Source organism: Nomascus leucogenys, chromosome 12 (assembly GCF_006542625.1).
Source record: "Nomascus leucogenys isolate Asia chromosome 12, Asia_NLE_v1, whole genome shotgun sequence".
NCBI lineage: Eukaryota > Metazoa > Chordata > Mammalia > Primates > Hylobatidae > Nomascus > Nomascus leucogenys.
The window spans coordinates 31,880,660-32,024,838 of NC_044392.1; the positions used below are offsets into that span (position 1 = coordinate 31,880,660).

Consider the following 144,179-nt stretch of genomic DNA (forward strand, 5'->3'; position numbering starts at 1 on the left):
ATTGTTTATTTCTGGAGTTTTCCATTTAACATTTCTGAACCAAGGTTTGACCACAGGTAAGTGACACTGCAGAAAGCATGGAGGGGGGCAAAACTACTGCATTAATATTAAAATTTTCAAATATTACTTTTTGCTAAATGAAATGTGATTCAGGACCTTCCCTCTCAAAGATTAGGCGAGATAACCACGACCTGCGCCAGCAGCGGCTCTGCACGACTCCGCCCTCGCAGCCCAGCCAATCAAAGCTTCAGGTTCAGTGACGTCAGTCTCCTGAAAGTCCTCGCTAATTCCCGTACTCCTTTTCTCCGCCCTGCACCTCTACTATTTGTTACAAGTGACCAGCAGCCATTTTGGATTTGGGCGGAAATGAAATTAAAACTGTGCTGTTAAAAGCCTAAAAATTCAAGTCAAGACAAACTTGAGCATTCGACCCAAACGTCTAGAAAGGGGGCATCTTCGTGGACTAACTAGACCACTGGGGCAGTAAGTGAAACGGTGTCGTCGCGGCGCCCACACTTAAGATGGCACCGGCCTGAGACTCACCTGTGCGGCCGCTCTACCTCGGTTCCTGGTTAGTTGGCCTCATTGGTGGCGTCGGAGGGAGGAAGGTGGGCCTTCTGTCCCGTTTCCGGACCCGTCTCTATGGTGTGGGAGAAACCCGGCCCCCAGGAGATTGTGGGTGTAGTGGCCACAGCCTTACAGGCAGGCAGGGGTGGTTGGTGTCAACAGGGGGGCCAACAGGGTACCAGAGCCAAGACCCTCGGCCTCCTCCCCCGCCGCCCTCCTGCAGGTAACAGGGAGCCCTGCGCTGCGCCCCCAGTCCTTGCAGGACTGCGCCGTGGGGGAAGGGGCCGGGCGGGGAGGAGGTGGTGGGCGCGCGCCCCGCTCGCGGGTTTGCGCTCTGGGGCCCGCGCGGGAGCGAGCCCGGCGCGGCGCCGGCGGCCTGTTGAGCTGTGCTCTCAGCTTCGGAGCAGCCTCCCCTTGCTGATTGTGGGGCGCCCTGTAATCTGCGCTTCGCGGGCGACCCCCGACGGGTGAGGCGCCCGCGGCCAGAGCTCTCCAAGGCAGCCGCGGAGTCGGTCCTCGCAGGGAGGTGTGGAAGGTGAGGGGCCAGCGAAGCGAGAGCGGCGCCCTGGCCCTTCAGTGACCCCGCGGGGTCGCGGCAAGCAGGGTGAGGGTGCTCGGCTGGGCGGGTCACTGTCCCGGGGCGGCAGTGCCCGAGCCCGGGGGGATCCTGGGGGCGCGCCTGCCCTCGGGAAGGCGGCCTCATTCTTGATCCAAGACCAGTGCCCGGTCCCCCAAGGCCCAGCTGGCTCCTGTCTTGGCATAGTGCTTTCTGTTTAGAATAAAGATGAAACATTTCTCGGAAGGGCATATTCAGGAATCCATGTGAAATTCTCGGAGTCAGGTCTCGAATTTTGGGAGTCACTGTTACTGCTGTTTTTAAGGACCCATGTCCTTATAAAATGTAGTATCTTGAGCTGAAATCATAATTATTTTGGTCCATAAAGACTTAATTGTGTATTGCTTGTCAGCTAGCAATGCTGGACTGAGTTCCACAGAGGGAATATATACCTGAAACAGACGAAAGCGAAGGGCCGGAGTAATGTTACCGCTGGATACCAGAATATCGGCCAGTACAGTGCATCCTTAATACTCACAGTGCAAGCCATTATCTTTGGAACTTTCAAGCTAAGGGAGCTAGGACCAAGGTAGTTTCGATTAATTGCTGGGAAAAGAAAATATTTGGTAGAAACATTTCCCTAGAGCACACGGGTTTCTTAGTTGAGTGTATGAGTCGCCCTTTGACCTGGACAAGGGTTTTCTTAATCTACAAGCGGTCCCGAAATTTCATGTGCTGCCCAAGTAGGCGAAAGAGTGGAGGGACATTATTAAAGGGAAGACTCTGATGCATATTCAAGTCAGAGACTGTCAACTCAGCATTTTATTATAGAGTGGAGATGCTAAGTGCTACAAAATACCTGTTATGTGATACTAGGATATCCTTTTCTACCTTCTTGTGACTTTAATTTCAAAGCTAATGAGCAAGATTTTGTGTTTTCCCCCTCCTCAAAACAACAGGAAAGCATTTTGGAAGGCCAAGTGTTTTTCTTACATTTCAATAAATCAATTTTAGCTGAATTATTTTTAAAGCACTGGCAGGCATGGTGGCACATGTCTGTAATCTCAGCAACTAGGGAGGCTGGGGAGGGCGAGTAGCTTGAGCCCAGGAATTCCAGGTTACAGTGAGGTAGGATAGCGCCAATGCACTCCAGGCCAGCAACAACAGAAAAAGACCATATCTCTATTTAAAACAAAAAACAAACAAACAAAAAAACTTCTTCATATAACAGTATTTGTGCTTCTTTAGATACATTAGTGTGAAGAATTACTGCTTCCAAACATTCTCAAATTGCAATAATCAGCACACCTTTTTAATTTTCCCCCAATAAAGTTTGCACTGGGAACATACAATATAATCCTACCACTCTCAGTATTACACTGATGGTATCAGTGGACTTCTGTCAAAGTTAACATGCTTTCAAAACAAGAAAATGGCATCCTTTCTAGTTCTCTCAAGAAATTGAGTCATCCCTTTTTAATTTTTGTGATTTTTTTTTAAGTCTTAGACCTAAAATACAGTAAGAAAAATGAATTTTAACTACTTCCTAATGCTTTTATAACTTTGTTAATTACTTTATAATGGAATTCATATAAAATCTAAGGTTAATAGCTATTGCAAGGCCAATATTCTCACAAGGAAGTATTTTGCTATTTAGAAATAGCTAAGTAAATTAAATGTTCCTTTCTCCCGCCTCTGGTGACTGCCATTCATCTAGCCAGAGCACTGATCCTGAATCCTGGTGGCAGTCTTATCTCCCGTGAGGATTAATATTAACACTAAATAAACAGCATGATTTCCTGCCAAGAAGATATTCATTTACATACAGTCCCTTATTCTCTGCTTTTCTCTTATTGTGTGTTGATTTTGGAAAACTATGTTTTGTGGGTAAGAGAGAGAAGGTCAGACTAGCTTCAGATACTTTCAAAGTAACACTTCCATAACTCACTCTTCCAGTCTGACTGGCTTTTCAGGCAGGAGTTGGAGACCAAGTAGAGCTTTCTGCCTATGAAATGGCAATTAGTTTCAAAGAGCATAGACCCATTCAGGTCACCTGAGGAAAAGGGGGCTGGTTGTAAGGGTGTCAATGGGATGTTAGGGTATCTGGGTGGAATTGGATTTGAGGCTGGGTTTCTGGTAGTCTTGAGATGGATAGTAGTAATGTGCCCCCTAAGTATGACTAAGCTACGGTCCCAGTGTTTGCTTTCTTAAATTTTACTACCAACTGACTTCCTCTGTTTGGAAAGTTTCTGACTTCATGTGGCTTTGGTTTGCCATAGCTCCAACTCCACCTCATAGCATCCTTCTACCTTCGGCTATGCTTCTAATAGGCAAAAATTGTTCTTAGTTCAAATTCCTGGGGGAGACAATGATCTGGCCAGTTTATCTCTTCACTCAGGCCGTGAAATTGATGGCTAATTTGTGAATTGACCGCCCTTTGGCCCAGGATAGGTACCTGACAACATTAACTGTGCCCAAGAAGAGGTGGCAAGATCAAGTGCTAAGCATGATCCTCCCTACTCAGCAGGAGGTTGTGACAATCTGGCCAGCACTCCATCTCCAGAATAGAGGGATTAGCATTGTTGCTTTTACCCATGGTCCCACATAAACTTTTTATTTGTAGTCCCAGTAGAAAGGTGAATGTTACCATAGTTGCTATACTTGGCATTTCTTTTAGTATTGTTTTTTGCTTCTCTGTCATTTTTAAGAAAGATACATTGCCAGGTAGGTAGGAATTCAGTGAATTTGTTACAAAGCAGATTTAGTTCTTATTCTCAGCAACATTTTTAGATTTTGAAAAGCTTCAATTTTAGATAGCTTTAGGCTTTATACACATGTTTCTTATATAACGATGGTTGTGGATCGGTAGCCATTTTAAATTTTGTTCTAGGCATGTGTTTTGAGCAGCATTACATACCCAGTGTAGAAGGTATTGTATGGAATTTCACCGAAGTGGGGAAAAATTCCAAGTAGGGGGTCAATGTGTAATGATTATTGAGTTTATATTTGTCCAAAGAATACAGATTTTAAACAAATTTTTAAAGGCCTACATAGAATTATTGGCCGTATTTGTAGCAGTTTGCTTTCTACATTGCCAGAGTTAGTAAGAACTCTATTTTCTAATTTTTATATTATGGTAAAGCCACCACTGAAAACTGACTGCCACAGACATACGTTTCAGACATACGTTGTTTGGCCTATATAGGTTTAGAAAACATTTGATTCAACATTGAAAAATGTGGAGATTTCCACAAAACTAGTCAGGCTCTTGGTTCCTCACAATAAGTGGCATGATCTGACAGTTCTGAAACTGCAGTCCTGGTTGGAACTCTGTGATAGCCACTGTCTTCAGAATGCAAGCCTCTCACAGTAGGTCCCATGCACTCACAGTAGGTCCCTCTGCCAAGCTGCCAGTACTGCTGGGGCACTGCACATCACCTGTTGTCACCCTGTGAGTTTGTATCCCTGTTGTCAAGAAAGCTGTTCATATTGTAGAAGATTTGGAAGGTGCAGGCAAGTGTGTGTATAAAATTACCTATAATCTGACCTTCCACTGGAAACCTCTGTTAATACTTCAGCACATATTTTTCAAGTCTGTGTGTATGTATACATATATTTCTTTTCAAAACAACTTTGAGGTGTAATTGATACAGAATGAATGAAAAAAGTGTACAGTTTTATGTTTTGACATTTATAATCACCCATTATCATCATCATAATCAAGATAATGAATATATCCATCCTCCCAAAAGTTCCTCATACATCATGATAATCCTTTCCTCTCCCTTGGTCCCTCTAACTGTGCGCCTTCGCTAGGCAAGCAGTGAAGTATTTTGTTGTAGTTGCATTTGAATTCTGTGTATGTGTGGGCTTTTTTTAGCATTTGAGATTATTTGAGATTCAGTTTTGCGGTTTCTCCTTTTTACTTGGGATAGCTTTGAAGGGTAGTGCGATCGTACTTTTTCTTATGTTTATTGTCATTTGTGTTTCTTCAATGAGTTGTCTGTTTTCTTTCCCATTATTGTACTGGTGTTTTAGTGTTTTACTTGGTTTATATGAGCTCTTCATTTGTTAATATGTTTTTCATCATATTAACAATGTTTTTCAACATATTAACATTAAAACAATGATTTTCCTCATTATTATAAGTATTCTCCAATTTGTATTGTTTTCCTTTATAATTTTAAGTTATTTTCTACGTACAGAAGTTTTATTGTTTTTGAATAATAAAGTTTTACAACATTTTCCTTTGTGAGTGAGCATATACAGGTGAGTTAGGAAGTATGAATTACCTTATTCTATTTTTGATTGCCTTTCCACTCTGAAAGTTTGTATGTGGTGGAGTTTGGGGAGGGACAGTAACTACATGTGACTAGTAATGTGCATTTTCTCTAGAGTTGTTAGTTGTTAATTAACAACCATTGCTGGTAACTTGCACAGCATTTACCATTTTTACTGTCAAATGTCCTAGTTATGAGGATCGAAGAAACTAGTAGTTTGGGGTGGCTATGTCTGGATATCTCTTGTTGATGTTGCAGATAGGGATTTAATGTTTGAAATTGTTTTCTATTTTCTTTTAGATCTGCTTGGCTTTGAGGAAGAGTGGCAGTACTGCCTCACTGCATAAGGGATGGGATCAGAGAACAGTGCTTTAAAGAGCTATACACTGAAAGAACCACCATTTACCTTACCCTCTGGACTTGCTGTTTATCCTGCTGTACTGCAAGATGGCAAATTTGCTTCAGTTTTTGTGTATAAGAGAGAAAATGAAGACAAGGTTAATAAAGCTGCCAAGGTACCATAATAGGTGACGACTTAATAGTTAGTACTTTTTACTATCTTGTTTTCTTTAAAAAAAAAAAAATATGAAATTAGTAAAGTTCAAAGGAGGTAAGATCATAAGGACCAGTATTTTATTTATGTCCTTTCAAAACATTGCTCTTACTTCATGGGCCTGTCTTCCATTTGCATGACATGGTCAGGTACCATACCTGTAGCCAAAAAACATCATAAAACTCAGTACAATGGCTTTTATCATCATATTTTATTTTTCTGGTGAGAAAGTTAGGGAGACATTTTTATATAGCTAATATAAGATATAAGGAGCGATATAAGGAGTTAATCTCGTCTAGCAAAATGCAGTTAACTATTGACAACATTCTGGAGGCTTCAGCTTCCTCCTTAGGGAAAAGATCCTTATAGTTCATGCCTTATAATTGTTGCTCCAGGCAGAGGGTGCATTAGCATGCTGTCTGACACACTCAGGAGACCCTGGCCTCTTATCAGAAAAAATGATTTTACTGTGGAATATAAGTCAATAAAATAACCCCAAGTGTCTTTTTGAATTAGGGAAAATGAGGGCATTAGTTGATGCTTCTTTGGATAGCTAGCACTTTGGAAATTTAGCCATTCAGCTATCTTCTAAAAAGGGAAATGTAGTTGTATTAGTAAATTAATTCTCCAGTGTTTATTCTGGTAGGCATGCTATTTTCAGGTTGAACTTGATATCTTGATTTTGTTAGAATTATAATCTCTATTACCTTGAGTCTCTTAGTAATATCAACAGGTATGGAACATTGATATCTATTTCATAGGACTCTAAATTGTTTTTACTTTTTAAAATGATTATAAAGGATTATATTAGTAATGGAATTTTGGTCTTCACAACAGTTATTTATTTGATGTTGTATTTTTGATCAAGCATGAAATTGTTATAAGATGGTTCCTAAAGAAAAAGATGTGTAACAGTTCTCTCGAGATGCATTTCCTAGTAATGTGTTGTGGTAAAAAGTATAGCTGGCTGTTTTCTTGCTAGGTAATTTTGCTTTTTGGTAGAACCACATTTTTGACTCTTTTTTTACATCATCTAGGTATTGTTAAGAATTTTTTATTGTGATTTTACAAAAGACAAAATGCCTTACTTCACTTTCTTGTTCTTACAGTTAACGTTATTTCCATCTAATATATATTTCATCTCCTGTTATTTTCATCTAATAAGTGTGCATTTTTTTTTAATAAACTATTATTAGCAAGGTACTAGAGACTTATCTTTCTTAGTATTTTTTTCTTTATAAGATTTTTTAAAAACCGTGTTACCCTTTGTGGTACACATACCAAGAAAACTGAATAACCTAGATCGAGTTTTTAAAGGAAGAAAACACCAAGACCACTCTCCATTTTTGAGGACTTCTGTGCTGGAGGAATTGCGAAGCTTGAGAGGGAAGACTTATTCCCCCTTAATATTCATAGATATCCTTTTAAGCCATGTTTGAGTCTTTGCACATAGTTCATCTTTGTCTCTTATTAAGCCATTCTGTGGCTTTGAAAACCTCATATATGAATTTGGGAAATTTGAAATTGCAACAAAGTGATAACTTTAGATTCTCAGAATGTTTCTCATAATCTTAAAAAACTAGGTCATAGTACTTGAGAAATGTATGGCATTCGATGTGCTAGATTTTAGGAATTTGATGTCCTAGGTATCTGAAATACTAAAACAGTATATTTAGCTCGCCTCACTTTCTCTAGAGTTTGGGTTGTTGGTCACACCTTTGGTAGTTTTAACAATTATTTCAAGCAGATATATAGTGTTTTCTGCGGCAGATGTTATTGGATAACAATATACACTTTCTTCACTGTTACAAGTAAAAAACAACAATCATAGTACACCAAGATGAAATGCAGGTATAAGCTCTGGCTACAAAATAATATGAGAAATACTTAGTTCTATCTGACCATCTCATTTTATATTGAATTCATCAGCTACAATTAACAGTATAATTTGCTAACTGATGATGATGACTCATATATGTAAGCCTATAAACAATGATAAATTCTAAGCCCGAATTTGGTTGCTATAGTTTGCTGTAATCTAACTGTTTAGTTAGGGCTTTGTGGTAAGCTTATAAAAGCTTATAAAAATGATTCTTGAGTGTCTTTATGCCAGGAATCACACTGGACTCTAAGAGTGGTATATAGATGCTATATAAGTGCTCTATTTAGTATTGTTGGAGTCATTATGCTCTTCTCCATAATGAATTTGGGCTGTTGTGGAAGGGTTAGTCAGCATATTTAAGAATGCACATTGTGTGGGCATAACAAGAAATGGAAGAGATGATGGCTATGCCCAAAAGAGCTTGCATTCTAGTTGGAGAAAGCTGTTCTCCTCTCTCATACCGACTTTTTTTTTTTTTTGAGATGGAGTCTCGCTCTGTTTCCCAGGCTAGAGTGCAGTGGTTCGATCTTGGCTCACTGCAACCTCTGCCTCCCGGGTTCAAGTGATTCTCCTGCCTCAGCATCCCAGGTAGCTGGGATTACAGGCACACACCGACACACCCAGCAAATTTTTGTATTTTTAGTAGAGGTGGGGTTTCACCATGTTGGCCAGGATAATCTTGATCTCTCAACCTCGTGATCCACCTTCCTCAGCCTCTCAAAGTGCTGGGATTACAGGCGTGAACCACCGCACCTGGCCCATGGTTGACTTTTTAAGAAATTATTTTTTGCCCTTCATAATCAGAATCCAGTGCTCTTACATGGCTCCTGGGCACTATCCACTCAGAAGAACTTCGGAAGTATCCCCCATGCCTCAGGTATGATGGACCCACCAGATGGATGGCCAGCTACTTGCTCCCCACCACACCTTTCAGACTTCACGCTCTCCTTTTTCCTTGAATGTTAATAACCATGCAACCTGCCATTCTAAACTAATTATCTGCCGAAATCTCTAGTCTGAGCTCCAGGTCTATATTTTCACTTACCTGTTGAACATTTCCACCTAAAAGTTTTATCAGTACCTCAAATGCAAGCTCTACAGAATGGAATTTTTATTCCTTTCTCTTTCTGCATTTTATTGTTAGTTTATGATCTAACCTTCAGATAGTGGACATTTACAAAAAAAAAAAGTGTCTGCATTTTGTCTTAGATTTACATCTTCAGAGAAAAAGGAATAATATTTATCCCTGAAGATCTTTGTTCTGTACGCATCTTGGTTATTTTGTTTACTTAACATATTTAACAGCATGAAACTATGGCTTTGTCCCATCTAAAAGCCTGCAGGTGGATTTGGGCTGTAATGCTGAGTCAGTTAACTTTGCATAGTTCTCAAAGTGAAACAGCGAATCAGAGGCAGAACAGCAATAAAAAGTTAAGCCTCTGAGGCTTGAATGAATTCTCTGGATAGCTGAATCATAACTGATTCCTGATAAATGGGAATCATTTATATTTAGGGATAGAATCTCATACTTAAGATCCCTGATTGGGTGTAGAAAAATATCATCATTGATAAATTATATAATACTATTCATATTTAACAATAAAGGTCCTTACCCAGAACCCTCTTTCAGAGACCATCACCTAGGACAGTAAATGGAATGTAATAGGTATTCAATAACTTTGGGGAAAGTGCTTTCAAGACACTCTCATTCAAAAATAGTCATCTTTCTCTACTAGGGCAAGGGCCATTTATTTGCTCAACTGATGTTCATTGAAAAATATCCTAGTTACCGTTAGCAAGTATGTCTTGTTGCTGTTCTTTAGAGGAGCAGAGGCTTGAATAAAAAAATGTCCTATTTGATTCTGAACTGCTAGCCTTTCCTGTGAGTCTATATGCATAATTTATGCTTAATATTGAATGTACCAAAGGAGAGTGACAAATAAGGTTCTTGCTAAGTTAAGTGCCTTGTTCAGAAACATGCAATGAGTCATTTCTTCCTCTCCTTCTTTATTAAACAAACAAGTACTCACTTTGGATCAAGAAAATTTCTAGGCATTGTAGAGTAAAACAATAAGCAGAAGAGAACATGAAAGATTTGGTTTGAAAATTATTTGAAATTTATTTGAAAATTACTTGAAATGATTCTTAAATGAAAATATGAGGGAGGCTACATAATTTTATGCAGAAACCGTAGCTCTAAACACACTTGTAGGCCAGGCATGATGGCTCATGCCTGTAAGCCAAGCACTTTAGGAGGCTGAGGTAGGTGGATCACCTGAGGTCAGGAGTTTGAGACCAGCCTGGCCAACATGGTGAAACCCCATCTCTACTAAAAACACAAAAATTAGCCAGGCATGGTGGTGGGCGCCTGTAATCCCAGCTATTCGAGAGGCTGAGGCAGATGAATCATTTGAACCCGAGAGGCGAAGGTTGCAGTGAGCTGAGAACACACCATTGCACTCCAGCCTGGGTAACAAGAGCGAAACTCCATCTCAAAAACAAAACAAAACGAAACAAAAAAAAACTTGTAAAAAATTATTCCCAGTTAACTGCACTCATTTAACCAACCTGCTAACACAATTTTTGGTTTATCTGAATCTGCTGCATTTATTAGTTTGTAATTGCTAGTTAAAGACATTTTTTCTTCAATATTTTCTTAATTATTTTTTATTAAATTAACTTGAGGGTAACAACTTTCTTCCTAAGAATAAATAAATAAACCTTATTGGAGCTATTCCCAGAGTTGGCAAAATTTGAGATTATTATAAGAAAATAAAAGAAATTAGAGGCTGGGCGCGGTGGCTCACACCTGTAATCCCAGCACTTTGGGAAGCCGAGGTGGGTGGATCACAAGGTCAGGAGTTTAAGACCAGCCTGGCCAACATAGTGAAACCCCATCTCTACTAAAAATACAAGAACAATTAGCTGGATGTGGTAGCGGGTGCCTATAGTCTCAGCTACTTGGGAGGCTGAGGCAGGAGAATCAGTTGAACCTGGGAGGCGGAGGTTGCAGTGAGCCAAGATTGTGCCACTGCAATGCAGTCTGGGTGACATAGCGAGACTCTCTCAAAAAAAGAAAAAAAAAAATGTAATTGGAGAAACCAACCCACTGAGAAGATTTTCCTATGACCCTGCCTGGAAGTAGTTTAACAGAGAAGTTTGAGGCATCTGATACAAAAATTGTACCAATGCAGGGTATGGATTCTTATGCTAGCCCATAGTCTTCCAAGAAGGTGTTTGGAACGTTCAGTACTCATTGCTTATTTATGAAAATGGCACCTGATAATATATTGAGGGTTATCTTCCAAATGAAATATTTCATCACTCTCCTCCCAATCTGATTGCTTTACAGGGCTTCCTCAGTGATTGTATAGGGTAGACCCTAGAGCTTTAATATCATGAAATTTCTTTCAGAAATTCATGGTTTGTAAGGAAAACCACCATTCCAGCAGTTTCTTTTTGCTGTAAATAAATGATAAAATTATTCAGTGTTGGGGGAATTTTGGACTGTGGATCTCCTGTTACTCATGTTAAAACTTTCAAAATACGCTGCATGGGTGGGGATTGGAAAGTCAGGATCTGATAGAGCTGTTACAGGACTATCTAGAGAAGATACTCCGCAGATTTAACCTCCCTTGTTCAGACACAAAATTGTTTTATACTTGTCATTTCATCTGTGTCTACTGTCTGCTTAGAAAGTAGGACAAAAAAACAGGTCAGGAAGCGGGAATATTCCATTGTAGGGGTTTCTAAAAGTTGGGGTATCCATACCCAGTGAGTTGTGTTAAAAGTTTAAAAGATATTTAAATGTTTTATTTATTTAGACAGGGTCTTGCTCTGTTACCAAGGCTGGAGTGCCGTGACGTGATCATGGCTCATTATAGCCTCAACCTCCCCAGCTCAAGCGATCGTCCGACCTCAGTCTCCTGAGTAGCTGGGACCACAGGTGGGTGCCACTGTGCCCAGCTAATTTTTGTAGTTTTTTGTAGAGATGGGGTTTCGCCATGTTGCCCAAGCCGGTCTTGAACCCCTGGGCCCAAGTGATCCACCCATCTCAGCCTCCCAAAGTGCTAGGATTACAGGGGAAAGCCACGGCACCCAGCATAAACATTTTCAAGGGGAGTAAATAATAAATAAAAAGGTAAAATGTAAGAAAACAGAATAAACAAAATTAAAATATTTTGTAAATGTGTTTTACATTCATTGATGATCTGTGGCAGAGGTGAGCAAACTTACACCCAGATTAGCTAAAAATGGTTTTTACAGGTTTTTTTTTTTTTTTTTTGAGATGGAATCTTGCTCTCTTGCCCAGGCTGGAGTGCAGTGGTGCGATCTCGCTCACTGCAAGCTCCGCCTCCCGGGTTGACGCCATTCCCCTGCTTCAGCCTCCAAGTAGCTGGGACCACAGGCACCCGCCACCACGCCTGGCTAATTTTTTTTGTGTTTTTAATAGAGACGGGGTTTCACCGTGTTAGCCAGGCTGGTCTCGATCCTCTGACCTTGTGATCCGCCCGCCTCAGCCTCCCAAAGTGCTGGGATTACAGGCATGAGCCACTGCGCCTGGCCGGTTTTTACATTTTTAAAGTGCTGTTTAAAAAAAAAAAAGAGAAGAGGCCACAGATACCCTACGACCTTTAAAGCCAAGATATTTATTATCTGGCCCTTACAGAAACTGTTTGCCAACCTCTGGTCTATGATGTGCCTGCATCAGGGTAAGCGTAAGGTACTAATCCATTCAAAATTGTTTGATGGCCCAGCATGTAGTCTTATTTTTGTGATTATTTCATGTTCACTTGAAAAGAATATGTGTTCTGCAGTTCAGTGTAGTGTTAATGTTATTAGATCAACATAGTTGACATTATTCATGTTTTCTTTGTTATTCTTGTTATTATTTTGTGGGGAGAGGCTAGTTTTATTGCGAGAAGGGCGCTTAAGTCTCCAGCTGTGATTGTAGAATTGTCCATTTTTCGCTTTAATTTTGCCAATTTTTGCTCTATGTGTATTTTCAGACTCTATTATACAAATACACATACATAATTATGTCTTTTTAATAAATTATTTTTCTTTAAGAAATACCCATTTTTATCTCTGGCTGTACCCTTTGTCTTGAAGTGTATTTTGTCTGATAGGAATATAGCCACTCCTGCTTTCTTAATGCTTACTATTTTTGTAGTGTATCCTTCTTTATCCATTTACTTTCAATCCATCTGTGTCCTTATTTTTAAAGTCTCTTTAATAGGCAACATATAGATGGGTATTGCTAATTTAATCTACTCTTATTTCCAGTGTTTAGATCATTAACATTTAATGTAATTATTAATGTAGTTGGATTTTATTGTTTGCTTTCTATTTGTCCCCTTACGCTCTTTTTTCTTCTGTTCCCCCTTCTTTTGGATTAATTGAATATTTTTTAGTGTTCCATTTTAATATATCTTGATTTTTTTGGCTATATTTCTTTATATATTTTTTAATGGCTGCATTAGGGATTTTAGTATATGTTAACTAGTCTTTAATAGTCTACTTGTTTTGCAAACTATCCACCTGACAAGGGATTAATAACCATAATATAAAAGGAGCTCAAACAACTCAATAACAAAAAACACAAAATAATCCAGTTTTAAAAGGGGCAAAAGATCTGAATAGACATTTCTCAAAAGGCACACAAATGGACAACAGGTATATAAAATAGTAGCAGTAATCATTAGAGAACTGCACAACAAAACCACGATAAGATACCCTCTTGGCCAGGTGTGGTGGCTCACGCCTGTAATCCCAGCACTTTGGAAGGCTGAGGACGGCGGATCACATGGTCAGGAGTTTGAGACCAGCCTGGCCAACATGGTGAGACCCCATCTCTACTAAAAAAATACAAAAATTAGCCTGGCATGGTGGTGTGCACCTGTAATCCCAGCTACTCGGGAGGCTGAGGCAGGAGAATTGCTTGAACCCGGAAGATGGAGGTTGCAGTGAGTGGAGATCATGCCACTGCACTCCAGCCTGGGTGACAGAGCAAGACTGTCAAAAAAAAAAAAAAAAAAAAAAAAAAAAGATATCCTCTCATCCCAGTTGAAATGGTTTTTATCAAAAAGATAGGCAGTAATGGATGCTGGTGATGAAGTGGAGAAAGGGGAACCCTCATATACTGTTGATGAGAATGTAAATTAGTATAGCCACTACAGAAAACTGTCTGGAGGTTCCTCAAAAAACTAAAAGCAGAACCACGCAGTGATTCAGCAATTCTACTGGGTGTGTATCCAAAATAAAGGGAATCAATATAAAAAAGAGATATTTGCACTCTTATATTTATTGCAGTATTATTCACAGTAGCCAAAATGTGAAATCAACCTAAGTGTCCATCAGTGGATGAATGGATAAGGAAAATGTGGTGTATATATACGATGGAATGATATTTAGCCATAAAAAGAATGAAATCCCATCATTTGCAATAACATGTTAGGACCTAGAGGACATTATGTTAAGTCAGGTGTCCCCAACCCCTAGGCTGCAGACTGGTACTGGTTCGTGGCCTCTAGGAACAGGATTGCACAGCAGGAGGCTGTGGGCAGTGGACACGCGAGCATTACCATCTGAGTTCTGTCTCCTGTCAGATCAGCAGCAGTATTAGATTCTCATAGGAGCAGGAACCCTATTGTGAACTGTGTATGCAAGGGATCTAGGTTGTGCACTTCTTATAACAATCTAACTGATGCCTGATGATTTGAGGTAGAACAGTCTCATCCCGAAATAATCCCCCCACCCCTGGTCCATGAAAAAAATTGCGTTCATGAAACTGGTCCCTGGTGTCAAAAAGGTTGGGGACCGCTGTGTTAAGTGATGTAAATGAGGCACAGAAAGACACACACTGCAAGATCTCACTCATGTGGAATGTAAAAAAGTTGATCTCATACTAGTTGAGAGTAGACTGGTGGTTACCAGAGGCCAGGAAGGGTAGGGGATTGTAGGGGATGAAGAGAGGTTGATTAATGGGTACAAATACACAGTTAGAAGATACAAGATAGAAGATCTAGTGTTTGATAGGTCAGTAGGATGACTAGTTTACAGTAATCGATTGTATATTTTTACATAACTAGAAGAGAATAATTCTAATGTTTCTAGCATAAAGAAAAGACAAATGTTTAAGGTAATGGATATCCCAATTACATTGATTTGATCTTTACAAATTTTATGAAAGTATTAAAATCACAGGTACTCCCCCAAAATATGCAGATTATCAATTTTTTTAATTTAAGAAAATTAAAAATAAATAGGGCAAAAAATAGTCTACTGTGGTTAATATTGTATCATGTCACATAAAACACAGAAGCCTTGTAATATAGGTATCTTCAGCCTCCCATCCCTACCATTCTTTGTTACACACATATTAATTGTACATTCATTCACACACATTGAAAACCTCACCAGGAAGTATTACAATATCTGCTCTAAATAGTGATTAAATAACTGAAGAGGTAAAAACATGGCCTTCACCTGGGCACGGTGGCTCACGCCTGTAATCCCGACACTTTGGGAGGCTGAGGCAGGCAGATTGCCCGAGGTCAGGAATTCGAGACCAGCCTGGCCAAGATGGTGAAACCCTGTCTCTACTAAAAATACAAAAATTACCTGGGCATGGTGGTGCAAGCCTGTAGTCCCAGCTACTCGGGAGGCTGAGGCAGGAGAATTGCTAGAACCCAGGAGGCGGAGGTTGCAGTCAGCTGAGATTGCGCCACCGCACTCCAATCTAGGCGATAGAGTGAGACCCCGTCTCAAAAAAAAAAAAAAAAAAGTGGCCTTCATATTTATTGTAATATTTACCGTTTCTGATGCTGTTCCTTCATTCCTGAAGATCTAAGTTTCCCTTTGGTATCATTTTTTCTTCCATTTGAAGAACTTCCATGAGCATTTTTTATATAGCAGGTCTTCTGGCAAGAAATACTTGTTTTTTTTTGGTTTTTTTTTTTTTTTTTTTTGTCACCAAAAGTGCTTTTATTTTGCCTTTTTCTCTGAAGGTTACTTTTGCTTAGATACAGTATTCCAAGCTGATAGTTTTTTCTTTCAGCATTTTAAACATGTTTCATTGTTTCTTGCCCTCCACCTTTCCTGATGAGAAATCTGCAGTTGTTTAAATCATCATTCTCCTCCATGTAATGTGTTTCCTTTAGCTGCTTCTAAGATTTTTTTATCTTTGATATTTAGCAGTTTGATGGTATTATGTTTAAGTGTGCTTTTTAAAAAATTTATCTTGTTTTATATTCACTGAAATTCTTAAGTCTGTAAACTTAAGTATTTAGCCAAATTTGAATTTTCATCCATTGTATTTTTTATGCCCCAATTTTTTTCTTTTCTCTTTTTGGGACTTAAGCTATATTTATTTGACCTTTTGTTATTGTCACAGGTGTCTGAGGCTCTGGTCTCTTTTTTTTCTTTCTTAATTTTTCTTTTTGAGACGGGGGTTTCACTGTGTTGCCCAGCTGGTCTTGAACTCCTGGGCTGAAGTGATCCTCCTGCATTGGCCTCCCAAAGTGCTTGGATTACAGGTGTGAGCCACCAAACCTGGCCCCTCTGATCATTTTTTAAAAATACTTTTTATTCTTCAGATTGGTTAATATTTTCAAGTTTACTGACTCTTTATTCTGTCATGTTCATTCTGTTAATGAGTCTATACATTAATTTTTGATTTTCAATCTTTTATTTTTCTTTTGGAAATTTATATTTTTCTATTTATTTTGTAACTTTTCCTTTATCTCTAGGAGGATGATTATAATAGCTGTTTTAAATTCTTTCTGGTAATTCTAATATCTGAGGCCCCTTGGAGTGGTGTTTGTTGGTTGTCTTTTCCATTGAGAATGTGTTACATTTTTGTGGTTCTTTGTATGTTGAGTAGTTTGGGGTTGCATCCTGGACATTTTGAATGCGATGTCACATAACTGCTCTGTTATAATCTTTTGGAAAATGCTGATGTTTTTTATTTAGCAGGCAGCTAATTTAGGTTCAGGCCTCATGTTTTTGAACTACTTCCTCTTACTTCCTATGAATAGTATTTGCAATCTGTCTGTTTCTCAAAACTTTGTTCTGTTGGTTTGGGTCTATCCTGTGGATGCTTGCTTCTGAGAATTTGTGGGTATATGAAAAATCAGGGCATCTCTCCAGCTCTCTCCTCTCTGGGATACCCTCCTCATACTCACCTTCCTTGGTTCTTTTCTATCATTCTTTCAGCCAGAAAGATGGTAAAGTTTTTACTGGACTTTTAGCACCTTTGTTACACTGCTTGGCAACTGGGGCCTGCCTTCATGCATATCTGTGAGAAGGGGAAAATTTCCCCAAACCAAGAAACTTACCCCCATGGGTGTCGCTTCTTCAGGTTTGACTCCCCTCCATAATCTGTTTGCATTTGATTACTTGTCAGGATTTCAGTTGTTTCTGGCACTTCGTTCGGTTTATACAGTAATCGTTGAGAGATCTGGGCTCTTATGAGGCTTACACTACCATAATGGAACTGGAAATTTCTGTAGAGTCATTTAAATGTTAGTAAATTGAATGATGTCAGAACAAGTCATAGATCTTTGCCTTATGTGAAATTTAGTGGGTAGGGAGGAAGGTAGGGAGCTCAAAAGAGCCTTAACTGCAAGTGTACATTTTCTGATTTCCCACATAATGTATATGAAACTATAATCTGGTTTGGAGTCATTAACTTCAACTCTTTGGTTTGTATTTTTAAAGCATTTGAAGACACTTCGTCACCCTTGTTTGCTAAGATTTTTATCTTGTACTGTGGAAGCGGATGGCATTCATCTTGTCACTGAGCGAGTACAGCCCCTGGAAGTGGCTTTGGAAACATTGTCTTCTGCAGAGGTCTGTGCTGGGATCTATGACATATTGCTGGCTCTTATCTTCCTTCATGACAGAGTAAGTAACCTGTATAGTCTGCATCACAGACTTTGATGTAGATGGGGGTGGGGGGGTGATGTGTGTGGTAATACTTACAAATTATGGTGTGTATAGAAATTGTAAGTTAAGTGTTATTATTAGAAAACTTCCTGAGGAAAAATAGCATGTTGGAAGGCACAAGAGGTGCTATAGATAGAGGTTTTATAGAATGGACAACTAGTTCTGTGTCCCTGGACAGTTACTTACAGAATTTTATTTTAGTTCACTGTAGTCTGTCTCTAGTTTTGGATAATTCTTTGCCTAAAAATAGCTACAGCTGGCATGAGTTACTAAAACAAAGAAAAGGTGTAATGTCAGTGCCGCCATAGACTAAAGTTCCTATTTGTTTTCAGGAGTTGTGTCCCATTTTAGATTTTGAAGAAAGAAATGACCATTTCTTAGGAAGAGGCAGAATATATACATATCCTTTCCTTTCCCATTTGAGTAGTTGGGGCCAATTGAGAGACAGCCTCTTAACATTCTGTGGTGTAACCAGTGTGCTTGGCTCTCTGATGATATTTGCTATTACTAGAAGATGGTTCCTAGGTTTACTTCTGGTCTGTTTCTTGACAGTATTACTGTTTTCTTAATGGTATTTGCATTCTGAAGCATTAAGGTCTTTGGCAGTCCACCAAGATTAAAAAATACTAGTCACGGGTTAGAAACACTTGGACTTGACTCATCTTTATGTTTTTAAATTTTTTCGATTAATTGGAGACAGATTCTCCAAATAGCATGTTGGATTTATAGTCTCTTAAAAGTGTATTTATAAGGTCACATGAGAACTAGAATTATTAGTGGTTCAGTGGGGAGAAATATCTTCTTTGTTGACAAAAGTGCATACACATGGTTAAAAAGTTTGTACAGTATGTGGGTGAGGTGTCCCTCTCCCATCCTTGAATCCAGTGCCCTAATTCCTCCTTCAGAGGCAATGATGGTAACTCGTGTATTATTCCAGAGATGTTCTTTGTGCATATAAAACAAATATCTAGTGTGTATACTTCTTCTCTTTCATTTTTTTCTCAAATGGAGATATACTATACACACTATTCTAAACCTTCCTTTAAAAAATATTTATCTTTTGGAGTATTCTCTATAGAAATATTTACATATTTGATGTATTGGGTAGAATATTTAAAGTGCTCTTTTGGCCAGGCGCAGTGGCTTACACCTGTAACCCCAGCACTTTGGGAGGCCGAGGCAAGAGGATCGCTTGAGCCCAGGAGTTTGAGACCAGCCTGGGCAACATGGCAAGACCCTATCTCTACAAAAACATTTTAAAAAATGAGCCAGGCATGGTGGCACATGCCTGTAGTCCCCCTACTCAGGAGACTGAGGTGGGAGGATTGCTTGAGCCCAGGAGGTCAAGGCTGCAGTGAGCTGTGATCACACCACTGTACTCCAGCTTGGGCAACAGAGACCCTGTAATAAATACATACATTACATACATACATAATAACTTTAAACATACTTTTTTGTCTACTGAAATGATTTTTGGTTTGGGGAAAAAAACTTAAATACCTGAATCCTGTTCTTATTTTCTCCCTTTCTTTTACTTATTTGACTGTACTATTTTTACAGTTTTTAAAATGGGCTCTTTTGTTGTCTGTGGGATATTTCTTTTTTTTTTTTTTTTTTTTTTTTTTTTGAGACGAGGTCTCTCTCTGTCGCCCAGGCTGGAGTGCAGTGGTGCAATCTCAGCTCACTGCAAGCTCCACCTCCCAGGTTCACGCCATTGTCCTGTCTCAGCCTCCCAAGTAGCTGGGACTACAGGCGCCCGCCACCATGCCTGGCTAATATTTTGTATTTTTCATAGAGACGGGGTTTCACCGTGTTAGCCAGGATGGTCTCAATCTCTTGACCTCATGATCCGCCCACCTCAAACTCCCAAAGTGCTGGGATTACAGGCGTGAGCCACCGCGCCCGGCTGGTCTGTGGGATATTTCTGGTGGTCCTTATCATTCCATTTTCCTCTTCTTCAGGCAGAATTTTTTTAATGCCTACTAACAAGATTTCAGGTGAAGTGGATCTGGGTTCGTGATAGAATGTAGGTGAGAAAGAATCTAGAGAAGAAAATTAATAAAATAACCTATGTGAGCAAAGATATATTTTATCTTTAAAAAGGCATTGGAAGCAAATAATATAGGCTATACAGACTTGTAAATATATGTTTAAGAACATGTATATCCCCTAACTCCCATAGAAATGGGGAGATGACTGTGTGCACTGGCTTTAATGTGTTTATTAACCTGCCACATGAGGCAGGGGGAGATAACAGAAGCGCTTCCATTCCATTTTTCTTTTTATTTAACTTCATTCAGTTTGTTGTTTCTTAAAGTCATAGTTCCATTTATTATGCCACAAGTGGGAAGGCTTGTCATAATTTTTTTGGTGATTAGTATTTAGTTTTTTAAAATAAAGATTGTGAGAGATGGAGAAAAACATTTTTTGAAATAAATTTCTATTTCACATCCTGGAGTGGCACTCTTCCTTCTGTTCTTTTTTTTTTCCAGGGACACCTAACACACAATAATGTCTGTTTATCATCTGTGTTTGTGAGTGAAGATGGGCACTGGAAGCTAGGAGGAATGGAAACTGTTTGTAAAGTTTCTCAGGCCACACCAGAGGTAAGCCAGGGGACAGCCCCCCTTCCTTACTTGGTTTTTAATAGTGTCTTGGTATGTGGTTCTTGCCTAGGCACTTTCCTTCAGTGTTAGCTTGGTCTTAGATTTGTAGACTTGAATTTTTTATCAGTGCCCTCATTTATAGAATTATAGCATTTTGTTCCTCAGAGGCAGTGGGGGTCATGTATCCTTTCTCCTTATTTTATAAATGGGGAAACCCGAGACTGAGAGAGGTAAAATGTTTCATTCAGATATTTGAGTTAAATGTCCCTCTTCTTTGCCCCATAGTACCTTGTACTTACTTGGATCATACCACTTGATAGTGAAATTACCTTTATGTATCTGTCTTGTATTCCAGTGGTTGGGCTCTTAAAGGTGTGAGTCTCTTATCTTTACACCTCTACCTAGAATAGTGCCTGGCACATACTAGGTATTCAGAAAATGTTCTTTGAACAATTGTCCGAGTTGCCCAGTTTCATACATGGTATCGTAGTAGTTGGATTTAGGACCTGTGCACCTTAACTCCTAGTGGGCTGTGTTGTTGCTGATGTAGTATTCCTTATACTTTTGTCTGTGAGTTCTGCATGTTTCCCTCCTAGGTTGATGAACCTTTCTGTTTTGTTTTGTGTGTTCTTTTCACATTTTGCATGTTGCCGCTGCATTCACTCTTTCTTAAAGAAAAAATAAAAACCATTTCCACCTTAATATCCCTACGGAAATGGTGGCTCACTATTGACTTACTGTTTCAGCCTAATTTCCCCTATTCTTTTTTTTTTTTTTTTTTTTTGAGACGGAGTCTCGCTCTGTCGCCCAGGCTGGAGTGGAGTGGAGTGCAGTGGCGCAATCTCGGCTCACTGCAAGCTCCGCCTCCCGGGTTCACGCCATTCTTCTGCCTCAGCCTCTCCGAGTAGCTGGGACTACAGGCGCCCGCCACCACGCCTGGCTAATTTTTTGTATTTTTTTAGTAGAGACGGGGTTTCACCGTGGTCTTGATCTGACTTCGTGATCCGCCCGCCTCGGCCTCCCAAAGTGCTGGGATTACAAGCATGAGCCACCTCGTCCGGCCTCCCCTATTCTTTTTTGTGCTGCTTCCACACTTAACTTGGGCCACGTCTAACGTGCACCTTCGTGGGTTCTTGCTCAGTTCAAATGTTCTACCACAAAGACATCTCTCTGGTTATTCTGCCCATATTGATCTCTTTCTTTCCTGAATTTACCTTGTGTATACTTTGTATATAGCATGTAATCCTTTCTGTGCTATTTATTCCCAATTCTTTGCCATGGGATATAAGGCCCTTCACAGTCTTTCTGCAGCCTACCTTCAGCCTCATTTACCATTTAGGTTTTTTTTGGGGAGTGCTGGGAAACGGAATTTCCCTCTGTCACCCAGGCTGGAGTGCAGTGGTGCGATCTCGGCTTACTGCAACCTCTGCCTCCCTGGCTCAAGTGATCTTCCCACCTCAGCCTCCTGAGTAGCTGGGACCACAGGTGCACACCACCACGCCTGGTTAATTTTTTATATTTTTGGTAGAGATGGGGTTTTGCTATGTTGCCAAGGCTGGTCTCAAATTCCTGACCTCAGGTTATCTGCCCACCTTAGCCTCCCAAAGTGCTGGGATTACAGATATGAGCCACCGAGCCTGGCCTCACTCAAGAGTTCTTGAGCTATAGTCTGGTTACATCTTGTTCCATGCAGTTCAGCTGTGTTCCCACATATGCCTTCTTCCTTCACATTCTTCTTCTTTGTAGGCCATTCTGTTGCTGGAATGCATTTCTTCCCCTTGGCTTCTGGAAAATGTAAACTCATCTGAGAGATGGCTTTAGTTTCCTTTCTGTGACTCCTTCCCCTAGGCATTCCCCTGCCCAACAAAATTAGTCACCCCAGTGCTTCCAGGGCACTTAGCACGTTTATGGAGATTCTTAGTTTACATTCTAGGTTATGAGCACCTGGTTGGGGGCAGAAACTTTATTGCATTCATCTTGTATTCCTAGTGCCCTAAACGATGTTCGGGACATATAGGCTCTTCAAAAATAGTCTTCGAAACTAGCAAATTAACATGCTTATTCTGTGGATGTTGGTTTTGTCTCCATAACTAAGGTTCTCAACTTTCTAATCTCGTGTGGTAGCAAGACTTAAGATTCATTTGATTTAGTGAGATTAATGAGATTTGTTCTGTGCTAGAAAAGCCTTCTTATTGTTAATATCTAAGCAGGAAGAGAAAGAAGTGTTCTAATTTCCATATAAGGAAATCAGATGCACAGATGCCTCTGAACAGCAGAGTGTGTCTGTTAAACCAGATGAAGGGGAGAGGAAAAGGAACTACCATTTATTACTATGCCTTGTGCTGTGCCAGGTAATTTATTTGCATTTTTAAAATTAGAAGCATTTTAAATTCGTGCATCTAATGTGCGGCATTGATTTGAAGGTTTAACTGCTGCTGTTTGAATTGCTCATTGCGTATGTAACTTGATGTAAGAGATTAGTTCACCAAACATATCTGAATCATTTTCTTTATTTCTCTGTCTAGTTTCTGAGGAGTATTCAGTCAATAAGAGACCCAGCATCTATCCCTCCTGAAGAGATGGTAAGATGATATACTTCACATATAATGAAGGTGCCTTTGTGTAACTATGAAATTTTAAAAAACTTTCCTCTGCTTATTCCTTTCTTTACTGAGTTATAGATGCCTCATAATTCCTCTGGCCTTAAAGCTTTCTAAGATTAATCTTAACACCACAGCCAGGGAGCCAACTTAAATTTTTTTGTCATATAAACACCTATGATATTGTTTAGAGGTAGAGATACCTCAGTGTGAACAGACAATTATACCCATTTCATGATAAGTAGTTGTATTAGTCTGTTTTCATGCCGCTGATAAAGACATATCTGAGACTGGGCAATTTACAAAAGAAAGAGGTTTTTTGGACTAACAGTTCCATGTGGCTGGGGAGGCCTCACAATCACAGCGGAAGGTGAAAGGCACTTCTCACATGGCAGCAGACAAGAGAAGAGAGCTTGTGCAGGGAAATTCCCTTTTATAAAACCATCAGTTCTTGTGAGACTTACTATTACCAGAACAGTGCAGGAGAGATCTACCTCCATAATTCAGTCACCTCCCACCGAATTCCCATGACACATGGGAATTGTGGGAGTTATAATCCAGGATGAGAGTCACAACCAAACCACATCATTCCTCCCCTGGCCTCTCCCCAGTCTCATGTCCTCACATTTCAAAACCAATAATGTCTTCTCAACAGTCCCCCAAAGTCTTCACTCATTTCAGCATTAACTCAAAAGTCCATAGTCCAATGTCTCATCTGAGACAAGGCAAGTCCCTTCCACCTATGAGCCTGTAAAATCATAAGCAAGTTAGTTACTTCCTAGATAGAATGGGGGTACAGGCATTGGGTAAATACAGCCATTCCAAATGGGAGAAATTAGCTAAACAAAGGGGCTACAGGCAAGTCTGAAATCCAGTGAGGCAGTCAAATTTTAAAGCTCCAAAATGATCTCCTTTGACTCCATGTCTTGCATCCGGGTCATGCTGATGCAAGAGGTGGGTTCCCATGGTCTTGGGCAGCTTCTACCCCTGTGGCTCTGCAGGGTACAGATTCCCTCCTGGCTGCTTTCACAGGCTGGTCTTGAATGTCTGCAGCTTTTCCAGGCACACGCTGCAAGCTGTCAGTGGATCTACCATTCTGGGGTCTGGAGGATGCTGGCCCCCTTCTCACAGCTCCATTAGGCAGTGCCCCAGTAGGAACTCTGTGTGGGGGCACCGACCTCACATTTCCTTTTCACACTGCCCTAGTAGAGGTTCTTCATAAGGGCCCTGCCCCTGCAGCAAATTCTGCCTGGGCATCCAGGCATTTCCATACATCTTCTGAAATCTAGGTGGAGGTTCCCAAACCCCAGTTCTTGACTTCTGTGCACTTGCAGGCTCAACACCATGTGGAAGCTGCCAAGGCTTGGGGCTTGCACCCTCTGAAGCCACATGCCAAGTTCTGCATTGGCCCGTTTCTGCCACGGCTAGAGCGGCTGAGATGCAGGGCACCAAGTCCCTAGGCTTCACACAGCATGGGGACCCTGGGCCTGGCCCATGAAACCACTTTTTCCTCCTAGGCCTGCAGGCCTGTGATGGGAGGGGCTGCCGTGAAGATCTCTGACATGCCCTGGAGACATTTTCCCCACTGTCTTCGGGATTAACATTTGGCCCCTCATTACTTATGCAAACTTCTGCAGCTGGCTTGAATTTCACCGGAGATTTTCTTTTCTATTGCATTGTCAGGCTGCAAACTTCCCAAGCTTTTATGCTGTGTTTTCCTTTTAAAACTGAATGCCTTTAACAGCACCCAAGTCACCTCTTGAATGCTCTGCTGCTTAGAAATTTCTTCCACCAGATACCCTAAATCATCTCTTAAATTCAAAGTTCCACAGTTCTTTAGGGCAGGGGCAAAGTGCCACCAGTCTCTGCTAAAACATACCAAGAGTCACCTTTGCCCCAGTTCCCAACAAGTTCCTCATCTCCATCTGAGACCACCTCAGCCTGGACCTTATTGTTCATATCACTAGCAGCATTTTTGTCAAAGCCATTCAACAAGTCTCTAGGAAATTCCAAACTTTCCCACATTTTCCTGTTGTCTTCTGAACCCTCCAAACTGTTCCAGCCTTTGCCAGTTACCCAGTTCCAAAGTCTCTTCCACATTTTTGGGTATCTTTTCAGCAATGCCCCACTCTACTGGTACCAATTTACTGTATTAGTCTGTTTTCACACTGCTGATGAAGACATACCCAAGACTGGGCAATTTACAAAAGAAAGAGGTTTATTGGACTTACATTTCCACGTGGCTGGGGAGGCCTTAAAATCATGGCAGAATGTGAAAGGCATGTCTCACCTGGTGGCAGACAAGAGAAGAGAGCTTATGCAGGGAAACTCCCCTTTTTAAAGCCATCAGATCTTGTGAGGCCCATTCACTCTCATGAGAACAGGGCAGGAAAGACCTGCCCCATAATTCAATTACCTCCCACTGGTTCTTCCCAGGACACGTGGGAATTATGGGAGTTATAATTCAAGATGAGATTTGGGTGGGAAAACAGTGAAACCATTATCAGTAGTTGCACTTTGCTGGAATCCATAATAATTGTGGAAGCAAGAACCCTAGTCCTTTCTTGTATGTCACCCAAACCATTCATCTATCTATAGCTGCCCATTACTTAGGATTTCAAGATGCACCGAAGAATGATTATTAGGAGTGCTGGTAAAGAAAGATTCTATTTACCAATAAATTCAAAAGCAGATGCTCCTTCTATAAATTTGTTCTTATAGTGACTATAAACAATCCCCAAAGATATATTTAGTGTGCTTTGCAGGAAATATGAACTCAACTATAAACTTAAGTATAGACCTAAGACTTGAAATAAATCAGATTTATCCAAATCAGTATTATGTGTATATACTAGTGTTTTTAAAATTGGTGATTTGTGGGTTTTAAGTCAATTTAGGGGGTCCTGACTAGCATTTTACAAAAAAAAAAGAATAAAAGAACATGTCTTTGGGCATCTTAGATAGTAAGGCTAAGCATTGTTTTATGAAACTTTTGTTTCCATTATGTGTGTATTTATGTACGTGTATGTATAGTAGATCATGATATAAGATACATTCTTTACCATAGGTTGCTGTGAAAATATTTGTAAAAGCCACCGACGTGTGCCGTACTCTGACCTTTTTAAAAATTTTTGCTCATTTTAATGTATTAAAATCTTCAACAAATTCTGTTCACTAGTAGTGTTAAGAACTTATACATTCATGTGTGGTGGTCTGAAGATAGATTTGAGTATAATAAATACAAACATGGGAGAAGGTGCTTCAGAGAAAATTAGAAATGGCTTATACGGCAGATCCTCTAGTTAATTGTCTTTACTGCTTTTAGTCTCCAGAATTCACAACTCTCCCAGAGTGTCATGGACATGCCCGGGATGCCTTTTCATTTGGAACATTGGTGGAAAGTTTGCTCACAATCTTAAATGAACAGGGTGAGTTGGAGTTATACTACTGCATCTATAGAATAAGTAGGAAAATCAACCATGGCCTGTTCTGTGTGGAATTCAAAGGAATACAGTCTTTGAGCATAGTAAGGAATCTTTTGCTTACCAGGTAACTTTTTTAGGGCAGATATTAAGAACAGTAAGGAAAGAAGCTTTGAGTTTCATTAGTTTGCATGGTGAAAAGAATTTTAAGTAGGAAGCACTTTGAACTATGGCTGTCAGTATCATGTGTGATTATCTTATTAATTGGTAATAGTACTTAAGCAGTCTAAATGTAGACTCTATTCCTTATTGAACCAGCCAATAAGTACATAACTATCATTAATGATTTATATGTAATAATCTGAATAATAGGGTAAAATTCATAATTTTTTGTTAAATTGGGCTTAACATTTCTTTATTCTTTCAAAGCTCATTTGATTTATTTTCCTATTACTTTAATTTACTCTTCACTTTTTTCTTTCATTGCCTCTTAAAGCTCAGGCTACTAAAGACATTGTTTTCTCCTCTCTTCTGTGTTCTGTAACTGCATGCTTGGCAGCCTGCTTCACTCTCCTGTGCCCACTTTAGGACTTTAATTTTCCACTCATTGAGTTTACTGGGGCATGTGTCACAGTATAGGCCCCTTATTGGCCTACATCTCACATGGCTCGAGCTTTGTGCCAGTTCTAATGCAGTTTGTTCTGCCAGGCTTTTGCAGTGTTCTGATTCAGCTGTCAGCTCTAAATTGTCACATCCTAAATACTTGAGAATTAAACCCTAAGGCCCAAAGGCATCCATTGTGTATAATGAACTATGTATTTAGAATGGTAGCAATTATTTACTATCCTTGGAAGAATTGTAAATATAATCATTCATATAACTGTTCTGTGGATGAGGAACCCCTGTTGAGAAAGACCCTCAAACCTATCACTGTTAGTCCTTCTTCTTTGGGCCTGAGCTGGGTTAAATGGATAATCAGGAAATGAGAGGGTATAGAAGGGAATGGCACCTGGGGTGGGGTTTGATGGTTGTGGCAGGACAACTTTCTACACCTGCCAATGAGTTTTGCCTAAGGCAAGCAGGAAGCTGTTTAGCAACAGCCAGGGCTTTGTTTGTTTGGGCTTTTACAGGTTGGTTTTTGCTCTCGGCAGTCTCCAGCTATAGAGGTCCTGAAAAGAGGGAGAAGGCATTGGAAACTAACTGTAGCTCTGGATTTCAGTTTCAGCGGATGTTCTCTCCAGCTTTCAACAGACCTTGCACTCAGCTTTGCTGAATCCAATTCCAAAATGTCGGCCAGCGCTCTGCACCTTACTATCTCATGACTTCTTCAGGTGAGGGCATCTGGTGTGGTGACGCCAGCTGCTTCCGGAACACTGCTGCCTGCTCTCATGCCTTGGATAAGTGGCAGTGGGGGGATTTTGGAGGACCAAATGATGCAGTTTCTGTTGTTAATTATTAGGAGAGATTGAATCATGTCCACAGGAGAAAATAGAGGAAGAAATTGGGTTGTCTGTCAGTTTCCTATTATAGATAGGGAGTTTTAGAAATCCTTGATTGTCTTGAAGGCTTGGATTTAGAAATTGTAGCCAGATTTATTAGGGCTTCTAATACTGAAGAAGCTAGGTGTGTCCACTGGTTTACAGTTGTAAGTTAATTGAAAAAGTTACTAAACCTAGCCTTTCTTTTCTGCTGCCATTATATTATGAGTTTATTATTATTCAGTTTTTCTCATGGGGATAGGGAATGAGTTGATATTCTTTGTCTAGTAATATGTGATGGAAGAGCAAATAAGTTGGTTTAGAGGGAAGGGCACAATATAATTTAATACCTTATTAGATTCACAGATATTTTTGAACCCTTCTTCAAAATTAGTTTTAATTATGTGTCCTTCATTTTTTTATTTCCATGACTGCAGAACTTCTGCACAGGTTAGTTCCAAATTCATGACTTTTATTAGCAAAGCCAACCTTATGTTAGTTTTAAAACTAAAAACCCTATGTGTTTGCATTTAGAGTTTGGGAAAAACCAGAGCAAAGGGAAGGCTAGTATTATTCCCAAGTGGGGAAAATTACCTCTAGGATAGAACTAGGGGCAGGTGGGGCAGGGTAATCTTATTAAATAAGTAGCATTTATGGTTACTGGGCTTATATTGTCATATTTCAAAGAAATTATTCAAAACTTTCCCATTATGATCGTCTTTTTTGAGCATGTTTTTAAAAATTTGTATTTTTAATTGACAGATTTTATATTTATCATTATGAGAGTCTTTCCAAAGTATTTCTATGCCCTTCTGGATGATTCTTAGAAATATTTTATTTCCCTTGATAGAAAGTCTCTACAAAGAACAATCCCTTATGGTAAATAGATTCTCTCATCACTATGTGTAAAATGAGTTATTTATTAAGAGTTGTATTGTAAATTGAGAGGGGAGAAGAAAACTGAAAACATACAAACTGCACCTGCCAAAATCCCACTGTTAATATGGGGAGAAACCCCAGTCAAGAGACAACAGTAGGAGCCAGGGTCAGCATCCCTTACAGAGGCAGCTGAACCAATTTGATTAGATTTAAGTTTAGACATCTTTGCTGCTGAACCAGGGGGAAGCCTAAGGTAGGTATAAACATAAGATGTGAAGACCCAAGTGGTATCTTTGCTTACTGGGCCTCCGAATAGGCTGTCTAGCTTGCATGCCGGAGCATCTGGAGTCAACAGTCTCATATACAGTAGGGTGTGAGCTGAGCAGTTCACAGCCTTTGGAATTCTCTAGCAGCCCTGTAGGAAACCGACCGCTCCTCTCACACTAATCCCTGCCTGGCTGAAAGAATGACCAAGTAACTTACAGCAGGAGAAATGAGAAGATTGCTGTATGGAAATTCCACTTTCCACAATCTCTTTAATAGTTTTTATTTCATCAAAGGAGACTTGAGAGTCAGCAATATTTTGTAATGGTAATGTCATTTCTCCCAGGATATTTCATTTCACATCCTATTACAACCAACAATTTGGAGGATTTTTCTGACTAAACCATAAAGCATGTTAGCATATGTGTGTTTAAACTTGTATCCTCTTCATAGATCTCTTTGATATTAAAATATTAGATTTCATAGAGGCTTGTTCCATAGTATTTGTCTCATAAGCTACTTAGTTGTAATAGAATCTTTAAATGGCAAAGGAGAATGTTTCTTGGTTGAAAATTATATTGATGTAGTCTGTGATTATGGCCTCAATATTTAACATTCTCTAATCTGTTCTGCTGAATTCCTTCTCTTTTTGGCATTTAGAAATGATTTTCTGGAAGTTGTGAATTTCTTGAAAAGTTTAACATTGAAGAGTGAAGAGGAAAAAACGGAATTCTTTAAGTAAGTTCAGAAAATTAAGAATTTAAATTGAATAACTTGGATTAAGTCCATATAATCACTTTAGGTATTCTAGAGAAGATGAGTCAGATATTTGGTTTATTTCACATTTATTGAACATTTCCTATGTGTCAGGCTTTCTGCTAGGCCCTGGGGTAGATATTTCTGGTGGAAGAAATAGATACCCAGACTGATAATCCTTAAACAGAGAGGTGGGTACAGTAGAGCTTTTGGAAGGAGTTCTGAGAACACACAGGGCAGGAGGAGGTCGTTAGAGAAAAGGTATTCTAGGCAGAGGGGCAACATGAACAAATGCACAAAGACAAGACCTAGTGTGACTTGTGCAGGAACCGCAAACAGTTGAGTCCTGCTGGGGGACAAATTCCAAGACAAGGACAGGTAGGAGGTATACCTCGCATGTGGCAGTGAGGAGTACTGACATTATTTGTAAATAGGGTACTTCAGGCATTGAAGCCATCAAAGAGATGGAAGCAGGTTGTGAAACAGGTTAATGTCCCTTTAGGTGGATCACTTTGTTCTCTATTGAGTGGGAAGGCTTAACTCATTTAAGATTTGGATTGGTTAGTGACTATGGTAGTCCAGGCAGTAAATATGAAGCCACACATAAGGGCATTAATGTCTCCAGTGAAGAAGACACTAAGATAAACATTTAAAAAGATAAAGCTGAGAAGCCTTAGTGATTATCACCAAATGAAATAGAGAATATTGGAGGAGAGGACCTAATATGCAGGGAAAATTATGACTTCAGTGTTGGATATGTTGGTTTGAAGTATCTATTGGACTTTAGATAGAGATGTACATGAACAGTTGACCAGACAGGTCTGAAGCTTGAGAGAAGTCTTAAGCTGATGAGCTAGAGGGAAATATTAGGGTGTTATCAGCCTGTAGTTGGTGATATTTTCACAGAGAAAGTGGGTAGCATGAAAAGGACAGTGAGCCCAAATTGTAATCCTGGGGCACCCAACCGTATAAGGGGGCTGGTGGGAAGGAGTGTCTGATGAATGAGAAGCAGGGGTTAGAGAAGACTCAGAGAGCTAGGAAGGCTATGATATTCCCAAAGGGGTAGGGAATTTCACGAAGGTAGGAGGAACGAACAGGTACCTGTTCATTTAGCAGTTAGGAAGACATTGGTAACTTTATCTTAGCAAGAGCTGTTCCAGCAGTGAGAATGCATTGGGCTGAGAAGTGAACAGAAGGTGAGAAAGACACTGGAGAAAAACTTGGGGAGAAAATATTATTACTGAAGAAGCAAATGGAGTCAAGGAAGGATTTTGTAAGGGTGGAAGAGACCTGAGCTTATTAATAGACGAGGGAAAAGAGCTGGCAGGAGAATGGAGGGAGCAGTTGAAGCTGCAATCAAGTTGGGGAGACGGTTGGTGCATTGTCCTGGAAGAGAGGGGAATGCTGGGGCAGTGGCTGGATGGGGGTGGCCTTAAGTAAGAGGAGGCCCTCGGATCCTTGATAACTAGAAGGGAGGTGGGAATGAGTATCAATGTAAACCTGTTTGCTGACAGCGGTGTAGGGGTTTGAAGGTGATAATTCATGTGACCTGTTTCCTAATAAAGTAGGAGGCAAGGATATCTGCTAAGGGTGATTGTATAATGGAGTCATATTACCATTAATACCTAATATCTGTATTTCTTAACAAAGTGCCTTTATATATGTTGTTTTAATTTATGGGGATAGTGACAAAGGCCTATATTTTGTTAGTTATGGAAACTTTCTACATTGTTTAAATTTGAGAAAGTGTCTTTTATTATCTACAGACCCTGTCTTATTAGGGTAAAAAGGAGGGCACTTTGGCTATTAGTAAGGGGATAATTTGGTGGAAACATTTCCTGGTGTGAATTGGAGGTGTGCTGACTAGCTGGCTTTGCCTCACACTTTCTGTATTTTTTTTTTTTTGAGACAGAATCTCACTCTGTCACCCAGGCTGGAGTGCAGTGGCATGATCTCAGCTCACTGCAACCTCTGCCTCCCAGCTTCAAGCGATTGAACCTCAGCCTCCCATGCCTCAGCCCCGAGTAGCTGGGATTACAGGCGTCTGCCACCACGCCCGGCTAATTTTTGTACTTTTAGTAGAGATGGGGTTTCACCATGTTGGCCAAGCTGGTCTCAAACTTCTGACCTCAAGTGATCTGCCCGTCCCGGCCACCCAAAGTGCTGGGATTACAGGTGTGAGCCACTGCACCCAGCCACACATTTTTCTTAAGTACTTGCGGACCAATCTGTTCACCTTCTCTATCTCCATTTCAAGTGCATCACTTTGATAGAGGTGAGAGAGAGGATGTGTGTAGGCTAAACCATACAAGTAAGCTGATACAGTGTCATGACCAGTTTCCTGGGCTTTCCCTTTTTGTCCTCAGATTTCTGCTGGACAGAGTCAGCTGCTTGTCAGAGGAATTGATAGCTTCAAGGTTGGTGCCTCTTCTGCTTAATCAGTTGGTGTTTGCAGAGCCAGTGGCTGTTAAGAGTTTTCTTCCTCATCTGCTTGGCCCCAAAAAAGGTGAATGCTTTTTCAAAGTCTTATTGCTAGTTAAGGAGTTTGGTGATTATTAGTCCATATTTGAGCAGGATGAGATTACTGTGTGGTGTAGTTAATGTTTGGTTCTAAAAACGGAGAACAATTGTTGGCCCCTGATGTGATAACTTTAATTCAAACCTGGGTACCAGAGTTCACAGGATAAATGAAGCATCTTCCCAGAGAGTCCAATTTACTATAGTAAGTGTTACATCTGACTAGAATCTGAAATATACATTTGAAGTTCTAAGGTAAGGCATGCATCTTCAAAGAACTTTTACATTTATCATAAATCATTTAGGCCTGTGCCTCCTACCTTACCAAGAGTAACCCATTTATTTTCTATTTTCAGTGAAAAGCACTGAGATCATTTTACTTCTTGGGGCTTCAGGTTTTTTTTCCGAATGTGAAATGAGGTTATTGCTTTGGAATTTTACAATTTTATAGCACTATAGATGGTAACACAACAGATTAGAGAATATAGTATTAATATGACACTAAAATTTTAAGTTAAGTAGAATCCTGCTTTCAGAATTTATTTTCGTAAAGGGATCTCAGTCCAACAAAGCATTGTTACAGTTTAGAATTTCCTTATATCTCTACGTTGAGATCATTCTCTTTAGCCATGAATTTTTCTTTATAGCTCTTACATCCTGTTCCTCAGTAGGTCTTACATAGGGGTGTGCCTCTGAATCACCTATGTTGCTTTTTAAAAATTTGTCTCTTTGCTTGATCCACTGGTTCTAGAACAGAGAGCCAGGACATAGGTATACATATTTTTTAAAAGTTCCCAAATAATTCTCAATACATACCTGCCTGATAACCACTACCATAAATACTGGAAAAAGAGGACTATCCTGCATCAAAGTCCCACTGTAGCATTTAACACCTGGTTTTGCAAATAAAACTACAACAATATCAGTATGTCACAAATCTAGTGTATGAAATTCCTCACTGATTAAACATAAATTTATAAAAAGTTACTCAGAATTCTATTAAAATACAAGCTTTGTTGTACACTAAGTATGATCTCTAGTATTTCAAAAACTCTACAAGATAAGTGTACTTAACATAATTAAGCGTTAAGTAATTTTCGGTCAAGAAAAGAACTTTCCTTTGGTTTGGAGCATTAGAATTTAGAAGAGTACTGGCCGGGCATGGTGGCTCACGCCTGTAATCCCAGCACTTTGGGACGCCGAGGCAGGCGGATCACTAGGTCAGGAGTTTGAGACCAGCTTGGCCAACATGGTGAAACGCCATCTCTACTAAAAATACAAAAATTAGCCGGGCATGGTGGCGGGTGCCTGTAATCCCAGCTATTCGGGAGGCTGAGGCAGGAGAATTGCTTGAACCTGGGAGGAGGAGGTTGCAGTGATCCGAGATCGTGCCACTGCACTCCAGCCTGGGTGACAGAGTGAGACTCCATCTCAAAAAAAAAAAATTTAGAAGAGTACTTAGAGTATGTGTAGTTTTGGGCTCAATGTATGAATTATGCTTAATACTCTTCACTGAAATGAAAATTTGTTTTTTCATCTGTAACCTTTGATTTTTCGGGTAGATCACGCACAGGGAGAAACTCCTTGCTTGCTCTCACCAGCCCTGTTCCAGTCACGGGTGATCCCCGTGCTTCTCCAGTTGTTTGAAGTTCATGAAGAGCATGTGCGGATGGTGCTGCTGTCTCACATTGAGGCCTACGTGGAGCACTTCACTCAGGAGCAGCTGAAGAAAGTCATCTTGCCACAGGTCAGAGGCCAAGTTTGCAGTGGGGTAGTCACAGAACCTGAGGGAAGAGTGCTGAAAGAAAGAAGGAGTTTTGAAGGTATTCAGATAATAGCTTAGAAAGCCTTGGGGCAGCAGTCTGTGGAATACAAAGTGCTGAAATTAAAATTGCATTTCCATTCCATTCACACAGGCAAATTGATTAAACTGACATATTTGGTCTTAACCTGGGAGAATCTATAGTTGTTTGCTAATTTTGGGAGGGTAAATGAATAACAATAATGTAAGGAGCACTTTGTGAACATAAAATATAATTATCCATAATTATTATAAAGTAATTAAATTAGAACACAGAGGAACATGAGATGATTCGTATCAGTGGCTTTCAGCCTGTTGTCATCAGCCACTAGCCTTATTATGATTTGCCCACCAAAGGGTTTCGTTAGTGAAACTAATGAAAGGTTTATATTAGTTGCTTAGCCTGCCATAACAAATTATCACAAATTATAATGGCTTAAAGCAATACAAATTTATTCTTAGTTCTGGAGGCCAGAAGTCTAAAACCAGGGAGTCACCAGGACCCTGCTTCCTCTGAAGGCTGTAGGATGTGAAAGGGACTCCTCTTTACAAGCTTCTCGTAGTTCCCAGCAATCCTTGGTATTTCTTGGCTTGTGGCTATATCATTCCAGTCTCTGCTTCTGTTGTCATGTGGCCTTCTTACCTCCTTGTCTGTCTTTACATGGCTTCTTAGAAAGACACCAGTCATTGAATTTATGGCCTACCCTAACCCAGTATGACCTCATCTAAAGGTCACATTCTGCATGGACATGAATTTTGGAGGGACACTATTCAACCTAGTATGAGGTTTTAAAAAAATTGTTTTAAAAGACTACAATCACATGGTGTCTTTCAAGTAATTTTCCTATGAGATAGATTAACATTCTCTCTGCTTTCAAGGAGCTCATAAGTGGGACATGTTTCAGTCATCTGTTGCCATGTAACTACCCCAAAACTTAGTGCCTTAAAACAATAATCATTTTATTAATTCTCATGATTCTTTGGATTGACTGGACTCAGCTGAAAGTTCTGTTTCACATACCAGCTGAGTCTTCAGTCATCTGGGGCCCGACAAGGGTTGACACATCCAAAATGGCTCCTTGGTATCTTGGAAGGGGTGGCTGAGAGGCTGGGCCTTTCTCTCTATGAATTTTCAGGAAGCTTGGGGGGCTTGTATCCCCCCATGTGACATTTCCACATGATTTCTCTAGCAAAGTAGGTGGACTTCTTAAATGGCTGGCCAGGGCTAAAGAAAATAAAAGGGCAAAAGAAGCCTTTAAAGCGTAGGTTGTGAACTGACAGTCATTTTTGCCTCATTCTCTCGGTTAGAGTTGGAAAAGCCAGCCCAGGCTCATTGTGGGATGGGTTTACTCAAGGGCATGGATACTGGAGGTGTGATTCACTGGGGGCTGACTTTAAAGTCTCTATGTTGTAGTAACTACAACATAGCACTTTGTATTTACATCTGCAGCAGTAATTGTTACCCTGTATGTAATTGTGTCTGGAAATTTAGAAGAGGAATGAAGCACTTTAACTCTGAAATGGAGGTGTCATCATAGGTCTCAGAATTGGATTGAGGTCAAAGAGTAAATGTTGAGCATGTGGAAGACAATGAAAGCTCTTACTACTTAGGAAACTGCTTCCCCTAAAGAAGAGTGGGCCAATTTGTGTGCGCTAGAAAGTTAACTTTGGTAGCAGCGTGGAAGAGAGACCACAGAAAAGGAGATAAGCGAGGAAGCTGTTAGGAATAGTTTAGCTAAGAGATGACAAAGGCTGGGGAAAGTGTGACAGTGGATATAGGACAGGGACACAGAAGGGGTAGTACTCAGTTTCTCATTAGATGGAAGAGGTGTTGAGGATGACCGATTTTTGGCTTGTGGATTGCTGTTTTATTATTATCATATTCAGTGAGTAGAACTCTAATCGTATGTAAAAGAAACATGTTTTAGTTTACATGTACAGAAAGTACCTGATCTGTTAGCATTGGTCCTAATAATTATCTTTTGAGTCCTGTTTGAAACCTTTAATCTTACTATATAAATGAGGAAACTAGGCCAGAAAAATAAAAAGACCACTTGGTCAAGTCACATTGAGAATTATTAGCAGAGCTAAGACCAAAACCAAAGATTCCTTCCTGATACCTATCATGCCCTGCTGCTTCCAGTAGGCAGGCTAGTTACCCTGGCCTTGTGTCTGGCTGGTGCAGATGCTTTGAAGGTCATTTCCTTCCTTATATGCACAGCAGTACTTGCCTGATATCTGCATGTGACTGTCTTCTAAGGTGTTTTTGGTTGCAAGTAACTGAAACTCATTTTAAACCAGCCAAAGCAAAAAAAATTTAATGAAAGAATGTTAAGACTACCTTAGATGGAAATCAAGTGCATCTGGGGCTTACAGCCATGTTTTTCATTCCTTTCTTCTCTCTGCATTTGTTTGACTTTTGACTCTGTGAAGACCAGCTTTCCTTGTTTTGGTGTGCACATGGCCAAAATGGTTGTCCCATAACTAACAAGTTTTCTGTCCTCATAAAAAAAAATTATGTAGAGATGGGGTCTCACTGTGTTGCCCAAGCTAGAGTGCAGTGGCTCTTCACAGGCATGAACCCACTACCGATCAGCCCAGGAACTTTGACCTGCTCCATTTCCAACCTGGGCTGGTTCACCCCTCTTTAGGCAACCTGCTGGTCCCCAGCTCCTGGGAGGTTACTATATTGATGCTGAATTTAGTGCAGACACCGAATCAGCATAGCACACTACAGCCCAGAACTCCTGGGCTCAAGTGACCCACCTGCCTCAGCCTTCTGAGTAGCTCGGGCTACAGGCACGTGTCACTGCCTGGCATACTGTCCTCATTTTGAGTAAACCTATATAAACTGAAAATATAAATTCTTGTTTATATTACTGGACAAAAGATCATGATGGGCTTAGTTTGGGACAGGTGGTCCTACCCTTGAAAAGAGGAGCATGGGCAGGAATGTAACTGTTCAAGTGCCCTAGATGAGTTCTGAGTGCGCTCTGCAAAACACTGCCAGTACGTGAACTTTTTATTACAGTTCTGTGATGTGAGTACAGATATGAAGACTTAACATTTAAAACCTTTTGTAGCAATTTGACAGAGTAATTTTATATTCCCAACATATGTCTTTTTAATTTTGTTTTGATTGTATTTTTTAAAAATGGTAAGTCTGTGATGGATTGGCAGGGGAAGATACTGGTCTTTTACCACAGGTAGTTTGAGAGCCACTGACCTGGAACACATATCTAAGATAATGTAGTTTAAGCACAGTCTGTTTGCAGCCCAATTGCTCATTTACAGGGGAAGAAAGAGATAGGTATTGTGGTTGTCAACCCTTATTACCTCATTTGCTCCTAGGTTTTGCTGGGCCTGCGTGATACTAGCGATTCCATTGTGGCAATTACTCTGCATAGTCTAGCAGTGCTGGTCTCTCTACTTGGACCAGAGGTGGTTGTGGGAGGAGAACGAACCAAGATCTTCAAACGCACTGCCCCAAGTTTTACTAAAAATATTGACCTTTCTCTAGAAGGTAAGAATTATTAAAAGGTCTAGCTTTTTGTGTGTGTTATTTTTTTAGATTTTTACTATTATGTAAGTAATGTAGGAGGGTCATATTCAGTCAAATGATATAAAGAAGTATAAATAAAAAGTTAATTTCCCTTTCTGAATTTCTGGGGGGGATTTTCAGTGGGAATCCTTTCATACTTTTTTTTAAGCTTGCAAAAAGACACACAGATGTATGTTTACACATGCATAGAGAGTCATGTACCACATAAGGACGTTTTGGTCAACGAAGGACCTCCTAAATGACTGTCTATACCATGATGGTCTCATGACATTATAATGGAGCTGAAAAATTGCTATTGGCAGTTGATGTTGTAGCTGTAATGGAATGCACTACTCATGTGTTTGTGGTGATGCTGGTGTAAACAAACCTAGTGTGCTGCCAGTCATATAAAAGTATAGTGCATACAATTATGGGCAGTACATAATACTTGGTAATGATAACAAATGACTATCTAACTGGTTTATATATTTACTATACTTTTAATCATTAGTGTATTCCTTCTGCTTATTAAAAAAAAAACAAAAAAAAACTTTAACTGTGAAACAGCCTCCAGGGGTCCTTCAGGAAGTATTCCAGAAGAAGGCATTGTTATCAGAGGACATGACAGCTCCCTGCAGACCTTCCAGCGGAATAAGCTGTGGAGGTCAAAGACAGTGAAATTGATGATCTTGACCCTGTGTAGGCAAGGCCTAGGCTAATGTGTGTGATTGTGTCTTAGATTTTAACAAAAAAGTTTCAAAGTAAAAATAAGTAAATAATTTTAAAAACAAAAAGCTTACAGAATAAGGATATAAAGAAAATGTTTTGGTACAGTTGTACAATATGTTTTAAGCAGTGTTATTACAAAAAAGTCAAACAGTTAAAAACATTAAGTTTATAAAGTTATAGTAAACATTATTGAGGAAAATTTTTTAATAAATTTAGCGTAGCCTAAGTGTAGTGTTTATAAAGTGTATGGTAGTGTACAGTAATATCCTAGGCCTTCATATTCATTCATTGGTAACTCAGAGCAACTTCTAGTCCTACAAATGCCATTCACAGTAAATACCCTATACAGGTATACCATGTATCATTATATTTTTACTGTACCTTTTCTATGTTTGGACACTCAAATAATTACCACTGTTATAATTATCTACAGTATTCAGTACAGTAACATGCTGTATCAGTTTATAGCCTAGGTGTTGGTAGGCTATACCATCTATGATGTTTATACAAGGACAAAATCGTCTAAGATGCATTTCTCAGAACACATCCCCATTGTTAAGTGACACAAGACTGTGTAGGATTTTTGTTTAAATGGTAAGAAAGTGCCATGCACAAATCTATAATTTGTTTTCAAGTAACAACATTATCAGGGACCTGTCTCCCAATACATAGAAATCTAACTTACTCTTTGAAAGCTACCTAATATTTCATTGAATATAATTCATTCAGTGATTTCTTTATTCATGGATACTGCATCCATTTCTGGATTTTTAATCACTACAAACAGTTCTGCAATGAATATCTTTATACGTGTTATCTTTCCAGTTGGTCCCCCATATTTGCAGGTTTGCATCTGCAGATTTAACCAACTGTGGATCAAAAATACTCAGAAAAGAAACCAAAAAATAAAGGTATTATAAGTAACCAAGAAATGATTTAAAGTATTATGGGATGATATGCGTAGATTATATTTGAATACTACATCATTTTCTTTAAGAGACTTGAGCGTCTGCAGACACTGAATGTCAGAAGTAAACTTGCTGGGCCAAAGGATATATTTTAAATTTAGTAGATACTGTCAGCTTACAAAAAGGTTACATCAATTCTTATTAACACTAGATGTTTAAGTTTCTTGTGACTTTCGTTGGCCTATGGGGTAAAAAGCTGTTGACTTTTAGATACTGCAGGAAGTCCTTATTTCTGGTATGTTCCCAGTGGATGTTACCTGGGAGGTAGCAGTAATTTCTGGTCTTACAAGAATTTTTTATCAACAGTGTCACTGCTCCTTTGTATAGCCTTCAAGAAGACAATGACCTTGTTATGTAATTCTGGATCTCTAACCTAGTTCTCATTGATAGTTGGTAACACGGAGACACTTAGTAGAAAAGAGTTATCAGATAGGCTTTTCTCTAATTTTGATGCTACAAGAATTTTTAAAGCAACATTGGCTCCCTGAAGTTTTGAAGAGCGTTCACCTCTTCCTTGGTGCTAATGAAACCAGTGTCATGGCTGCAAAGAGCTTGAAAAGGGTGATGTAGAGGCTGTGGTCTCATTTTCAGCTATGAAAGGGAAATAGGAAATTAAGTCTGCCTGAAAGAGGTGGAGAACATGGTTCAGAAAAGACATCGGATAAGGCATTAGATAGGACTTCAAGGAGGATAGTGGCACAAGTAAGAGTGGAGGGCTTGTAGAGGCCTGGCCTTAGAGTGCTGGGGTGAGGAGAGGGGAGATGTGTTGCTGAAGAGAGCTGGGGACCTAATCGTTAAGAGTTTACCCCAGGCCATTCCCCACATCCTCACTTTTTGGCCAAAAATTTATTGAATCATTTTGACTAATGCCCATTTTTTTAAGTGTAAACTTTCTGGTAAACTGTTAAGGACATTTCTTGAAACTAATTTTTTCCCCAGTTGGGGGTTAAATGTCCACAGCTTAAATTTATTATTTTAACTACTTTTAAGTGTATAGTTTTGTGGTATTCACTACATTCCTATTCTTGTGCTTATACTCTTCAACTGTTATTCTTAAAAGGAAAGTAAGTAGAATCAGTTGGTTTTAAATCTCCACCAACATGTTTTGAAGGGCTGTAACTTTTTAACTAGGTGTCCCAAATGTAATGCTTGGATCCTTTCTATTCATCACCACCACATGGAGTGGACATAGCCTGTTCTTAAACACCTCTAGGGACAGGCAGTCCATTCCATAATGGGTGTATGTCTTCAAATGTTTGAAGATGTTCTCTCCTCCATTTTATCCTTTATCTGTGTAAAAATATACCCATTTCACTTAACTATGCCCACCAACCATGTGATAGATAAGAAGCAATTTACTGTCCCTTTCATGTTTTGGAGTTTTTATTTACCTTCAGATTCTCCTATGCGTGTCGTCTGCAGCCATCACAGTCAGATCTTGCCAATCTTGGAGAACCCCTTCTCTAGCATATTCCCTAAATGTTTCTTTTCTGGCAGCATGCCCATCAACAGCAAGAAGCACATACAGCAAGATTACTACAATACTCTTTTACAGACAGGTAGAAATACTAAATTTATATAGCTTTTCCATTGCTTGGATGAATGTTCTCCTGAGACTAATAAGCTTATGGGTGTTTTGGGAGTTTTGAGACTGATTTATTTGTAATTATGTAGTCAGCTTTGGTCTCATCTTGTTTCTCCAGACTACTGGATATATACTTACCTCTTCTTTATAATTGAGAAGAGCAGGTTGACATTACTTGAATTCTTTTTTGCACTGATACTTTACTTTGAGACTTTTGATGCCTTAGTGCAGCATCTTCCAAATTGTACCAAGAATGATAGTTTTGAAAGATGTTAATGGGCGTGTTGTGAAAAAGAGTTCTGTGGTTAAATAAGTTTGGGGAAATGAGAGCAAAGTCATTAACACATTGCACAGGATCTCTCAGTGCCTTAACTACTACACTTAGGGAAATCTGCTTAAAGTGAGGTTAATAAGTTGGGTTAGGCAAACTTATTTGAGCCTGCAAGACTTTTTCAGGCATATGTAATTAACATCCCAAGGATAACACTGCCTGGCTTAGAGCATTTCTATATTTATGTCAATATACTGTATGTTTGGATATTTAATAAGGATTGAATGCGCTAGTTATTACTTACATGCTTCCACTGAATTAATAATATAAGTATTATGTAATTATTTGGATAACATGTGACATCGTTGATCTTGAATAATGTTCTGCTAGGATCTCTGTTGTTTAGTATGCATGGATATTTCCAAGTAATTATTTCCAATATTTCCAATATTTTCCAATATTTCCAAGTAATTAGATCTGTACTACTACACTCCCCTAAATGTAGTTCTTACCTTTAACCAGTATTTTATGAGAATAATTCTTTTCCCTACAGGTGATCCATTTTCTCAGCCTATTAAATTTCCCATAAATGGACTCTCAGATGTAAAAAATACTTTGGAGGACAGTGAAAACTTCCCATCAAGTTCTAAAAAGTCTGAGGAGTGGCCTGACTGGAGTGAACCTGAGGAGCCTGAAAATCAAACTGTCAACATACAGATTTGGCCTAGAGAACCTTGTGATGCTGTCAAGTCCCAGTGCAATACCTTGGATGTGGAGGAGTCATCTTGGGATGACTGCGAGCCCAGCAGCTTAGATACTAAAGTAAACCCAGGAGGTGGAATCACTGCTACAAAACCTGTTACCTCAGGGGAGCAGAAGCCTATTCCTGCTTTGCTTCCACTCACTGAAGAGTCTATGCCTTGGAAATCAAGCCTACCCCAAAAGACTAGTTTTGTACAACGGGGGAATGACGCAGACCAAATCAAGCCACCAAAAGTGTCATCACAAGAAAGGCCCCTTAAGGTTCCATCAGAACTTGGTTTAGGAGAGGAATTCACCATTCAAGTGAAAAAGAAGCCAGTAAAAGATCCTGAGATGGACTGGTTTGCTGATATGATCCCAGAAATTAAGCCTTCTGCTGCTTTTCTTATATTACCTGAACTGAGGACAGAAATGGTCCCTAAAAAGGATGATGTCTCCCCAGTGATGCAGTTTTCCTCAAAATTTGCTGCAGCAGAAATTACTGAGGTGAGTACATTTTATGGAGTAAACTGTGCTACTAGCTTTAGGATTTCCCTCATAGGTCCTAGTTGCAGTATCCCATTTATAACAAGCAACATGCTATTTCCCCATCAAGTCAAGCACAAAATTAACAAAATCAGTTTCTGTCATTGGTATCTTTCGTTCCCCCAGAAAAATGTAGCAATGCTTAGTTTGTTTAATGAGCTATTGTACCCTTTTTATTTGAAAAAAAAAAAAGGGGGGCATTAAAATAAGGATATAGTGTCATCACACTGATTTTTACTGGATTTTATGGTTTTATTTTCCAGTGCTATGGTTTTGTAATCCTACTTTTCAACTTTCTGTTAGAGCTCTTAAGTTATTTTACTTAGTACAAGGTAGTGTTTCTGGCATCAAAAGATAAATTTTAAATTCCTGCTTTTTCAAATTTGCATGATTTTTGCATATGATTTGTTTCAGTGGATTTTTGGTGTGCTTTATTTTGTTGCAGGGAGAGGCTGAAGGCTGGGAAGAAGAAGGGGAGCTGAACTGGGAAGATAATAACTGGTGACAATAGATGTGAGTTAAACTTTAGGAAAAAGGATTCCCTTTTTTTAAAAAAAATCAATACCTCAAAAGCAGGCTTTGGGACAAGAAAACCCCAAAGTGGCCTGCTTTTCCCATCCCAGGAGCTCATTATCCGGTCTGTGCCAACTGAAATATGAGACTGACTGCGAGTGCTGGCTAAAAGCCCTGGGTGGTGAGGCTCATAGTACTGGTTTCCAGGAGGAAGAAGAGCCTTTGTGCATTTGACTGAGGCCAGTTTCTATGAAGAGCAAGTAGCTGAGGACAGGTCGAACTTACTGCTTTTTCCAGGACAATTCTGGAAGTAAAATGTAAGAATTCAAGCTGGTTAGCTTAATTTTGTGCCATTCTTTAACATAAGAGTAAGCTCTATTATGAAATACAACTTAAAAAAATTCTAGCTATAAATTATATAAATGATTTTAAATTGCTGAGGTTTCCTTAGGCAGCTTATTTATTTGTTTACAGTTATACTGTCTGAGTAAATGGTTCTTTGTGGACCTGGGCAGTTCCTGACTGTTCCACATGTAGTACATTGTACCAAAGTTCTTAATAAGAATATTCCCCACAATCCTGTTCTCTAAATGTCAAATAAAGATTATTTTCACTAGATTCAGCTTTACAAAATTTGTTTTATATCATCTGTTAGAAAATGTACAGACATAAGTAAGTATTTTCAGTTGACAAAGCATCAAACCCAGTTCTGCCTAGGGATAAGTTTCACCCTAGAGTATGTATATAACGTTTTAGCTTATCCATCCTTTCTTGGAGCGCCTCCATTTCCATTAAAAGCCAGGCTGGAGCAGGACCCTTTTGGAGTAGTGACTCAGTTGCTTCCAAGGCCCCTACTATTGTATGCAGCGCTGAACTGTACTCTTCTTCCCAAGGGAACTCTTGACGAGCTCTTTTTGCATAAGGCTGGAATAAAAACGTAAGTAATATCATAATATCCATTCTAAATATAAAGAACCTTCCTTTTGGACTGGAGTAAAGCTTACATGCAAATTTTATTCTAGTAATTGGATCACAAGGGTAGGAGGATGCACCCCAAAACCCCTACACAGTCATCTAGAAAAAGATGTAAAGGCACTTTGGTTTATCATAGCAATTCAGAGTGCTACTACCAGTGTCTTAGTTTGTATGTGGTATACAATAAGTATCCTGTCCCAAAGGGCTCCCAATGAGAAGTGCTGCATAGTCCAAGCTTACATGTCTTATAAATAAGTTCGTAAATGTATTTTCTTTTTATGAGAGTTTGACTAAAACTTCTTATCAGAATGTTGTTCTTCATAAATTACTACTATACTATACTAATTACTATACTAATAGTGCTCAAAACAATATTTTGAATATCCTTACTGATGTCAAATTCTGCCTTTTAATGGGTAGATGTGATCTTTAGATACTGCCTAGAATTATTAGGAGACTCATTTGATTAATAAGGCAAGGAATCAAACTAAACATATAGGAGTAAGTTTCTTTCATTTTCTTCTGTGGTTCAGTAAAAACTGCATTTATAGCATCACTGGTACAATATGTAACTTACTTCCCTTAAAGGTTACTACCAATAATTCAAACATACTGAAAATATATTTGATATGGTGTAGTCCCACTTCTGAATTTTAAAAGCAACTACCATAAAACAGAATTTTACATGTCTAGATCTTATTTGATTTGAAATTCAACATGAGGCTGGAAACCACACTGGTTTGTTTCATCGGTAAGTAAAAAGGGCAATTTGCCTTGTTAAAATTTGGCCCCTATTTGAAATCAGCCCATACCTGTAAAGATGACCTCTTTGCTTCTTCTACAGTCACATTAGCAAAGGGTTCCCAGAAAATACCTTTTTCCTGTTTCACACGTTCCACTTTGGCAGCTTCAGTTTCATCTACAAACTCAGTCTGCCAGGGACCATGAAAAACCAAGCAAACAGCAACATGTTAGCACTCTACTAGATATGAAATGGCCACGTAATTTGTGTAAGTGCTGAGTGTTCAACCATACTAGGCAAATTCTGGAAGTCACATGGACTGATCTATAAATACTCAGTATAATCTGGATTAAATCACTCTACTGTGTTCTTCCTTACAAAAAAGTTATAGAGTCGTCTTTGCAGGAAAAAAATGATAGTCTGCTAACCTTTACTGTATAAGCTAAGAAACTGGCAACAGCAGTGTATACACATGTACTTAAAATCCAGCTTAGATGTAATATAAGTAGGCCAAGTGTGGTGGCTCATGCTTGTAATCCCAGGACTTTGGTGGGGGGAATGCTTGAGCCCAGGAGTTTAAGGTTACAGCGAGCTATGATCACACCACCACACTCCAATCTGGGGGACACAGCGAGACTCTGTCTAAAAAATAAAGTTCAGTGAGTCAAGTGGGCCCATTCCACCTAAAAAAAATATATATGTAATATATGTAAAATATATAACATGTGCATCATTACATGTAATATATAAAATAATTCAGTTTCTCCTGGTAGTTTAAATTTGTAGTTTAACAGTTCCACTAGTATTTCAATTAACTATTATTTCCTCACGCTAAGTTCCAAAGTATGCATAGACATAGGAACACTGTGATTCAAAATTTTGGTTTTAATTGTAAAAACAGGTCTTGGCTACAAAGAGAATAAAAAAGCCATCCCAAAAGAAAAAAAAAAAAAAAGGACCCTGAGCTTACCCTGGCTTGGGAGGCTGCCAAAAAAAAAAAAAAAAAGCCATGCCTAAGTTATACCCAAAATATGGTAGTAAACATCCTCTCAGGCCTACCTAATTATGTGATCAAGTGTATTTAATTATGATTATTAATAGCTTAGGGATCCTCATTAGTCATCTCACTGCCTGGATAATCAGTGCTATTACACCCCAAACAACAGGCAGAGGAACTACAAGTATTCTTTTTTGAGACAGTCTCGCTCTGTCACTCAGGCTGGAGTGCTGCAGTGGCACGATCTTGGCTTACTGCAATCTCTGCCTCCCCAGTTCAAGCAATTCTCCTGCCTCAGCCTTCCGAGTAGCTGGGACTGCAGGCACGTACCACCATGCCCGGCTAATTTTTGTATTTTTAGTAGAGACAGGGTTTCACCATGTTGGCTAGGCTGGTCTTGAACTCCTGACCTCGTGATCCACCCGCCTTGGCCTCCCAAAGTGCTGGGATTAAAGGCATGAGCCACTGCGCCTGGCCCCAAGTGTTTTACTTCTGTGGCCTCAATTGCTTAGTAAAAGTCTGTCAGCACTGTGCTGAGCACTGTGAAAAGTTAAAGCTAAGACAATACTCAGGTTGGTTACAGTTACATAATTTCGGAAAAAAAAAAAATAGGGCAAAGAATAAAACATGAGCCACATAAAGAAAGTACCTTCTCCAGAAAGGATACAACTTTGTTCCTAGTTTCTTCAGAACTGAGACACTGTGGAACTATCTCTTCATGATTTGTTCCCTATTAAAAAATTAATGAACAAGACCAATTTTAACATATTTCAACAACTTTCAAAGACAAATAGATGAGTTTTATGAGCTACCTTAACCAAAAATTCATTTTAAATAAGAGTCCCAGAGGATCCTCAGAGGTGTAAACTCATGATTCCTTCAGGGTCCCTAAGGATAATACAAAATTAACTTCTGTACAAGTGTTGTAAGCTTTAATTACTTCTGCTGGGTCATACTAATGCTTCTGGACTCCCTTATGATCATAGGCATGACTATACAGCAAATGCAGTAAGAGTAAAGGAGCAACCCATCTTACAGGTTTAGGTTCATCAGCCTAACCCTTATGACTGGTAGCACAAAATGAAATGTATTGTCATTTGAGCCAAAAATACTATCTGCTGGAAGACTGTGTCTGTGTCTGTGTCAGTAGGCCTGCTGTGTATGCCTGTTCTGGTCCTTGTTTATTCAGAGGACCTTAGGAAATTCACTTCATTTATCTTAAGCCTCATTTTGATAAGCTGTAAAAGAGATAACGAGTAATGTACCCTTCAGACAATTTTCCGATTGCAATACAGAAGCAGTTCAATAAATGTTTTGGGATTGTTCTGGAACATTTGAAATATTAAAATGGTTTGAAAGTCATTGCGATAAATCAGTTTTATAATTACCTCAGCAAACTGAGTAAATGCCTCCAAGGTATGTTGTTCTAGCAGCCAACTCCTGTCAGCTAGCAGTAAGGCAAAAATACAGGACAGGTTGGGCAGAATTCTGTCCTAAAAGAACCAAGCCTTATTATAATAGAGAAAAGAAACCATAATAGATAATCATAAAATAGCCATACATTCAGTAAGCCCAGTGTTGTCAAGTTTCCATAATCCTGTCCCAGGGGGCACACACTAAAACATATTAGGTAATGTCACTCTTTTACTCAGATCCTTCCAGTAGCTCCCTGTTTCCCTCGTAGTGAAAGCCAAAGTCCTCAAATGGCCTGCAAAGTCCTGCTACCTCTGTGTTAGCTATACTTGCTTACCTGAATATGAGGCATGCTCCCTTCTCCAATGCTTTGCATTTCAGGTTTTTACTTGCATGTCACCTTGGTGAGGACTTCACTGACTATATATCCCATTTCAAACTGGACCCCCACATTCATATTCCCTATCCTCCTTCCCTGCTTTATTTTTCTCCATAGCACTCACCACCATTTAATATACTGCACATATCACCATATTGTTATTGTTTATTGCCTCTAAACAGGCTAACAGTGGGGATTTATTAGTTTGGTTCATTACTGCATTGCCAATGATTAAAACAGCACTGGATACGGCAAAAACTTATAATCTTTCCCAAATGGATAAATCAGTCAATCTCATTTCATAGCTTTAAATGCCTCCTGTGTTCTGATGAATATCAAAAATTTCTTCAGGTCTTGACCTCACTCCTGGGAATATAGAAGGCACTGCGATTTCTGCTTATAAAACATTTGTTTCATAATTTCTCGGCCTGTGCATAGTCCATAGTGGTTCACAAATGAAGCAGCATTTTGGAATAGATTTATTTCATGGTAAAAAGACAGCTCAGATGCCAAGTGTCTTTGGATATTTTTGTCAAGAGAGTTGAAAAGAAGCTGTCAACATTCTATGCTTATCTCATGAAATATAACCTTAACATGATGGAGACAGATGGGATACTGTTAACTTATGAACAAAAAGAGCCCCTTAGAAATTAAATTTTTGGTTTCAAAGAGTTTAATCCACATGTTATGAGATACTGTCTATCATGTGTTTGCTTTAATTACGTAAGAAAGTTCTCATTAGTGAACTCTTTATAGTCGCTCCCTTGGAGATTGAAGTGTCAATTACTAGAATTACTGAATTTTGGCTATAGTAATAAGGAAGGTGTAACTCTCAATTTATGAAGATCTCTTTGCTGTAAGTTCTTTAAATTGTGTACTGGCCTGGTAATATACATTTACTGAGGTTTTAAAATTCAGTAGATGTGTATTGCCAGGCTAGTGCAGTATAATTTTATAAATAATCCATTTGTCAGCTATACATACTTTGCAACATTTTCAAAAATACTGTCTTTAAAAACAGGTTCTCTTTCATGGATAAAAAACGAAGAGAATAATTTTAATAAATTACCAAATTTCCTAATTACGTGCTGTTCCCTATAAGACAAATACACAGGAACTGTGTATTAGAACCCAACTGGAATAAGAATCTAATATGGTAGACTACAGCCAACTAATAAATTATTTGTGTATCAACATATATTTTTCTAAAAGAAAAGAACTTAAAATGAGTTGCATTGTAAGTTATAAATAGATTTTATAATCTGTCTGGAACATAGTTTTTTTTTCCAACTTTGTCAGTAATTGCAAAATTTCAGAAAAAGCCTAAAAATCCCTTAATCACTAACTCTTATAGAGATTTTGTTTTAATAATACAAGAACAGAGTTAAGCAATATTACCTGGATAGCTTCAGGTATAAAAAGTTTTCCTAGAGAAGATACAAAATCCAACATTGCCAAACGAACATAGTCAGGAGGCTCTAATTTAAGCAGTGAGGTCTGCAAAGTTACTACCTACAGAGGTGAAGACCAAAGAACAGTTATAAATAATATCAGTATTTTGTACAGACACAATAACTGCCTAAGATCTGGATGGAAATGTGGGGAGGGGAAACAAAACCAAACCCAGAAAAAAACAAACACACCACAGCCCCTGAACTTCACTGGTAGAATTTAAATAAGACAATCCTATGAACAAGTTAACTGTTACAGCATTATTCTTACCACACCCTCCTGCCTCCAACCACGTAAAAAATAAAAGTATACATGTTCCTGAAAAACTTTATATACCAAACCTTTAAAAAATATTGTGTACAAACACTATTTTATCGTGCTTTGATTTATTGCACTTTGAAGATACTGCATTTTTTTTTTTTTTACAATGTAAGGTGTGTGGCAACTCTGTACTGAACAAGTCTACCTGTACCATTTCTGCAACAGCATGTGCTCACTTCATGGCTGTCACAGATTGGTAATTCCTGCAGTATTTCAACTTGTTCATTAGAATTTTATTATGGTGATTTGTGATCTTTGATGTTACTACTGTAATTGTTTTGGAGCACCACAAACTGTGCCCATATAAGATGGCAAATATAATAAATTGTGTGTTGTGACTGTTCTACCAACAGGTGGGTCACCAGCCTCTCCCCCTCTCCTTGGGCTTCCCTATTCCCTGAGACACAATATTAAAATTAACCCTAAAATGGCCTCTTAAGTGTTCGAGTGAAAAGAATAATCTCATCTCTCACTTTAAATCAAAAGCTAAAGATAATTCAGCCTGGTGCTATCAAAAGCCAAGAGAGGTGAAAAGCTAGGCCTCTTTTGCAAGTTAGCCAAGTCGTGAATGCAAAGGAAAAGTTCTTGAAGGAAATGAAAAATGCTATTCCAATGAACACGGAAAGTCTTATTGTTGATGTGGAAAGTTTTAGTGGTCTGGATAGATCAAACCAGCCGCAATATTCCTTAAAGCCAAAGCCAAATCCAAAGCCAGGCCCCAACTCTCTCCAGTTCTGTGAAAGCTGAGAGGTGAAAAAGCTGCAGAAGAAATGTTTGATGCTAACAGAGGTTGACCTGTGAAGTTTAAGAAGCATCTCCATAACACAAAAGCACAAGGTGAAGCAACAAGTGCTGATGAAGAAGCTGCAGTAAATTATCCAGAAGACCTGGCTAAGATCACTGATGGAAGTGGTTGCATTAAACAATATATTTTTAATGTAGAGGAAGCACCATTCTATTGGAAGAAGATGCTACCTAGGATTTTCATAGCTAGAGAGGTGAAGTCAATGCCTGGCTTCAAAGCTCAAAGGACAGACTCTCTTCTTGGGGGCTAATGCAGCTGGTGAAGTTGAAGCCAATGTTCACTTACTATTAAAAAAATCCTAAGGCCCTTAAGAATTCTGCTAAATCTACTCTGCATGTACTCTATCAATGGAACAACAAAGCCAGGATGATAGCATACCTGTTTATATCACTGTTTACTGAATATTTTTTGGCCCACTATTGAGAGGCCTATTGCTCAGAAAAAAAGATTTCTTTCAAAATATACTGCTCATTGACAATGCACCTGCTCACCCAGGAGCTCTGAAGGAGACGTATAAGATGAATATTGTTTTCATGTTTGTTAATACAACAATCATTCTGCAGCCCATGAATCAAGGAATAATTGTGACTTTCAAGTCTTATTAAGAAATACGTTTTATAAGGCTATAGCTGCCATGGATAGTGATTCCTCTGATGAACCTGGACAAAGTAAACTGAAAACCTTCTGGGAAGGAGTCATCATTTCAGATGCCATGAAGAACATTCATGATTCATTTGGAGGAGGTAAAAATATCAACATTAACAGGAGTTAGAAGTTGATTCCATCCCTCATGGATGACTTTGAGGGGTTCAAACCTACAGTGGAGGAAGTAACTGCAGATGTGGTAGAAATAGCTAGCAAACTAGAAGTAGATCCTGAAGATGTGACTGAATTGTTGCAATCTCATGATCAAACTTGAATGGAAGAGGAGTTGCTTCTCATGAATGAACAAAGAAAGTGGTTTCTTGACACATAACTACTGGTATAGAAGATGCTGTGAACATTGTTGAAATGAAAACAAAGAATTTAGAGTATTACATAAACTGAGTTGTTAAAGTAATAGCAGGAATTGAGAAGATTGACTCTAATTTTGAAAGAAGTTTTACTGTGGGTAAAATACCATCAAATAGCATCACATGCTACAGAGAAATCTTTCATGAAGGGAAGAGTCAACTGATGTGGCAGACTTCATTGTCGTATTTTAAGAAATTGCCACAGCCACCCTAACCTTCAGCAACCACCATCCTGATGGGTTAGCAGCCATCCACACTGAAGCAAGACCCTCTACCACCAAAAAGATTATGTTTTGCTGAAGGCTTATATGATCATTAGCATTTTTAGCAGTAAAGTGTTTTTTAATTATGTACATTTTTTACACATAATACTATAATACACTTAACCTACAGTATAGTGTAAACGTAACTTCTGTATGCACTGGGAAGCCAAAAAATTCATGTGACTCACTCACTTTATTGTGGTGGTCTGGAACACAACCTGTAATCTCTCTGTGGTATGCCTGTATTTAAAATTCTATTGAGAGAAAAGGACTGGTAAGCTTTTTCTCTAACAGGCCAAATAGTAAGTATTTTAGGCTTTGTAGGCAACATGTTCTCTGTTACATATTATTTTTTATTTTGCAAACCTTTAAAATTCATGCCTAGCTCTTGGGCTGAAAACAGGAGGGCAAAATTTAGACAGGAGGCCGTAATTTGCAAACCCCCAATTTAAAAGAATCTTGAGGTGAAATCTTTTATAAAGGAAGCAATACCTTTTGAACAATCTACTTATTTCGAAATTTTCGAACTTTATTTGGGTTTTTTAAAGGTAGGCACATTCTATCAAAATTATTGTATTTTTTCTAAAAGAATATTAGAGCTTTCAGAATCAGAATCAAATTGTTGCATTCAATGAGTTAATTACTGTATTCTGACTCTTTATAACTTAGTAAAATCCATGTTATACATATGATATAGGACATACTTCTTATTGCTAACTTCTTCATATACACACCATTAAAAAAAGCTACTAAAAGCAAAGCTGTTACTAGTTTTATTCCTTCCTGTTCTACCACATACTGTGACAGGAATCATCTCTTCGATCATCTTCATAAATAAGAAGGGTAGTTTCTCCTCTTAACAGTTATTGTTTCTCTTTCTTACCTGACCCTGAGCTTAAGCTAACTCTTAATTTGGGGCGTCAATTCTGTCTAGTATGGACTCATTCCAAAGCCTCTAAATCACTTCAGTTTAGCTGAAGGGCTTTCCCATTTTCTCTGTCATCTTAGAACCTCCAAAAGAAAGGCACAGCTGAGGCACCACGACAAGGCTTCCCTGGACAGTGGCCCAGGCTCTGCCTGTCCTAGCCATGTAAGCTGGAGGCCAAAGAGGAAATTCAGTAGTGCTTTTCTTTCAAAATAATTTTATTTTTTCAAAGAAACAATGGGTGCTATCTTTTAATCCACACTGGTTAGATTCCACATTCCCACAGCTGCTGAAATGCCTTTGAAACTGCTATGAATGCAGGGTTCAACACACGAACTGACTCCTAACCTCAGGGGTTTGTGGGGGGTAGTTAACAGTAATAACAAAAAGTATTGACTGCTCAGTATAGGGTGACAGAGAAGAACAGATAAAGGCTGAATTAACAGCACTATATATTAACAATACTGTAAGGAAGAAAGAGAAATGAGATATCCTTGATGAAGACAAGTCAACATATGACACAACAAGAGGAGGTTTAAAAGAAATATTTCTAGAAAGTTATTTTACATGATAGCAGTTTTAGCAACCTCCTTAGCAAACAAAGTATCAATTTGGTCATTATTCTTACCTGAAGTATCAGTTTAGGATCTAGGGTTTGAATGAAAAATCCCAACAGTGGAAGTAAATGGCTGAATGTCTGTTGAACATAAGGTTGATCTGCTACCTAAGAAACACAAAGTAATTTTGAAGAAAAATTTTCAATCACATAAGAATTACTATAATAATAGCAAACTTTTATTGAGCACTTATTATATATCAGGTAATATGTTTATTGAGCACTTATTATATATCAGGTAATATGTTAAGTATTTTATATTTATTACCTCATTTATGCCTTACAAAACAGCTCTATGAGGTAGATATTATTACCTTCACTTTACTGATAAGAAAACAGGGTCAAAGAGGTTAAATAATTTGTTCAAGATCACATGGCTAGGATAAAAAGCAGAGCTGTGACTGAAATCCAAATTTAAGTCTAAAAGGGATCTAATTACTTGTCTGTCACTGAAAGGCTTGTATGTTCCTTAGTAATATTAAAATTTCATTTCTCTTCTTCATAATTTTGGTTTACATTATAATATTGTAAGCTATATCCCCAGCACAGATATCCTGAATGAATACTGAATGATTTGTGAACATCAGGGAAAGTACTTCATGAAGTCAAAACATTGCAGTAGGGCAATCTGACCATAAAAAACAATAATAAAACATTATCTGTAAAATCATTTCTATCATTTCCCAAAAGTATGGCTGTTGCCTTTAGCTTCCACTAGCTGCCAGAGGCCAATGTTAATTTCTACTTAGTCAAAGAAAACAAACAGGCTATTTATATTTTTAAACTAAGAAACACGTGTACAACCAAGTGTGGGATGCATATCATTAGTTTTACATCATCACTTGGCTTTTCGGCTTTTCTGGGAAAGAGAAATACAAATTAGCCACATCCATTCACTAGCCCTTTCCACCTTTAAGTCAGCTCACTCTCCATGGCCCAAAAGATTTATTAAAGGTCCTAGAATCACAGAAATAGGATATATTAACCCAAGACAGAACAGAAACAATAGGGGAAGAGATTGGGGGTGGCGGGGGAAGGGTATAACCAGTTAGGAAAGTAAGTAGGTGGACTGCCATCACATTATGTATTCTAATTTTACTAAAATAATGCTATCACACTCTGAAAGAAAGCTGCCTGAGAGAGTACAGATACTTTAAGTTCTTATAAAGGTCTACCAAGCACCCAAAAGAATTAGATGCATTTTACTCTACACTGGAAAATTTCAGTACAATCCTCTTTTTTTGATATTTTCTATTTTTTGATAAGGAAAGAATCAGTTGCTTTCCTTACCTGTTTAATGTTTAAAAAAGCCCAAAGCTGACTCACAACTTCCATAATTGCAGTTTGTTTTCCTGTATCCAAAGCTTCACCAGCAGAATTACATACTGCAAGCAAAGCAGACAGTACTGTGTTCTAAAGGACAGAAACAGGAAAGGACTTGAGTTTAAACACCAGTCTAAAGCACCACCAAGAGCCCACTTACCTAGGTTATAAAAGGTACTTTTAACTCTTCATAAAAGTCCATGTAGAATAATACTTCTAAGAGCCAAAGCCATCTTTTCAGCTATTTAATTAACACAAGTATATATTAAAAATAATTTTCCTTGTACACAGAAACATTTGCTTTATTTTTCTAAATAAACTTTTTTTTTTTTTTTTTTTGAGACGGCATCTCGCTCTGTCACCAGGCTAGAGTGCAGTGGTGCAATCTTGGCTCACTGTAACCTCCAACTCCCAGGTTCAAAAGATTCTCCTGCCTCAACCTCCCGAGAAGCTGGGACTACAGGCACGTACCACCACACCCAGCTAATTTTTGTATTTTTATTAGAGACTCGGTTTTCACCATGTTGGCCAGGATGGTCTCGATCTCTTGACCTCGTGATCTGCCCGTCTCGGCCTCCCAAAGTGCTAGGATTACAGGCGTGAGCCACTGCACCCAGCCATAAACTTCCTCTTAGGGTGAAACGCTGGTAACCCAAAGTTACCAAATGGAAGCAGAAATGTACTTTAATAAATAGCTTTGATACAAGTGGTCAGTATAATCAAGCTGATTTATAATATACATCAACAAAAAGTTATTTTTTCACATTACGCACCCAGCAATCATTATAGGTTACTAGATTTTTATTTTTCCTGTTGTTTTAAAATTTTAAATGCCTCAGCAACACTGCATTTAATAAGCAAAGATAGTACTTAAAAAATACTAGTATTTGAAACTAAAGGCAATCTTTTCTGGATTAACTCTTACCATGTGTGAAAATCCTCAATTCTCTCTCTGACTGGCCAGGAATGAGGTTGTTTGAGGTGTGGTGGGGGTACAGAGGAGGTCTTACGAGAATGTAATACACAGTAACAATGAATGCCTTTAATCTATTATACTTAGACAACCACACTTAATTTTATGCAATTACCATACAACTTCTTAAGATTTACTTATTTCCTTTTACAAATAAACATGTTCTAGATGCAGAAATCCTTAAAATGATACTAGCAAACCAAATTCAATAGCACATCAAAAATTAATTCAACATGATCAAGTATACTCCATTCCTGGGATGCAAGGTTGGTTCAACATATGCAAATCAGTAAGTGTGATTCACCACGTAAGCAGAATTAAAGACAAAAACCATATTGATCATCTCAATAGATATGGAAAAAGCTTTTGATAAAATCCAACATCCCTTTATAATAAAGGCCGTCAAGACACTAGGCATCAAAAGAACATACATCAAAATAATAAGAGCCATCTATGACAACCTCACAGCCAACAACATACTGAACAGGCAAAAACTGGAGGCATTCCTCTTCAGAAATGGAACACAACAAGGATGCCCACTCTTCACCACTGCTATTCAACATAATATTGAAAGTTCAAGCCAGAGCAGTAAGGCAAGAGAAAAAAATAAAAGCAGCACACAAATAGGAAAAGAAGTCAAACTATCTGTTTCAGGATACAAAATCAATGTACAAAAATCAGTACTATTTCTATACACCAATAACATTCAAGCTGAGTGGCAAATCAGAAACACAAGGCCGAGTGCAGTGGCTCACGCCTGTAATCCCAGCACTTTGGGAGGCCAAGGTGGGAGGATCACGAGGTCAGGAGATCGAGGCCATCCTGGCTAACACAGTGAGACCCCGTCTCTACTAAAAATACAAAAAATTAGCTGGGCGTGTTGGCGGGCACCTGTAGTCCCAGCTACTCGGGAGGCTAAGGCAGGAGAATGGCAGGAACCCAGGAGGCAGAGCTCGCAGTGAGCTGAGATCGCATCATTGCACTCCAGCCTGAGTGACAGTGCGAGACTCCGTCTCAACAAAAAAAGAAAAAAAAAAAAAAACACAATTCTGTTTACAGTAGACACACACACACCCCTAGGAATACATTTAACCAAGGAGGTGAAAGATCTCTACAAGGAGAACTATAAAACATTGCTAAAAGAAATCATAGATGACACAAACAAATGGAAAAACATTCCATGCTCATAGACTGGAAGAGTCAATATCATTAAGATGGCCATACTGCCCAAAGCAATCTACAGATTCAATGCTTTTCCTACCAAACTACTGACACCGTTTTTCACAGAATTAGAAGAAACTATTCTAAAATTTATATGGAATCAAAAAAGAGCCTGAACAGCCAAAGTAATCCTAAGCAAAATGAAGAAGGCCAGAGGCATCACATGACTTGACTTGAAACTATACTGTAAGACTACAGTAACCAAAACATCATGATTCTGGTACAAAAACAGAAATGGATCAATGAAACACAATAGAGAACCTACAAATAAAGCCATATACCTACAGCCACGTGATCATTGAAAAAGTCAACAAAAACAAGCAATAGGGAAAGGACTCCTATTCAATAAATGGTGCTGGGATAGCTAGCTAGCCTACATGCAGAAGAATGAAACTGGATAGCCACCTTTCAGCATATACAAAAATTAACTCAAGATGGATTAAAGATTTAAATATAAGACCTCAAACTATAAGAATCCTAGAAAAAAACCTAGGAAACACCATTCTAGACATCAGCCTTGAGAAAGACACCAATAGCAATTGTAATAAAAACAAAAATTGACAAGTGGGACCTAATTAAAGAGCTTCTGCACAGCAAAAGAAACTATCAACAAAGTAAACAGACAACTCATAAAATGGGAGAAAATACTTGCAAACTATGCATGTGACAAAGGTCTAATATCCAGAATCTATAAGGAACTTAAACACCTGAACAAGTAAAAAACAACCTCATTAGAAAATGGGCAAAAGACATGAACAGACACTTCTCAAAACAAGACACACAAGAGGCCAACCAACATATAAAAAAACTATCAGGGAAATGCAAATCAAAATCACAATGAGATACTATCTCACACCAGTCACAATGGCCGTTATTAAAAAGTCAAACAACAGATGCTGGTGAGGCTGCAGAGAAAATAAATGCTTATATACTGCTGGTAGGAATGTATATTATTTCAGCCACTGTGGAAAGCAGTTTGGAGATTTCTCAAAGAACTCAGAACTACCATTCTACCCAGCAATCTCATTACTGGGTACATATCCAAAAGAAAACAAATCGTTCTACCAAAAAGACACATGTACTCACATGTTCATTGCAGCACTACTCACAACAGCAGACATGGAATCAACCTAGATGTCCATCAACAGATTAAAGAAAATGTGGTACATATATACCATGGAATAGTATACAGTCATAAAAAAGAATGAAATCATGTCCTTTGCAGCAACAGAGAGCAGCTAGACACCATTATCCTAAGCAAACTAACACAGGAACAGAAAACCAAATACCACATGTTCTCACTTATAAGTGAGAGCTAAACACTGGGCACTCATGGACATAAAGATGGCAACAATAAACACAGGACTACTAGTGGGGGGAGGGAGGAGAGACGGTAAGTGTTGATAAACAGTTGGGTACTATGCTGAGTACCTGGGTGATGAAATCATTCATATCCCAAACCTCAGCATCACGCAATAAAACCAGGTAACAAACCTGCACAAGTATCCCCTACATCTAAAATAAAAGTTGAGGCTCGGTGTGGTGGCCCACTCCTGTAATCCCAGCACTTTGGGAGACTGAGGTGGACAGATCACCTGAGGTCAGGAGTTCGAGACCAGCCTGGTCAACATGGTGAAACCCCATCTCTACTAAAAATACAAAAATGAGCCAGGCATGGTGGTGGGTGCCTGCAATCCCAGCTACTCGGGAGGCTGAGGCAGGATAATCGCTTAAGGCCAGGAGGCAGGGGTTGCAGTGAGCCAAAATCATGCCACTGCACTCTAGCCTGGGCAACAGAGCGAGACTCCATCTCAAAAAATAAAATAAAAAATAAACGTTGAAAAAATTTTAAAATAAAAAAAAGGCATATGTTGAACAACCTGCTGAACTAAAAAGCTGTGGTCATACTTCAAAAAGTTTACTTATAGGGCTTTTACTTTACCTAATATAAAACAAAACATCTTTTGTCCTTACTATAGAAATTGGTATACATTAAATGCAAAACTCGGACACATTTAACCCGTTCTTAACTAGGTATTTAATACTTTTTCTAAAATAAAGTCACATAAAAACATTTCCTTTGGATAAGCCTGGGCATGGTGGCTCACACCTGTAATCCCAGCACTTTGGGAGGCCAAGGCGGGTGGACCACCTGACATGAGGAGTTTGTGACCTGCTGGCCAACATGGTGAAAGTCCGTCTCTACTAAAAATACAAAACATTAGCTGGGCATGGTGGGGGGAGCCTGTAATCCCTGCTACTCAGGAGGCTGAGGCAGGAGAATCGCCTGAATCCATGAGGTGGAGGTTGCAGTGAGCCAAGATCACACCATTGCACTCCAGCCTGGACGATGAGAACAAAACCTCATCCCCCCCCCCAAAAATTATAATAATTATGATCAAGTGTCATTACATATAACAGTATCAGAACATTGGTACTCAGCATGGAAACATATGCCCTCAGAAAAACCTGAACTCCTAATTTAGAACTGCAAATAGACCTCTGTCCCTTTGAATGCCCTATCCTTATCCTTGCTTTTCTCTACTTAACATAAATTGGCATTTCTTATTTTACTGTCCACTGCTAAGCTCAAATGTGAGTCTATGAGAGTAGAAATTTTTGGTTCCCGATGTACCCCCAATGCCTAGAACAAAGTGGCACATAAAAGTACTCCAAATACATTTGTTGAATGAATGAATGAGCATATGAACACTAAACTGGAAATTTCAACTACATGTACTATATCCAGTCAACTTTTAAAAATCTCGCATTTCCTACTTCTTCTAGTAGATGAGTCTCTTTTTATTATTCCATTATTTTATGAGGGAACATTCTATGTAAAAGGTACATAAAGGTTCAGAGTAAGTTAGCATAAAATGGGGGTTGTATTTTGTCGAATGGAAGAATTACATCTGCCTAATCCAGAGATGCATCAGCAAAAATACACAAGTGAAGTGTTCCATAGTGTGTTTCATCATGTCTCAACATATCTTAAGCGACACAGGAAACAACCCCCCAATATAATACATCAATTAAAGTAACAGTAAGTTTCTCACAAATTCTTTTACAAAGTAGAAATCTGAAAATCTTACCAGGTTCTAACAGAAACAGAGAACAGAGAGTGTGTGCATCTTATTAACAACCTATCCCCAGTACCTAAAACAATGCTCAATAAACAGCTGCTGAATGGATAAAATCAATCAAAATTATTATCTTACCAGAGATTCTAGTTCTCCCAAAGTACGACTGCTGCTCAGCCATTTCCTGCATTCTGCTGTGCCTACTGTGGTGACCTCATGGACAGTTTGTTCCCTAAGCTCAGCAGGTAACGCCTGGAAGGAAATATGCTGCCACAGAGGCAGATTTTCTGCTTCTTTTGGGGAAAATTTCTGGATAAACTCCAACTGAAATAAATTGTTAAAGAAGAGTAACATGAGACAAGTCAGAGGAATGGATACACAAAAGCTAAGTATTAGTTTCCACATTTAATATTTCAAGAAAGCTTTATAATGGTACAGTAATATCTACGTTCCAGACCAAGGTAACATAAATGAACATGCTTTATTATTGTTGTTGATGCTGCATTGGTTTCCAAAACAAAAACACAGCTTAAGTGGAGCACAATATAAAGGCACTCAAGACATTAAATAATGTATTTCATTATTAGTTATGTCAGATATCTTATCATGCTCCTACTTACCAATAAGTCTTATTTTCCTATATACTCCTCACCTTGTACAGTTAAGTCAAAAGTAATATTCCAAATATACAAACTGGATTGATTTAGTCAACCTTCATAGCTTACTATTATCTCACTTGATTATAGCAGAGAACTTAAAGAAGCAAAGATTCAGCTTTCAAATGAGTTAGCTGGTTTTGTCCTATTTTAGACAACATACTAAATCAGTTTCACAAAGGTAAGCCACAAATCAAAAAGAGTGTGGTTGGCAAATCCATTCCACCACTGAAATAACCAAAGTGCTTAGTAGGTTAACAGAAAAGTACTGTTTTGTTAAAATGCAGATGTTAGAGACTAGATAAAAATGGAAAACAAAAGTTGTAAGAAACAGTTTAAATATTGAATCAGTTTTTGGTGGAAAAATAGTAAAAACCAATGGTGCATTTAATGATTAAAATAAGTATAATCCAACTAGGAAGTATATTAGTGTATTTTCTAAGAAGTAGAATAATTCAATTTAAAATACTCAAAATCTACTTGATGAAAACTTTGCCCACACCAAAAACTAAAAGCCCACCAAAAAAAAAAAAATCTGACAGATAAACTTTTCTGTCATATGCTATATTTGTATTTCAATTTTATTTCTTTTGTGGAAAATATTTACCAGTCAATGCAAGCTAGAAATCATGTGGCTATCTGCTGTGACAGAGGCTACACCCAGAAAAACAGATCCCTTGATGAGCGAGTGTCTATTATAAAAAGCAGCTTTATTCATAAAACCAAACTACATCAGGAAAGCCAAGAGAACTGTGCCAACTGGTAAACATCAGTTCAAATATCACCTTTCTTTATAATAAAGTCCAGTAAGTGAGTGAACTACTTCCCTTTCCAAAATAGAAACTAAAAAAATAATGTCCTGGACAACATAAAAGGGTAGGTATTGCCAAAATTTGTTACAGAAAGAGTTCAAGATTCTATTCTGAGGTTGAAAACCCTGGTTTCAACACAATTCTAAAGACTTAAAACTGCTATGACAAAATAGTTCATAAAAGACTAAAGTATAAGGGAACAATACACAGAGAATTATGACTTCTTTTCTTAAAACCGGAAAGAGAATACACTTGTGGGTTTAAAATGCAAATGCAGTAATTTTTACTTCACATTAAAAAGGTAGTACAACTATCAGTGTGCTTAGATAAGGCATATTAAATACTTTTCCCTCAAGTAGGTAACCTCCTTGTATTTTCGCTTTTCTTGATACAATGGAATACTACTAATAGTTACATACTAAAAGAAATAATGTGATATTCAATAATTACTATTAGAACAGTAAATGCATTCTAACATCTATTAGCATTTTCTTCCAAATTAGCATCATAGACACCTTTGTTTTTTAAAGTATATTATCACCATACTGGGATTAACTATTTTCATTTATGTTAAGGTGACATCACTTGTAAAAAAATTTGGGTTATTTTACTATTTAAAAAGACACCATCTTGTAATGCATATAGCTGAATAATTATTTCAAGTTTCATTGCTCGCTTCTCCTTTTTTCTCTAATATCCTTTCTTACCTTTGCTTCTCTAGTCCCACAACCTTCCGCATTCATCCTGTAACATGTACCTCAAATGCCATCAACTCCCAACTCCTATGCCTACCTGTTCCCATACTGCACCTCTTCAGAAATGACTGTCTCAGCTACGAACACCCAAAAACATTTGATTTGTGCCTCAGTTTTGGCATTCATCACAAACCACTCTTTAATATGAGTATCTTTATAAATTTATAATTTCTACTAGATTTTATGTTCCTTAAGATATCATGAGATAGTACAGTGGTTTCCAAGCTGTTTTTTTTACAATAAGACAGTCTTGCTATGTTGTCCAGGCTGGACTTGAACTTTCGGCTAAATAAAACGATCCTCCGATTCTCCTGCCTCAGCATCCCAGATCAGCTGTTAGGTGTGAATTTGTGGAAGTTATTTAATTTCCCCGAGCTACTGTTTCTTCATCTGTCAAATGGACACAATATTATCTGTCACAAGGCTGCTGTAAGGACTAAATGAATTAAGTGCCTGGCCTGGTACAGTCTCAAAAATATTATTTCCCTTCCTCCTTCCTTTAAGAGAAAGGATAATGTCTTAAGGGGTAAAAAAAAGAGCCAAGCAGGAGAGGAGACCTAACATTTGTTAAATGGTCTTTTCATGCCATATGTATATCTTATCAAGTTTCTTAACTGCCATATGAGTATTAGTATCTATCTCAATTTTATAATTAACTCTCCTAAGGACTCTCAAAATAGGTATTCAGATTCAGGTTTTCTTAAATTTCATCACAATAACTTGTACATAAACAAAATCTGCATTTAATAACTGAAGATACAAATTAAAAGTAACTCCTCATTTACCTATAATTTACATATCTGATAGCCTCAATTATTTGGAAAAATTTAGAAAACTGAGAGTAAGAGATCTCTAGGCATAGACTATAATTTATCTAATTTAGAACACTGCTTCTAGACCTCATAGCTAATTCATTCTGAGTTATATTATTTTAAAAGTTAAAATTTCATAACCACCTTGGGAAAATAATTTTATTCCTGTTGTATAAATAAGAAAATTGAGGTTAAAAGGAAAGTGGCAGCTGAGCTCAACAGCTCACACCTCTAATCCCAGCACTTTGGGACGCCAAGGCAGGAGGATCGTTTGAGTTCAAGTTTGAGACCAGCCTGGACAACATAACCAGACCTTGTCTCTATTAAAAAAAAAAAAAAAAAAAAAAGGAAAGTGACTTTCTTAAAGTCTTATGATATGTGACCCTTTCCCTCCCAGTCCCACTTCTTCTAAGAGATCTGGAGTAGAAAATTCTTTTGGAAGCAAGCAAGCTCCCCATGCTCTTAGAGGGCTAATAGGTGGGGCTACCTTTAAGAAAAAGAAGGCTAAGAGGTAGGCGTAGTACCTCTGGTTCCTGGCCAACCACTCTAGGGCAGGAAAAGACTTGGACTTGAGGCAAAAACCCTAGTCAGAAATAACTCCTAGCATTTATTGAGCACCCTCTTAAACCTAGCACTATCCTGTTTTCCATGTATTATTTCCAAGTCTTTACAAACTTTTTCAAAATAGTTATACATATCTTCTGCTTTGCAGACAACGAAAATGAAGTTCAGAAAGGATGACTTGCCTAAGGTCATGGTATGCCAGGATTCAAACCAAGGACCATAGGACCTTAAAGTCTAATCCTCTTCACTAATCTAGTAGTTTCCAAGCTTAGATCCAAGTCTGACTCACGCAGGAACTTAATGATAGTACCAACAAAAACAAATTATTGAGCCTTACTTCATACCCATGCCTCCATACCCACCCATCCACAGATTAGAGTCCAGGAACTTATATTTTTAAAAGAGCTCCTACAACAGTTCCAATGTGAGCAGTCTGAGGGACTGCACTAGGCCATACAGGTTTATGTAAGTAAAGACCATTAAGAGCAAAAATAATATTCTAGCTCTTCAAAACAAAAGGGGCAGGGGATATAGAACCATTTCATTTCATGTATCTCAAATATATATGAAAAACAAGGGGAAAGATCTATTTCAGGAAGATAGAATTAGAATAATTATCTATAACTCGAAGCAAGGACATCAAAATCTATACCCAGCAATAAGCAAAGCAATCAACATGTCAAAAATTTATGCTTAGATCACACCAATATTTAAATTTAAAATAAATGGAGGCAAGGCCAGGCAGAGTGGCTCACACCTGCAATCTCAGCACTTTGGAAGGAAGAGATGGATCACTTGAGCCCAGCAGTTTGAGACCAGCCTAGGCAACATAGCGAGACCCAGTCTCTACAAATAATTTTTTTAAAAATCAGCCAGGCGTAGTGGCGTGTGCCTGTAGTCCCAGCTACTCAGGAGGCTGAGGTGGGAAGATTGCTTGAGCCCAGGAAGTCGAGGCTGCAGTGAGCTGTGATCGAGCCACTGTAAAACCAGCCTAGGTGACACAGCGAGACTCTGTCTCGAAAAAATAATAAAATAAATTTTTAAAAATGGAAAAAAAAAAGGCTATCAAAGGAGTCTGAATCCAACTCTGAGCAGCTTCATAGACAGTGACAAAGATGATATCCCTCCTTGCCTGATGGGGTGGCGCCATGAAGAAAAAGAGACGCTTCAATAGTATTGATAGGTTGATGAGTTGATAACATTCTCCAGGGCACGACTTTATCTGGAAAAAGACATGAGAGAGGAGAGAAGAGACTGACTAATTTAGAATCAGAATTTTTACAAGAAGAGAATATGCCAAAATATTAATAGCAGCTCTTTCTAGGGGAAAAGATGGTAGGTAATACTGACTTTTAATTTGGGGCTTTTCTTATCTTCAATGAATCTAAATTTAGAATGAGACTGAAATTTTGACATTATATTTAAAAATAACACTGTAATTTCTACTTCTAATTATCATTTTGATGATAACTGGGTATGTCAGTCCTCCTACTCAAAGACAATTCATGGAACTTTTTCAGATCTAACTACAATAGTAGAGAGGTAGATAAAACTCTACAAGACAGAAGCTTCATTAAAAGATGTTAACAGGGGCTGAGTGTGATGGTTCACAACTGTAATCCCAGCACTTTGGGAGGCCAAGGTGGGAGGACTGCTTGAGCCCAGGAGTTTGAAACTAGCCTGGGCAACACAGCAAGAACTCCATATCCACAAAAAGTTTTAAAAATTAGCTGGGCATAGTGGTGCATGCCTGTAGTCCCAGCTACTCAGTAGGGTGAGGGAGGAGGACCATTTGCACCCAGAAGTGAGGCTGTAGTGAACTATGATTGCACACAACTGCATTCCAGCCTGGGTGACAGAAAGAGACCCTGTCTCTAAGAAAAAAACCACCACTAACAAAAAAATTTTATAAACTCAATTTTATCAATTCCTATCATAATATAATATCATTCCATCCTGGAATCAATTTTTCTCGTAATGAACTAGAAGAAATCCATTCCTACACCATAATGCACTAAGAAAGCTTTTATTTAAAGGAAACTTGAGACATAAAACACATAACATGAAAATCACTTTATCTGCTTTGTGAAAGATATGTTAAGGATTTAGTAAAGTGTGTTAGTGATAATCCAGACCATCAGCCATGGAGACATAGATGTCAGCTGTTCAGGTTATTACGCACCTCACTGGATCTGATCTACAAAATCCTTTAAAGGTTAACCAAGAAATATATGATACAGTAAGACTATTAGAAAACAAAAGATGTATGGCCCACGTAAGATCTTAAAGGCCAGGGACAAAAATACATAACAAACAGGTCATAATCATCTTATATGGAACACATAAAACACCTCAGAATTTAAAAGCAAAAAATGTTAATGTTAAGAAGATGAAATCATTATTAATTTTCTGTCTGTACCTATTCATAAAACATGACTTCTTTTGCCAAAAGCATCTATCAATGTCAAACTCAAGTTCCTCTCAAATCATCTTGACTTAAAAAAAAAAATACAACAAAATCAAGAGTCGGCTTGTCTAAGGCATATTAGAGAGACAGAAGAGAGAGACCTCTTGGCCATCAATTATAAGTCGCTCTTATTTTCTACTTTGCATTCAATTTTAAATGTAATCTCAATTAACCCAGTCTTTCCTTCCCAGAACAATTACTGAAATTACATAAAATCCTGAGAATATGAGAAAACATTCCCAGTTTCACACTAACGATTTTTTAGTACATCCTTCTTAAAAGTATCAGCATTAATACAGGACAAAGACAGTCAAAACAATCTTGTTACTATGATATTTCTCCCGCTGATATTCACATTCTTAAAGATTATTATATCCCCAAAGGAACTGCATATAAAGTGGGTATTTTAGGCCTTCTAATTCTACGCACCAGATGAGCCACTATGGTGACATGGTGTGCACAGAGTTCAGCAGTCCCATATCTGCAATATAAAAGAGAAGGCAACTATGTTTATACAATTACTCAGAAACACAAGGAGATGAACTTGCATAAAGCACTAAATATTCTGATGAGGACATTAAAAACTGCCATTATTTCCATGACCAAATAATATCACAATATACAAAACTCCCTAAACAGTACTCATCTATTGGCTTGAACCAAAGAAAGAACTTGTTTCCTAATTTAATGCTGTAATATGAAATCAAAGCGTTTTGGGAATTATTTTTAAAGGATTATTGAAACATAGTTTTTCTATAAGCTTACAATTTTAAAATTATCTACTGTCACTACTAATAACCAATCCAAAGAACAAAAAAGCAAATATGTTGTACCGAGCAAGGAAGCACCATGCATCCATAGCTAACAAAGAGGTGATCATATTAGCACTAAGTACAGCATTCAGCAGAGCAGCATCCTAATCAAAAACAGAAAAATTAATTTATTTAAATACTAAAGTTCACAATAAGCAATAATATTATATTTCTCAAAATAAAACAAGAAAGCACTATCAGAATTCAAATAACAGATCCTCAATGGGAAAGTTCTACTTTCTAGTATCTGAAAGGACACTGCCATTCCCTCAATATTTATTGAGCACCTACTATACATTAAGTACTGTGCTGTGCTATGGAGAGTTCAACATGATTTTAAATGTAGTAACTCAATCACTAGGATCCACAAAGATTCTCCAAGTAGCCTGAAGTATTCAAAACAACATAAATAACATATATGCTTATATTATTATTTCTGCCTTTATTCACATACAATATTTAATAGGTGCTAGATATTGTGTAATATCTGAAATGCTACTGATCCCTAAATTTCAGATATTACAAGTATCAAATTCCTAGAATTTCTTAACCTCTTTTCAAATCAAATTCTATTTTTTTGAAAATCTACATTATGTCTGAGATCTGAGACCTGATACTACAAGCTATTTACTTTTCTTTTGAAACTTACTTAAGTACTACATATTTTTCCTCTTCTCACATTGTCTTTGCATACCTCCCCACCCAAAATGTTTTCTCAAATATTTTAGCCAAATATTAGATCTAAATAACATAGGAATCTGGGATTACCATTTTCTAGGACACAACTAAGTTTCATTCAAAAGGAATATACTAAGTATACCCACACTTTCTTCTGTATATGAATCACAATTTCAATGAAGAGAAAGCAAAAGTGTAACCTTAGCTTAGCACAGTTAAGTAATATGCTTACCAGTTCAGCAAACAGTGAGGGATGAAAGGAAGTAATAAATGTACACAGATGAACACAAACATGCTGATACAAGGTGACAGCCACCTCAGCTTTCCCCTTACTCTTTAATCCCTGTAAATGAACAGGTAGAGAGAGTTCACCAGAACACTGCCCAAAACTGTAGAAAATGGCTTTGAGTAGAGATATCCTGCAGGGAAATTGAGAACATTGAACCCAACATTAATAACATTTACTAATTAGCAAATATAATAATAATATGTAACATAGAAGGTTGTTTAAGCAGAAAATGTTTCAAGAGGTATAATCAGCAATAGTTTCCAACATGTGTGAATATGTACACATAAAAGGAAAATATATTCACTGTCAAAGAAATTCCTTAAAGGAGAATTTTCCTGGACATTTTTTGCATCATTTACCAACTGTTTATCTTGGTACTGAGTTACACAAAGTCAAAGTTCCTCAAGGAACTTGAAACTTAAATAGCTAAATTAGATATTATATGGAAAACAGAAAATAAGTAGCAGACAAGGAAGAGTCATTTTAAGATTAAAATGGTTGAAGAAACTTAGAGGAGTTAAACAACAAATTAAAAATAGTCAAGTTATGGGCAGGGTGTAGTGGTTCACGCCTGTAATCCCAGCATTTTGGGAGGCCAAGGCGGGAAGATCACTTGAGCCCAGGAGTTGGAAGACCAGCCTGGGCAACATAGTGAGACCTTATCCCTAGAAAAAATTTAAAAATTAGCCAGGAGAGCTGGCACACACCATTAGTCCCAGTTATTTAGGAGGCTAAGGTAGGAGAATTACTTGAGCCCGGGAAGTTGAGGCTGCAGTGACCCATGGTCGTGCCACTGCACTCCAGCCTGGGTGACAGAGCAAGACCCTGCTCCAAACAAAACACAACAAAACAAAACAAAACAAAACTGTTCAAATTGTAAGTATGTAAAGAAGACAAAAGCACGAGTAAAAGCACACAAATAAGGAGTGTGACAGAAGCAAGGAATATGTGTTGAAAATGAATACAAGAATGAGGAGCAAAAGTAGAAGATGACAACAGTATGGGACAGGCTTTAAATCCAGCTGAGAAGTTCTAACATCATGTTTCAGTTTTTGAGCAGAATAGGAAGCTCAGAGCCAGGTTTAGGGAGACTAACCTCATTGTGGTACATAGAATGGGATACAGGAAGAGGTGAAAAATTAGAGCACAGAGTAATCTGGGAAGAAAGAAACTAGAGCCTGGACTATGGTGTTGGCAAGGAAGATGATTAAAGGTTAGATTTGCCAGGATATACCTTACAGTGTCTAGTATTCTATTTATCAGAGCTCGTTTGTAAATGTTTCTACTTATAGCTACTCTATTACAATCAATGTTTATAATGCTATTAAGCAATACTGAACAAAATTAAAATATTAAAATATTTTTAGCATCTAATATAGTTTTATGTATTTTATATTTATCTATTTTTATAAAGTAGCAATGTATATGTGTGTGTGTCTACACAATAACTATTAACATAAATTTCTCATTAAAAAAACACCCACAAACTTAATTTCAAGACCATTCCAAACAACAGGGCATTCTCAACCATTGGTAATGACTGGATAAAAACATGTTTGCTACCTGGTTGTAGTTTCTGAGACCTGGCTGTCTGTGCACCACAGGGTTTGCACTTCCTTAGACTGAGATGGCAGCTTATCCATGACAACAACCAGAAGAAGACACTGTGGAAACTGTAGTTCACATGGCAGGTCTTACATGTAATAAAAACACATTAATTCAGCAGAAATCTGATTAATACATAAAGGAATAATTTTTATTTGTTTGTTTGAGACAAAGTCTCACTCTGTCACCCAGCCTGGAGTGCAGTGGTGTGATCTCAGCTCACTGCAACCTCCACTGTCTGGGTTCAAGTGATTCTCCTGTCTCAGCCTCCTGAGTAGCTGGGACTATAGTTACATGCCACCACACCCAGCTAATTTTTGTATTTTTAGTATAGATGGCATTTCACCATATTGGTCAGGCTGGTCTTGAACTCCTGACCTCAGGTGATCTGCCCACCTCGGCCTCCCAAAGTGCTGGGATTACAGGCGTGATTCACTGTGCCCAGCCAGGCATAATTTTTAAATAAGAAATATGTTTCAAGAAAAGAAAGTAAAAGAAACTTAATGAAAATTTCTTAATTGTAAAAAAGAATGGCTAGGGGAAATCACTGTCTCTAACATGTCATAATAGATGATTTATCATTAAATCTGTTTTGAAGCTTACCTAATTTACTGTCCAAAACCACCTGCATGAAAGGCTGAAATGTGAGCAGCTGACTGACAAGTGGATCCAGTGTCACTAGGAAAGCACCTGCTATTTCCTCTTGGTGTGCTTTAGAAATCCTGGTAGCATAAAGGCTTGGAGGAAACTTGCTGGACAGGGAGAGAAAAAAAACTCATTCATTAATAGCTATCTTCTAATTTTAGGTAGAGTAAGTACTATAAACTGATGTTCTGGTAGTAAAAATATATTAAAAACTAAATTTTTAAAAATAAGTGTGCATTTTATAAAACAAAATTCAAAGTACTGAATTGATACCAGAATTGGATCAAGATCTCTAAACTAAACATAGCCATAGTTCTATAAAATGATAAGTTGATAATCTTAGAGAAATCTTTGTTGCTTTGAGGCACTGATATAATTTTGACAATATCCTTAAAATTACTATAAAAATCTAAATCTTAAATCAAAAGTAAAAATGTATATTGAAAAGATTATTACTGATAAATTCTAGCTTATTTCTATTAAAAGTTGTTTTTTAGGCAGAGCGTGGTGGCTCATGCCTGTAATCCCAGCACTTTGGGAGGTTGAGGCAGGTGGATCACCTGAGGTCAAGAGTTCAAGACCAGCCTTGCCAACATGGTGAAACCCCGTCTCTACTAAAAATACAACAATTAGCTGGGTGTGGTGGTGCATGCCTGTAATCCCAGCTACTCGGGAGGCTGAGGCAGGAGAATCGCTTGAAACCAGAAGGCGGAGGTTGCTGTGAGCCAAGACCATGCCATTGCACTCCAGCCTGGGCGGCAGAGTGAAACTCTGTCTCAGAAAAAAAAAAAAAAAAAATTGCCGCGTGTGGTGGCTCATGCCTGTAATCCCAGCACTTTGGGAGGCTGAGGCGGGCGGATCAACTGAGGTTGGGAGTTCAAGACCAGCCTGACAAACATGGAGAAACCTCGTCTCTACTAAAAATACGAAATTAGCTGAGCGTGGTGGCACATGCCTGTAATCCCAGCTACTTGGGAGGCTGAGGCAGGAGAATCGCTTGAACCTGGGAGACGGAGGTTGCAGTGAGCCGAGATTGCACCATTGCACTCCAGCCTAGACAGCAAGAGTGAAACTCCGTCTCAAAAAAGAAAAAAAAAAGTTGTTTTTAAATAGGCAGAAAGCTGAATTTACTATGAATTAATAGTTTCTCAGAAGCAAGAGCTTTACAAGAAATAAACCGTATACTAACACTGAAGAATGGAAAGATTATTTCATGAAAATGTCTCAGTAACTGGATTTTAAACTAAACTTCAATCAAAACTTATGTCAACTAAGATATGTATTCTATATTTTTTGCCACATTAATTGTAAACTTGCCAATACATGAGAAAACTCTGTCTAGCAGAGGATAACAGCATTTTAAAGTATGCACTTAAGATAAACACTTGAGGTTTTTGTAGAGTGATGGAAAAACCACCAATCTGTCAATTAGTTACATGACTTTGGTTCATTCATTTGCCCTCCCTGAGACTCAGTTTCATCATTTGTGACACTGATTCTGAGTTACTGTGAGGATTAAATTATAAGTAAATAAAAGATATACAAATAAATCATAGTAATGAAATTCCATAGACTTGAATTACATCTACTAAGCATCATTTCAAGAATTTATTTTTTCAATCAAATATTTTTAAATTAATTTGACAAATGTTTACTAAGTGCCTATGTATACATGCCATGCACTGTTCCATGAGTGGGTGATACGGTAATACAGAGAATATACAAAGTCATTGTCTTTATAGTTTACAATTCTAATGAAAGGGGACAGTTAACAGACAAGTGTACAAGTAAATAATATAACAGAGGTTAATTCAGTGCTGTAGAGAAAAAAAATAAAACAAGGAAAGAAAGACAAGAAGTTCTATTGATGAAAGTCATCTGAGGGGTTGAGCAGAGAAGGCACATCATCTGATTTATGTTTTTTATCATTTACTTTGGCTACTGTGTGGAGAACAAACTAGCGTGAGGCAAAGATAGAAAGTTTTTTTGCAAAATCCAGGCAAGAAAATAATAGGGGGTCAGATCAGATAGTAGCAGTTCAGGAGATGAGAAGTGCGTGTATGTGTGTGTGTGTGTGTACCCTGAAGGTAACATTGACAGAACATGTTAAAGGGGCAAGGTTTTTTGGCCTGATCAATTTGAAGAATAACATTGCCACTTAAACTGAAATAAAGAAGTTACAAAAGGAGATTGTGTTGGGTATGAGGATGATATGGGTGGAAATCAAAGAGTTCAGTTTGGGACAATTTAGTATAGATGTCCTGACTGGTAGTTAGACATTAAAGGAGACATAAATTCAAAGTCTTGAGACTAAATGAAAATAGATAGATAACAGGCCTGAGGAGTAAGTGCTGGGACACACTTAACTTAGAAGAGAAACCTGCTAAGGAGGCTGAGAAGGAGCAGCTAGTAAGACTAGAAGAGAACCAACAGTGAGACATGTCCCAGAAACCAACAGAACAAAGTGTTCAAAAAAGAGGATCAAGTGCTACTGACAGGTTACAGAAGGACTATAATTGACTACTGGATGCAGCAATGTGGTGGTCGTCACTGATGACCTTAACAAGAACTATTTTGATGAAGTGTTGGTACAGAAAGCCTGATTGGACTAGATTCAAGAAAGAGATGAGACAGGGGTATAAGACAACTCTTTCTAGAAATTTTGCTGTAAAGAAAGGCAGAGAAATGAGAGGGTATTTGTAGGAGGATGTAGAGTCAAGAGATTTTGTTTTGTATTGTTAAGATGGGAAGAATAACAGCGTATGTGTATACTCATGAGAGTGACCCAGTGTGGAGGAAAGGCTGATGATGCAAGAGGGAAAGGGAATAATTGCTGGTGCAAGGTCACTGAGCCTGTGAGAGAGGATGAAATCCAATGCACAATGGAGAGGCTAGTCTTAGGGGCACAGTTCACTCATGGGAGTGAGGGAATGAATATATGGGTCTAGATACACATAGAATAGTAGATGTGTTAGAGGAAACATACAGCAGCTCTCTTTTAATTGCTTCCATTTTTCCTCAGTGACACAGGAAGTGAGGTCATTGACAATGAGGAATTGGGAAGGTGTTGGGAGATACAGGAAGTTTGAGGAAGGAAAGGTGTGAAAAAGTTGTCTGGGACACTAAATGAATTATGAAGCTGCAACAGGACTGCTGGATAAATGAACTCACTTTGTGTCAAATTTAGGGCTCTTTGGAGGAAACCATCAATTTTAGAAGTCACTTAGCCCCCATCTAAATTTTGATACCTTTCTGTAATTCAATTTTTTTCTGAGATAGTTTCAGAAAAAAGACCATCCTGTAAAGTGAATTACAGAAAGGTATCAAAATTTAAATTTAAATGGAGGCTAAGTGACTTAAACTTCATAAAAACAAAATAAAAATAAAGATTAAAAAATGCCAATATAAAAATAAAGGTATATATAAGGTATACGTACATTTGTGTATATATATATTTGCCATTGGATTTTATCACCTACTAATTATTTATCGCTCCTGTATAAGGTACTAATAAAATACAAAGATAAGCATAACTCATGTGGAATATATCTTTCAAAAGCCTCTATCTCCAATTACTTCAAGCTAGCAGATAAAAATTACTAAAACTTTAAGAAAAACTCTGTTTTATCGTAAAATGGTAGGTACTTAAGCACTGCATGGCACAGATGGCATTGTTATATCTTAATAATGATATGGCATTCTTCTTACCTGTGTATCTGAAGATACAGCTGGTGCAAAGTACAGCAAGAATCAGAGAGGAAAGGAAGAAATTCCTAAAATAAAACAACTCTATTCATTCTTTGCATAAAAATGTGTCTCTTTAGTACATATAATCTCACCAAGGTATACAAAATAAAATAAAATCCTGAATGTGCCCCCTTTTAAAAAAATTATTTGTTTTTCTTTCTTTTCTTTTCTTTTGAGACAGAGTTTCACTCTTGTTGCCCAGGCTGTAGTACAATGGTGTGATCTCGGCTCATGCAACCTCTGCCTCCTAGGTTCAAGCAATTCTCGTGCCTCAGCCTCCCAGGCAGCTGGGATTACAGGCATGTACCATCATGCCCGGCTAATTTGGTATTGTTAGTAGAGGAGGGGTTTCACCATGTTGTCCAGGCTGGTCTTGAACTCCTGACCTCAGGTCATCCACCTGCCTTGGCCTCCCAAAGTGCTGGGATTATAGGCATGAGCCACCGTGCCCAGCACTAAAAAAAAATTCTTAACATGAGAATGAAAGGAGGATGAGGCTAAAAAACTCATTGTTCTATTTAACCACAATGTTCAAACTTTAAAAACTGTGTCATAATTTTAAAGAGGCCTGCATATTTGAGAGTCATCAGAACAGTAGCGATAACTGTAAAATAGAAAAGTTGTCGACCAGGCGTGGTGACTCACACCTGTGATACCAGCATTTTGGGAGGGCAAGGCAGGCAGATCACCTGAGGTCAGGAGTTCAAGACCAGCCTGACCAACATAGTGAAACCCCATCTCTACTAAAAATACAAAAATTAGCCAGGTGTGATGGCAGGCGCCTGTAGTCTCAGCTCCTCAGGAGGCTGAGGCAGGAGAATCGCTTGAACCTGGGAGGCAGAGGTTGCAGTGAGCCGAGATCACGCCACTGCACTCCAGCCTGGGCAACAGAGCAAGACTCTGTCTCAAAAAAATAAATAAATAGAAAAGTTATCAAGGCAGATCATTTGCAAAGATGAGCAGAGAATGTTTACAGCAGCCAGTGAACAAAACATTATTAGTAAAAGATATTACTGGTTTTTAAAAAAACATTGTCCATGTTCAATTTGTTTTTGACCTTGTCTTCTTCTGTTTTTGACAAAAGATAAGGGTTTCCAATGACGATTTATTACAGCCAGAATGCCATGGCTGGTACCCTGGCTACTGATACACTGCCATCCAAATTGGCCTTTCTGGGCAGCTGCCATTTAAGAGTAGTTGGCTGCTTCTTACACTGGGCTCCCTGCAGCTTGCAGGGTTTGTATTCCAGTGGCAAAGATACATTGTGGGAAATGCACCAATGGCACTTGATGGGTAGTTACCCATCTGATATTTACTTGGTGTGTAGGGAGGCAAAGTTTTCCCTAACTATGCTGCTTGTCTTTTTGAAAAAATCAATTCTATCAGGGGAGTCTTTAAAAATTTTCAAATGACCATCAGCTTTTTCCTATATCTTTTAATACAATAAAAACTATTTTTTTTTTTACTTTCTAAGACATTGTCTAACCATAAATGATAAAGAAATCACACCTGTACTTAAATCCCAGCCTTACCGGTTTCTAGATATGTGACTTGATCAAGTTATATGCTATCTGAGCTTGAGTTTTCTATTCTGTGGAATGGGGATAATAATTCGTTTTCTGAGAGGACTACAATTAAATAAAGTAACGTATAATAAAGCCTTACCTTAGCGTAGTGCAAAAGGGAGTTGGCAAAAAAACGACACAATTTGAGTGTTTTCTGAAATAATCTGTAGTCAGCATTATCCTGATCCAAAAAGGGAAATAACAAAGCATAATAAGAAAAGAATATAAAATTAGCTAAGCTTACAAATGAGATATTTTCTAAAAACAAAACAAAACAAAAACCCTCTTAAACACAGTATAAAATTTTTCCAAGAAAATATAACTCTGAATGATTAGGTGCAATACAAATAACAAATGACAACAGAGGTATTAAATTAAATTCTACATTATTGGAAAGAAATCTTAACCTATGATAGCAAAAGAGGTGATCCTTCTCGGTTGATCTGAAAGTGAAAGAAATTTAAATACCTTATTCTTTGTTACATGGGGATCAATTTAACGGATGGTCAAAAGAAAAAGGTCTTACAAATCAAAGAAAGAATGACATATAGAAGAAAACAGGTAAAGACATAAAAACACATTTCACAAAAAAGACAAAACAAACTGCCAATAAACTACTACTGAAAAATATTCAAATTACAACCTAATTATATATATTTGAGGAAGGGGGAGGTTTGAGGGTTATTTGATTAGCAAAGATTAAAAAGATTGATAATATCCCTACACTAGTAAGGAAGTAAGTTAACAAGCACTTTCTTTTACCACTGGTGGGAGCATAAAATAATACATTATTATTAAAAGTTGAAATGTTAAAACACCTTGAGTAGCAATTCAATTTCTGGAAATACAGTCTACAGAAATACTAGCATAGGTATGCAATGTGACATTTTTCGTTGCTCTGCCTATGGAGTAGCCATTCTTTATTCCTTTACTTTCTTCATAAACTTGCTTTCATTTTACTCTATGGATTCACCTTGAATTCTTTCTTGCACAAGATCCAGACCTCTTTTGGGGTCTGGATCAGGACCTCTTTCCAGTAATAACTTCCTGGCAAACCCCATAGGGACAATACTGAGGAGACCTCCAGCCCCCAAAATTAGACTGCAGCACCAATTAGTCAACTTTCATTAAGTGGTAGGGTACCCAGGTGATGAAGAGGATTGGGTTAGAGGCCTAACTTACGGGAGTTAGAGTCTCTCCTAAGACAGGGTGGGTTTAAACACCCCTCTTAATAAAAGGAAAGGATGCCTGACTGAACTTTGGTTTGTGGCTCAACTTAGGAAAATTAGACTCCTTCTTAAGATTTAGGGGGTTAGAGATCCCCCTCAGTAAAGTCCCTCTTGGCTAAGAACTGGTTTGGCACTACAGGATATTAACTGCTATTCTCTTTGGATTACTCGGCCTTGCACTCTTGCTGACGGCTGTGGGTGAAGGATTAGGCATGTACAGAATCATGGGACATGGGGAGCTTTTATCCTCCCCAAAAGGGGAAACTTGAGCTGATGGAACTGCTGAAAAAGGTCCCTTCACTACAGACAAGTGCTGCCTGAACTTGATTGTGTCACTGCAATGGAGGGGTCTTTCTCAGGCCTCCCTGAGCTCCTCACCTTCCCCACCCTGCCACAAGCAATGCTTTTCTCCCATTCTCTCCTCTCCCTTTCTTTTCTGTTATTCAGATCAACTGTCCACTCTTTCATCTTGCCCAGAGACCACATGTTGAAAAATATCCTTAGGAGCTTGACCTTGTAACCACATGGCAGTACTTGCTCTTTGTCTCTACCATCCAGAGGACAGGAATTTGGGGGTTCATGTTTTAATTAGCTCTAAAAATTATCTTGAGCCTTTGCAAGCTCAAAATTGGCTGCTCTGGGCTCCTTCTGGAAAGAACAATGGAAATTGCCTAGTGCTGGAGCTCAGCAGCTAAGGCTTTGCCATTTTACAATGGCTGGCGGCCCGGGTTCCATCTGGCAAAGGCAATGAGTACTTTCTGTTTGATATCTGTGTGACCTTTACCATTTATTGATTCTCTTCCCCTCCATGAACTGTCTTGAATTTTTCTTTCTCTGAGCACCTGGAAGGTTTCCTTTGGTAACATTCAAAAGCCAGAAATATTGGCACTTTGGCATGGCTAAAGTTGGGTAATAGGGGATTTAAAAGGACGTTTTAAAAAGTGCTATGGTTAAAAGTGAGCTTAACTGAAAGTAGATATTCAAGCTCTAACAGCCTGGGACTCCATCAGAAAACAGAGGGGGCACCACAGATCCCTTTTTAGTGAAAACCTCTATTTTCCTCATGGAACCCCAAGAATTAAAAGTGCATAGATCCCTCTCAAAATCTAAGGCTCTGTTCTGTTCTGTTTTGCATTGCATTATCTGATGTTTTCCACTTTGGAGGTATCATAAATTACTTCACAGAGCCTTGGTATATAACTAGGTAGGAAATATACTTTGGGCAATAACTAATGGCATGAGGGGGATACTCAGATCTTTGTACATTTGGATCAGAAGCATGCTCTTGGCCACTTAGAAGGTATGGGGATGTCCCCACCTTCCCCTCAACCCCCATTGAGAGATACAACTCCCATGAGTGATGGGCTGATCACAGAATAGACTGATTGGCTTTGGGTTACTTTGCTATGAAATGCATGGTAAAATCATTGGACTGCCTTGTTCCATAGTGTTTCTCTTTTGGGAATCCAGGATCCAGTATACAAATGGGACACTTAATTTTGGGGGATCTGTTTTGCATTCCAACTGTGCCTGCTTATTAGGCTGTAGAAACTGCATGCTTTCCCGGCCCTGTTCCTCTAAGGGCTCTACCCTAAAGCCAGTAATCCAATTAAGAAACTGGCAAATGAGCCAGGGGTGGTGGCTCACACCTGTAATCCCAGCATTTTGGGAGGCTGAGGCAGGCAGATCACTTGGGGTCAGTAGTTCAAGACCAGCCTGGCCAACATGGCGAAACCCTGCCTCTACTAAAAACACAAAAATTAGCCAGGCGTGGTGGCTCATGCTTGTAATCCCAGCTACTTGGGAGGCTGAGGCAAGAGAATCACTTGAACCCAGGAAGCAGAGGTTGCAGTGAGCTAAGATCATGCCATTGTACTCCAGCATGGGCAACAGAGCAAGACTCTGTCTCAAAATAAATAAATAAATAAATAAAACTGGCAAATGAAAAATCTTATAGCTACTGGACTCTTCTTCTGTGTATTTATATGTATTGTGCATGAAATATAAAAGAGCTTTGATAACTGGTTTAAAAATAATGAACACTTAAATGTTTCGTCAGAAAAATAAAAAGTGGAATGCCTTTTAGTTCATGTGACTAAAGTAATTTCTGGGAAATACAGTTTTAAAGATTATTGGTAAAATTAAAATATCTTCAAAATAAAGACATGTGGTTTAAATTAGGCAGGTTAGATATTAGGTTTGCTAAATGCTTTAAGGTCATAAACTGCTTCTTTCACTTTTGAAAACTGTTTAACTTTGGAGCAGATTCTAGGTAAGGCCTGGGGACATGTGGTGTTAGCCATGCCCCCTAGCTATGCTAGAAAGAGTCAGACCTTATCTGCACTTCTGTTCTGTATCCTAGGCTCCATACCTAGTACATAATTAGAATTCCTTACTTACCAAGGTTTTCCACCATAAGTAAAAGTTGCTAAGAGTTAACATTGTAACATGTAATTGAAGACTACTGAAGAAACAGTTTTACATTACAGGTATGTAAGGAAAGTGAAATGTGTTTTTGGTAAAAGATTATAAGAAAGCATGGGAATGTGGATTTTTGACCTAGATTAAAGGGGGATAGGATTGTTTTAAGTTAAATAGGATAACACTGAAGGTTTGAGCAAGTTGTACAACATTTGTAAAAAATTAATCTTGAAAAAAAAAATCTGTGTGAACATATTGGCTAAAGTTAAAGGGGTATTATTCAGTTTTTCCATAAATTGAACACTGGAAAAAAATCACAACAGGATTTCCTGAGGGCAATAATCTACTCTTTAACAAAAATTGTAAAGAGTTGTAAATGGTTTATGAGAATCTTACCTTATGGTTATACCGATTAAAATTAGATTTTATACTGATTAAATTTTATACTGATTAAAATTAGGTTTGTCTATACAGTTTTATTAAGAATTGGAGTTAACATTAATAGGACACTAGTGCAAAGGTGAAACTTGGCTTTTTTGGTATAAAAATCATACAGGAAGCATAGTCAAATATAAAATGATATTTGGCTTTCTTTGGGCTATATTTGTATAAATGTTATTGGCATGTGTTCCAAAATTATGGGAAACAACTATCATTCTGATATGACTTAATGTACATTATAATTGTTATATAAAATTGTTATCAGCCACAGAAGTAACCAAAATCCCCAGTCAATTATGGCTTTAACAGAGGCTGCCTTAAGGCTTTTTGTCATCCACAGACAATTGTTGTCTTGTTTTAATCAAAAGGTGATTTTTAATCAGCTACAGGACTTTGACAGTTGCTTTTCAATGCAGGTTTCTGATAACTTTGGCAATTGTGACATTAAAATAGAGGGAAGAAATTTTCAGGACTCTCATGAAGAGCTGGAGTGTTCGTGGATATCAAACAGCGCAAGCGTTAACTACATGGACTGAACTAATAGAAGACTGAAGTAATTTTTTTTTTTACTTTTTGTTTAAAATGTTGCTGATCCTTTGTTTTATTTTTCAGAGTCAAGAAAACTTCTTTTGAGCTGTTTTGAGCTTTTCTTTGAGCTGTTTAACAATTGAGTAAAGTATATCGCTGTGAATAAAATTTGGAGCATATCTGTTTGCGACTTCTCCAGAATTTGGAACCTATTTGTGAATATTCTTAACTTACAGCAATATAGTTATTTGCATAAGTGCAATACGAATGTTTTCTTTTGCAACAGGACACAACTGGAGAAACTGGTTATTTTACCAAGGCTTTGGCTGGAATAGTATGCTTTCCTTTAAGGAATCAAACTTGACTTATAAAGCCAATACAGGCCCTTGGGAAAACTTGCCTCATACCTTGTTTATGCAGTACCTGTACAGGGTTCCTTACCTGTGGTAAGTAAAGAATGTCACTTTCTGACAGGCCTGGGAGCCCCAAGTTATCTTGGGACCTCAAGAGGAAAGGAATTTATCCAATTCATATTTTAAAAAGTCTTATCTGAGTTTCCTTATGAAACAGAGTTCCATCAAAGCCAATTTTAAAAAGCTCATACGAAAAATAATTATTCTTGCTGTACTTTATACAGATAATCAGGCCAAGTATAAAAAAGCAAATCAGTCTTATCATGATTTGCCTTTAGTAAAAATGGGAGACTGGAGAGAGAAAAAAATTATGTTTCAAAAACTATGGTACACCTGTTATTAGGTGTTTTTGAGTGTTTTTCTCATCAGGTGTTTTTGAGCTTTTTTTCTGCAATTTAGACTAACCCTGCTTATTCCTGTGAACCAACCAGTGATTTCTGGCTGCTGCTCAGAAGAAACAAGAGGGATGGTAATGTGAAAATCTGGATCAGTATTCTAATTCTGGGCTCATACTGGAATCAGCTTGGTTTCCAACAGTTGCCCAGTTCATGGAAAGCCTTCTTACTTAGTTTACTTGGGATAATTTTACTTATTTTGCTTTACTGTTGTGGAATATACTGCTGTTGTTCTCTGTGTAGGAATATGAGATAAGCTTACTGAATGTTTTATTAAATCGAACACTTACTAATCTTCCAGATACCACTGTTTTTTGGAATTGAGAGTTATGAATGGCCCTCATCATACTGACACTTTCTGACTGATCTCCTCTCTGCCCCGAATATAAGAGACCCCAATAGTTAGACAGGAATATCATCATCCCTATTCAGCCCGAAGAAGTTATAGAAGATGTCTATTTGTCCCTCTACAACCCTTAGGATTAAGGGTTCCCTTACAAAAGGGAGGAGGAAAATATGTCAGAGGTGTTTTAACCAGAGGACTCCATCTTGAAAAGGGGCTGGGTAAAATGAGGTCAAGACCTACAGGACTGCATTTCCAGGTTAGGCATCCTAAGTCACAGGATGAGATGGGAGGTCAGCACAAGACAGGTCACAAAGACCTTGCTGATAAAACAGCATGCAGTAGAGAAGCTGGCCAAAACCCACCAAATCTAAGATGGTGACAAAAGTGACTTCTGGTTGTCCTCACTGCTCATTATACACTAATTATAATGCATTAGCATGATAAAAGATAATCCCATCAGTTCCATCACAGTTTACAAATACCCTGGCAACAACCAGAAGTTGCCCTACATAATCTACAAAGGGGAGAAACCCTCAGTTATGGGAATTGCCCACCCCTTTCCCAGAAAGGGAATAATCTACACCTTGTTTAGCATATGAATCAGGAAATGGCCATAAAAGTGGTCAACCAGGAGACTTTGGGGTTGCTCCACCTATGGAGTAACAATTATTTATTCTTTTTTTTTTTTTGAGACAGAGTCTTGCTGTCACCCAGGCTGGAGTGCAGTGGCGCGATCTCAGCTCACTGCAACCTCCACCTCCTGGGTTCAAGAGATTCTCCTGCCTCAGCCTCCCGAGTAGCTGGGATTACAGGCGCCTACCACCGTGCCCAGCTAATTTTTGTATTTTTAGTAGAGATAGGGTTTTACCACGTTGGCCAGGCTGGTCTCCAACTCCTGACCTCATGATCCACCCATCTCTGCCTCCCAAAGTGCTAGGATTACAGGCGTCAGCCACCGCGCCTGGCCTTATTCGTTTACTTTCTTAATAAACTTGCTTTCACTTAACAAAAAAAAAAAACAAAACTTTTTTTATATAGTGAAAACTGAAATGAACCAAGTGTGCATCATGTGGAGAACACCTAAATACAGTTGACCTTTGAACAACATGGGGTCTAGGGGTGCCAGCCCCCATGTGGTCTAAAATCCGGGTATAACTTTTGAGTCTCCCAAAACTTAACTACTAATAGCCTACCACTGAGTATAAGCCTTACTAATAAAAACAGCTGATTAACATATTTTATATGTAGTATGTATTAACACTGTCTATTTATAAGATGAATCATCTGTCTGAAATGGCAGGTAATTGCAGTTGCAGACCTCAATTTACAATATGTATCAAGGAATTCTTGGGAGCGCTTCCAGGATCACTAGTGGCACTTGTTATGGGTTTACTGTATTGCATTAAAGATGATGAAAAAATATGGAGGCACCTCAAGCGATAACTTTTTACTGAGAAAAACAATGTACTTACTGGAGAGACAAACTGCTCATGTGGGGATGGTTAGTATCACATGGCCTTGCAACACTTGAGTTCACAGTAACAGCAACAGGAAGTGGCTATGAAATTATTGCATTATATTGAATATATAGAAAATAATGGCAAAAATTGCAATTACTTTTGCACAACCTAATAGTACTACAATATGCACCACAGTTAATTTTATGCAGTTATGATTTAATACTGCATCTTTACCTTTGTTTACATTTCTCTCAACTGCATGGTACCATGTATGGTCTCTGTGTGCTAAGTTTTGATAAATTTTAACCTTTGATAATAGATTTGTATTATTTTATGGTAATAAATGACAATTCAAAAAAATCTGCATAAGTTGACCTGTGCAGTTCAGACCTGCATTGTTCAAGGGTCAACTATAAATTTATAGTATAATCATATAAGTAAAAAATCAAATTGTAAACAATTTGCATAATGTAAAAATTAATTACACAAATTGAGTCATTCTTGTCATATCCAACTAAACCAGAGTCAACAGGTCTAGGGGAAAAGCACTCAGGGCACAAAACATTTCTCCCAAAATGTAATTCTCTGTAGGCCTGGCTGCTGAAACTGCCTGCTGTAACCGAAAACCAGTTTTATCTAAGGGCTACTGAAAAAACCTGGTGCAACTCTAAGACCAGTGTTACCCATTGCCAGCACTCACCAATCAGAGCTTGACAGCTCCCCAAATCTAGTGCCAATGGACTTTCTTGAAGAGCTATATGTAATATTTCTCCTTTTTTATAAGACTGCTAACCTTCTCTTTTTTCTGTGGACATACTGAACAATTGGTCTGCATGAATGCTCCAAAGTGCAATTACTTCCTCCCAAATAAAACGTTTTGTTTTCAGAGATTTGTCTATTGACTCTAATGATAACATAATCCTATCATTATTTTTAAATGTGTTAAATGTTAGTTTTCTCCCACCCCCAAAATAAATCAAAATCTTTCCTGTGACTCTTTCTAGTAGACAAAAATAGGATTTCACTTTCCATGTTAGATACTTGTGTAATATGTGTGAGTTTTCTGATTACGTATTACATTTGTAAATTGATAAAACAGTGGGTAGTGCCAATAGTATGCAGGGAGGGCTATAGATTCATCTGCCTGGATTTAAGTCCTGGTCCTACTACAACTACTATATGATCTGGGGAAAGTTATTAAATCTTTCTGTGGCCCAGTTTTCTCATCTACAATGAGGCTAATACAGGATTATTGTGAGATTTAAACAGTGTCTGACATTTAAGCAACTTAGCTCAATAAATATTGGTTGTTCCACCACCCAAGTTTATAATACACACTATAATCCAAACAGCTTTAAATAGTGCTGTAAAATTAAGTCTAAATAAATTACTGTCTTAATTTGTGAATTATTTCATATGAAAATAACATATCTTAACTTACATGTTAATTAGCTATGTTTCTTTTCCAACAGAGCAAAATCTTCATTAAACCCAATCAAAACAGAGTTGGATGGTTCGCTAATGGAATATGATCCCTCATTTTGACCTTTATTAAAAATATTTGAAAATAGTCCATTTTCCTCAGCAGAAATAGAGTAGATGAAAATTCACCTTTCTTTGATCATTTTTTTTTTTTGAGATGGAGTCTCACTCTGTTGCCCAGGCTGGAGGCTGGAGTGCAGTGACACCACCTCGGCTTACTTCAACCTCCACCTCCTGGGTTCAAGTGATCCTCCTGCCTCAGCCTCCCAAGTAGCTGGGATTACAGGTGCACACCATCACTCCTGGCTAATTTTTGTATTTTTAGTAGAGACGGGGTTTCACCATGTTGGCCAGCCTGGTCTCGAACTCCTAGCTCAAGCGATCTGCCCACCTCAGCCTCCCAAAGTGCTGGGATTACAGCCATGAGCCACCACACTCAGCCTTTTTGATTATTCTGAACATGAACTCTCTAATACAGTGCTATGCAAATTTAAAAGCACAAAGTTTAATCTACACTGACCTTAATCAGCATAGACGTCATCATATCAACATAAGAAACCTTTCCTGATTTCATCACTGGGTCCCTATCTTGTACTCCCATGAGCCAGTCAATACCCAGTCCTCCAAAGATCATACCATTCTATAATAATTACCTACTTAAATGTCTCAAGCTAGACTCTAAGTTGTTGAGGCCACCTACAACATTTCCTGACACAGAATAAGCACTCTGGAAATACTTGTTAAATGACTGAATGAGTGGTGACACACAACTTATTTGTTTGCTTACTTTAAATTTTCTCTCTCATTCAAGAGGAAATTACACAAGATTTGTTCGAAGCCTCTAGCTTTACTTCATTACTAAATAGCATACTACTAATTAAACCTAGAGTTTTATTTTTACATTTTCAAAAAGCAGGTAAATAACACAAATAACAGTCCCATCTTTGATTTACTCAACTGTTTAAAACAAGGTTTGCATCTTAATGCCAACAAAGAAGGTGTGAGTAATATAAGCAAGGAAGACCATTTTTCAATGCTTTAAAATATGAGCACCATTCTTTCTTTCTTTGTATCTATCTATCTATCTATCTATCTACCTATCTATCTACCTATCTATCCATCCATCCATCCATCTATCTAGACAGGCTCTCACTCTGTTGTCCAGGCTGGAGTACAGTGGCCCGATCATGGCTCACTGCAGCCTCAGTCACCTGGGCTCAATGCAGCCTCCCACTCCAGTCTCCCAAGTAACTAGAACTACAGGTATGTGCCACGAGGCCTGGAGAATTTTTTTATTTTTTATAGAGATGGGGGTCTCCCTGTGTTGCCCAGGCTGGTCTCGAACTCCTGGGCTCAAGTAATCCTTATGCCTTGGCCTCTCAAAAGTGCTGAGATTACAGGCACATTCTTTCTTTAATAAAACAATTAAAATACTAATAAAATTTAAATGTAACAGGCAATAAAATCTAAGTGTAGGCAACAGATATAATAGTATATGTTTATTTTCTGAATAATACAAATTTCTAAAAGCATTATATAAACATAAGTAGGAATTAGAGTGGAAATTAAATTATTTCTAAGGGCCACACAAATTTCCCTATGTTTATAGAAAAACTAAATAACTGGGGGCTAAAGAACTATATGTTAAAACTATACATTAAAAACTCTAACAGAATATTCTCTTTTTGAAACCAATTTCAAGACTTAATTGAGAATAAATATCGATTTTAGGGGTTGTTATGGGTTGAACTGTGTCCCTCCCAAAAAGCTTTAAGTTCTAACTCCCAATACTTCAGAATGTGGCCTTATTTGGAAATAGGGTTATTGAAGACATAATTAGTTAAGATAAGGTCATACTAAAGTAAGGTATGCCCTTAATCACTATCACTGGTGTTCTTATAAAAAGATGTGAAGACACAGAAAGCCAAAGTAAGCTAAGGATTGCCAGTGACACCCAGAAGCTAAGAGAAAGATATGAAATATATTCTCCCCTAAAGCCTTCCAGAGAACATGGCCCTATTGACACACTGTGAACTTCTGCCTCTAGAAATGTGAGAGAATAAAATTCTATTGTTTTAAGCCACCTAGTTTGTGGTAACTTGTTATGGCAACCCCAGGAAATTAATACAAGGAATGATACATCACATGCTTCTATAAATAGTGTAATATTAATTAAATCTACTGGTCTTATTTTGACTTTTTTTCAAAGTGAGATGATATGGCTTGAAGATTGGTGCCCTCCCAGACACCTAACACCCAATGTGATACTATTAAGAGGTGGGGCCTTTGGGGAAGTGATTAAGTCACGAGGGCTCTGCCCTCATGAATGACGTAAGTGCCCTTACAAAAGAAGTTGAAGGGAGCTGTCTTGACCTTTGCACTAAGTGAGGATGCAGCAACAAGGGGCCATCTTTGAAGCAGAGAGCACACACTCACCAGACACCCAATCTACTGGTGCCTTGATACTGGGCTTCCAGCTTCCAGAACTGTGAGACATAAATTTCTAATATTTATAATCCCCTACCCAGTTTAAGGGATTTTGTTATAGCAGCCTAAATGGACTAAGACACAAAGTGAAAACTGCTTGGAAAACTTCAATACTTTCCTTTGATTGGTAAATAAATATTAATAGTGAACAGCAGAGGGCGTCGCTGATCAGAATTTGGAGTTAAGATTGAAGAAATTATACAGTCCACCTCAAAGCTCCATTTCAGGCAATGGACAGTAAGCAGAACTGGTCATTTATCAGTCCCAAATTTGAACAAATGAGTAAAAATATGAGAATTTTCTTGGACAGTTAAGAGAATTTAAATTTTCTGATTTCCATCTATAAGCAGTTTATATAAACTGAAAATATACTTTATGTACAGCCACCCTGGCTGAGCAGCCCCCATACTCTCTCTCTTGCCACTATAGACTATACTGTTGCCTAGGCTTTCTTCATCTTACTCCTGGTCCAGTATCTCTGTTTAATTTTCCTCTACAAGTACTAGCTGCAAAGTCTGTGGTGTCAAGAGAAGCAAGAAGGAAACTGAAAAACAAGGAGGTTGGGGTTGAGAATATGAATCTATAGGATAAAGGTAAAGAAGAAAACAACCTTCCTGCCATTGATATAGGATAACCAAACAAACTTATCCTTTTAGCAAGGTAAGAGGAATCAGAAAGGATGCACGAATGAAGTGAGGACAAAAAAGGAAAGGGAAAAAGGAAGAAGGGATATAAGGGGAGGGGCAGGTGAGATAAAGAAGAGAAGCAAGAAGAAAAAAGTTATCCGCTTCCTAACACTACTCCTCATTTCCTTCTTACTACCTTCAGAACTTCTTTTTAAAGTTCCACCCTCCCCTAGGGTCTGTCCTTCCATATCAGCCCTGCCCTAGGAGTTGCTACCAGTTTTAGGACTTGGATGAACCCCTACAGTTTCACCCCCATAGCTGACTGGCAGGGAAGAACACAGGTACAAAGGAATTCCCTGTATCAGCTTGCAGATGTACAATAGAAGGGGCTATGTCATTGCTATTCAAAGAAGAAATATTCAATTCATGGTCCCATTAAAATTATTACATATAGGGTGGGCGTGGTGGCTCACACCTGTAATCCCAGCACTTTGGGAGGCCAAGGCGGGTGGACCACCTGAGGTCAGGAGTTCGAGACCAGCCTGGCAAACATGGCGAAATCCCGTCTCCACTAAAAAAATTAGCCAAGCGTGGTGGCAGGCGCCTATAATCCCAGCTACTCAGGAGGCTAAGGCAGAACGATCCCTTGAACCCGTGAGGCAGAGGTTTGCAGTGAGCCAAGATTGTACCACTGCACTCCAGCGTGACAGAGTGAGATGCCGTCTCAAAAAAAAAAAAAAATTACATATAACTGTTAGGTCCTGAGTACTATTAATTTTATAATTTAGGACTATTATAGTTAAATAAAATTAGAAGGCTAGTCTGAAAGCAAAAGGTACTATGTATAACAGCGTTACAGGAAAATGAGTTATAATTCCCAATAATCATACTACAAATTTTTAGAATATAATGTTTCATAAATGGGATACCAATTCAACACTTTAACTTTTCGAAATAAAAACAAACATATGAATATATCAAATTTAAAAGACTGATACATATATATACACGCATAAACATACTTGTATCCCTAAAGGTTGCAATGCATTGGTGAAGAAAAAATGCAAGATTGATTGCAACTATATCAGATCTTATATAAATATGAACAAAAGAATTTTTGTTCTCATGCAGAAAAGAATGAAAGGATTCTGAGAAGAATGCTGTGACCAACCAGTTACAATGCAAAGAGGGAGCCAGGTAGACCCCAGAGGCAATGAGAGCAGTTAGGAATCTAATGCAATGCTCTGAGTGAAAAGTAATTATGGGCTATAAATAATCCCACAGATCAAAAAAAAACCCAAATGAAATAAATTAAAATCCTCTTAAATAGACTGACCCAGACATTCAAATGAGATTTACTAACTGCCAAAGAAAATAAGAGTTGCTGTTTAAAATGCTATTAGCCCAAATTTTACCTGTGCATCTGACTGTGTCATCCGCTCAGCTAACTGTAAACAAGAATGGAAGGAGAAAAGAATGTCTTCACACAAGCTAGTAATTATATCTTTGTGTTTCAACTGGCTTTTTATTACGGATTGGTGCTTAAGGCTCTGCCTAAATGAATAAAAAGAAAAGAATACAATCACCACAAGTAACACATCAAGTAACTTAGGACCACTAACAATATCTACCTTATAGAACATTTAAAAAAAAAATCACAAAGCATCATATATCACATAATATAACTAAGATGTGCCTAGTTTACCTCTGAAGCAGTTATATTTGTTTAAATAAGTTGCTAATTTTTTCTCTGTGTAAAATATTGAATTCTTACTATGTACGAGGCATTCTACTAGGACCTGGAGACAAAGGGGTCAAACAAATGGGAACAATCTCTGCCTTACCTGTATGAAACTTGTGGTCTAGCATGACAGAGAACGTTAAATAATTTTAAGAATAATTAATTAGGGCTGTGATTTGTCAAATGACAGAGTCTAAGGTGCTGCAATAGAGAGACCTAATCTAACTTATTCTTAGGGTAAGGATATCAATCTAACTTATTCTTAGGGTAAGGATATCAAAGAATGTTATCATGAAGACATAACTCTTAAGCTGAGAACTGAAAGACAGTAAGCAGGAGTTAGCAAGGTATACAATAGGAGAGAGAAGCATCCTAGGCAGATGGAAAAACCACGAAAAGGCTCTGGGACAGAAGAGTTTGGTATGTTTGAGGAACTAAAAGCAGGGAGAGCAGCATGAGACAGGCTGGTGAAGGAGGCAGCGTCCACAGAGGATTAGGTTGTTATTCTTAGTAAAATGGGATAGACTTTAAGCAATAGAGTGACATGATCTGATTTACTTTTTAAAAGATCATTCTGCTGGGTAGAAAATGAACTGGAAGAGGGTAAGAGTGTAAGATAATCAGTGATGGTGATAGTGATGTGGCTAATTCCTTGAGCATGTACTATGTGTCATGTACATTTCTAAGCATTTCACAGTGATGAACTCAATTCTCACTATAACCCTGTCAAGAAGTTGCTATTATTATTTCCATTTTCAGATAAGCAAACTAACGTTCAGAGAAATTAACCAAATAGCCCAAGGACTAAATGATTTCAATCAGAAGGACTAAATGATTTCAAGAATGGATTTAAGCACATGTGATACAGCTCCCAGGCAACACTCTTAACCACTGAATGGCAACTTAATGTCCTGGTAGTACAAGAAAAGCACCTAAGACCTGAAAATACACTGACCTTTAATGTTTTATGTATGTGTATAAAGTAGATATTCTTAACCATTTTTACATCTCAACCACATCTCCTCTCACCCCTAAGAATCTGAAGAATGCTATGGGCACTATCCCTGGTGACCCTTTAAATGCTTCAGTTTCAGAAAGCTAAAATTACTGTATAAATGGAATTAAGCATGAACAACTTAAAAGTACCTAATCAAAAGATTATATTCAGTTTTAATTATAGTTATCAATTTATCTAATCCTAGAAATAGGATACTTGATAGCTGGTTAAACAACAGTAGCAGCAGGAAAGTGGTTAAGTTCTAGTCTGGCCCATGGCCCACTATTTCTGAAGTACTAGCTAACTAGGAAGAACACTTTTTTTAATTTTAGAGGCCACAGGGTAAAGAAGTCCAATTTGACTTGAGAGCTACCTGTAGAATATCTGGATTATCAGACAGCAGTGTCAGTGAACATTAAATTCACACAAAATGTTTCAAATGCAATCTAAAGAAACATGAACAATTAAGATTGGGGAATATGGAAAACATTTTCTAAAAAGTAAAAAATAACATACTTACTTAATTATAAACTTCCAAGTATTGGCATGAAATGCATGGTCCATACTGGAAATAACAGAGCAGATATCCAATAAAGAATGAATAACTGCAAAGAAAGATAACAGAACTTTTAAGACATCCAAATGTCACGGGGGTGAGTTTCTCCTATAATTAAAACTATCTACTGAACAATTTCAACATTTGATTGAATTAAAATACGTAACACAATTTGGAAATAGTTGTGTCAAAAGAATTATTTAAACTAAGTGTCACACTTGTTAACGGTTTTTATAAATATTGAATATTAACTTTTGAAGTTTATACCTACCAGATGACCTAAATAAAACTAAAACTGTTTAGTGGAATAAAAGCTGTACCCTATTATAACTGAAATATTCTACAGATATAATTCTAATCCAAAATGACAAAACAAATTGCTAAGGAAAGAAAATCTAAAAAGGAAGAATTCAAATTAATTTCCATGGTATTCATGCAAGGCTTTTACTTAGCCTGTGGTAGATTATTTATAAAAATGGCCACAATGACTGCCCTTTGTGAATCCACACTTTTCCACAATGACTCTGAGCTAAACACTATGACCTGCTGTGGCCCGGGGGACAATAATAAAATTAAGGCAAGCAGAAACTTGAAAAGTGCTAGCATACAGCGACCTGCTCACTCTTTTGCTACTCTTAGAAACCCTGAAACCACTGCCATCAAGTATCTGAGATGGAGTGAGCCTGCTGGATGATGCACATGGCTTTCTCAAGTACTTCTGCCTCTGCCAACAGCCAGATGTGAATGAAGTCACTGAAGTCACATGGGTGAGCTAGTGCCCCAGGTGGATCAGAGAAAGTTGTCTCAGGGCATCCCACCCTAAACTGCAGACTCACAGAATCATGAACAAATAAATAGTGAATAAATAGATTTTGAGGTGGTGTGTTGCAGAGCAACAGGTGCCTGATACACTGCACAAAACCAACTTACTCTCTTTATACCAAAGTTTTGAATGCAAACTTTGCCTTTATATTGTTTTTCAAACTCTTGGTCATAATCCATTAATGAGTGATAAAATCAATGAAGTGTGTTACAACCAGCAATTCTTTAAAAATAAACTAGTATTGGCCAGGCACGGTGGCTCATGCCTGTAATCCCAGCACTCTGGGAGGCTGAGGCAGGTGGATTACCTGAGGTCAGGAGTTCAAGACCAGCCTGGCCAACACGGTGAAACCCCGTCTCTACTAAAAATATAAAAATTAGCCAGGTGTGGTGGTGGACGCCTATAATCCCAGCTACTCATGAGGCTGAGGCAGGAGAATCGCTTGAGTCCGGGAGGCGAGGTTGCAGTGAGCCGAGATTGTGCCACTGCACTCCAGCCTGGGTGACAGAGTGAGACTCTGTCTCAAAAAAATAGAATAAAATAAAAATAAACTAGTATAAAGTGCATCACATGTAAAATGAGATATTTCATTATAATATGTATATGAGAATAGACATATTTACATACACATATGCACGTATTTATATGTATTCTGGAAGGAAATATAAACTGCATCTCAGTATCAGTTATGGTTAAAAAAATGTGAAAGTTATTGTCTCTGAATATGGACAACCTCAGAGATTATAAAGTTATATAAGTTAATCATTGTGGAGAAATTACAGTAACTAAATACGCAAATCTAGGTTAAGGTACCCAAAATAAATTTTACAAATTCCAAATTTAAAGATTAAAAATTTATTTGGTAAGATTTAAATCAATTTTAATGCATAATTAGTAAGAAAATAACGAATCATTACGAGACAATTTTAACTGATACATGATTTATAGTCACCATATACTAAGCAGAAAGTTTTCTTCACTCACCTATTACCATATTCAAAATATCATCATTGTTATCTACCAAAGGGTCCATGCAAACCATGTCCAGCAGTTCCATCAGCTGCTTTTGAAGAGAATAGGCCTCCTTGAAAAGAGCCTGGAGAAGGTCTGAAACTAGGTGTAAACACCCAGAATACACAGATTCACTATTCTGATTACAGATAAATAAAAATGAGAGAAAAAATAAATCATAAAAAGCTCAAGAGCCAAATTTACTTTAATTCATACTATTAGAGATCATAAATTTACTGAATCACACATTCATTCATTATTTAGTGAATATCCATTAAATATAGTGTGCTTCAAGAGATGCAAGCATGTATAAAATATTATTTCTGATTTCCATGATCTTGCAAATATATAACTAAAAAAGGGTAACATTAGGCCAGGTGCATGACATTTTTAGCATCCTATCAGCAAAGAGAGGTATTAATTAACTAATGATTTTCATTCGCCCAACAAATAGCAATATTAAAACTGTCTGTGCCCCATAAATTCTAGGCAAGCTTTTGTGCCTCAAGGCTATCTTTGGCATGTAGAGATGGACTAAATAAAGATTAACTTTCCTTTATAAAAGGAAGTTCTGACATCTAATAATAATGGTAATTGAATATTGATCAATGCAACATGACATAACTATTTCAGGATCCCTATGTCTGTCTCAACACAAATTTTTAAAACTTCTTTCTTCATAGCGGGAAAATAAGATAAAACTAAAAAACCCCAAAAAGCCACTTTTTATGACTTCCTTAAAACCACTTTTTTTGAAACAATTATTTACTAACATGTTCTTTATTCTATGGAAAAGTCTATTTCAATATAGACTAAAATGTAAAATTTTATACAAACATTATTTTACTCAGCCCCTATGCACATTGATTATATACCATTCAAAGTATAATTAGACTTTTACTCACCTTACAATGCACAAATGTGCTTTTAATTATATGAAGGACTGAGGAGGGGAGACTCTGAATATTTTCCAACATGATGGATTCCTGTGTGGCACAGACATGCTGAACACATCCTGTAAGAGCTCCTAAGAGCTGCACCATCGTCTGTGAAGGAAGGAAATTTCATTCAGAATATATTTTTTGTGCACTGAAAAGGTATTAGTCAGTATGCTAGGTGCTACAAATACAACAGTGAACAAAACACAGTCTGTTCCTCTTTTCACAGAACTTTAGTCTATCAGAACTACAAATACTGGAACAACTGTCTAGCCATTTAGAATCCTAACACAAACTTCAAAACACATGGCAGGTGTTCTACACATATCCCTTGAAAATACAGGTAGGGTCAGCTAGCTTGATGACTTGTCTTCTTATAAGAGTTTATTATTCAGAATTCATGTTTCTATATTCACGTCTTTAATTCTATAAATTTAATTCCAACATTAGGCCATTACATAAGAATACATGGCTAATCAGTATCAGCATAAAAATTTTGACATTCTTTAAGCTCCCTCTCTCTCCTGTTTTCTAATACATTTGACTTACTTGTAAAATATTCCTTAGAGTGGTCTGGATTTCCAAATTTTGGCTTGACAGTCCTCTGGCTTGACTGGTTAATTCATACATCATGTCATCAAATAATTTCACAGTCTGTAAAAACAAATCAAGTAATAAACAGGAATAAGAGAAATCACTAGAAAAGACAAAACAAAACTTTACAGAGAAAACACAATACGATAATTTGATTTTGCACTAGTAACATCCACGGGCTATCATCTAGCTTAACAATTGTATTTAATTAAGCACAAAATATAGAGAAAAGGTATTTTTACAATATAATCCCCCCAAAAGCCTCAAACAGAAATTTATTTTCCATTTCTATGGTTTGAATCTATTTAATAGCATCAATTTTTTAAAAAAATCACTCAAAGTTCATGTTTTAGAGATGCAAAAAATAAAAGTATTACTTTTGCACAATAAATTTGACTGTCTTGAAGAATCCACATTCATACAGTCATTTATAAGGGTATTTTCTGGAAGGAATTTGCACTGAATCGCCTATTCACTACTCACTTATTTTCTAACCAGTTTCCTTTTGACCCAATTCAAGCTAACCTTCCCGAATTAAGGGTACAGAATTACAAACAAGCTTTTTGTCTGTGAAAAGTTAGCCACCCTAGATCTTAATACTTGGATCTTTCTAACAATTTAAATGACCTAAACATTACAAGAATAGCAACATAGTCAACAATACAATGCAGTTAAAGAAAATACTGTTTCCCATAGGCCTGTTAACACTCAACATCCATTTTCATCTATATAACAGTTGAATCTTTTTCTGGTGGTCAAGAACAAATTCTAAGAAATATTTCAGATAGAGAATCATCAAGTGACTATGAGTACAAGAAATCTGAAAGATTAGGTTTAAAAGCTAAAGTTAGAAACCCATTTCAATATGAGATTAATTACAAATAATGTTTCATTTTGGCACCAAAGTATCTTTAGTTCCCTCCATTTAAAACAAAAAAAGTATGCTTGTGCTTTTCAGAGAAAACATACACCATATATATCTAAAAAGTAATCATGTATTCTGTGAATTTAATGTTTTCTCTTAGTTACTTGATTTTGCCAATATTCCAGCTTTTTTTTTTTTTTTTTTTTTTTGAATTGAGGGTTTCACTCTGTCACCCAGGCTGGAGTACAGTGGCTTTAAAATACAAGAGCATTTAAAATTGACTACAAATAATTTAAACTCAGTTAGTAAAAGAACCATACAATCCGAAAATATAATTTTTTCTTTTTTTTTTTTTTTTTTTTTTGAGAGGGAGCATCGCTCTTATTGCCCAGGCTGGAGTGCAACGGCACGATCTTGACTCAGTGCAACCTCCGCCTCCCATGCTCAAGCAATTCTCCTGTGTCAGCCTCCCTAGTAGCTGGGATTACAGGCACCCGCCACCACGTCCAGCTAATTTTTTGTACTTTTAGTAGAGACGAGGTTTCATCATGTTGACCGTGGGTGGTCTCAAACTCTTGACCTCAGATGATCTGCCCACCTCAGCCTCCCAAAGTGCAGGGATTACAGGCATGAGCCCCCGTGCCTGGCCTATAACAGTTTTTAACTGCCTAATGATCACACTAACACCATTATAGTCTCACATGAGATCTAGTTACTCCTTATTTTTATTTTGAATATATTTGATATATTAGAAAAACAGAGCCATAATTAATAATAAATTATCTAAGACTGAGGCTAGATTCCTTATAACATGTATTTTCAGGTAATAGTATTATACCTTTGGTAACACTTGTGAAAAGAAAGTCTGCTCCAATGTCAGGTGGTTCATATGAGGTAAAAACATTTCTACAATAATTTTCAAAATTTCTGTAAAGCAAATAACATTTTATAAAAATATTGTCATGTCAGTCAACAAAGGCCACTGTCTTTTATTAAATGCAAGAATACTACCAATCTAAAGCTTGATACACTTTCCAAATACCACATTTTTTTTTTTTTTTTTTTTTTTTTTTTTTTTTTTTTTTTTTTTTTTTTTTTTTTTTTTTTTTTTTTTTTTTTTTTTTTTTTTTTTTTTTTTTTTTTTTTTTTTTTTTTATACATCTTTTCCAAATACCACATTCTATATAGATAAACTATTAAGTAATAGCCAAAAAAAAAAAAAAGAGAGAAAGGAAACAACCTACAATTGTGGACCAGTTAAATAGGTGTGTGTACATCTATTGAATAGGATCTGCCATCATTAAAATGACATTTTAAAACATGAAAAATGTTCATAATGTAGTTAAACAAAAAGTTTCCAAAATATAACACCAATTTTAATATAGATAAACATGTACAAAGAATGATGGATAGGCTGGCAGGAATATACGGAAATGAGATGAGACTGTTCTCATCAAAATCTTAACCATTTCAGATTAGATGTTTGGTAATCTTTTCTGTTTTTCTATATGTTTCATATTTTCCACAATGAACATGAATCACTTCTATACTCAAGATAAAAAAATAATTTACTTAAAAAAAATTAGGCCATGCATGGTGGCTCACACCTGTAATCCCAACACTTTGGGTGGCTGAGGCAGGAGGACTGCCTGAGCCCAGGAGTTAAAGACCAACCTGGGTAACATGACAAGACCTCATGTCTACCAAAAAATAAATATATAAATAGAAAATTAGCCAGACATGGTAGCACGCACCTGTGGTCTCAGCTACTTGGAAGGCTGAGGTGAGAGGACTGCTTGAGCCTGGGAGATGGAGGCTGCAGTGAGCTATGTTCGCACCACTACACTCCAGTTTTGGTGACAAAGCAAGACCCTGTCCCCCCAAACAAACAAACAAAAATATAGGCTAAGCATCATGGCTCGGACCTGTAATCCCAGCACTTTAGAAAATGGAGGCAGGAGAATAGCTTGAACCCAGGAGTTCAGGCTGCAGTGAGCTATGATCACACTACTGCTCTCCAGCCTGGGCAACAGAGCGAGATCTTGTCTCGAAAACAAAACAAAACAAACTTTGGGGCCAGGCTCAGTGGCTCATGCCTGTAATCCCGGCACTTATGGAGGCTGAGGCAGGAGGATCACTTGAGCTCAGGAGTTTTGAGACCAGCCTGACCAACATGATGAAACCCCATCTCTACTAAAAATACAAAAATTAGCCAAGTGTGGTGAAGCATGCCTGTAATCCCAGCTACTTGGGAGACTGAGGCAGGAGAATCACCTGAACCTGGAAGGTGGAGGTTGCAGTGAGCAAATATCACGCCACTGCACTCCAACCTGGGTGACAAGACGAGACTCCAACAAAAACAAAGGAAAAAAAAATTAGGTCCCATTACACAACGTAGATTCAAATTATAAATGAATATTCCACAACCAAGTGAACTCTAAATAGAAAAGCTAACTCAAAATATGAGTAAACTGAGCAGTCTAGTCTTAACTCTCTTCTAACTAGAAGAATAAATCTCACCAAGTGAGACTGATGAAGACATGAAAATGAGAAAGTCAACTTCCTCCAAATGATAAATTTGTTATCACCTAGACAATCAGCTTTCGGCAATTTAGAAAGCATCTTCTAAATGACACTAAACATGTTAGAGGCTGATAGTTATTCAGTAGACTGTAAATCATGTTTTATATAGGTCTAATCGTAACAACTAACGTTTAATATTTACAATTTGTTTATACATACATCATCAACAAAACACTTTTGGTATTTATCCAAAATGTAATTTAAAACTTCTAAGTGCTGGAATTTGAAGGAATTTGTTCATTTCAAGTAACTGAAGGTTATAAAGGCTGTAACACAGAGAACAGTTACATTTCAAGGGAATACAAAACTATAAGGACACATCCACTGAGGTATGTGGGGACTCAGACCTTAACATCAAAGTAAATCATACAGTTAAAACAATTTTACTTACGAATATGCTCAATCCAACTGTCAGAATGTTGAGACGATGAGTAGGATAATTAAGGAAGATACTAGTATCATAGTAATAGGGTATTCATTACTCAGAACAAACTTAAAAAAAAAAAAAAACCCTTTTGAAATTTAAGCAATGACCCATAAGAGATTGGAATTGGACTCAGATTACTGGCTTAATTTTGCTTTTAAAAAACTTAAGATTTATTAGGTAAACAGTGTTGTGAAAATACATTAAAGAAATATTTTGAAATTGCCCAGGGACAAACTTGCCTTTCAAACTATGCATAGTCATGAAATATTTTTGACAGATGAGAAACAGTGCTACAATAATCCACAGATTTATGATTTACTTACTTATTTTTTTTAGAGAGAGGGTCTCGCAAAGGGCCGGGTGGGGTGGCTCACGCCTGTAATCCCAGCACTTTGGGAGACCTAGACGGGCAGAACAAGAGGTCAGGAGTTCAAGACCAGCCTGACCAATATGGTGAAACCCCGTCTCTACTAAAAATACAAAAAAATTAGCTGGGCATGGTGGCACATGCCTGTAATCCCAGCTGCTCAGGAGGCTGAGGCAGGAGAATCACTTGAACCTGTGAGGCAGAGGTTGCAGTGAGCCAAGATTGCGCCATTTCACTCCAGCATAGGCGAGACTGTCTCAAAAAAAAAAAAAAAAAGAGAGACGGTCTTGCTGTCACCCAGGATGGAGTGTGGTGACATGATCACACTTCACTGCAGCCTCAAGCTCCTGGGCTAAAGTGATCCTCCCATACCAGCCTCTCAAGGAACTGGGATTAGAGATGCACACCACCATGCCCAGTTTGTACTTCCGATTTCTATTACAAGAAATTTCTCTTTCCTTAACATTTCTATAGTACTTAATTTATACCTAAGTCACTCATCACCTTCTATCTTATTTTCATATTACTTACATACCTATCTTACCAACCTTATTTGACTGAAACTCTTCTGCACATAGCAGCTTACGAATACATGACAATAAATTCTTCATATACACCATCAAGAATAACTGTTAGAAATGTTGTACTGTAACAGCACTGTAAGAATCATCAAAGAATGTCAATAAGAAAAATGAATAACCTGGCCGGGCACAGTGGCTCACGCCTGTAGTCCCAGCACTTTGGGAGGCCGAGGCAGGCAGATCACGAGGTCAGGAGTTTGAGACCAGCCTGGCCAACATGGTGAAACCCTGTCTCTACTAAAGATACAAAAAATTAGCCGGGCATGGTGGCACGTGCCTGTAATCTCAGCTACTCGGGAGGCTGAGGAAGGAGAATCGCTTGAACCTGCTTGCTGTGAGCTGAGACTGCACCATTGCACTCCAGCCTGGGTGACAGGGTGAGACTCCATCTCAAAAAAAAAAAAAAACCCATAATCCTACCACACTAATACAAGAATTCATTCCTCTTCTGAAATCGTATTTTCCACATATATTTTTTACAGCAGCAATCAAAATGAGGTCATCATTAACTCAAATTTGAGTTCAGTAGGGTAGAATCGGCCTCATGAAAAAATTTCAGTAAAGCTCAAATAATTACTAGCTGTTCCAAAATTAGTTATGATTATGCAAACATGCAGGTAAGGCCTGGAAAATATTACGTAAAATGCAAAACATGAAAATGATTTTGGGGGGTAATGGCATTGTAGATTTATTGCAAATTTTTCATTTGTTAAAATAGTGAGGCTAAAATACTACCATAAGCTGAAAAAAAAGTATTGTCTAATTAGACTCACAAGTATTTTTAAAACATGAAATATTTTTAGCCCTTTAACCAATGCTTACTATGTGTCAGGCACTGTTCTAGGTGCTAAGGATAACGCTGTGAAGAAAATCAACATCCTGCCTTTATGAACTTTGCAACATAATGTGTAGAAGTGGAAAATATACAAAGCAAACGAGCATTTCTTTTAACGGTAATGTGCTTTTTAGAAAACCGAACAGGCCAATGTGATACAAGTGTAAGACTGGGTTTGGGGGAACTGCCTCAGATTGAAGGCTCTGAAAAAGCCCCTCTAAGGAAGTGACATTTGGGCCAAGATATAAACATGAAATATGCAAAAGGCTGAGAAAACAAATCAGGCTGAGCAAAAAGATTTTGAGGTAGGTGAGCCTAATGTATTCATGAACAGAGTGTAGTTAACTAGGTATGCGAGAAGGGCAAGGCTTAGATCACCTGGAGCCTTGAAGGTAAAGTGGTTTAAAAAGGGAAATGACGAGATCTGTATTTTTCCCCTCTTAACTTTCTTGGAATAATGAACTATGAGTAGAAACAAGGAAACTATTAATACTCCAAGTGAGAGGTGCTAAGGGTTTGGAATCAGAGCGATAGCAATGAGGATGGAGATAAATGGACTGATTCAAGACATAGTTTGGAATCAGAAACAATAGAACTTACTGATCGGGTGTGTGAGACAGAGAGGATTCAAGGTTTCAGTCTGTGAAACCATTTACTCAGACGAAGAAAACTAGAGGAAGTTTGGGCTTTTTTGAATATGTCGTTTGAAGTGCAAAGCTAGGTGGGAATGTTGACTTTCAACTTAATGAAGTCTCTCTATAAGCTTGTGGGGAAGAAGAGGAATCACGTTCCGTGTCTCTGTTCTCCCAAAGCCTAACACCATGTCTCACACACATTATGCACGCAGTTTTAAGTGTTTTTGAATGTTTTGAGGGTGGCTATTTGTTTTCAAGTTGAAACTCCTTGAAGATGGCAATTCTGTATCTACACAAAAACTAAAAAAGGGGGCTTTGGCACCTTCTGAGATTTTGCTAATGTCTAGGTGAATGACTTCTATGTGATTATATGGGGCTTCAGCTGCACAATATTTGTGCAGTATTGAGATTCTCTCAAGTGAAGGTTACTTTTTTTCTTTTGAGTGTAATTGTATAAAGCTGGGCTCAAATGTTGTGAAAAAGATACATATACATATGGTTCACCATGAAAGGCTAGGATTCTAGGCACATTTACAACCACAAAGGCATGAGACCAATCAAGAATGTGCTGCACCCGGACGAAGAAGACGCTAAGCGCCTCAAATCCAACAGTTGAAAGCCAACAACAAGCGGAAGCAACTCTTTCAGAAAGACTCCAGCCTGGGCGAGAGGAGTGAGAACTTGTCAAAAAAAAAAAAAAAAAAAAAAAAAAAGAAAGAAGAAAAAGAGGTCTGAGAGGGGAAGGAGGAAAATCATTTTTATTTACTGAACATCTTTTAAAGATTTCACACCATAGAACTAGCTCCTTTAATTCTCACAACGCTAAGAAAGGCCTTATTCATATTCACCACCCCTTTTACAGGAGACAAAAGCTGAGTATCTCGCGTTACCTCAAACTATTAAGAGCCAGAGCTATCCTCACACCGCAGGTCTCAGTCCTTCCCTCCCCCATTACCCACTAGCAGAAGTATTTACTTAATTGCAAGCAACGAGTACAGAAAAACTCAAAGAAAGAATGGAAGAAAACGCCACATCTACTGCTAAAACCTTGGGTCAGAACACGTCCGCGAGCCTTTCCAGGGCCAAAGCCTTAGATCTACCACGGTTGTCGCTTCCCCTCCAGTCCCTCGCTTTTCATCCCACTCATTGACAAAGAAAAGAGGGGGTTCAGGCCGCGGTAATATAACCCAGCCTGGGGGTGGGTCTGAAGGGACAGAAGAGAAAGGTTCGCGACCCGCCCACACCCGTCTCTAGGTAGAAGTGACAACCAAGGAAGGATATGAGGAGTCGCGGCAGGACGGACGGCAGTTCCCGGCGGCATAGCTCCTCTGGCCAGCTACTTAATTCTTCCAGGGGAACCGCGCTAGCTGGGACCGCGCGTTCCTGAGACATACTTTCGTCAAACAGGAGAGCTTCAAACCAGTCCCGCCAAAGCCGAGACCGGAAACTCGCAGTCCCGCCAACCCTTGCGCGCTCTCCGCCGGCTCCAAAACCATAGAGAGGAGGACGGCTGGTTTCTTGGTGAGCCCGGGTCTCTAAGGCCGGAAAGAAAGTCGGGCTTCTCTAGCCGCTGGAGGACTCGACTCACTGGTGCGCGATTTAGGTCCGGAGGAAGCGTCATGAGGTGAGCTTTTTCAGACGCGCGATCCCAGGACACGTCGGGAAGCTAGCATCCCCAGGTCTGGATCACTGTAAACATTACATTCAAATGGGGAGGTGAGGGCCAGAAGTCCCCACTTCTGGGGTCGGATTTGTTCTGGGACCTGCAGCCGGAAGTGACTCCAAGCCTTGCAGCGTGATGGGAGAGAAAAGAGGCGCGTTCCTAGCCATGGGACTGGGTGACCCGCCTCTCCCCCAAATTGTAAATCTTGTGTAAAGGGAACAAAGATCCCACTTGCCAGAACTGTGAAAATTGAGGCAGATAGTATAGTGTCTAGCGCAGTAGATAGAAGATTCTCGATAAAGTTGCTTCTTATTTCTACAGGTCTCTCCAAACTACTGCAGTGCCCTAGTTTGCGTTTGTTCTGCCACCAAATTAGTCTTTACTAATTATTGCCAAATTACCCCCACTTCCATACACTTAGGGCTACTGTTCTCGACTAAATGTTTGGAGTGAAGTCTTGGATGAATTTACACACACCAGGCCATACCTATGCATGTTTCTAAAGGGACGCTCACTTACCAAAATAAGATACTGCACGTCTTTTGTAAAAGACAGAAGTGAAGTTATTCTGGAAGCTTAGGGGGTGAATATGGTTGGACACAATCAAGACAGCTGAAAGAGAGCAAGTAGCTAGGCTGTCCTGTCTGAATATCTTGGACTTTATGTTTGTCCAGGTGGTGGTGGTGGTTGTTGCTGCTGCTGTTGTTCTTCTGTTTGTTTTTATAGTTCATTTTCTTCTCCCACTTTTGAACCCTTAAGGTGTGTATGAGTGTCCAAATCTCTTATCTCTCTCTCTTCCCCACGACTTTTTAAGAAAAGGCAGCTGTATAGTGGGACGGGGAGGGGTGGGGGTGGCTGTTTAATATTACACTTTAGTGAAATGTGCCATTTTGCTTTAATCATCATTTTCTTTTTTTTTTTTTTCTTTCCAGAGCTGCATGGAAAGAGGACCAAAGACGTCTAAAAAGTCATTTGGAAATATCTCTAAATATTTGTTACCATGTATAAGCTGCTAAAGAGAAATTGGGCCCAACAAAACTAATTGAATAATTAAGGCAGGTTTGTGTGTGTCATCAAATTCTATCCAGAAGTTGAAGAATCTGAATTTAAAGATTGTGTGCATTTAATAAGAGGATGACCTTTCAGTTTAATTTCACTATAGAAGACCATCTGGAAAATGAATTAACACCCATTGGAGATGGAGCTTTGACCCTGGATTCCTCAAAAGAGCTGTCAGTCTCAGAAAGTCAAAAAGGAGAAGAGAGGGACAGAAAATGTTCTGCAGAACAATTTGACTTGCCTCAGGATCACTTGTGGGAACATAAGTCAATGGAAAATGCAGCTCCCTCTCAAGACACAGACAGTCCACTCAGTGCAGCCAACAGTTCAAGTACCTTGGAGCCACATGGAAGACAGCCCTCCTTGAGAGCTGCCAAAGAGCATGCTATGCCTAAAGATTTAAAGATGTTAGAAAATAAAGTCATAGAAACATTACCAGGTTTCCAGCATGTTAACTTATCAGTAGTGAAAACCATCCTGTTGAAAGGGAACTTCCGTGGAGAAAACATAGTTGCAAAAAGCTTTTCTTCTCACTCTGATCTGATTACAGGTGTTTATGAAGGAGGCTTAAAAATCTGGGAATGTACCTTTGACCTCCTGGCTTATTTCACAAAGGCCAAAGTGAAATTTGCTGGGAAAAAAGTCTTGGATCTTGGTTGTGGATCAGGTTTACTGGGTATAACTGCATTCAAGGGAGGGGCCAAAGAAATTCACTTTCAAGATTATAACAGTATGGTGATTGATGAGGTAACATTACCTAATGTAGTAGCTAACTCCACTTTGGAAGATGAAGAAAATGATGTAAATGAGCCAGATGTGAAAAGATGCAGGAAACCAAAAGTAACACAAGAACTATATAAATGCCGATTTTTTTCTGGTGAGTGGTCTGAGTTTTATAAGCTTGTACTAAGCAGTGAAAAACTTTTTGTAAAATATGATCTCATTCTCACCTCAGAAACCATTTACAACCCAGATTATTATAGTAATTTGCACCAGACTTTCCTTAGACTGTTAAGTAAAAATGGGCGTGTACTTTTGGCCAGCAAAGCACATTATTTTGGTGTAGGTGGAGGTGTTCATCTCTTTCAGAAGTTTGTAGAAGAAAGAGATGTTTTTAAGACCAGAATACTCAAAATAATTGATGAAGGATTAAAGAGGTTCATAATGGAAATAACGTTTAAGTCTCTTGGTTAACGTTCACTGCGTATCCAAAATGAAATAAACAGAAGGACCAAAAATTTGAGTGTTTGATTTCTGTTTTGCTATTATTTTTTCTGAAATTTTGATGTTGTTTGTTTAGTTTTGTTTATCCAAATCATAAGTGAGCTATGTTACCAATCTTGTACTCACTAGGTGAAGCTGAGAAAGTATCCTTGTGCATTTGATGAGATCTCCTGGGAAATCATTTTGTAGGAAAATCTGGTATTCTCCATCTTCATTCTATTTGACCTTTTACCACCTTTGACATTACATGAAATTGTTCCCAGGAAATCCTGCCATTTCTTCTCTCAAGTCTGTGAATTTCTTCCCAGTCTTCGTTAGTTCCTTGTTCACATTAATATACATCACTAAATATTAGGTTGAGGCCTTATGTAAATAGGAAGAGGTTTTTGTTTCATTTTGTTTTTATATTCATTTACCTTGTGTAGTAAGGATCAGAATGGTGAGAATTTCACTAAATTCACATGGAGATGAGGAAACAAAGGGAATCTGTGACAGAGTATAAAAGTGATACAGAGTACTTGTACTACTTGAGGTTTACCCTTTATAGCCAAGTAAGAGATCCTGCGGTCTTGGTAGGAGGAAAAAGAATAAGAAAGGAGAATTCCAGATTTGAGGGAGTATAGACTTCTCACCAGTTGTTAAATAGTAGGAAAGGAGAAAGTGTTTTGTTGATTCAAATGCAAAAAATTTCACATTTTACCACATTGGGAATTGGGATCTGCCGTGCTCTCTATAACAACAGTAAAATTGACAGCATTTTTTTCTCTCTTGGAAGTAGCTAAAATAATCGGACATCATGGATTCAATTGAATGTGATATTTACTGGACATTTACGGTTAACTAGGTACTTTGTATAGCATCTTGCATAATACTTAAAACATTATGAGGTATATGTCATCCCCATTTTAGTAGCGATCATAATAGCTAACAGTATTTAGCATTTACTGTATACAGGGCAGAAGAGTTTTACATATGTTAATATTAAATATTCATAACTGCCCTATAAGACTCCAAGAAGTTAATTGATTTGCTCCCAATCACATTTCTCACCTAGAACCAGTATCTGAAGGCTTTAAAATCTTTACACTCTTTCATCACCCAGTGGTCTCAATTCTACCAATGCCTATTTTCATCACCAATATTTCTTAGCACCCTCTTACTACGTTAGAATGAAAGTCATAGTTAAGGAAACTTACTTATATACATTATTAAAAAGTATATTCCTAGTTTATATATAATTATATGTGATATTCACAACTCTAATATGAAGAAAGTAATTTATAATCAAATAATTTATATCTCATCAGATACACACACACAGATGTAGCTACACAGAAGACATGCAGCAGCCAGATGCTTATACCTAGGAACAGCGGACCCTGATGCCTGGGCTGTGGACCAGTACCAGTCCCTGGCCTGTTAGGAACTGGGCTGCACAGCAGGAGGTGAGTGGTAGGCAAATGAGTATTACTGCCTGAGCTCTGTTTCCTGTCAGATCAGCAGCGGTGTTAGATTCTCATGGGAGTGCACACCCTATTGTGAACTGCACGTTTGAGGGATCTAGCTTGCGCACTCCTTGTGAGAATCTAATGCCTGATGATCTGAGGTGGAACAGTTTCATCCTGAAACCACTCCCCTGCCCAGCCCTTCATGGAAAAATGATCTTCCACAAAACTGGTCCCTGGTGCCAAAAAGGTTGGGGACTGCTAACCTAGAGTACCATTACTGAAAATGCCACAGCTACAATTCCAGACTTACCTACTAGGTAAGGTAGAACAAATGGGCCTTGACAGCTGGATTGGGGAATTGAGGTAGAAATCACTGGATAGAGGCTCATAATACAATAATCTGTTTCAATGATTTTGAGACAAATAGGTATCTCTCAACTCTCCAAGAGAATTAGACTTTTAATGAGGTCTCATCCAGGAGGCCCATTCAGGAACAGCAGTGACATAGCCTCTAACTAGGGGCTCAGGACACAGTTTCATTTCCCAGGGAGAGGGTCCAACAAGTGCAGAAAGGATCAAAGCAGAAGCCCAGTCATGGGAACTAGATAATTTGGGGCATTAAAGATAAATTTGGGGCCAGGCATGGTGGCTCATGCCTGTAATCCCAGCACTTTGGGAGGCCAAGGCAGGCGGATCACCTGAGGTCAGGAGTTCGAGACCACCCTGACCAACATGGAGAAACCCCATGTCTACTAAAAATACAAAATTAGGTGGGCGTGGTGGTGCATGCCAGTAATCCCAGCTATTAGAGAGGCTGGGACGGGAGAGTGGTGAGAAGCGCTTGAACCCAGGAGGCAGAGGTTGCAGTGAGCCAAGATCGTGCCATTGCACTCCAGCCTAGGCAACAGGGAAAGACTCTGTCTCAAAAAAAAAGAAAAAAAAAAAAGATAAATTTGGGGAATTTATATTAAACAGCCAAAAGGGAACACACCTACCCAAGATAGCTGGCAGCAAAAGGGACTTTAGACACAAATTATGGCTACAAATCCAGAAAACGGATACATAGCTTTCTCATGTAACAGTATAATTTAATCATTTAAGGGTTATGATACCTTGGGTTAAAATTAAATTTCTCCATCTGTAAAACAAGGTTTATAATATTATATCCCTAGCAGAGTTCCTTGAAGATTAAGAGTTAAGCGTTTATCGTGGTTCCTATCAAGCTTCCTATGTATAAGTGGAAATTATTATTTTTAATAATTCTTACTATTTATTCACCTATTTTCTCAACCAGATAGGAAGTCCCGCTCACTTTTATTAAAAATGGTGTTTGTCTTTGGGAGGCCGAGGCGGGCGGATCACGAGGTCAGGAGATCGAGACCACGGTGAAACCCCGTCTCTACTAAAAATACAAAAAAATTAGCCGGGCGTGGTGGCGGGCGCCTGTAGTCCCAGCTACTCGGAGAGGCTGAGGCAGGAGAATGGCGTGAACCCGGGAGGCGGAGCTTGCAGTGAGCCGAGATCGCGCCACTGCACTCCAGCCTGGGCGACAGAGCCAGACTCCGTCTCAAAAAAAAAAAAAAAAAAAAAAAAAATGGTGTTTGTGCCTTTACAGTATACAAATCTCAGTTCAGAACTTGAAGAAACCACTAAGTTCTAAACCTTGCTCTGCCCACCATTAATCTCCACTCTCTCTCATCCCATTCCCCTCCCTACTCCTCACCTCTGCATTCCTAATTGTCTTTTTTGGAAGCTTTGGTTGCAGATTATTTAGGATGAAGAAGAGTGCATCTTATAAATTTGCTTCTAAAACCCAGTCACATATGTGCTATGTTCTGCCTTTAAACTGCCCGTTTCTCGGATGTGCCTGTCCTCTAAGTTCCAGTTTTCATGTCCCACAGATGACGTTCTGTCCATGGTTCAGAAACTCATGGAAATGTCTCTGTGCTGACTGAGTTATGACCTCTCTGTGTCAAATGTGATGGCCAGTGACACATCTGCTGTAGGGTCTGTGGGGTGGGTAAGTGTCAGCATTTCATCTAGAGAATTAGATTTTCAAGAATATTAAACCTGTCTTCACTTTTCAATGCCCTCCATAGTATTTTCTTCAGGTGCTTAGTAAATGGTCATTTGAAAAAGAGGAATAGCAAGGAAACTGACTCCATGAACTTGATTCTTTGCCTCCACTTCAGCTGGGACATTTTGAATTTTTTATACCATGTTTATGATGGAATTGTGATTGTTGATAATAAGGATTTTCTTTGGGTAAAAGTACACATTTAAAATTGCCATCATAACTAGTGCAGCCCAGGAGAGAAGTTGCTCTGTGCTTTGTAAGACTCCTTTACTGCAGTCCAGGGATGCAGCTTCTATATAGCCCAGATGGTTGGGGAAAGACACAGTATATTTATGACTACTAGCTATCCAATTTCTGCCTTTTCAAGGAATTAAAATTCAGATAGCCCTTAAAAGGAGTTTCATCATCTATACGGGAGGTTATCTAACAAAAGTGCTTTTTCTGTTTGAAAGAAACTATGTAAAAATTACAATTACAATTACAAAGACCAACTTTATAACTTAAATATTACCTAACTTAAATATTACTAAAGAAAGTGGGGCATTTTACCCCTCACAGAGCAAGGTGAGTGGCCAATTTGTGATCTGCAAAAAAAAGATATGATGTAGGGATACTATAGCTATCCTTTTCCATTTACTGATGGGATGGAAAAAGTGGATGTAAAGACTTGCCTTTGGCAGTAAAGTTGACCCTTGAACAACATGGGGACAGGGGTGCACATCCCCCTGCAGTTGAAAATCCACATACAACTTTTGACTCCTCGAAAACTTAACCACTAATAGCATACTCTTGACCTGAAGCCTTACAGATAACATAAACAGTCAACTAAGACATATTTTGTATGTCATATGTATTATAGATTGTATTCTTACAATAAGCTAGAGAGAAAAAAGTGTTAAAAAAATTAGGAGGAAGAGAAAATATATTTACTATTCACTAAGTGGAAGTGGATCATCATAAATGTCTTTGTGCTTGTCATCTTCAAGTAGACTTCAAGTATCTTTGAGTAGACTGAGTAGTAGGAGGAAGAGGATTGGTTGATCTTACTGTCTCAGGGGTGGCAGAGGTGGAAGAAAATCTGCATATAACTGACCATGCAATTCAAATCCATGTTGTTCAAGGGTCAGTTGTATATATTTTAAGCCTTTACAATAGAATTGCATGTGCTTAGTCTCATGAAACCCCAAATGCCTTGGCTGTGCTGCTGCTAGACTGTGTGGTTCACAGTACAAAGATAAAGATGCTCCTTCCTCCAGGAAGATTCAGCCCCATGATAGGGGGAATGGTGGGATAAGTCAAACAAAATCTGTTTTTAGCCCCACTTGCCCTTTCAGCTCTTCTTAGTCATCTTGTGGCTTAGTACTACAAACTTCCACAGTCTTCCAACTGATAAGATATAGGAAAATGGGCAAAAAGTGATCAACATAAAAACAAAAAAACTATGTAACATACATCACATGTAGGAAGGGGGCTGTAAGAGATGGGTTTTCCTTCTCACAATGATTTGGTGCTCAAAAAAGCCATTCCATTGAGGACATCCAGCATGGCAAAATAGAGTAAAGTTTTAGTAATCTCATTGTGTAGTAGATTGTTAAAGAAAAAAATGGTTCAATGATACTTGTTTAAGCATGGTAAGGCAGACTTTATTCATTACTATTGAGATAGGTATAGGGACCATGGCAATGGGATTTTGCAGTAGGGGGAGAAAATAGGCTTAACTGCAGAGTATGGGCAAGTGGGAATTTATAGCCAAGGAGCAAGGTGGGTCAAGGGGTCAGTGGATGAAAAAATACTAAGAGGAAGCATCAAGGGTAAGGAGGATTCTAATCTAACAGAACCTAACAGAATTCTTGCTGAAGACAAGCCAGACATTACCAGGGAGGGAGATAGTGACTTTTGAGATGGGGATTCTTGCTAAACTGACTTAGCAGAGTTCTTTACTAAAACTGGATTTCACCAAAAAGTCCACAGGTGGGCATAAGAGAAAGCCCAGAAGCCTAACTAAATTTTGGCCAAGGAAAGAATCTGTCAAGGTGAATGCAGAGTTTGAACTGGAAATTAGGGCTACAGAAGCAAGTATTCCTGTGTGAGCCTCCCACCACTGCACACTGCACACTGCACACTGCACCCTGCAGTGAAATCATCAAAATGAGCACTGAAGTCAGATGGCTGCTGAAATCTGTCCCTATTGCCCCATTCAAGACTCTTAGATGTTCTCTGCCTGTCCTGGCTACACTGCAGCAGCAGCAGCATAGTTCTGAAAGCCTCCAAAGATAATCCAGTTAGCCACACAGTATCTGTGTAGCTCTAGTAATTTTCAAAGTCTGCTCTCAAACCTCCAGCAGGTCTCCACCAGTAAAGTTCTACTGCTGGTCCCAGTGCAGTGGTCATGGATCATTCAATCAGCTCAGTCACCTCTCAGATCTTCCTAAGGCTGCAGAGGAGAAATCAATATGCTTCACAATGTATAGATAACAAACTTGTCCACTGTAAGATCCTGAAAATTTTATTCAAAGAAATAAATAGGAAAAAAAATATTTCTATTCTGTCATGTCTGGTCGAGACTTGTCCAGATTCTTCTTTCTGCGGGTCTAAAATGTCCTAGAGCTCAAAATTCTTCTAGATCTCTGCTATTTTAGGATAAATAACTTCTAGTGAATTTCTATAAATTAGATGGTGCACTTATTTTAAATTGCATGAAGAAAGTATTCAGTGTGTGTGTATTTTTTTAAAGGGAAAATGTGTGTGGAAAGGTAGACTAATGCCTAGAAATTCAGAACACATCCAGTCAGCTCAGTGGCACAGCAAATTGTCATTAACCAATCTCTATGCCAGCTTTTTTATTATCATTGCTATTCCACCCTCTTTGTGTTTTAAAAATCTTCAGAGGAAGACCCATTTTTAATGATTTGCTTTTCTTCCCTAAGCTTTCCACAGATTAAACTCTGCATCCTGTTTGCTTTGCTGTGTTCAAGCTTCTCCAGGATTTTTACAATAAGAACCAAAAATATCCTTACTTCTGTGGAAAACTACCTCAGAGATGCATTTTCTTGGAAGGGTGGTCAGACGTTTTGAATATTCTGCATTTTATTTGCTTTAACAGGAAATACATCCAAGCCTGTATTTTAAATATTAAAATAACCACTCATTTAACTTTGTGACTAGCTTTCATTTTCCCAAAGTAGGAAAAAAATATTATTTATATAACCTCCCTCTTTGTGTTTCTGAAATACTTCAGAAACTCTTGTGTCTTATCTCCTAACACAGTTCAACATAAAGAGAAATAACCTTAGTTACAGTTGAAATCATTAGAGATTCTTAAGTTTCTGGTAATTTTAATTAGGTTCACTATCATCTATTACGTTCATATAGATATTTTACATGATTGCTTAAAAAGAAACGACAAAACCAAATATAAAAAGCTGAATGTAAATTATTTTACCCATAATTGGTCTAAAGAAACATCCTGGATCAGCCCGGTATTTGATTACATTGATATGCACAGGAGACAGGCAAATACAGGTTCCGTGGTAAAGGCCCCACCTTCAAGCCTAAAAATCCATAGCCCTAAGTGAGAAGAGGCATTCCCGTTTTTTGCACCTAAAAAGTTCCCTTTTGGCCTGCCATGCCCCTTATTGTGTACCATATAAACCCCAAACCCCAGGCTCCAGAGGGAGACAGGCAGATGAATGGCAGAACGGCATGGCAGAGAAGGAGAGAAGAGGAGCATCTGAACATCGAGAGGCTGGGGATGACTGGAGAGGAGATCAGCTGCTGGACAGCCAAACTCCAGAAGAATACCATCTTCCCACTCCATCCCCCTTCCAGCTCCCCATCCATTCCACTGAGAGCCACCTCCACCACTCCATAAAACTCCCACATTCATCCTTCAAGTCCATGTGTGACCTGATTCCTCCTGGATGCCAGACAAGGACCTGGGTACCAAGAAGAAACAGCTGGTTAACGCTTAAGCTGCAGACAGCAAAGCTGAAAGAGTGCACTGTAACACATGCCTACTTGGGCTTCAGGAGTTGCAGGCACCCACCTCTAGACAGTACCATGGGGCCAGAGCCCAAAGAGCTCGGCCAGCTCCTGCACCTTCCCACCTGTGTGCTCCCCCTCCTATGAGGGGTTTGAGCTCAAGGTGGTGCAACAGAGAGCCACCCCCTGTCACACATCCTGCGAGAGGGGCCAGAGAACTCTCCCATCTCAACATGTACACAAGGTTTTTATTTCTCTGGGACATTTTTGTAATAGGAAGAATTGAGCCCCTTCCCCGGTGCCACTTCCTACATGTCAGTCCCTTTGTGTTTTATTTTTCTCCAATACTGGCAGATTAAACAGAATTCTACCTTACACTAAAGCTCAAACATATTCTCATCCCATCAAGAATGCACTGAGTACTTACTATGAGTAGAGAAGGTAATTTCCATTTTCAATTATTCCTGTAAAAAAAAATTACCACTTATAAGAAAGTTTACCCTTGTGTTGTATAGTAACTCAACACACTTCCCTTTCCACTTCATTTCTCCTGGATTTCCTATAAAAAGCTGTGTGATGAACAGAAAAGACCCTGGGTCTATTTATGTTCTGTGTATGCCCCTTTTACTGTGACTTGTGCATTTCCTTTGTTAGTCAAGGGACTTTGTCAAATTTAATTTATGAAGGTTCGGAGATTAACTAACAGGAAACAGAACAACAGGTAACTGACAGCTTTGGACTTAAGCCTTCTCAGAAAAAGAGAAATGTATTCAAGCAAGCAAGCAAGCAAACAGACAAACAAAATTGGATGGAAGGGAGAGGAAAGAGATGAAGAATGATAGACAAACACATATGGAATTGCATGAATTAAAATTTAGGGCAGCAGAAAGAGTGCTGGGAAAAAAAAAATGGTAGAGCCCAAGGAAGAAGACCAGGTAATCAGGGAGTCAAGGGGTTGCCTGCAATTCACACAATACTTGTGAACTTTTAAACAAGTGACTGTGGAAGATTGCTGGTGACTCATGGTGGTGGAGACAATCAAGAAACAGGGTTGGCAAGAGTGCAAGGAGAGGCCCTTGATGACAGCCCCAGTGACCTTGCTGCACCCTACATTTGACCTCAGTTGGAATTTGGGATTGTGGAACAACACTGCTGAACTTTATATGTAGAATAATCCACATCCCAGTTTGCTTGAGACAGTGCTGAAGTATGCATCTGATTTAACATTCTAGCATTCTTAAAAGTGTATTGATTATGGCCAGGCACGGTGGCTCTTTCCTGAGATCCCAGCATTTTGGGGGAACTTGGTGGGAGGATCTCTCTAGCCGAGGAGTTCAAGACCAGCTTGGGCAACATAGGGTGACCCTGTCTCTACAAAGAATTAAAAAGTTAGCTGGACATGGTGGCACACACCTGTGGTCTCAGCTATGTGGGAGGCTAAGGTGGGAGGATTGCTTGAGCCTGGGAGTTCAAACCTGCAGTGAACCGTGGTCATGCCACTCCACTCCAGCCAGGGTGAGAGAGCAAGACCCTGTCTCAAAAAAATGATAATAGGTGTGTTGATTATGGTCAGCTTGTGTATACCAATTCTGTAACACTATTCTTATTCTTATAACTTTGTTGAGTGAGTCATGATTTTAAAACAATCACTTGATAAATAAATATTAACTTCAAATCATGTGTCAAGCACTGGGTATGAAAATAGAATCTAAAGTTAAAATGATACATTCTGTGCTTTTGGAGAGCTTCCATTCTAGGGTGGAAATACACAAGTGAACCTCTTGTGAGAATGTTTTACATACTGTGCAGGTTTCTGATAGGGTCATCCTTTTGAGCTATAGAGTAAGACTATATCCCTGTAATAGGGTGTATATGGAAGAAAGTTGAAGAGGAAGAGTATGAGTGGCTATTTCTCAGTATAAACCATCTCCTGGTGACTTAGTAGATTTTCAAATGGAAGTAAAACTTAGAAAGTTGATCAAAGAGCTAGGAAACCTTGCTTCTTTTCTGACTCTGAACTTCAAGAATTGAGACAGTTCCTGACAGTGAGAGAATAGATGGTCTCTGCCAACTGTAGGCAGGCAATGGGGGACTAAAGGCTAAAGATGAGCAAGATAAATCTCAAGAAAAATATTAGGAGAACACTCTTCCCCCTTTTCAAGAAGAGCCTCCCCTCCATTGCCAACCTCAAAGGCCAGCAATTTTGTTCTATTAGGAGAAATGACTAGTTTCCTTAATAACATACATATGAAAAACAACTAATATGAAAAAGACTAGAATAATGACAAGTCAACTGGGACAGTGCTAAGATAGAGGAGAAATTCCTTTGGGCCAGTGAGGGAAGACTTCTCAGAAGAGATAACACTTGATCTCAGACTTACATGTAAGCAGATTTTAATCAGACTAATAGGGGAGTGAGATTGGAAGGGTGGTGAGCTGAGTGCTTAAGAGGCAGAAAAACTAGTCTGTGAAAAAGCACTAAACTTTCAGAGCATGTTAATTCATTAATTCATGAATTAATGAATTGCACCCAGGTGTTCAATATGTATTGAGCACCTACTATGTGCCAAGAATATTCCAAGGTGCTGGGTTCTAGGAGGAGAGTCTGCATTTCCAATAGGTCCCACCTGATCCTGATGCTTCTAGATAATGGATAGCAATCTAAGTAGCAAAGCTACAAATCACTGAACTGTATGACCTCAGTCAGATATGAAGCTGGTTCAGTGACTGATGAAAGACCTTCCAATTATTTACTTTTCCTGTGTCAATGAAAAAAGCCAAACTCTATAAAATATTTAAAGAAGTTTACTATGAGCCAAATATGAGTGACCAAGGTCTGCAACACAGTCTCACGAGTTTCTGAAAACATGTGCCCAAGGTGGTTGGGTTACAGCTTGATGTTATACATTTTAGGGGAACGGAAGTTACAGGCAGATATCCATCAACACATATAAGGTGTACATTGGTTCAGTCCAGAAAGGCGGGATAACTCAAAGGAGTGGGGCTTTTAAGTCATAGGTGGATTCAAAGACTTTCTGATTGGCAGTTGGTTGAAAGAGTTGTTATTATCTAAAGACCTGGAATCAGTAGAAACTAATAGGATAAAATAAGGAGTTGTGGAGACCAAGGGTCTTATTATGTTGATGAAGCCTCTAGATAGTAGCTTCAGAGAGAATAGATGGTAAATGTCTTGTGCTGGGCACGGTGGCTCACGCTTGTAATGCTAGCACTTTGGGAGGCCAAGGTGGGCGGATCATGAGGTCAGGAGTTCAATACTAGCCTGGCCAACATGGTGAAACCCTGTCTCTACTAAAAATACAAAAATTAGCTGGGCATAATGGCATGGATCTGTAATACCAGCTACTCAGAAAGCTGAGGCAGGAGAATCACTTGAACCCGGGAGGCGAAGGTTGCAGTGAGTTGAGATCGCACCACTGCACTCCAGCTTGGGCAACAGAGCAAGACTCTGCCTCAAAAAAAAAAAAAGATGCTAGCCTCTTAGTTAAATCTCTCCTGGATCAGTAAAAGACTTGGAAAGAGAAGGAGATTCTGTACAGCATGTCAATTTTCCTCACAAGAGACAGCTTTGCAGGGCTATTTCAAAATATATCAAAGAAATATATTTTGGGATAAAAAACCTTGATTTCTTCCAGGGCCTGGCTCTCTACTACAGTCTGGCTTGTCAGTCTTAAGATCTGTGTTTTAATGTCAATGCTGACATTCAGTTGTGCCTGAATTCCAAAGGGAGGAGAGAATAATGAGTCATTTGGGCTTCCCCCACCCACCCCCAATCCTGGCCAAAACTAGTTTTTCAGGTTTACTTTGGTATTCCTTTGGCTGAGAGAAGGAGTCTATTCAGTTGGTTGGGGGGCTTAGAATTTTATTTTTGTTGTATACCTGTTAAAATTTGCCATCAAATATTATCAAAATTTCATCTTACCAATCTAAATTACATGTTCTGTAGACACTTGTAAAAATTGGCATTCTTTTAAAACAGTCTATCACAGTTTAGCACTTTAGTTTTATATTTCATTGGGAAACAATTTTTTTTTTTTTAAGTTTAGTCTTTGAAAAACCTGTGGGCTGGGCACAGTGGCTCACGCCTGTAATCCCAGCACTTTGGGAGGCTGAGGAGGATGATTCATGAGGTCAGGAGTTCAAGACAAGGCTGGCCAAGATGGTGAAACCCCATCTCTACTAACAATACAAAAATTAGCCGAAGACAGTGGCAGGCGCCTGTAATCCCAGCTACTTGGGAGGCTGAGGCAGGAGAATTGCTTGAACCCGGGTGGCAGAGGTTACAGTGAGCCAAGATCGCACCACTGCACGCCAGCCTGGGCGAAAGAGTGAGACTCTGTCTCAAAAAAGAAAAGAAAAACCTGCATACACTCATGGTTGAAGGAAAATACTGCCCTTCCTACCTGTTAAGCCCACCTCTGAGCATAAATCCTTGGATTTCACTTATCACACATAATGATCAATCTGTGAAGTGTTTGTTTCTTGTAAGCGAGTGACTGTGATGCAAGGCTGGTTCAACATACACAAATCAATAAACGTAATCTATCACATAAACAGAACACTTGGACACAGGAAGGGGAACCTCACACACCAGGGCCCGTCGAGGGGTAGGGGACTGGGGGAGGGATAGCATTAGGAGAAATACCTAATGTAAATGATGAGTTGATGGGTGCAGCAAACCAACATGGCACATTTATACCTATATGACAACCCTGCACGTTGTGCACATGTACCCTAAAACTTAAAGTATAAATATAATTTTAAAAACCATAGTTCTCTAATAAAGAAAGAACAAAACATTGAACTAAAGTGCAGAAATAGCCCTCAAATAGCCATCTGATTCTCAAATCTTGCTCCAAAGTCAGTTAAAGGGTAAGAGTTGTGAAAAGCTGATCAGTGGAAACTTGAGTTTATTTTTTTGATTATGTTTTATGTGGAGCTCTCTTGACCTGGCTGTATTTCCAGGAGACTATGGGGTTAAACCACAGTGGTCACAGTGAACTTCATGTCAGTACAACAGAAACAAACATATTATGCACGGGTTCTATCCCTGACCCCTGATTAGTCAGTTTTGCCTGGAGTGGACCATCCAAGCATGTTTTTTACTACCATTTTTCAGGAGACATTTCCCACATTCTAAACAAAGGAAGTCTGGCCTTTTCTCCGTGACGTTCCCTTATTGTTATTTTATGCTGAATCACAGTGCAATGCCTTACTGTGCACCCATGCTCCTTGCTGGGTATTGGCAGTGCTCCCAGTGGGTACCACTGGTCCTGGCATCTCTTATCAAGCACCACCATTTCCCACAGGGCACAGCTCCAAGATGCCAAGGTTGTTCTGATGTAAAGTGCAGACACAAACTTCTCCTGCTTCCTTTTTTAGATCACATTCTATTAGTACAAAAGCTCTTTCAGATGTTTTTAATTTTTTTTTTCCTGCAAAGCACCCGTCTTCATCTCCCCTGGATTCTGTCATGTGTTCATTGCAGATCTGGGCCAGGATAAAAAACTGGGAGGAAGACACTGACTCTAATTACAGAAATACCTCCCTTCCATCACCGAAGGACTTATTACAGAGTCAAGATCTTTCAAGAGAATGGATTAGTTCTGTACCAGGTAGAATTGCCAGATAAGATACAAATATTTCAGTAGACATACTAAAAAAGTATTTGTTGTTTATCTGAAATTCAAATCTACCTGTGTGTCCTTGATTTATATTTACTAATTCTGAAAAACCTGCTCCTAGACGTCTCAGTCTCTTACAGAAATTATTTTTGGTGAGTTCAGCTAAGAGTCAAGCCAAAAGTTCAACTGTATTTAGTTATACCAGTGCAAATGTTTGTCCAATTTCCTGCACAGATGAACTGATATAAAGGGGGCTGCCAAGGAATACTAAGATTACACAGGACAGTCAGACTGGAAATGGAATATGCCCCATGTTGGGAAGAAAATCATTTTTATCCTAGTAAAGGAACTGACCACTTAATGCCTTAAGTGATCATTACCTGTCATTATTTATTGAATAGCAAAATGCAATATCCCTTCATATCCCCAAAGGAGCCTGAGACTGGAAAAGCATAGAAAAGAGGTAAAAAGAAAGCCAGGCCAGTGTCCTGGAAACAGACAGAGGAACAGAGGAAAGACAGACAGTGTCAAATGCCGTAGGTTGGCCAAGTAAGATGAATGCCACTGGATTTGACAACGTGCAGGCCAACAGTCATATTAATAAAGGGTAGTTTTATGGCCAGGCATGGTGGCTCACTCTTGTAATCCCAGCACTTTGAGGGCCTGAGGCGAGTGGATCACTTGAGGTCAGGAGTTTGAGACCAGCCTGGACAACATGGTGAAACCCTGTCTTTACTAAAAACACAAAATAGCCCGGCGCAGTAGCTCAAGCCTGTAATCCCAGCACTTTGGGAGGTCCAGGTGTGCAGATCATTTGAGGTCAGGAGTTCAAGACCAGCCTGACCAACATGGTGAAACTTGGTATCTATTAAAATACAAAAAAAATTAGCCTGGCATGGTGGTGCATGCCTGTAGTCCCAGCTACTTGGGAGGCTGAGGCAGGAAAATAGCTTGAACCTGGGAGGCAGAGGTTGCAGTGAGCTGAGATCGTGCCACTGCAGTCTAGCCTGGGCAACAGAGTGAGACACTGTCTCGAAAAAAACACACACACACACACACACACACACACACAAACAAAAACACAAAGCAATTAGCCAGTTGTGGTGGTGCATGTGTATAATCCCAGCTATTCAGGAGTCTAAGGCAGGGGGATCACTTGAACCCGTGAGGCGGAGGTTGGAGTGAGCCGAGATCATGCCACTGCACTCCAGCCTAGGTGACAGAGTGAGACTCCATCTAAAAAAAAAAAAAAAAAAAAGAAAAAGGGAGTTTTTGGTTGCGCAATTGGAGTGAAAATGATAAATGACATAAATGATTATGTTCAAAACAACTGAGGGAGGGAATCTGGGGACAGAAATCATATGTAACTAGTTAGAGTAGTTTATCAGCAAAAAGAAGTAGAGAACTGAGGTGACAACTGGAAGGAGAAGTGGGATCTGGAGAATGATCTCTTAAGCTGGGGAACAACATAAAACACAGCCTGTGTGTGTGGTGATGGACTGATCCTGCAGAAAAAGATTTTTTTTAGTTGTTTTATATATATATATATATATTTTTTAAATTATACTTTAAGTTCTAGGTTACATGTGCACAATGTGCAGCTTTCTTACATATGTATACATGTGCCACGTTGGTGTGCTGCACCCATTAACTCGTCATTTAACATTAGGTATATCTCCTAATGCTGTCCCTCCCTCCTCCCATCACCCACAACAGGCCCCAGTGGGTTCCCCTTCCTGTGTCCAAGTGTTCTCATTGTTCAATTCCCACCTATGAGTGAGAACATGCAGTGTTTGGTTTTTTGTCCTTGCGATAGTTTGCTGATAATGATGGTTTCCAGCTTCATCCATGTCCCTACAAAGGACATGAACTCATCATTTTTTATGGCTGCATAGTATTCCATGGTGTATATGTGCCACATTTTCTTTTCTTTTTTTTTTTTTTTTTTGAGACGGAGTCTCGCTTTTTCACCCAGGCCGGAGTGCAGTGGCTCAATCTCGGCTCACTGCAAGCTCCGCCTCCCGGGTTCACGCCATTCTCCTGCCTCAGCCTCTGCGAGTAGCTGGGACTACAGGCGCCCACCACCACGCCTGGCTTACTTTTTGTATTTTTAGTAGAGACGGGGTTTCACCGTGGTCTCGATCTCCTGACCTCGTGATCCACCCGCCTCGGCCTCCCAAAGTGCTGGGATTACAAGCGTGAGCCACCGCGCCCGGCCTATGTGCCACATTTTCTTAATCCAGTCTATCATTGTTGGACATTTGGGTTGGTTCCAAGTCTTTGCTATTGTGAGTAGTGCTGCAATAAACATATGTGTGCATGTGTCTTTATAGCAGCATGACTTATATTCCTTTGGGTATATACCCAGTAATGGGATGGCTGGGTCAAATGGTATTTCTAGTTCTAGATCCCTGAGGAATCGCCACACTGTCTTCCACAATGGTTGAACTAGTTTACAGTCCCACCAACAGTGTAAAAGTGTTCCTATTTCTCCACATCCTCTCCAGCACCTGTTGTTTCCTGACTTTTTAACGATAGCCATTCTAATTGGTGTGAGATGATATCCCACTGTGGTTTTGATTTGCATTTCTCTGATGGCCAATGATGATGAGCATTGAAAAAGAAGACTTTTTTTTTTCCCTTTAGGAGCTACTCTGTTAATTGAAGAAAAGGAAAACTTGATGGAAGAAAATGAGAGAGAATGAGAGAATTGCTAGAGCAATGACCTTGAGCTGGTAAGAGCTGATAATATTCAAAACTGAAGTGGAAAGGTTAGCCTTAGATAGAAACACAGATAGGCAGTACATCCATGGTAATGAGAGGAAATGCAAAGTACATGGTACGGGGCTAGATAAGGTAGTAGAAGTTTGTGGCTTCTATTTTCTCAGAGAAATAGGAAACAAGATCATCAGTTAAAAATGAGGGTGGGGAAGAGATAATAGCTGTATGAAGAGAGAGGGAATGGTATGGAGCACTCACATGAATGGAATTGGGGAAATGTAGTATGACTGAAAGGCATACTGTCACATAAGAGCCCGCTTGAAGTTAGCAATTCTAAATTTAAACGGAGACCTGTTTAAATTTAAAGGGAGCAAGGTTTTGTAGATTTTCTCCAACTATGATCTAGTAAATTGGTGAAGACCCAGAGTAGGTAGACAGTGGGATTTAAGCAGGGTTGGGATCTAACGAAGAGAGATTAATGACACAAAGTTCAGCAACTCCTCTGTAGCATCAAAGTGGGAGTACTTGTACCTGGAATATGTCTTCTCCCTAGTGCAAGGGAACAACGCTGGGGCCTTGAGCTGCCAACAGACACTTGATGGTAACACTTAGTAGGATCCTTGACTGTGTGTTGCCTGAGGTGGAGGATTAGCATAAACACACACATTTGGCACCTCCAACAGCAATAAAAATGTGATCCAGTCAAGACAGCCTTCATAAGAAATGCTTCTACTCAAATTTCCACTCATTAGTGCTTCCTATCTTTTGCAGTTTGCTAACTTGGATCAGGATGAAAAAATTGGTTGGCTCCTGCTGGGGGAATTTTTTAATGTCACCATTCAATGTTTTGTGGTTTCCTGTATTAGAAAATGGCTGTTTACTCAATTTTGATTGTTGATGAGAATAGACATAATATCTGTTTTTGGTGGCTCTGAATATTTTCACACATTGATTAACCCATCAACAACATTTACTAAACTCCTACTCTATGCAAAGCCCTAGCTGATAAAATAGTGTAAAGAACACTGTTCCTCATGTTAATGGCCTTAAAAGCTTACTGGGGCCAGATATTGCGGCTCATGACTGTAATCCCAGCATTTTGGGAGGCCACGGTGCTCCCAAAATTGGGAGGATCAGTTGAGATCAGGAGACCAGCCTGGGTAACATAGTGAGAGTCCATCTCACAAAAAATAAAAAATAAAAAGTAGTGGGGTATGGTGGCACATGCCTGTAGTCACAGCTACTCACTAGGCTGAGGTGGGAGGACTGTTGAGCTGGGAGGTAGAAGCTGCAGTGAGTTGTGATCACACCACTTCACTCCGTTCTAGGCGACAGAGTAAGACCTTGTCTCAAAAAAAGAAAATTTTTATTGAGTAGGTAATAAACAGTAAAAACCTTTTTACCTAAATGGCCAATGAGAGAAAAATTTTTCTAGCAGTTCAGAGAAAAAGCTAGGGTTTGAGTGGTTAGGACAGGCTTTATAGAGGTAGGCCTTGAGATACAGAAAATGCTAAATTGGGGAAGAAAGTGAAGTGGTCCTGGAGAAGATATTTATATAAAGGAAGGTTTGATAAGGAAATGCTGAATGTACTCCAGGGGAGGAAAAATCTCATCCTGGTTAGGGCAGTGTTGTTGAAAAGGGGAGTTTGAGCTAACTAACAGAGAGTCTTAAGGGCTGACTAAGGAATTTTGCCTTTTTTTTTTTACTTCATTAAAAGCCATTGAAGGTTATTAGCAAAGGAGCAGTGGTGTGAAACACTGACACTTTATAGCTGATCCCCTCACGGTGCTTGGGTATCCTAACAGAATGTTGTTAGGCCAGGCTGTATTTTGGACAGTGGCTGAAAATAAATAATAGCTATACAATATTCATTATATGACTGTACCACAATTTATAGTCTCAATCCATATTTTTAAAGCATTTTCCCCAATTTTTTTAGCATTAAAGGCAATATTGCAATAGGCATGCTTGTGTGTAAACCCTTGTACACATGCCTAATTATGCTGGACAAATTAATAGGTCAGAGTATATAAATATTTTATTTTTATTTATTATTATTTTTTGAGATGGAGTTTTGCTCTTGTTGCCCAGGCTGGAGTACAGTGGCACAACGTCAGCTCACTGCAACCTCCACCTCCTGGGTTCAAGCAATTCTCCTGCCTCAGCCTCCCGAGTAGCCAGGATTACCAGCATACGCCAACATGCCTGGCTAGTTTTTGTATTTTTGGTAGAGACAGGGTTTCACCATGTTGGTCAGGCTGGTCTCAAACTCCTGACCTTGGGTGATCCACCCGCCTTGGCCTCCCAGAGTGCTGGGACTGCAGGCATGAGCCACTGTGCCTGGCCTATAAATATTTTTAAACTGTTCTGATCTATATTAATTACATGCCTAACATTGGTGTATGAAATTTTTTTTTTCTGAAACATTCACAGCTCAGTATTCTTACAGATTTTGGTTATTTGTGGGAAAAGGCTATTTCCTTATTTGATGTTTATTTCTTTGACAGTTTACTTCTTTGATAAGGTTAAACTTTTTCACATATATATATGAACAGTTTATGTTTTTTTGTTCTGAATTGCTTTTAGCAGTTTAGTTTTCCATTGGGAGTATTCATTGTTTTCTTACTGTTTTGTAAAGGCTCTTTTTGTATTCATATATATACATATATTTGTCATAAGTACTACAAATTTTTTGTGTTTGCTTTTTAACTTTGTTTATAAAAATTTCTGATATATATTAATTTTAAAAATTAGTATTTTACAAGCTTTTCATTTATGGTAATGTGGCACTATGTTAAAAAATGTCCCATCAGCCCAGCTCTTTGGGAGGCTGAGGTGCTTGAAGGCAGGAGTTCGAGATAAGCCTGGGCAACAAAGCAAGACCCCTGTCTCTACAAAAAATAAAAAATAAGTTGGATGTGGTGGCACATGCCTGTAGTTCCTGCTACCTGGGGGGCTGAGCTGGGAGAATCACCTGAGCCCAGGAGTTCAAGGCTGCAGTGAGCCATGATCACGCCATTGCACTCTAGGCTAGGTGACAGAGCAAGACCCTGTCTCTGAAAAAAAAAAAAGTCCCATCAAAAGACTATATAACAATTTATATTTTCTTCAAGTATTTTGTGGTTTCTTTTTTTAAAAAAATTTAAATGTAGTACATCTGGAATTTATTTTAATGTAAGATGAAGGCAGGAACCTAATTTTATCCTCCCTCCTTTCCTTCCTCCCCTCTAATGATTAGCTATTTGTCTTAACCCTATCTATGCCAATTTTTGCTGATTTGAAGTATGTCATTTTTATCATACCTTAAATCTTCATCATAATTAAGTATAGTTCTGGTCTTTTTATGCTGTTTCATTGCTTTGCTGCCTATTGTTACACTAGTATTAAATTGTTTTCATCAATACACCTTTATAATAGAATTTTGTATCTGGCAGGCAAGACTCTCCTTGATTTCTGTCCTTTTCAGACCTTTTTTTTGGCGGGGAGTGGTGGGGTCCCATTCACTATTCATACATGCTTATTTTTCCCAGGTAAACTTTATAATTATCTGACAATTTGTAAACAATTCCTAAGATATTTCGTTTGACATTGTATAAAATGTATACATTAATTTGGTGAGAAAGGGAACACCTAGAATATTAAATATTAGAATCCAGTAAAATGGTCTGTCTCCCCATACATGTAAGTTTTTTTTTTTTCCTTAAGGCCTTATTAACATCTTTTAGTTTCTTCACATATCCTACAAATATGTTAAGTTTATCCCTATGTTTCTTCTATCTTTTTTTTTTACATTGTTAAAGTGAATAGGATTTTTCCCATTATATTTTTAAGCTAGTGGTTTCTGGTAAATAGGAAAGCTGTTTATTTAGGACGTTTCCCTTTTTTTCCTAAGCTTGTCTTCCCTTGGCTTTATGACCCTTCTCTTTTCATGGAATGCCTCAGATCTCACCTAGGGAAGCAGTGTGGAGTAACAGAAAAAGCTTTGGTTTAAAATCATGTCTTTGACTCTTGGTTCTGTATCTTAGTAATTGCATGACCTTGAACCAGTTGAATATCAGTTTCTTCTTCTGAAAAATAGGGATCATAAAACCAACCTCATGGGTTTGTTGTGAGGATTAAATGAAATAATATGTGCTACACTTACTAGGTCTAGTCCCTAGCATGATGCACATATAAATGCTCAATAAATGTTTGTTGAATAAATACTGTTAATAGAGAGCCACAATCTTCTAAAAGTACACCATAAGCATTTGTCCCTTGTACTTTTTAAGAGAAGAAGGTAACACATTATTAGATAAAAGGTCACTGAGCAACTTTTAATCTGCAACCCGGTGCCATGAATGAACAAACTGGGAAGTAAGAGTAGGGAGGCTTCCTGTCATGGAGGTGGCTACATAAATGGAATAATTCCAGGGGACTCAGAAACCTACTGTTCATACCTGTTTCCCAGCCCTTGGCCACAGTGTCTGAAATGAAGTTGAGAGCCTGCTGTTGGGCCAGACAGCATTCTCCCCTTAGGCTATCTTTGAAAATACAATCACATTTGGACACAATATAAATCAGTTTATCAAATCACTTTTTTTTTTTTCTGTAGAGATGAGATCCAGGGACCATGATATTTCTGGTGCCTATGGAAAGGGAAGACACAAAAAATGGAAAAGGAGGATTTCAAAGATTAATTTTGCTTGCATGACATTTTCCCCAGTAGTTGCCCTGGGCAAGGGAACTCATTTGCAAATGATGAGCTCTCATTTTCAGTTGAGGATATTTCCTATTAGTCAGTTATTATGGCTTATAAATATGCCCATTGTAAGTTTGCTAAGTATACAACAATTCCCCAGAGGCTGGTTAGTCCTTGGTAAGTTTATGAATTTAACAATTTCAGGAACACAGGGTCGAAAGGTAAGGTACAACAGCCATGAGGTTGGAAGGAAAGAGCTAACACCCTGTGTCTTACCATGTTAGTCACTGAAAGCTATTGTTTGATTCCTATGGAAAGTGTCTTCTTAAAACAAATCTTCTCTGAGAATTGTCTTTCCACTGTTGTCTAGACCAGTTAAGTATACTGGTCATTTTCTTGTTCTTGACAGAGTTTTGGGAACAGTAAATCCTAAGAATCTCAGAGAATCTTGAACTTTCTAATAGGAGCTTCAAGTTTTCTGCTTTTCTGTCCTGAACAGAAAGTAATTTTACAGTTATTAACTTCAACCCAGTGAAACACCAAAAATGCTTCACTAGGAACATGTCCAGTATCAGTGATCACATTTAAAAATCCTAAGTGAACAATTACATAAATCATCTAAGGACTCTTCTAATGTCTTACTTTCCTGTCTAACTGACACCATAGAATAAAAATCCAAACTCTTCTTTCTCCAGTGTTGTTTTATTTCTACTACCAGTGTCCTCTTCTTGGCAAATCAGAAGTCTTCCCTTCATCCATTCATCCACCCATCCATCCATCCATCCATCCATCCATCCTTCCACCCATCCAGTCATTCAGGCGATAAGAATTGAGAACATACTTAAGAGCATACTTAAGAGCATACTTAAGTGCACCTTACCTAGCTCTTTCTAGGTAATGTAGAGGTACAAAAAGCAGAACAAAATACTATCCCTGATCTCAAACTATTTACATTTCCCATAGAAAGACAAGACATGCTAAGACTCTGTGTCTGTTTCCTTTCACAGAAAAGTGTCTCAAGAATTGTCTGTGCTTGCAGGTTATATTTTCTCATTTTTCATTATCTCCTCAATCTACTCTAATTGGTCTTCTGTCTCACCACTCCACTCCAAGTGCTCATCATATTTCCAAATCCAATGGTCACTTTTCTGTCCTTATATTATTTGACTGCCCAGAAGTTGATGACTGCCTCGCCTCTTTGACACCCTTCTTCTCTTGCCATCTATGATGCTTCATCTCCTGGCTTTCCTCTCCACCTCATTGGGTGCTCAGTGTTACTTATTTTGCCAGTTTCTATTCCTCTTATAACTGTCTAAATGTACACCAGAGTCCTAGGCCTTCATTGCCTCCTTATCTTCACCTACTTTGAGAATCTCATCTACTCCCCTGGCTTTAAATACTACTCATATGCCAATGATCAGATTAATTTCCTTTTCCCTTACGTTTCTTATTTATTTATTGAGACAGGGTCTCACTCTGTCACCTAAGCTGGTTTACAGTGGTGAGATCTTGGCTCACTGCAACCTCTACCTCCTGTGCTCAAGTGATTCTCCCATCTCAGCCCCCCAAGTAGCTTGGACCACAGGCATGTGCCACCATGCCCAGGTAATATTTTGCATATTTTGTAGAGACAGGGTTTTGCCATGTTGCCCAGGCTGGTCTCAAACTCCTGAGCTCAACTGATCTGCCTGCCTCAGCCTTCCAAAGTCCTGGGATCACAGGCCTGACCTACCACACCCGACCCTGTCCCTTACCTTTCAATGAGCTCCACTCACCTGAAATCTCCACTGGGATGTCTAATAAGCCTCTCAAAATTAATTTGCAAAACAAAGCCTGTGATTCTCAATCTCCTTTATCTCAGTTCACAGCACCCATTTATTCAGTTGCTCAGGTACAAACCTAGGAACCATTATTAATTTATTTTATTTTTTTTACTCTCATATATGATCCATAAACCAAACCTATTATAGACTCTACCCCCAAAATAGAATGCCACTTTTATTTCTACAACTACTGTCCTAGTCTAAGCTACCATTATCTCAATAGCCCCTAACTTAGTTTACTCCTACCTCATTATAATTAATTCTCCAGAAGTATCTTTTAAAAATACAAATCACACCTCTCACCCTAGTGCAAAACCTCCAGTGATTTTTAAATCCTCTTGGAATAAAATCTGGTTGCCTTAGTATGAGCTATAAGAGACTATATTATCTGGCTCTGCTTATAATTCCAATCTCAGCATATAACAGTTTTTTCCTCTTTGCTTAGTATGCTACAGGCACACTGGCCTTCTTTTTGGTCCTTGAACAGGCAAAGCTTGCACCCAATGGCATTTGTATTTGCTATTCAGTCCAAAAGTTCTGTCCCCACATCTCTGCACACCTAGCTTCTCGGTATCCTTCAGGTTGCAGCTCACCTGTGGTCTCTTTCTTAGACAGATCTTTTCTAACCATGCAAAGGTAAGCGGCCTTCCTTCCAGTGCCTTTTCACTGTCCATTACCTTGTTTCATTTTCTTCACAGTAGGTATCATTGTCTGAAATCATCTTGTTAAATGATTTGTTTATGTATTTATTGTCTACCTCTCCCTCTCTGGAATGTCAATTCTGTCAGATCTAGGATTTTGTGTGTCTTATTCACTGCTGTATCTTTACTGCTTAGAATGATGTTCTGCACAGAAAGGCTCAAAACATTTTTTCAATGAATGAATAAATGAAAGATTCTTTAGCAGCTCCTTATTACATTTAGGGTAAGGTCCAAGATACTACATAGGTTTTAGAAGCCAATCCTTGCTGCTTTCTCTAGCCTTATTTTTCACCACCAGATCCCTTCTGAATTCTGCCTGGCTTTGACTATGTAGTATTACTTTTTACCATTTCTGTACTTTTGCACGTATTGTTCTTTTCCCCTGGATGCACTTCCTTCTCTGTATACATCTTTGCCTGGATAATTTCTTTTTCTCTTTTTCTCTTTCTTTTTCTTTTTCTTTCTTTTTTTTTTTTTTTTTTTTTGAGACAGAGTTCACTCTTGTTGCCCAGGCTGGAGTGCAATGGCACGATCTTGGCTCACCGCAACCTCTGCCTCCCGGGTTCAAGCGCTTCTCCTGCCTCAGCCTCCCGAGTAGCTGGGGTTACAGGCATGCACCATCATGCCCAGCTAATTTTGTATTTTTAGTAGAGACAGGGTTTCTCCATATTGGTCAGGCTGGTCTCAAACTCCCGACCTCAGGTGATCCGCCCGCCTCGGGCTCCCAAAGTGCTGGGATTACAGGCGTGAGCCACCGCGCCTGGCCTGCCTGGATAATTTCTACTTACATTTTAAGTCTTAGCTTAGAGTCCACTCTCTGTGGTGGCGGTTGGTAATCTTGCCAAGCCGCTTCCCATCAGACCAGGAAGATTGGAGTCCTCATTTAGAAAGTTCAGAGGTCTCCTTGTCTTCTTGGAATTGGATATTTCCATAATTGTCAATAGCAATAAAAATGTTGGTGGTTTGACTGAGACAATGGTGTGACAATTCTTAATGAAGGCTTGTTTTAAACCATCTATCACCATAGCAATCAGAAAATAGTTGTAGTGACTAATATAGTAATAAAAATAAAAAGATTAGGTTAAACAAGGTGTTTCCTATGCAAACTGATGGCTTTTGGTTTCTCACCCTTCTGCTCTTGGGCCTCTCAGATCTTTACTGTGTTTCCTAAGAAATGCTCATGTTCGGGAATTGGTCTCTAATCACCAAGTTTCGTGACTGTGTTTCTAGGTCAAAGCCAGACATCTGATTAAATTAAATTGGTCAAAAATCCTTGCTCTTGAGAATGGGAGTTTGTCATCTAGAAAAGTCATTCCTTTCTTCAGGGAAGACAACTGAGGAGGAAAAGAACAAGCAAATATGATCATATTTATCATCCATGTGTGGCAGGTACCTGTAATCCCAGCTACTTGGGAAGCTGAGGCAGGAGAATCACTTGAACCCGGGAGATGGAGGTTGCAGTGAGCGGACATCGCACCACCGCAGTCTCGGCTGGGAGACAGAGTGAGACTCCGTCTCAAAAAAAAAAAATTTTTTTTTCATGTTTCCTCCTTGCCTGTAGGAAAAAGGCTCTGACTTCCTTTCTTCCATATATCTCTCCTGAACTTCCAGGCTGGATTATGTTCCCCATGGTCTCTGCACTAATACTTCTATCACAGATTTACCACATTATAATTATTTTTCTACTTGCAGATTACCAAATAAAATTTCAAACATATCTATAATCTATATAAAATCAATAATCTTTTTCTAACTTGACATTTAATAAATATTTGTTGAATTTGTTGAATGAATAGGTTATGGAAGAAAATTAAAGTAAACATGTCAACAAAAAATATCACAAGATCATATGTAAGTAAATGTGATTTACAGAGTCAGAAGAATGTCCTGAACTGCAGAGTAGTTAAATATCTCTGTGGGCTGAAGTAGCCAGGGGAGGCTTTGTAGGAGCACAGCCTTAGAGGTTGGATATAGTTGAGTAAACAAGATGGAGAGAGGACATTATTCCAAAAATAGTGGCAGAGAGGCACAGGCCAGTGAGTGGACAAGTACTGCAGTGGAATTAGTGCCATAAAATCAGGTTAAAGTCCATTTAGGCAGAGCTCTGATTCCCAGGCTAAGGAGTCAGAGCCTTTTTCCTACAGGCAAGGAGGAAACATTAAAAAAAAATTTTTTTTTTTTTTTTTGAGACCGAGTCTCACTCTGTCTCCCAGCCTAGAACGCAGTAGTCTGATCTCTGCTCACAGCAACCTCCACCTCCTGGGTTCAAGCGATTCTCCTGCCTCAGCTTCCTGAGTAGCTGGGATTACAGGCACCTGCCAAACTACACCCAGCTAATTTTTGTATTTTTAGTAGAGACAGGGTTTCACCATGTTGACCAGGCTGGTCTCGAACTCCTGACCTCAGGTAATCCACATGCCTCGGCCTCCCAAATTGCTGGGATTACAGGCATGAGTCATCACACCTGGCCAAAAATTCTTAATTGTACAAATAATATGCTGTACATTTCATTTAAGGAAAACTTATTTTGTCATGGAATGCAGGATGTGTTGGAAGGAGGAAGGAAGGCTTACATTTAAGAAAGGGGCTTTGGAAGGAGTATTGGGATGAGAAGGACAGCAGCCAGTCATAGAGATCCAAAGCATTAGGGAGTTGATAATCCACTGATCCTTCTCTTAGAAGTATAAACATACATGACTTCCTGGTGGTTTTTGTGGACTCCTAATCCTATATTCGTCATATGCCTAGAGTGTCAAACATCCTTTATCATTTTAAAATCTAAACTCCAAAATCCTTCCTATTAGGGGCTTCCCTCCCTCGTTTCCTTTCTTCTCCCCTCCCCACTTTCTTCCTTCCTCTCTACTGAAGTATAATAGATATACAGTAAACTGAACATTTTAAAAGTGTATAACTTGATGTTTTGACATATATATATATGCACCTGTGAAACCATGCCACAAGATAATGAACATATCAATCACCCTCAAAAGTTTTCTTATGCCCCCTTTTTAATCCAGTTGTCCTTTCTCAGATACTCTACGACACCTGCCCCCCGCTCCACCACCAGTGGGCAAAATTGTTCTGCTTTTTGTTACTATAGATTAGTCCTCATTTTCTAGAATTTCAATATAAACGGAATTATTCAGTATGTATTACTTTTGTCTGACTTTTTCCATTCAGCCTTACGGTTTTGAGGTTCATCCTTGTTATGTGTTTATTCCTTATTCAACCATTTATTCCTTTTTACTGCTGCGTAAAAATTGTGGATATACCACAATTTGTTTATGTATTCACTTATTGAAGGACATTTAGGTTGTTTCCAGTTTGTGGCTATTACAAATAAGGCTGCTATAACCATTCATTGTATCAATATATATAAAGATGTTTATTTTAAGAAATTAGCTCATGTGATTATAAGGCCTAACAAATCTTTAGGCAGGCTGGCCGACTGGAAACTCAGGCAGGAGTTGAGGCTGCAGTCTGGAGGCAGAATTTCTTTCTCTCTGGGAAACCTTACTTTTTGCTCTTAAGGCCTTCAGCTGATTGGATGAAGCCCACCCACACTATCAAGAGCAATCTCCTTTACTTCAAGTCAACAGATTGTAGCTGTTAACCACATCTACAAAATACCTTCACAGACACACCTAGATTACTGTTTGATTCAGTAACTGGGTATTATAGCCTAGCCAAGTTGACATACAAGGCTAACCATCACCTTTAAATACTGTGTGTGGACATGTTTTCATTTCTCTTGTATAAATACTTGGGAGTAGAGTGGCTGGGCTGCATGGTGGTTCTATGTTTAACTTTCTAGAAACTGATAAAATGGTTTTCTGAAGTAGACACTTCATTTTACATTCCTGCTAGCAGTGTATTAGAGTTCTAGTTCCTCTAAGTCGCCTCTGTACCTTGGCTTTGAGAAAACAGCAAGTGTGCCTATCAAAGAATGGGGAGAGAGCAGAGAGTGATTTTTTGGGTGGGGGCTGGAGGGCAGGGTTGGTGCCAAAGCTCACTCAAGCTCCTTTGGCAATAATACATGTTAAATAATACATTTTGTTTGGAATTTGGGGTGAGTTTTAAATGAGCCTGGCTTTGGTATATCACAATGTCTTCCATCCCTCACCATGGCCTTTGTTTATCTGCTGGTTGTAGTTATGAACTAGAATTGTTTTCTCCCCACTTCTGTCTGTTGATTGGTGGAAAAATATCTGATGACTTTTGTTATAGTTCAGGCTAGGTCAAAGGCCATGTTTGCCAGCAGTCTCAGCTCACTCCAGTAAAATGAGGGGAGTCGGGGTTATTGGTCCAATTTGTTTGTTTCTTCTCTGCTCTCGGCTGTGTTCTTAGCTCTTAGCTTAGCACTCTAGGTTGGAGTGCAATAGTACAATCAATCATAGCTCATTGCAGCCTTGAACTCCTGGGCTCAAGTAAGCCTCTCACCTCAGCCTTGTAGGTAGCTGGGATTAAAGGTGCAAGCCACAGCATGAAATTGGTGAGGTTTTTTTTTTCTCAAAAATTAATCTATCCATTTTCTCCCTTGGAGAGTGAAAACATATTGTTATCCAAAGTTTCCTCTTAGCTAGTGCAAGAGGCTGTGTTTCTGGATGAATAGCTGTTGAAGTCGCTGATATAGTTATATGGGGAAGAGCCCTTCCCTGTTTTCAGTACTGCTTGCCTTTCCTGTTTCATTTCTTTTGCTCATTTCATTTACGAAGGGGGAAGAAAGTTCTCCGAGCTTATACTTGCATAACTGTCATTTTCAGTAGTCTTATAGCAGATATTAACAAAGCTATCCACTAGGTAAACTCATCAACTTTATGACATTAAATTTTTGATGTGTAGTATATCTGTTATTTTAAAATAATTACGGATTCACAGGAAATTGCAAAAATATATGCCAAATGTCCTGTGTTCCCTTTACCCAGTTTCCCTCAATGACAATGTTTTGTATAACTGTAGTCTGATATTGAAACTAGGATATTGATGTTGGCACAATGTGAGGAGCTTCTTCACATGCCACCAGTTTTATATTCTCTTGTGTGTATGCGTATGTAGACCCGTACAATTTTATCACATGTAGATTCCTGCAATCACGACTACAACCAAGACATAGAATCCTTCAACCACAAGGCTCTTTTGTGCTACCCCTTTATATTTACACCTTACCCTTTTCTCACTCCCCATCCCAAAACACAGTACCCACTAATCTGTTCTCCATCTCTATGATTTTGCTATTTTTAAAATATTAAGTAAATAAAATAGTACAGTATATACCATTTTGAGATGCGCTTTTTTTTCCCACTCAGCATTAATTCCTTTGAGATTCATCTGTGTTATTGTATGTATCAATAGCTCTTTTCTCTTTATCGCTAAGCATTATTCCATTGTATGGATACACCACCGTTTGCCTAAGCATTCACCCAATAAAGACATCTCAGTTTTTTCCAGTTTTTTATGAATAACACTTCTATGAACTTTCATGTATATGTTTTTGTGTAAAAAAAATGCTTTTTTTTTTTTCATTTATCTGGGACAAATGCTCAAGAGTACAATTCCTCGGTTGTTAGCACATGTTTAATTTTCTAAGAAATTGCTGAACAGTTTTCCAGAATGGCTATATCTTTTCACAGTCCCACCAGCTTTTGGTCATGCCTCTCTCCTAAGCTCTGGAATGTTGCTTCCAACTGCCTCTTGGGTAAATGTGCCTGGATGTCTCACATCCGGGAACTCAAGAGTGTTAAAACTTGAGCTCATTATTTTCCCCTTGACACCAATTATTCCTTTTTTATTTTCCGTCTTTATTAATGAAAGTGTTTACTGCCTAAGCCAGACACTGACAGCCACCATGTATTCCTCTCTCTCTCTCTCACATATTCCCACGTTTAATCCATCATTTGGATTCATCCATTTTATCTCCTTTTTCTCAAATACAGGAGAAGACAGATTACCATCAACCAGCAATTGTGACTATCTACATATTCACATAAGGATTTCCCAACTTGGGATATTTTTGTCAAGTTGATACCAGGCAGTTTGGAGTTAGTAAGCATAGTAGTGTTTAAGGCAGAGAGAAGTAAAACAGACTAGCTGGTCACATATAAGCAGCCCTAAATTGCCAAGTGAACTAAAATCTCTGTATGGAGTAGCAGATTGCAAAACATAGACCTATTCTGGGGAAAGTACTGGCCTTGGGTCTGTGTAGAAAGTGCAAATGAATTCTAATGTATTTATGAAACAACTTATTTTACCAGTGTGGACACTGTTAATTAATCTTATATAGCAGAGTGTGCTGGCTTGGATCCACTATTGGTTGTAATGTTTTATAGAATAGTCCTTAAAAGTCACCTAAGGGTCAAGTTAATAATAATTGTGCCTTAGTGGCTTTGCTACTAAGAAATCTTAGCTACTAGGACTTTTGAAGAAAATTGTCAAGTTCCTTGTGAGATAAGCTAGAGCATGCTTGTTCCTGGTCAGCACTTTGGTCATTCAGTAGAATTTCAGGGCCATTACTCACTATTGTTACTAGGTACACTTATGTCACTAGCTGAACGTATGTCACCTTCATGACTCCAGACTCCAAACTAGGTCTTTCTGGCCAGAGGAGCAAATATCTACCAACATAATTCTCAGAGATGTGACATAATGCTTGTGAAACTGTATCCTGAAATAAAGGCCCTGTCAGTGCTGAGAGGTAATATAAGGAAAAGGGGAATCCAGAGGCAGGTGCCAATCCTTTTAGTGGCTTCCTGGAGATCACCTCTTCCTGTCTTCTCTTCCAGTTGGATAGCTAATTCTACTGCAAGTGGAATATCAGCCGTTGACCATTTCGCTATTAGTATAAATGATTATTAAGTTGTTTGTGTTAAAAGAATTACTTAATATCATGTCCCTAGGGACTCTATAGTGTGACTGCTTGGCATAATTGTAGGCAAGGAAGCCAACCTGGCTTCCTAACAATAGGGAATATATTCAGGAAATTCCCCATTTAAGCTCATTTCCAACTGGCTTTGTTTAGCTAGTGCTGTGGGACATCAGAGTCCTTGGAAGTTAGAGCCATTGACACTTATTTCTTTCATCATGATCCAGGTTCCATCAGGTTACTGTGACCGTCATCGACAGCCTCCAAGGGAAAAAAACTCACAAGAGTCAGCCTGGGACATACGAGAAAGAGATGCCAGTCTCCTACCTCTTGTTTCCTCACTTGAAGTGCAACCCATTTCCAACCATCTTTTCTTTCCAACTACTGAGGGTCCTGCTTTGATTTTTCTATGCACACAGCTGACATATGCTAGGCCTAAGAAAGGGAGGCTGCAAGACTGGACATGCTAGTTTGCTAGAGAACCAGTGAATCCTCTGTGAAGCTTGTCCAGTGAAGACCCAAATATTTACAAATTATCAGGAAAGAACTAATTCTCTTTCCCTCTGTGTATTCTGTCTGTATTGGCTTTCCATTGCTTCAGTAATAAACTGCTGCAAATTTAGCAGCATACAATAAAAATTTATTATCTTATATTTCCATAAGTCAAAAGCCTGAAACAAGTCTCACCTGGCTAAAATCAAGGCATTACAGAGCTGTGTTCCTTTCTGGAGGTTCTAGGGGAGAATCCATTTCCTTGCTCATTTGAGTGGTTGGCAGAATCCAATTTCTTGTGGTCAGAGGACTGCTTTCTAGCTGGCTGTCAGATGAGGGCTTTTTCCTATTTCTTGAGGCCACCCATACTCCTTGTTTTGTGGCCTAGTTCCTCTATCTTCAAAGCCAGCAACAGTGGGTAGTCATTTTCATGCTCTGAATCTCTTTCTTTTTTACTCTGTCTCATCTCTCTCTAACCCGGCTGGGAAAGGTTTTCTGCTTTTTTAAGGTCTCATGTGATTAGATTGGCCCTGGTTAATCCGGGATAATCTTACAATCCAAAGGTCTGAATCCTTAATCACATTAGCAAAGTCCCTTTTGACATGAAATGTAACATATTCACAAGTTCTGGGGATCAGCATTTGGGCATCTTTGGGTATCAATGATCTGTCTACCATACTATATATAGGAATAAGATTCACGTATGCATTTATTCAACAAACATTTATTGAGTGCCTACTATATACCAGACAATTTGTAAGACACTGGATGGATGTTCTGTTCTATCTCACTTGAGAACAGTGAGAAGTGATAAAGAGTTTGTGCACTGAACAAATTTACTGATTGCATTTTCTCTTGAGCCACACATTGTCCACAAGGAGAAAAGGCCTGGGAGGGAAATGATAACAGGATTCATTTCATTTTTCACAGATTAGGGGCTGGGCACAAAATGAAAAATTAATGGTATGAAAGTGCTACTGTAGAGGTCCTCTTAACTGAGAAAGAATCAATTCATGTAACAACATATAACAGCTTTTGATATGTGTCATGGTATCATGCTAATATGTATAAATATGGTTTGTGCTCCATAAAAGCTTGCAATTTAGCTCAGGAGGTGTGGCATTTCAAATAGATAACAATACAGAGCAGTATTTCATATGATTAAAGCAACAGTCATGCTTCAGGCCATGTGTGATGACCCATGCCTGTAATCCCAGCATTTTGGGAGGCCAAGGTGGGTGGATCACTAGAGGTCAGGAATGAGACCAGCCGGGCCAACATGGAGAAACCACATCTCTACTGAAAATACAAAAAATTAGCTGGGTGTGGTGGTGGGCACCTGTAGTCCCAGGTACTTGGGAGGCTGAGATGGCAGAATCAACTTGAACCGGAAAAGTGGAGGTTGTAGTCAGCCAAGATTGAATCACTGCACCAGCCTGGGTGACAGAGTGACAGACTCCATCTCAAAAAAAAAAAAAGCCATGCTTCAGACTACAGGGGGCCTGATACACAACCATGTGTGCCAGCAACAGGGATTTAGGAGATTGTCAGAGTTCATGGGAGAGGAGGATCAGAGTTAAAAATACCAAGTGTGGACAGAGTCCTTCATTAAATGATGGACTATAAATAAAGGACAGAACTGTCCTTGTATATCCTTTCTCTGTTATCTGTCATATTATTCCCTTCAAAAAGAATACCTAGGAAAAGTTAGATCAAAATGCTATTGCTCAAAACATTGATGACACTAAATGCTGGTGAGTATGTAGAGCAACAGGAACTCTTTCATTGCTGGTGAGAATGCAAAACAGTACATCCAGTTAGGAAGAGTGTGGCAGTTTCTTACAACACTAAACATACTCTTACCATACAATCCAGCAATTGCACTCCTAGGAATGGAGCTAAAAAAGCTGAAAATGTTCAATTCACAAAAAAACGTGTACATAGATGTTTACAGCAGCTTTACTCATGATTGTTGAAACTTGGAAGCAACCAAGGTGTTCTTTGATAGGTGAATGAATACATAAACTGTAGTACATCCAGACAATGGAATATTATTCAATGCTATAAATATTGAGCTATGAAGCTTTGAAAAGACATGGAAGAACATTAAAGTGAAAGAAACCAGTTTGAAAATCCCACATACTGTATATTTAAACTATATGAAATTCAGGAAAAGGCAAAACAATGGAGACAGGAAAATTAGCAGTAGTTGTCAGGGATTAATGGGGAGGGAGTGATGAATAGGAAGAAGATCAAAGATTTTTAGGGCAGTGAAACAATTCTTTATGATACTATAGTGGTGAATACATGTCATTATATATTTGTCAAAACCCATAGAAGGTACACCACCAAGAGACATCCCTAATATAAACTATGGATTTTGGATGAAAATGACATGTCAATGTAGATTCATCAGTTATAATAAATGTACCACTCTGGTGCAGGATGCTGATACTGGGGGAGGCTATCTGTGCTTGGGGGTAGGGAGTGCTATATGGAAACTCTCTGTACATTCTGCTCAATTTTGCTTGTACATAAAACTCTAAAAATAAAGCCTACATTTTTAAAATGTTGTTTCTATTGTTTTTTGAGTAGCTATTTTGTGCCAGACACTATGCAAGGCTATGTTAGTTATCATTTGTCCTCACAGAAATCCCGTAAAAGGGGTGTCATTATTTTTGTTGTACAAATAGGAAACCTTTTATTTCTGGAGATTAGGTGACTTTCTTAAGGCTACCTAGCTGGTATGGTATGGCTGTGTCCCCACCCAAATCTCATCTTGAATTGTAGTTCCCATAATCCCCAACTGTCATGGGAGGGACGCTGTGGGAGGTAAATTAATCATGGGGGCAATTACCCTCATGCTATTTTCATGATAGTTAGTGAGTTCTCACAAGATCTGATGGTTTTATAAGGGGCTTTTCTCTCTTTGCTTGGAACTTCTCTTTGCTGCCACCATGTTTGTAAGTTTCCTGAGGCCTCCCAGCCATGCTGAACTGTGAGTCAGTTGAACCTCTGTTCTTTATAAATTACTCAGTCTCGAGTAAGTCTTTATTAGCAGCATGAGAACAGACTAATACAGTAAATTAGTACCATGGGGAGTGCCACTGCTGTAAAGATACCCAAAAATGTAGAAGTGACTTTAGAACTGGGTAACAGACAGAGGTTGGAACCATTTGGAGGGCTATTAGAAGACAGGAAAACGTGGGGAAGTTTGAAACTTCGTAGAGACTTGTTGAATGGCTTTGACCAAAATGTTAATAGTAATATGGACAACTAAGTCCAAGCTGAGATGGTCTCATATGGAGATGAGAAACTTGTTGTGAACTGGAGTAAAGGTCACTCTTGCTATGCAAAGAAACCAGCAACGTTTTGTCCCCTAGACATCTGTGGAACTTTGAACTTGAGAGAGATGATTTTGGGTATCTGGGGGAAGAAATTTCTAAGCCGCAAAGTCTTCAATAGGAAGCATAGCTTAAAAGTTTGAAAATTTGCAGCATGATGATGCAACAGAAAAGAAAAATCCTGTTTTCTGGGGAGAAATTCAAACCAGTGACAGAAATTTGCGTAAGTAAGTTGGTGCTGCAGGAGGAGCTGTATGTTAATTAACAAGACAATGGGGAAAATGTCTCCAGGGCATGTCAGACACCTTCATGGCCGCCCTTCCCATCACAGACATGGAGGCCTAGGATGGAAAAATGGTTTCCTCAGCTAGTCCCAAGGCCATCCCACTTTATGCAGCCTCGGGTCATGCTGCCCTGTGTCCTAGATGTCTAGGCTAAAAGGTGTCAATGTACAGCTCAGGCCATTGCTTCAGAGGGTTCAAGCCCTGACCAAGCATTGGTGGCTTACATGTGGTATTGAGCCTGTGGGTGCACAGGAGTCGAGAACTGAAGTTTGGGAACCTCCACTGCTTAGATTTCAGAGGATGTACGGAAACGCCTGGATGTCCAGGCAGAAGTTTGTTGCAGGGGTAGAACCCTCATGAAGAACCTCTGCTAGGGCCGTGCAGAAGGGAAATGTGGGATCAGAGCCCCCAAACAGAGTCCCCACTGGGGCACTGCCTGGTGATGCTGTAAGGGCTACCGTTCTCCAGACCCCAGAATGGTTTTTTTTTTTGTTTTTTTTTGTTTTTTTTTTTGACGGTGTCTTGCTCTGTCGCCCAGGCTGGAGTGCAGTGGCACAATCTCAGCTCACTGCAAGCTCCACCTCCTGGGTTCACACCATTCTCCTGCCTCAGCCTCCCAAGTATCTGGGACTACAGGTACCCACCACCACGCCTGGCTAATTTTTTGTATTTTTTAAGCAGAGACAGGGTTTTACCGTGTTAGCCAGGATGGTCTCGATCTCCTGACCTTGTGATCACCCACCTCAGCCTCCCAAAGTCCTAGGATTACAGACATGAGCCACTGCACCTGGCCCAGACCCCAGAATGGTAAATCCACCAACAGCTTGCACCATACTCATGGAAAAGCCACAGACATTCAATGCCAACTTGTGAAAAAGCAACCAGGAAGCAGGCTATACCTTGCAAAGCCATGGGGGCAGAGCTGCCCAAGGCCATTGGAAGTCCACCTCTTGCATCAGTGTGACCTGGATGTGAGACATGCAGTCAAAGGAGATCATTTTGGAACTTTAATGTTAGTGATTGCCCTATTGGGTTTTGGACTTGCATGGGGTCTGCAACTCCTTTGTTTTGGCAATTTTTCCCATTTGGAATAGGTGTATTTACCCAATACCTGTACCCCCATTGTATCTAGGAAGTAACTAACTTGCTTTTGATTTTACAGGTTCATAGATGGAAGGGACTTGCCTTGTCTCAGATGAGACTTTGAACTTGGATTTTTGACTTAATGCTGGAATGAGTTAAGACCTTGGGGGACAGTTTGAGGGCATGATTGTGTTTTGAAATGTGAGGACATGAGATTTGAGAGGGGCCAGGGGTGGAATTATATGGTTTGGCTATGTCTCCACCCAAATCTCATCTTGAATTATAGCTTTCATAATCCCCATGTGTCATGGAGGGGAACTGGTGGAAGGTAATTAAACATGAGGGCAGTTACCCTCATGCTGTTCTCATGATAGTGAGTGAGTTCTCATAAGATCAGATGGTTTTATAAGGGGCTTTTCCCTCTTTGCTTGGAACTTCTCCTTGCTGCCACCACGACTGTAAGTTTCCTAAGGCCTCCCCAGCCATACTGAACTGTGAGTCAATCAAACCTCTTTTCTTCATAAATTACCCAGTCTCCCAGTCTTGGGTATGTCTTTATTAGCAGCAAGAGAAAGGACTAATACACCAGCTAGTAAGTTAGAATCTGGGATTCTAACCTTGATTATCTGGCTCCAAAGCCCAGCAATATTTTACTATTCTACAACATTGTTTACTAATAAACAATAAATTTTCTTTTTATAAATGCAGTTGGGGATATTGTATTTAGTAATACGGGGGTCATTTGATAGCAGTCACTGAATCTTCAAGTAGGAAAATTGTCTGACTGAGGAAGTATGAAAATAAAAAGATTATGGATGAGAAAAACAGGAAATAAAGAAGTACACAGGGAGTAGTTAAAATCCCTTTCCAAAGAAGAATACTACTCAAAGTCTATTTATAATTATAGGCTTCCAGCTTCCAGTTTTGGGCAAGTAGTCTTTATCAGACCAACTCTCCCACAGAAAACAACGACAATCTTTAGACTCTGGAGAGCAATAAAAAGCGACTGGAAATTAGAGAGGTGTCTACATCTGGAAGAAAGGAGTAGCATCAAGACGAAAAAATTATTTTTTATTTTGTCTGAGAGGCAGGTAAAACCTAAAAGTTTCCAAATCTTACTGCCCTAAAGAAACAGAGGACTGAGTTTAGGGCAACCATAGCTGCTGGAAAATGAGAAAAGAAATCCAGAAAAGGAGAAATCAGGAGAAAGGGAGACCCAAATTCTGTGTATAATGTGCCCAAATCTATAGCTGACCCATGAACTTCATGTATTCATAGCAGATGCCAAGCAGTGCCAATAAATCTTTTTTTTTTTTTTTTTTTTGAGAGGGAGTCTCGCTGTTGTCACCCAGGCTGGAGTACAGTGGCACAATCTCGGCTCACTGCAACCTGTGCCTCCCAGGTTCAAGTGATTCTCCTGCCTTAGCGTTCTGAGTAGCTGGGACTACAGGCGCCCACCACCACACCCGGCTAACTTTTGTATTTTTAGTAGAGACGTGGTTTCACCATGTTGGCCAGGCTGGTCTCAAACTCCTGATCCTCCCACCTCGGCCTCCCACAGTGCTGGGATTGCAGGCATGAGCCCCCGTGCCTGGCCAATAAGCCTTAAAGAACTAAACAAAGATTACTGCAGTTGCCCATTACAGAGGACCTAGAGTTTGGAGTTTGAGTCCAGTCAAGTTACCTGCCTGATGGGGAAAAAAAAAGTCAATACTCTCTCGAGAATCCAGAATCTCTATAATGTTTAATTCAAAATGTCTAGTATGGAATAAAAAATCATTTTGCATATTGAGAAACAAGGCAATGTGACTTATACTGTTTTTGTAATAAGGCAATGTAACAGAGACTGACCCCAGAATAATTCAGGTGTTAGAATGTGCAGACGAGAATTTTAGAAGAGCTGTTATAATTATGTTCAATAATGTAGAGAAAAATATGGTCATAATGAATGAACAAATAGGAGATCTCAGCAGAGAAATGGAAACTATTAAAAAACTCATGTGGAAATTCTAGGACTAAAAGATATAGTATATAAAGTTAAAAATTCACTGGATGCATTTAACAGCAGTTAACTTGATGTCAGCTCAATAGGAATGATCCAATCTAAAGAACAGAAAGGTTGGATAAAACAGAAAAGAAAGTAAGGACAAAGGTCCTCAGAAACATGTGGAACTGAGAAGTGAGTAGGTAAGATCAGACAAATATGATTCTTTTCTTATCATAATCCACATTTTCTATATTCCAAAAGCATACTTCTTGCCTATACTAAATCTTCTGCCTTTCAGGATGATGTCAATATCTGGCTCATAGTTTTCTTTCCATGCTGGTCTGCAGTTCCTATCCTCAGTAGCTTTATTAGGTTTTTCACCCAGCTTTTGATGATCATTTTCCTTGTGCCAGGCACTGTGCTAATTGCTGTATAAAATAAAAAGATGAAATATGTATTCTTCTTGAAAGAACATGAAATGAGTGCTGCACTAGAGATGTAAACAAAAGTCCATCGTGGGCCGGGCGCGGTGGCTCACGCCTGTGATCCCAGCACTTTGGGAGGCCAAGGCAGGTGGATCACCTGAGGTTAAGAGTTTGAGACCAGCCTGGCCAACATGGAGAAACCCCGTCTCTACTAAAAATACAAAATTAGCTGGGCATGGTGGTGCATGCCTGTAATCCCATCTACTCAGGAGGCTGAGGCAGGAGAATCACTTGAACCCAAGAGGCGGAGGTTGCGGTGAGCCGAGATCACACCACTGAACTCCAGCCTGGACAACAAGAGCGAAACTCCGTCTCAAAAGAAAAAAAAAAAAAAAAGCCATTGTGTTATTATGATGGTGGGTCCAGGGGAGCAATCTTTGTGGACACTGTCCACCTCCGTACATGGCAGAGTTCAGAAGAAATTGACCATGCAGTGTCTCAGCCCTTTCCTCCCTTCTCTTTGGGATTTGCCTGCCTGCAGAGAACCTGTGTCCTACTCTGCTCTATGATATGTGGTATTAGGAGTCTGCTCCTGCATGATAAGTGACTGAGTGGGTAAGTCTAACTCTGGAGTGCAATGTTAAGAAGCCAATTTTGTTGAAGACCCAAGCCAAGTTAATAAAAAACATGTGCTTATATTAACATTTTTAGTCATTTGATTTCTATGACCTAGATATACCATAGTTTAGATAGCTTCTGATTTTTAAAACTTTTTGCTATGAAAAACGATACTGTAATGAATAACTTTTTATATGTGTACCTATGTGGGTATTTCTGAAGAAAGAAATGGAATTTCTGGGTCAATGGTAAAATTCTCATAGCTATTGACAAAATGTCTTTCATTGTAAATAATTTTTACTTGTACTAATATTTCACAACTTATCTCTTCATTTGGACCATTCACTCATTCTCACAAAACTTGCAAGATCTCCACTTTGATTTCCTCATTCATCCATATCTTAGTACTGTTAGTAGCCAATAAATTCCTGGAGACCGTCCGTTGCCTGGGGAAATTCCGTAAAACGTGCAGTATTTGCTGAAAAATGTGTAGTCTTCTATTCCTCAATAAGTCTCTTCAATTTAGATATAGACAACACAAATATAAGCAGTTTTCAAATATATGATTTAAACATGTGGATGTCAAAAACTAAACAAAACTGATGTTTAACCATGTAAAGTTTGTCATTTCCTGAGGATTTGTTTGTGGAGGAAAATGATGAGAAAAATCAGATTTAAGTCATATTTGAGGATAAAGCCTTTTAATTCCACACTCTCTAAACCTGAACCATGCTAGTGGAGTTAGACAAAACAGTTCTGTTATCATATCTCAGAATAACTTTACCAACGTAATGATACTAGCAACTCACACATATTTGGGTTATAAAGTTTATAAAAGACTTGCCACCCAAGTGGAATATAGATTAATCTTCCCATTCTACAAATGAAGAATGTTCTCTGAGGTTCAGAGAATGTGTTTTGTCTAGGGTCACATTATAACTGACAGAACGGGGACTTAAATTCAGGTCTACATTCTAATTGGAACTGATAAGAAAGATGGAAGGCAGATTAAACAACATAGTGAATGACTGAGAGCAAACTTGGTTCTCTTTCCTCTGCCTCCATCCATGAAAGGGTAAGCAGAGTACAACAGAACAGGGAAACGTGGGTGGAAAGGCGTTAGCAAGAAGTTGTTTCTTTCTTACTTTTCTGCTCTTGAATTCTCAGCTAACTGTCTGCTCAGGAATTATCATCCCCAAGATCTTCTCCCCTAGGGATTGGTGCTGCCACCTCTACAGTGGACCTCTAAGGAGCACTGATTCCTCCCTACTTGAGTGTGAGAAAAAAAGTCCATAATGATTTATTAATTATGTTCCATGTGCCAGTTACTGGGCTAGATTCTTTAATTTTATATTGTCTCATAGATACTGAAATTATTAATAGTATTCCCTTCTTACACGTGAGGAAATTGCCAAAACTATACTAAGAACAGAATAATCGAACACATTTCTTTTTTCCTTGAAGTGGCAAAGATGAGTGGCAAATTCTTTTGAATTTTAAAATTAAAATTAAAATAATGTATCAAAATGTAAAAGGAAAAAATTAAAACAGCAAAAGGAGCCATAATTCTACCAATCTAATGCAACTATTTTTTTGTGTGTACCATTTTATCCTTATACGCACGTATTTTTTATAAGTTACAATTGGATTATATGTAAGTTTTGTGTTCAGGTTTTCAAATTTACTGTCATAACTGTCTTCTATGTTCTCATAATCTTCACAATAAATATTTTAGTGTTTGCTTCATAAATGATTCCTGTAATGGACATTTAGGTTGTTTCCAGTGTTTGGTTGCCCAAATCAAGTTGCTATGCTTTGTGTTAATAGTGTTTTGTTACTATTCAATTATTTCCTTAGAATAAACTCTCAAGAGTCATATTGTTAAATAAAAGATTGTAAACATTTTTATAGCCTTGCCACATGATACCACATTACTAGGCAAAAAAGCTATGTGAATCTGAGTGACACACACAAGTAACTTTAAAGTTAGACATTTTCAAAAGAAACCATGCTGTTTTCTATTTTTGGCAGTACAGTGAGTTAGAAACTCTGAATGGCTCTCCAAGCTAAAATATTGAATAAAAGATAAAAATCATCTTAAATAAATTTCTGAGCTGACAAGTAAGTAAGAAATCTTAAAATCCAAAATGAATTAAAACCAACAATTCTGATCAGTAAGTGAGAAAGCTGCCTTTACCCTGGGTGGTCTGTTGAATACAAAAGAATACAACATTCATGACGTTGCATCCTTCCTGGTGCATCATATTAGGAGACACATGACTCAGTATGATCCATTATTGGTGATACTAAGTTTGATCACTAGATTAAGATGGTTTCTGCTAGATTTCTTCATTGTAAAGTCACCATTTTCCACTTG

At 38.7% G+C, this 144,179-nt stretch overlaps 3 protein-coding genes across 12 annotated transcripts; 2 read left to right on the plus strand and 1 right to left on the minus strand.

Annotated features, from left to right (window-relative positions):
- Positions 1-618: 618 nt before the first annotated feature.
- On the plus strand, positions 619-45,726 carry SCYL3 (SCY1 like pseudokinase 3). 3 transcript variants are annotated; one of them, XM_003258849.4, is made up of 14 exons: positions 619-790; positions 5,704-5,918; positions 17,559-17,744; positions 20,279-20,392; positions 22,918-22,974; positions 26,318-26,420; positions 27,634-27,745; positions 29,696-29,773; positions 32,158-32,297; positions 33,871-34,055; positions 37,461-37,632; positions 40,745-40,906; positions 41,757-42,451; positions 42,936-43,621. In XM_003258849.4, exons 2-14 carry the CDS (start codon positions 5,754-5,756, stop codon positions 42,993-42,995), a joined length of 2,229 nt encoding a protein of 742 aa, XP_003258897.2. In that variant the 5' UTR covers positions 619-790; positions 5,704-5,753; the 3' UTR covers positions 42,996-43,621. The 3 variants fall into 3 exon arrangements, with proteins under 3 accessions (XP_003258897.2, XP_003258896.2, XP_030679860.1); XM_003258848.4 differs by lacking the exon at positions 40,745-40,906 and having other exon boundaries at positions 42,936-45,726; XM_030824000.1 differs by lacking the exon at positions 40,745-40,906 and having other exon boundaries at positions 657-790; positions 5,704-5,944.
- C12H1orf112 (chromosome 12 C1orf112 homolog) lies at positions 42,637-101,185 on the minus strand. Of its 7 annotated transcripts, XM_004089817.3 has the most exons (24): positions 100,971-101,179; positions 97,236-97,275; positions 95,100-95,188; positions 93,352-93,456; positions 92,770-92,910; positions 91,838-92,003; positions 89,995-90,079; positions 88,152-88,290; positions 75,009-75,089; positions 73,305-73,369; positions 69,555-69,703; positions 68,910-69,039; positions 67,290-67,476; positions 66,401-66,483; positions 65,997-66,048; positions 64,233-64,322; positions 59,640-59,825; positions 54,195-54,317; positions 52,917-53,012; positions 48,908-49,021; positions 47,106-47,210; positions 46,367-46,447; positions 44,791-44,910; positions 42,637-43,927 (listed from the first exon to the last, which is right to left on the minus strand). In XM_004089817.3, exons 1-24 carry the CDS (start codon positions 101,079-101,081, stop codon positions 43,730-43,732), a joined length of 2,736 nt encoding a protein of 911 aa, XP_004089865.3. In that variant the 5' UTR covers positions 101,082-101,179; the 3' UTR covers positions 42,637-43,729. The 7 variants fall into 7 exon arrangements, 6 of the variants coding, with proteins under 6 accessions (XP_004089865.3, XP_030679856.1, XP_030679855.1 ...); XM_030823996.1 differs by lacking the exon at positions 95,100-95,188 and having other exon boundaries at positions 91,838-91,966; positions 100,971-101,185; XM_030823995.1 differs by lacking the exon at positions 95,100-95,188 and having other exon boundaries at positions 100,971-101,144.
- A 22-nt stretch (positions 101,186-101,207) lies between these two features.
- METTL18 (methyltransferase like 18) lies at positions 101,208-103,649 on the plus strand. Of its 2 annotated transcripts, none has more exons than XM_003258852.3 (2): positions 101,208-101,368; positions 102,285-103,649. In XM_003258852.3, the coding sequence occupies exon 2, from the start codon at positions 102,487-102,489 to the stop codon at positions 103,603-103,605; it is 1,119 nt and encodes a 372-aa protein (XP_003258900.2). In that variant the 5' UTR covers positions 101,208-101,368; positions 102,285-102,486; the 3' UTR covers positions 103,606-103,649. The 2 variants fall into 2 exon arrangements, with proteins under 2 accessions (XP_003258900.2, XP_003258902.2); XM_003258854.2 differs by having other exon boundaries at positions 101,265-101,313.
- The last annotated feature ends 40,530 nt before the right edge of the window (positions 103,650-144,179 follow it).

Coding starts and splice junctions, on each gene's coding strand:
- SCYL3 (XM_003258849.4), top strand. CDS start 5,754: ATGGGATCAGAGAACAGTGCTTTAAAGAGCTATACACTGAAAGAACCA. Junction 17,745..20,278: donor TTATCTTCCTTCATGACAGA/GTAAGTAACCTG, acceptor TTTTTTTTCCAG/GGACACCTAACACACAATAA. Junction 34,056..37,460: donor AGAAAGTCATCTTGCCACAG/GTCAGAGGCCAA, acceptor ATTTGCTCCTAG/GTTTTGCTGGGCCTGCGTGA.
- C12H1orf112 (XM_004089817.3), bottom strand. CDS start 101,081: ATGTCTCAGGAACGCGCGGTCCCAGCTAGCGCGGTTCCCCTGGAAGAA. Junction 95,189..97,235: donor CAGTTGGATTGAGCATATTC/GTAAGTAAAATT, acceptor TTTGCTTTACAG/AAATTTTGAAAATTATTGTA. Junction 54,318..59,639: donor TGGGAGAACTAGAATCTCTG/GTAAGATAATAA, acceptor TCTGTCCTTTAG/AACACAGTACTGTCTGCTTT.
- METTL18 (XM_003258852.3), top strand. CDS start 102,487: ATGACCTTTCAGTTTAATTTCACTATAGAAGACCATCTGGAAAATGAA.